Source organism: Rhinopithecus roxellana, chromosome 18 (genome assembly GCF_007565055.1).
Source record: "Rhinopithecus roxellana isolate Shanxi Qingling chromosome 18, ASM756505v1, whole genome shotgun sequence".
Classification (NCBI taxonomy): domain Eukaryota; kingdom Metazoa; phylum Chordata; class Mammalia; order Primates; family Cercopithecidae; genus Rhinopithecus; species Rhinopithecus roxellana.
The window spans coordinates 45752589-45883340 of NC_044566.1; the positions used below are offsets into that span (position 1 = coordinate 45752589).

The 130752-nt window shown below is 38.9% G+C and overlaps 1 protein-coding gene and 1 long non-coding RNA gene across 3 annotated transcripts; one reads left to right on the plus strand and one right to left on the minus strand.

Annotated features, from left to right (window-relative positions):
• Nucleotides 1-32836: 32836 nt before the first annotated feature.
• HTR2A (5-hydroxytryptamine receptor 2A) lies at nt 32837-97661 on the plus strand. 2 transcript variants are annotated; one of them, XM_010358103.2, is made up of 4 exons: nt 32837-33239; nt 33675-34418; nt 37308-37508; nt 93554-97661. In XM_010358103.2, exons 2-4 carry the CDS (start codon nt 34007-34009, stop codon nt 94357-94359), a joined length of 1419 nt encoding a protein of 472 aa, XP_010356405.1. In that variant the 5' UTR covers nt 32837-33239; nt 33675-34006; the 3' UTR covers nt 94360-97661. The 2 variants fall into 2 exon arrangements, with proteins under 2 accessions (XP_010356405.1, XP_010356406.1); XM_010358104.2 differs by lacking the exon at nt 33675-34418.
• Nucleotides 71473-75619, minus strand: LOC104658159. Its single transcript, XR_747393.1, has 3 exons — nt 75535-75619; nt 73676-73817; nt 71473-71680 (listed from the first exon to the last, which is right to left on the minus strand). It is a non-coding gene; the product is annotated as an uncharacterized LOC104658159 (long non-coding RNA).
• Nucleotides 97662-130752: the final 33091 nt, after the last annotated feature.

A 130752-nucleotide genomic window follows, 5' to 3' on the forward strand; every position in this document is an offset into this window, starting at 1 on the left:
AGGGTTTCAGAGAGAGAAGGCTGGAGTCCTGACAGCTTTGAAAGTGGAGAATGAGTTAGAGAATAAATTCTCCTCCTAGTCTGTGATCCCCTTTTCCTCCTGGGGAAGTGCAGGTGTCATCGCTTAGATCCAAGTTACCTTGGTAATCTTCTCTTGCTGAGAAGGCAGGAGAACTGGCCCTATGTGGACTTTTACAAATCATGACCAAAAATAAGCAATCTTAGTAAATAATGACTTTCCTCCATATTTCAACATTGTCAGTGTGTGTATTCAAACACTATATCTAAATATTAGTGATAAAGAGTTTTTTTTTTCCTATCAGCAAGAGACTTCCTTTATTTTTATGAGAATGCCATGGTGGGCTCCTAAGATGAATGTGGGTAAACTCATTAAGCAGATGTGGCCTGCTTTCACAGACCCGCAGACTCAATTACTCTACGTACATCTCAGCAGTGTGAGTACGATCTGAGCACATGCTGGCAGCCAGCATGACAACATAGTTTCGTTATTAGGAGGTGGGCAGACATAACAATCTGAGGGAAGAAACGCAGGGGAAAATGTAGTCAACACACTTCTCCACTAATTTCCCTTCATAGAATATCTACCATGTTCCAAGCAAAAACAAAAATTGTTTCCAACAAACAAAACATTTTTCTTTCTTTCTTTCTCTGAGGCAGAGTCTCTCTGTCACCCAGGCTGGAGTGCAGTGGTGTAATCTCAGCTCACTGCAACCTCTGCCTCCTGGGTTCAAGCGATTCTCATGTCTCAGCCTCCTGAGTAGCCAGTATTACCGACATGCACCAACACATCTGGCTAATTTTTGTATTTTTAGTAGAGATAGGGTTTCACCATGTTGGTCTCTAACTCCTGACCTCAGGTGATCTGCCCACTTCCCAGATTGCTGGGATGACAGGCGTGAGCCACTGTGCCCATCCCATTTTTCTTTCTTGATTAGCATTCTTGTCATCCAATAACCTTGTCCTTTAAATATATAATTTTAACTGTGTGCTATAATGCAAGGTATCATTAGGACTCTTTCAGATACAACTGATAGAAACTTAAATCAAACTAGCTCAAGCAAGAAGAGGAAACTACTGGCTCAGGTAACTGGAAATTTTAAGGGAGAATGCAATTTGGGCATAAATTAGAGAGCTGAATGAGGCTGCTCCCACTCTGTCTCTCCACCAATGGGCTCTACTTGTCTTTGCTTCTCTGTGTATTTACCTCATTCTTTCCTGCCTTAACTTTATAGGTTCTTCTCCAAAACAAAAAGAGTCATCCTACCATCTCAACATCTGTATTTAAATTCTTACCTCTCAACATCTGTGTTTAAAATGTCACAAGACTCCAATTCAGTCTTCTTTTTTTTTTTTTTTTTTTTTTTTTTTTTTTTTTTGACATGGAGCCTCACTACAAGCTCCGCCTCCCAGGTTCAAGCCACTCTCCTGCCCCAGCCTCCTGAGTAGCTGGGATTACAGGCGCCAGCCATCCCACCCAGCTAATTTCTTGTGTTTTTAGTAGAGACAGGGTTTCACTATGTTGGCCAGGCTGGTCTCGAATTCGTGACCTCGTGATCCGCCTGCCTGGGCCTCCTAAACTGCTAGGATTACAGGAGTGAGCCGCTGTGCCTGGTCCTAATTCAGTGTTCTTATATCCTATGTGCACACCTAGACCAACACAGTGGTGAAAGGAATAAGGTCTCCCAATCAGCCTGGCTAGGTCCTGTGCTCACCCTAGAGGTCAGTAGGAAATAAGAGCAGGTCCATTAGAACTTCCGAACTCAAGAGACATCAGATCCCCCACTTAAAGAAGGGAGCCAGACAGACAAAAGTAATATATGTCCATTTCACATGACCAGTCCTGTGTTTAGTTAAACTGAAAAGCATATGTTAAAAGAGATGGTTAAAAAAATTTTAAGGAAAATAACAGTTTAAAATGAAAATATTTTGTTATATGTTATTCTAATCCGCTTTTATTTTGTTGTATTTTATTTTTCTTCTATCCTATTTTAATCTTCATCTTATTCCATTTCACATTTAACGCAACTAGCAATCTCTTCTGTCTCAGTACGTCCATCCCCTCACTATGGAATCATTCCCAGCAACACAAACATTTTGCAACATTTTCCATCAGAAACAAGCTCCAGTACCGCATGACTTCTCTCCTGCGCTTTACTGCAAAACCAAGAACGGTCTCTATTCACTGTCTTCTTTCTTCTTTTTCACCTCGCATTCTATTTAAATCTATCCTAATCAGACAACTTTCAGTCCCTATATTTCCCTGAAATTTCTCTGTCAGCAAGGTCATAAAACAAGATCTATTTTGTAACTTTTATGGTCAATTCTCCATTTTCTCCTTGTTTATCGTTTAGCAACATTTGACACCCTCTGGTCAACTTGAAAAACTTTGGTCTCTTGGATTTCACAGATTTTTGCTTTCCTAGGTCTCTTCCTACCTCAATGACTGCATCTCTGGTATTTTTTTTTTCCAAGCTAGCCTTCCTTCTTTTACACTTTAGAACATTCCAGGGACTCTTCAGTCATCTTCTTCTCTTCATCTCTCCAAACTCCTTAGGCAACTTTTTCCAGTCACATGGCTTCAAAGTACCAAGTACTCTCAAATTTTATACTCTATCCCTAATCTCATCTCTCAATTCCAGACCCATATATCCAATGACTTATTTAGCATCTCCATTTGAATGTCTAAGAAACACCTCAAATTTAACATGTCTAACATAGAGTTTAATCTTTGCCCTCCACCAGAAATACATTTTTCCTATAATTTTTCACATCTCATTAAATGGCAACTCCATCTTAATTGCTCAGGCCAAAAACTCCAGAGTTGCTCTTGACTTCCCTCTCTCTCTCACACCTCACATTCAGGGCATCAGCAAGTTCTATTGAGGTCTGCCTACTTCATATATCCCCCAAACTGAAGAGATCACTTTCACCAATACCAGCTAGTCCAAGCGTAGAGCACTGCCACAACCTCCAACTGGAAATTCCTTCTACTTCTCTTGCTTCCCACAATCAAATTTCTACCCAACAGCTAAAGCACTCTTCTCTTCTGAAGTCCCAATCTTATGACCTGCACAGCTCTCCATAATCTGGTGGTTGCCTATTTCTCCAACTTCATGTCCCACCACTCACTCTTCCCCTCACTTCCTCTACTCTAGCTATCCTGTACTTTATTGTTCTGTAAATATCCTAAGCCAATCACACATCAAAGGTCTCTGCATTTGCTTTTTCCTCCCCTGGAAAGTTCTTGGTCCAATTCTCATCTCCTTGTTATTCAGATATCAGCTCTAATATTATCTCTTAAGAAAGATTTTTCCTAGCCACTCTCTTTAAAATACTCCTCACCCCTCACCATTCATCACCCCCATCCTCTTACACTGCACCATTGTTCTTCTATGCACATCACTTGGCCAAATGTTATGTGTCATTTTGTGTATTTTTTTGGTAGTCTGTCTTCCCAGATAGAAAGGAAGCTCTGTAAGGGAGAAGCACAGTTCCACTCTACTCACATCTATACATGCTCAGCCTCTAGAGTAATACCTGGGTAACAGCAGGCCCCTAATAAATAGCAATGAGTGAGGAAAATGCCAGAAGATGTTTCAGAGAAACTGGAAAAAAAATGAGGAACTGTCAGGGTAACTGGAATTTGAAAGAAGTTACAGAAAACATCCTTCTGTTCAATTAAAGAGTTTTTATCAGAGACAGAACATCGCTAACCTAATTATGTTTGCAGGAATCTAACTGATTTTTAAATACTGTTAAAAAAGCACAGCAAACACTGCAGAGAATGTCAAACTCCTGACAGGAAAATGACAGTTAAAATTCATCAAGAATATGTAATGAACATCTTATGACTGAGTAGGCTATGATTAAGAGGTTGCATCTTGGAATATGCTTAAGTATCACATATGGAATTTGATCATTTCCAGTTATCTTTGTAAATTCATGTTATGTGCTATTTCTCATTTATTATTAAAGGTTATTTATATTTATTATTTATTTATAATTTAAAATTTGACTCCATTTTTAAAGAGAAATAGTCATTCTATGTTCTCATCTCCTTTTGTATTTAATTTGTTCATTTATACACAATCTTCAAACTGTCCAGGTATTGCTAACCTAGATAATTAATATCTTTTCTCACAAATGGAACACAACTTAGCAAGAAGGTAATAGTTCCTGTATTAGTCAGGGTTCTCTAGAGGAAGAGAACTAATAGGATAGAGGTATATATGAAGGGCAGTTTATTAGGAGAATTGACTCATATATTCACAAGGTGAAGTCCCTCAGTAGGCTATCTGCAAGCTGAGGAGCCAAGAATAGGGAAGCCGATAGTGCAGCCTTCAGTCTGTGGCCAAAGACCCAAGAGCCCCTGGCAAATAAGTCCAAGAGTCCAAAAACTGAAGATCGTGGAGTATGATGTTCAAGGGCAGGAAGCATCCAGCACAGGAGAAAGACAGAGGCCAGAAGACTTAGCCAGTCTAGTCTTTCCATGTTCTTCTGCCTGCTTTTATTCAGGCCATGTTGGCAGCTGATTAAATTGTGCCCAACCAGATTGAGGGTGGGTCTGCCTTTCCTAGTCCACTGACTCAAATGTTCATCTCTTTTGGCAACACCCTCACAGACACACCCAGTAACAATACTTTGCATCCTTCAATCCATTCAAGTTGACACTCAATATTAACCATCACAGTTCTTAAAAACCTTAAGAGTATATAGTAACCATTTCCTAGAATATCAGCTCATTCAAACTCTTTTCAAAGCCTCTGCTTCCACTCTGCAAGCTGAGTTAGTAGCAAGCCATGGCATTATTGCCCTTCCTATAGACAAATAGAACAGGAGTGTACAATTAACCCCAAATGGACTATTGAGATGGTCTCTGCCCATAATTCTGAGATAATCTTCAAAAGCTCCAGCAAAGGAACCTCTAATTCCAGGAATACAGAGTAGACATACTTTATCCTACTTATCCCTCTAACTACAACTAAAACCTTGGATGCTGTACATATTTTAAAAAATAATAATAAGATAATCCTAAAAGGTGTAGAAAGCCAACTGGGTCCTTACAATCCAAGGACCAACATATTAATAATTTCTTTGTTTATTTGGGGGGAGGTGGCTGGGGTCTTATCTCAGGTATCCTAAACTGGGTGCTTCAGAAAATGGCAACTAGGAAACATCAAGAGGAACAAACAAGAAAAGTCCCAACAAAAGACTCTTTCTAACCAAAGAACCAGGAAAGGGGCAGCCTAGAAAGATGGAAAACTTTTAGATAATAACCACTCTACTAAAGTCAGATACCACAGAATACACTAGATGTGGCCCCATCTAGTGAAGGCTAAATGGAGAGTCCTGACTGCCACACTTGCAAGGCTGTCCTGAGGCACTGAAAGCCCTCACACCAAGATGGTGTCAGAGAAGGCTGAGTAGGTAGCCAGGACGTTTGCCCCTGCTGGGTGATAACAAGTCACCCCAACTCAGTGTCAGTGGAACCCACGTGGGGAGCCTGGACTTCTACTCCCATGGAACAGAAACAAGGTGCCTTTCCTCTCCCACAATGTGGTAGTGTCAGAGGAGGTCCAGTGGATAGTCAGGATGTTCACTGTTGCATGTAATGAGGCCACCCCCTTCCCATGGTGTCACCGAAGGCCCTGGGGGGAACAGTAATGAGGTGCTGGTGTCACTTCAGCCTAGGAGGAAATCAGTAGAGGCCTAGAGAGGAGCTAGAAATCCTACTCAGCAGTAAAAATGAGCCCTACCCTCAGCTATCAATGATGGCTGTATTAGTCCATTTCCATGCTCCTGATAAAGACATATCTAAGACTGGGCAATTTACAAAAGAAAGAAGTTTGCTGGACTTACAGTTCCACGTGGCTGGGGAGGCCTCACAATCATGGCAGAAGGTGGGGAGGAACAAGTCGCATATTACATGGATGCAGCAGGGAGAAAAAAAAGGGAGCTGCGCTGAGAAACTCCCATTTTTAAAACCATCAGCTCTCCTAAGACTCATTTACTCTTACGAGAACAGCACAGGAAAGACCCGCCCCCATAACTCAACCACCTCCCACTGGGTTCCTCCCACAACACGTGGGAATTCAAGTTGAGATTTGTGTGGGGACACAGCCAAACCATATTGGTGGCCAAGTGAGAAACCTGGACTTCTATCCCCACACGGCAGTAACAAGCAACATTATCCCTTCCCCTGAATAAGCAGTGGTAGAGAAAGCCAACTAAAACAGAAGGTGTAAATAAAATGCAGGATCCTATAACAAAATATACATATGTCAGCTTTCAAGTGAAGATCATATGAAAAAATTCCGGGAACATCTCAAACTGAACGAAAATAATCAACAGGCAACAACAGTCAGATGACAGATATGTTAGAATTATTCTGACAATTACTTTAAAGCAGCCATTATAAAAATGCTCCAAGGAGCAAATGCAAACATACTTCCAACAAAAAAATAGAGTCTCATCAAAGAAGATATAAGAAAGAACAAAATGAAAATTTTAAAACTACAAACCGCAATAACCAAAATGTAAAACTCAGTGAATGGGCTCAATAACAGAATTGAGAACTGAAAACTATAATAAAAAAATGTAAAACTCAGTGAATGGGCTCAATAACAGAATTGAGAACTGAAAACTATAATAATAAAACTGTAAAACTCAGTGAATGGGCTCAATAACAGAATTGAGAACTGAAAACTACACTAATAAAAATGTAAAACTTTGTGAATGGGCTCAGTAACAGAATTGAGAACTGAAAACTATAATAAAAAAATGTAAAACTCGGTGAATGGGCTCAGTAACAGAATTGAGAGCTGAAAACTATAATAATAAAAATGTAAAACTCGGTGAATGGGCTCAATAACAGAATTGAGCCCATCTGAGGACAGAAGAAAAGAATCAGGGAGGAGCCCACCTGAGGAGAGAAGAAAACAATCAGTGAGATCAGTGAGCTGGAAGATAGAACAACAGAAATCACCCAACCTGAACAGAGAGAAAACATACTAAAAATACATTAACAGGGCCTCTGGGACATGTGGAAACCAAAAGATCTAATATTCAGCCATTGGAGGGTGGGAAGTAAAGGATAAAAAGAAAAATGCTGAAAAGGTATTCAAAGAAATAATGGCTAGAAATTTTCCAAATCTGACAGAAGACATAAATCTGCAAGCTGAGTAAGCCCCAAACAGGATAAACCCAAACATGCCTACACCAAGATACATCATAGTCAAAGTTCTAAAAACGTAGAGAGAAACACCATCTTATCTGTAGGGAAAAACAATTCAAATTACAATGGATTTATCATCAGAAATCATGGGTGCCAGAAGGAAATGGCACATTTTTCAAATGTGAATATTTTTCAGATATGAAGCAGAAACAAGACATTTTCAGGTGAAAGAAAGCTAGTGTTGCCAGCGGACCCATTTTTAAAATGGCTAAACAAAATTCTCTACAATTAGAACATCAACAAGGATATAAAAGATTTCAACACCATTATCCAACAGGATCTAACAGACACTTATAGAACACACCACTGAACATACAATAATTTGAAAATGCAAATTATGTTCAAGCACTCTGGAACATATAACAAGAAAGACTATATCCTGGCTCCTAAAATAAACGTCAACAAACTTTTAAAAACTGAAATCATACAAAGTACATTATCGCAACCACAATGAAATCAAACTAGAAATCAATAAGAAAAAGATAACAGGAAATTCTCCAAACTAAGCTGCACACTTCTAAGTAACCCATGGGTTAAGGAGCAAGTCTCAGGGACGACAAAAAAAGATACCCTGAACTGAATTAAAATGAAAATAAACTATATCAAGATTTGTGAGATGCAGGAAAAGCAATGCTGAGAGGGCAGCTTATAACATTAAAGGCAAACCAATGGCAATGATATTAGTAGAAGCAACCCTGAAACAACAGGACAAAAAAATATGGATAAATACAATGGACTTTTCTTTCTAGTTGGCTTATGTTTGATAGTGAGAACAAAAATAACACTGATGAGGTTCTAAATGTCTGTAGAGGAAATATTTAAAATATTTATAAGTTGGGAAAATTGACAAGGGGAAATAAGGTTTTCATACTTCACTAGAATTGGTAAAATGATGACACCAATGGACTGTAACAAGTTATATATACATAATATATTAGCTACAGTAACTACGAAAAGAGCTGCTCAAATGAATATATTTTAAAAGTAACATAAATAAATCAAAATAGAGTTGTAAAACATGTTCAACTAACCAACCTGGGCAGCACGGAGAAACCCTGTGTCTATTAAAAAAAAAAATACAAAAATTAGCTGGGCATGGCCACTGCACTCCAGTCTGGGTGACAGAGCAAGATTCTGTCCCCAAAAAAGAATAAAAAGTTCAAGTAACCCACAGGAAGGCAGAAACAAAACTAAGAACAAGAAAATACAAAGAAAGAAAAAAATAAAATGAAAGGTTTAAGTCTTCCAAATTAAGAAATACAGTAAATAGAAATAATCTAAATATATCAATTAAAATATAGCTATTGGCAGAAGGAGGAGTGGCTGTAAATACTGATGAAGCTTCTTTGCTCACTTGCCTGCCACTCATCTCTTGCTGTGCAGCCTGATTCCTAACAGGCCACAGATCAGTACAGGCCAGGGGTTGGGGGACCCCTGACTTAAAAGACACATAGTGGCAGGCTAGATAAAAAGACAAAATCCAACTATCTGTTGTTTTCAAGAGACCCATCTCACATGTAACAACACCCATAGGCTCAAGGTAAAAGAATGGAGAAAAATCTACCATGCAAATGGAAAACAAAGAGGAGGAATCACTGTCTTTGTATCAGATAAAACAGACTTTAAATCAATAAAAATTAAGAAGGACATTAATATGTACTTTAAACCAATAAAACTTAAGAAGGACATGCATTAATACATGATAAAGGGAATTACATAATGATAAAGGGTACAATGCAACAAGAAGCCTTAAATATCCTAAATATATATGCATTCAACACTAGAGCACCCAGATTCAGAAAACAAGTTCTTCTTGGCCAATTAAAGGACTTAGACAACCACACAATAATATAGGAAACTTCAACACTCCCACTGACAACATTAGACAGATGGATTATCAAAAGGTAACAAACTCTGGACTTAAACTTGACTCTTCACCAATTGGACCTAATAGATATCTACAGAACACTCCACCCAACAACCACAGAATATACATTCTTCTCATCTGCACATGGGATATATTCTAAGATCAATCGCATGTTCAATCATAAAGCAAGTCTCAATAAATTGAAAAAAACCGAAATTATACCAAGCACATTCTGAGACTGCAATGTAATAAAAATGTAAATGAATATCAAGAAGATCTCTAAGAACTACACAAATACATGGAAATTAAGCAACTTACTCTTGAACAACTTCTGAGTGAACATCAAAATTAAGGCAGAAATCACAGAATTCTTTGAAATTAAAAGACAGATACAATTTACCAAAATCTCTAAGAAGCAGCCCAAGCAGTATTAAGAGGAAAGTTTATAGTTCTAATCAAATCATTTATCATCAAGAAGTTAGAAAGATGTCAAATTAACAATATAAATTTGCACCTAAAGGAACTCGGACAAAAAAGAACCAACCAACCTCAAACCTAGCAGAAAAGAAATAACTAAAATTAGAGAAGAACTTAATGAACTTGAGATGCAAAAATCCATACAAAAGAGGAAATAAACAGTTGGTTCTTTGAAAAACTAAGATAAGTAGACCACTAGCTAGATTAACAAAGAAAAACAAAGATCCAAATAAACACAATCAGAAATGACAAAGGCAATATTATTGCAACTGATCCCACAGAGATATAAAAGATTCTCAGAGACTACTATAAACAACTCCATGCAGATAAGTTAGAAAATCTAGAGGAAAAGAATACATTCCTAGAAGCACAGAATCTCCCCAGATTGAATCAGGAAGAGTTTGAAACCTTTAACAGACCAATACCAACTTCTGAAATTCAATCAGTAATAAAGAACCTACCAAACACAAAAAAGCCCAGGACCAGATGATTCACAGCTGACTCCTACCACATGTATAAAGAAGAGCTTGTGCCAATCTTACTGAAACTATTCAAAAAGGTGAGGAGGAGGGTCTCCTTGCTAACTCATTCTATGAAGCTAACATTAGCCTGATACCCAGATCTAGCAGGGACACACACACAAAAATTAAAACTTCAAGCCAATATCCCTGATGAACATAGACACAAAAATCCTCAATAAAATATTAGCAAACCAAGTGGAAAAACATTCCATGCTCACAGATTACAAGAATCAATATAAAAATAGTCATATACCCAAAGTAATTTACAGATTCAATGCTATTCTTATCAAACTATCAATGTCGTTCTTCACAGAATTAGGAAAAACTATTCTAAAATGTATATGGAACCAAAAATAACCCAAATAACCAAAGCAATCCTAAGCATAAAGAACAAAACCAGAAGCATCACATTACCCAAATTCAAACTCTAAGCTACAATAAACAAAATGGCATGGTAGGCTGGGCGCAGTAGCTCATGCCTGTAATCCCAGCACTGAGAGGCTGAGGCAGGCAGATCACAAGGTTGGGAGATTGAGACCATCCTGGTTAACATGGTGAAACCCTGTCTCTACTAAAAATACAAAAAATTAGCCGGCATGGTAGTGGGTGTCTGTAGTCCCAGCTACTCGGGAGGCTGAGGTGAGAGAATGGCCTGAATCTGAGAGGTGGAGCTTGCAGTGAACTGAGATCATGCCACTGCACTCCAGCCTGGGTGACAGAGTGAGACTCCATCTCAAAAAAAAAAAAAAAAAAAAAAAAAAAAAACACAAACAAAAAACAAAACACCATGGTACAAAAATAGAAACATACACCAATGAAACAGTATAGAAAACTCAGAAATAAAGCTACATGCCTACAATCATCTGATCTTTGACAAACTAACAAAAAAAAGCAATGGAGAACCGACTTATTCAGTACATGGTGCTGAGATAACTGGCTAGCTAAATGGAGAATATTGAAGCTGGATCCCTACCTTTCACCATGCACAAAAATTAACTCAACATGGATCAAAGGTTTAAATGTAAGAACTCAAACTATAAAGTCCTAGAAGACAACCTAGGAAATACATTTCTGAACATCGGTTGTGGCAAAGAATTTTTGACTAAGTCCCCAAAAGCAATTGCAACAAAAACAGAGATAGACAAGCAGGGCCTAATTAAACTAAAGAGGTTCTTCACAGTGAAAAAAACTACCAACAAAGTAACCAGACAACCTACAGAATAGAAGATTCACAAACTATGCATCTGACAAAGGCCTAATATCCAGAATCTATGGGAAACTTAAGTCAACAAGCAAAAACCAACTTCATTAAAAAATGGGCACATAACATGAACAGACGCATCTCAAGAGATGACATACAAGTGACCAACAAACATGAAAAACTGCTCAGCATCACTAATTGGAGAAATGCAAATCAAAACCACGATGAGACACCATCTCCCTCCAGTCAGAATGGCTACTAAAAGGCCAAACAACAGATGCTGGTGAGGCTGTGGAGAAAAGGGAACGCTTATACACTGCTAGTGGGAATGTAAATTGTCCAGCCATTTTGGAAAGCAGTTTGGAGACTTCTCCAATAACTAAAAACAGAGCTACCTTTTGACCCAGCAATCGCATTGCTTGGAATATACTCAAAGGAAAAGGAATCATTCTACCAAAAAGACATGCACTCATATGTTCATCACTGTGCTATTCACAATAGCAAAGACATGGAATCAAGTCAGGTGCCCATCAATGGTGAAGAAAATGTGGTACATAGACAGCATGGAATACTATTCGGCCATTAAAAGAATGGAATAATGTCTTCTGCAGCAACCTGAATGCAGTTGGAGGCCATAATCCTAAGCAAATTAATTTATGAACAGAAAAACAAACAAACAAAAAATAAATACCGCGTGTTCTTACTTATATGTGGGAGCTAAACATTAAGCATACATGGAGATAAATATGGGAACAATAGACACTATAGGCTACTAGGGTGGGGGAAGAAAAAGGAGGGAGGAGTTGGTCAGAAAACTACCTATTGGGTACTATGCTCACTACCTAGGTGATGGACTTTGTACCTCAAACCTCAGCATCACATAATAGTCCAACATAAGAAACCTGCCCATGTACCCCCAGGATCAAAAATAAAACTTGAAATTTTAAAAAGAAAAAAGAAAAGAATGAAACAAATCTGGTTCTTTGAAAAGACTTTTAAAAATTAAAAATCTAGAGGTTTATCAAGACTGACAAAAAAGAGAAAAGACACAAATTATCATCATGAACTAAATCCAGGTTATCACTAAAACATTGTAGACATCAAAAGAATAATAAGAGACTACTATGAACAATTCTACATGTATAAATTTGACAATGTAGATGAAAAGGACCGATTCCTTAAAAAACACAAACTACCACAGTTTGCTCAGTGTGAAATAACTAGTTTTATAGCCATGTAACTATTAAGTTATTTGAATTCTTAATTTCAACACTTCCAAAAAATAAATCTTTAGCCCCAGATGGTTTCACTGTAGATTATGCCAAATGTTTAAAGAAGAATTAACATCAATATTACACAGTCTCCTCCAGAAAACAGAAGAGGTGGAAAACACTTCCCAATTCATTTTATAAAACTGTCATTACCAATACCAATCCAAAAAGTATCATAAAAGCCACTACAGACCAATATCCCTCATGAGCATCAACACAAAATTCTCCACCAAATATTGACAAACAGAACTCAGCAATACAAAACGAAGTATACAGCATGACCAAGTTGGGATTACTCCAGGGATGCAAAGCTGGTTTAATATAAAAAAAAAAAAAAAAAAAAAAAAAAAGTAACCAACCTTATTAACAAGCTAAAAAAGAATGAATCAAGATCATATCAATGGACACAGAAAAAGCATTTGACAAACTTCAATAACTATTATAAAAACTCTCAAAAAAACAGGAATAGAGGAGAACTTCCTTGACATAATAGTTTATAGCTTACTTTATACTTAATGTTATACTTGAAACCCTGCAGCTGACATTATACTTAATGATGAAAGACAGGAATAGGGCAAAGATGTCCACTCTTACAATGCTAATTCAACACAGTACTGGAAGTTCTAACCAGCGCAATAATAAAAAGACATAAAAGGCATAGATTGGAAAGAAAGGTAGCCCTGTTTGCAAATCACATGACTATGCCGAAACTCCCAATAAATCTTCACAAAATACTCCAAGACAAAAGGACGTAAGTTTAACACAAACTGTGGTACATCGAGACAATGGAATGTTATTCAGTGCTAAAAGAAATGGCTGTCAAGCCATTAAAAGGCATGGAGGAACCTTAGATCATGTTACTAAGTGAAAGATGACTGTCTGAAAGACTACTTACAGTATGATTTCAACTACATGACATTCTGGAAAAGGCAATACTACAGACACAATGAAACGATCAATGGATGCCAGGGACTGGAGAAAGGGATGAATAGGCAGAGCACAGGGGATTTTTAGGGCAGTGAAAAATATACTAACACTGCAATGATGGATACCTGTCATTATACATTTGTCCAAACTCATAGAATATACAACACCAGAAGACCCTAATGTAAGGCTATAAACTTGGGATGATGATGTATCAATGTAGGTTCATAGATTATAATAATGTACCACTCTGGGCCGGGCGCGGTGGCTCAAGCCTGTAATCCCAGCACTTTGGGAGGCCGAGGCGGGTGGATCACAAGGTCAGGAGATCGAGACCATCCTGGCTAACACGGTGAAACCCCGTCTCTACTAAAAAATACAAAAAACTAGCCGGGCGAGGTGGCGGGCACCTGTAGTCCCAGCTACTCGGGAGGCTGAGGCAGGAGAATGGCGTGAACCCGGGAGGCGGAGCTTGCAGTGAGCTGAGATCTGGCCAGTGCACTCCAGCTTGGGTGACAGAGCGAGACTCTGTCTCAAAAAAAAAAAAAAAAAAAAAAAAAATAATAATAATAATAATAATAATAATAATGTACCACTCTGGTGGGGATGTTGCTAATTGGGAGTTAGGGGGATATATGGGAACCTGTACCTTCCTCTCAATTTTGCTGTGAACCTAAGACTGCTCTAAAAGTCCTTTTAAAAATGATGTATAGAATACATCAGAGGTAGATTTCCTTTTGTTTTGGGTTCCACCAGGGCACTCATTTTTTTTTTTTCTTTTTTCTTTTTTTTTTTTAATTATACTTTAAGTTCTAGGGTACATGTGCATAACGTGCAGGTTTGTTACATATGTATACTTGTGCCATGTTGGTGTGCTGCACCCATCAACTCGTCAGCACCCATCAATTCATCATTTATATCATGTATAACTCCCAATGCAATCCCTCCCCCCTCCCCATGATAGGCCCCAGTGTGTGATGTTCCCCTTCCCGAGTCCAAGTGATCTCATTGTTCAGTTCCCACCTATGAGTGAGAACATGCGGTGTTTGGTTTTCTCTTCTTGTGATAGTTTGCTAAGAATGATGGTTTCCAGCTGCATCCATGTCCCTACAAAGGACACAAACTCATCCTTTTTTATGGCTGCATAGTATTCCATGGTGTATATGAGGGCACTCATTTTTTAAGGGTAATATGAAATGGCTAATTTGTGGAAATACGCATATTACCAGTATTGATTATAGTTGTAAACAGGGCACCTGCTCAGATCAATTGACTTGTATTTTAACCTTTTGGATTGAAATGCCTTATTTTCAGTGGGAGAATCTCAAATTGTTTTCCTAGTAGTTGAAACAAACCATTTTAAGCTTCCCTTACTTTCCTTAAATTAGATCATCATGTGCAATGCTTAGAAAAACAAAAAGAGAATGTTTAAGAACAATGTGATTGCTTAGAGGACATCTATTTTTCAAGCTGGATACTGTGAGGGGGAATCAATTTATGTTACTGAGCTATATGAACCTCCAGTAAAACCTAATTCTTTTGCTCTTCTGCTTATGATCATCCTTAGCTTTTCATATGGCCCCCAATTAAATACAAAAGATGATTCTGATCCCTTCTTATAAAGCAGAGGAATGATTCATTTAAAAAATCTTCTCAAAAGCATTTATCTCAGTTTTGTTTGAAATAGCCATTACCTTTCCATCTTGAATAAAATTCAAGTTTACAAAATAAATAAGTGAATAAAATTCAAGTTTACAAAAATCAGCCACAATTCTTTCAGAACACATCTATTACATATACATATATATATATATATACCTCCTTACATATTGTGAAGAGCACTTAGCCACATACTTATTTATTCTATTCAATAGTTATGGTACTCACACTGTTACACATCGGACTACATCTATAAAGTAGAACAGCATATCTTAAGATCCTCACAAGCAGTGAGAACTGTAGTGGGCCTGTTAATTGCATGCTATCTCACAGTTGTACATGAGCAAGCATGTGTTGCGACATGCAGAGGATATCAGCAGAAATAATTCTATTTAAAGAAAAACTATGACCAGACTAGGCAACATAGCAAGACCTCATCTTCACACACACACACACACACACACACACACACAAATTAGCTGGGCATGGTGGCACATGTCTGTAATCCTAGCAACTCGGGATGCTGAGGCAGAGGGATCACTTGAGCTCAGGAGTTCAGGGTTGCAGTGAGCTCTGACCACATCACCACACTCCAGCCTGGGCAACAGAGCCAAACCCTGTCAATCAAGTAATAAAGTAGAACTAGTGGGGTTGTATTTATGGGTTGTGTGTAAGTCCAATCACATCATCATGAAATTGAACAAGGAGCCGAGAGGACCATCTCATAGCTTGTGGTGTGCCAACTAAAGGTAAGCCTTTAGTGAAGTGTCAGGAACAAGTTTCATGGAAAACGAAAGAAACCAAAATGCAATACAATATTTTAGGAATTAGGAACCTTGTATTTGTACCATGATAAAATTGCATTTGAATAGAGGCATAGTGACAAAAATGCATTATGCCACACAAGCTGTGAATATAAGCATGAAACTTTGTCCTATTTCTGACAGTGAGAGATGTCTGGATCCCAGAAAATTTACCTTCAGGAAGCTTGGCATATTTGTAACTCAGCAAATTATAAGAACATTGTCTCTGACATTTTCTGTGAATGGCAAAAGCTTCCAACTTGCTTCTGTGTATGTGGAAATTGGATTAAAATGGAATAGCCATTTTTGTAAGGTAAGCAATACTGCCTACATGTATCATATAAAACACTTTCCTCTTACCTCATTAAAGTGCTCTGTTCTGAAGGCAGACTGTTAGTCAGTATCATAATTATAACCCTAATTGTTCCATTTATGAAGTGCCTATCACATGCCAGGTACTATATTTGCTACTTTCTGGATGTTGTCACATTCATCCTCACAATAATCCTATGAGGTATTGCCACCCCACTTTACAGAAGAGGAAACAGTGTCAGAATGACCTGGCTAGCCTAAGGTCACAAACGAGAGTACCATATCACCAAACAAAAGTCAAACACCTCACCTCACATATGCTTAGAAAATGGAGGAGGGAGATGGTGGTTGCCTCTGGAAACTTAAGACTGAGAGGTGGTGGGTGAACCAGCAGAATTTTCATTTTTATATCTCTCTCTACTGTCTCATTTTTTTTTTTTTTACAAAGAATATGAATTATTTTTATAATAAAAACAATTTAATTATTTGGTCTGAAAAACACCTGCTATATGAAAACATCAAATCCCTGAGAGCTAAACACACAACAGGCACTAAGTAAACACTAGATAGAACTGAAACAGGTTAGAATATCTTGTTCGTTTTAAAAAGGAAAGATAATGATTGAAAGTAGCTAAATAGAAATGTGTTTGTTTACACTTATAAAATATCATTAGATAATATACACATATATGTATATACACATACCCTTATATGAAGTGTAAAAAATATATCTAAGGAATGTTTAACATGGTTTGCCATAAAAAAGATCACTTATTCTCAACTTCTGCCACATAACTGAATTTCCATGAGGTTTTGTTTTTAATGAAGAAAACTTAGTCTTAATCAGGTAGGAAGTGGGACTTCTGGAGGCAGAGCTCTGTCACAGGACCAAATTGAGGACTAGTTAAAAACGAGGTCTGGAAGTATCCTCTAATTAGACATGCCCACCAATGTACCGTGTTTACCATTGCCATGGCAATGCCCAAAAGTTATCACACCTTTTCATGGCAAAGACCCAATGACCTGGAAGTTATCACCCCTTTTCTAGAAATTTCTGCATCGACTACCCCTTATTCTGCATGTAATTAGAAATGGGTAGAAATATGACTACAGAACTCCTTCTGAGCTGCTATGCCCAGCACATTGCCTGTGGGGTAGCCCTGCTCTGCGGAAGCAGTCATAGAGCCATAGCACTTCAGAGCAATTCTTTCCTAGGCAAAGCCAAGAACCCTCCCAGGCTAAGCCCCAGTTTAGGGCTCCTGTGTCCCGCATCATTACTCCAGACGGATGACCTGAATTTAAATTGCTAAGGTGGAATTAGACATAGGAATGTTTAAAAATCTTCAAAGATATTTATTGAATAAACCAATGATTTAGTATCCCTACTAAAATTGTTCTTAAAAAAAAGACAGCAATTTCACTCCTAAGTATATACCCAACATACGTATGTTTATCAAAAGACATATACTAGTCTGATAACAGCACTATTCATAATATCCCCAAACTAGAAACTAGCCAAAAGCCTAGAGACAGAAGAATGGATAAATGAGAATCTTCACACAATAGAAGGTTATAAAGCAATCTACAGCTACAAGCAACAGTAAGGATGAATCTCATAAATGAAATGTTGAGAAAAAGTATCCAGATATAAAAGAGTACATAGTGTATGATTCCATTAACATAAAATTCAAGAATTAACAAAACTAATTTTTGCTGCTAGAAGTCAGGATAGCAGTTACTCTTGGAGTGAGGAGTTTAGGGAATAAAATGGAGAATAAAGAGCACTTCTGGGATGCTGGTATTTTTCTGTTTCTCAACCTGGGTGCTAATAACATGGGTATGTTCACTGGAGAAAAATTGAGCTGTACACTTAACACTATGTGCATTTTACTATAATATGTTATACAGCAATATAATAAAAGGTAAAATATATCTAAAATGTCCATAACAAAATAAACAGGAGTTATTAGGCAGTTGAACATTTTAAAATCAAGACATAATAAAATTTAAAATATATAGTAAAGGAAAGGGTGACGTAATAGGGAGGGAAGGAGTAACAGATGTAGGCATTGAGATCCTGGCACTAGAGCATGAGATAAACTCAGGCGCATCTTTTGACCTGAGGCCATCTATGTCATAGATTCTATTTTACTTCTCTTGCAGAGTCATTGCCAGGATTATGTAACATATGTATGTAAAGCCTAACATTTGGCACTTGGTTCAATAAGCACTCATTCATCTCCATTCCTTCCTTGACTCTAAAGCAAAATATGAAAATAAGTTTCATAGAAAGCCAACTGCTATATTCTTAAATGTAGTAAGGGTATATAACCAATGTACAACTCAATATCAGTGTGAGCGTACAGAATACAGCAAAACGTTGACATCAGTTCAGAATTACATAATCCCTGAGGATTTTTAGGTATTTCCAATTTGCATTCTTTTCTGCAGTGAGAACACAAATGGTGGTAGTGACTGAGCTACCAGACACACACCTTCTCCAGCATCTATATCCATGAGCTGGACAATGTAATGTCTAAGAAAACACTGGCAGTGATACACCATTCAACAACCTGGATCTGTTGTGTCATTGAAGAAAGGATGATAAAACTCAAGCAGCCAAATCCAGATGCAACAGAAAAAACATCTGGATATTGAAAGATTTCAAGCTGAATGGGAGTAAGCACTAGTATGTTCTCATTTAAAAGACAGCCCATTACCTGATGCTGCAAGGGGAGCTGGCATGGTCTGTCACAGCGCTCTGATAGTATGGAACATCTGCCCTCACCCCCAGTTCTCATCTGGGCTCCAGAGCAGATGAGACTTGGAAAAGACTGAAAGGAGCAAAGGTTGAAGTCTAAGACAAGTAAGCAAAATGTTAAATTAACTAGCATTCTTCACACAGGGAGAAAAGTTGGGGACACTTCAACAACCGTTAACTGTGTTTGAATCAAAACATCAATGATTTCTGAAGAAAAATAACAGAAATAAATAGGCAACAAAACCAAAAGTGATAAACCTTATGGTGTGGTTTTAATGCCCTGCATATTGGTTCAATTACTGCTTTCCCAGGCAAGAATGATGCCTTCCTGACTGACTTTATTTTGCTTTTAGAACAACAAATACAGTGAGGGAATAATAACTATAATTTCTGATGGCAATAAAAAAAATGCCTGGAAATAAAAGAAAAAGTAGATGAAAAAGAAGTGTTTGAATGAATAAAGTTGTTTTATATTCCACAATCTTCTAATACGGTCTTGGCTACTAGGGTCTATTGCAAATGATTCTAAATGTCATGGATCATGATCATCCCCAAAATAGATACTAAGAAAATTTGGAGGCAGTTATACAGCCATGAAAGATCAATATACTACATGACGGTCTTCTAAATATCAAAAAGGATGACAAAGACAATAGTAAAATATCATAACTTTGCTCTTTACCTTGAAATCTTTAAAAACTTAATTTTCAGGCATCTTCCAAAAAGTAAATTGATTGCAGACAAACATTGGTTCAGGTCTGTGGCTAACAATTTAAAAGGTCTGTTTACATACCAAACTTTCACATGCTAACTTCTAAGAGGACAGAAATGGGAGATGGAGATTTCTGACTTATTTTTAGAGTGATTATAATGGAAAACCATAGAAGTAGAGAATTAATTGTAAGGTGACAGAGAATTTGCTCTTCTATAGCAGGGGTCAGCAATTTGTTTCTGGAAAGGGAAAGATAAATACCTTACAATTTGCAGGCCATGTGATTTCTGGCACAACTACTCAAAGTTCTGCCGTAACAGCATGAAAGAAGCCATAGACAATATATAAGTGAATGAGTACAGCTGTATTCTCATAAAAGTTTATTTTCAAAACAGGTAGCAAATACTTAGCCTTAGGATCATCATTTGCCCACCCCTACTCTAGAGAGTACTATTGAAACCACCTTTCTGTTCAGTGGCATATATCAAACACCCATTTTAATAAATCTAGCCATGAGAAGATATCAGTCCTCAATGCCATATTAAAAGCTTGGGCACTTATTCTCATAAGATACTAGCTTCCTCTTTAAGTCTTCTTACACTTAGAAAAAATAGAAGACCTTCTTTCTTGGTATTTAAGCACATATTTCACCTATTTTCATAAGCTTAGAAAGCATAATATCAAAACCTTAAAATGAATGAAAGATAAATGCCTGACACAAAATAGAATTCTTAGGGGAAGAAAATCCAGTCTATGTGACTGATTCAAACATGATTCATTCTGATGCAACAAGGGCTTATAATCTAAAATATGCAGGCAAATAAAAAAGAATGAAAAAAATGTCTTTTGCAGCAACTTGGATGGAACTGAAGGCCATTATCATAAGTGAAGTAACTCAGGAATGAAGAACCAAATATTGCACATTCTCGCTTATAAGTGGGAGCCAAGCTATGGGCATGCAAAGGCACACAGAGTGGTATAATAGATATTGGAGACTCAGAAGGGAGGAGGGTGAGGGATGAAAAACTATCTATGGGGTACAAAGTACACTACTCAGGTAACAGGTCATTAAAATCCCATACTTAACCACTATCCAATTCATCCACGTAACCAAAAACCACTTGTATCCCTAAAGCTACTGAAATAAAATAATTACAATTAAAAAATAAAGATGTATGCAGGCAAGACAATTTTGCTTTCTCCTTTCAGTGACACTATAAAAAAACGTAAGAGTTAGAAACAAATGCAGGCTCTATCTTCAACAAAATTGGTAACCTACTGTGGCCTTGAACCACCATATATGAGAAAGGGCTGCCAAATTCAGGGGAAGTCAAAAGAATTGGTGTGGGAAGATGTCAGAAGAGCATGCCTGTGGTTACAGACATCAGACAAAGCAAGCCACATCCATTTTTCCAAGAGGTGGCAAATTATGAGAGAGAACACCAACAATTCCTTTTTTGGTAACAGACTGGGGTAGGTGCACTGATGGCAAGAGCTTCCCTAATCCCATCTGGTACAGAAAAGGCAGGAGGGATGAGAAGTCAGGAAGCAGTTGTCAGTGAGTGGGACAGGCTGAGTACAGGAGATGGTTTGCGTTGATTGCTGTCCTGTAGCATCAATCTCTGCTGGCTAGGGAAAAGATTAGAATCCCTCTCCCTCTCATCTGAGAGGTGGAAGGAGAATGAGGGATGAGAAATTACCTATTGGGTACAATGTACACCATCTGTGTGATAGTTGCATGGAAAGCCCAGACATCACCATTACACAATATATCCACATAACAAGTCAGCACTTGTACCTTCTCTAAGTCTATAAAAATAGAAACACACACACACACACACACACACACACACACACACACACACAGTGGAATAAGAAGCTTGACCAAACCAGCCATAAATCCACTAACACTAGGCTCTAGTTCTAAGTTCTATAGGACCTATGGAGAAATTCCCTAAGAAAAAGAACAGAACAGAACAGAACAGAACAGAACAGAACAGAGCAGGGGAAAAAAAAAAAAAAAAAAATGGCAGACCAAGAATATTCTCCCCTCCTAAAAAGTGACCATGGAGATTAAAACTGACCAAACATGACATGTATGAACATGAAAGTCTTAATCAAGCAATTTTTTGTATAAATAAGAGCTTGAAGCAGCAATTCTAAATCTCAAATGACCTCATGTAAGATTAGCGGGAATATCGGAAGGAAGCATAACAGGAGCTGGCTCATGAAGAAAAACAAAAAAGCAGTCACAGGAACGTGGACCACGTTGAAAGCAGCAAGAAGAATAGACACTGCTAAAACACAGTAAGAGACAAGGGGGACAGGATTGAGAAAAGTGACTAAGATAAATAAAAGGGAATAAAGGCAACATATACTCACTATTGGTGCCCCTAAGGAAGACAGTTTAATCAAGATAGCAAAAAGATATGTAAAAATGCAGTCAAGAACATTTTAGAGACATTCGGCCAGGCACAGTGCCTCACGCCTGAAATCCCAGCACTTTGGGAGGCCAAGGCAGGTGAATCACTTGAGGCCAGGAGTTCAACACCAGCCTGGACAACATGACAAAACCCTGTCTCTACTAAAAAATACAAAAATTAGCCAGGTGTGGTGGTGCATGCCTGTAATCCAAGCTACTTGGGAGGGTGAGACAGGAGAATCATTTGAACCCAGGAGGCAGAGGTTGCAGTGAGCCAAGATCATGCCACTGCACTCCAGCCTGGGTACTAGAGGGAGACTCTGTCAAAAAGAAGAGGAGGGAAGGAGAGGGGAGGGAAGGTGAAGGGGAAGAGGAAGGGGAGACAAAGAAAATTTTAGAGACATTCAAGAATTTTATCTGCAGATGAAAAGGGCATACAATGTTCCAGGAAAACCTGACACAAAACAACCAACAGTCATAGGCATTCTAGAAAACTTACTAGATATCAAAAGCTCAAAATGAATAAAAGAGTTTTTTGAGCATCCAGACAAAAAGCTTAAGACACCTAAATGGGGAAAAAAAGGCACTGAACTCACACCTCTCTGCAGCCATATTCAACCCCAGCAAACAGTTAATACTTACAATCCTCAAGGAATGAAAATGTGACAAGAATTTTAGACTGATCAAATGTTATTTAAGTATAAAGACAACTTAGAACTGGTGTTGAACTTTAAATCACTCAGGAAATACTTTTCCATGACTCATTTTTGAGGAAACTACTAGAAAACAGTCTTTAACCAACCATGAGTTAACTGGGAAGCTATAGCAAAATGGAGGGTGGGGAATATTCATCCCATTAAACTATAGGACTAAGACCAGGACAGATGTGGGAATTGTGTTCCTAAAACAGGATTTAACATTATAAGCCCTAGAAATGTTTAGAAATTATATAATTAACAAAACTGGAAAGACAAGAAAGAAAATATGTATGATGGTTTTTCCTTCTTTTATAGATATTAGGTAAAGCTGGCAAATCAAGCAGTAAAGGCATACATAGGCTTAAGAGTCAGACGATCCATAAAGACCTTGATGAGTCACAGCTCTGCACAAGGCTATGATGAATTTCCACAGTGCATTAATAGGTGAAATATTTTCTCCAAACACGTTATAGCCTTTGGATTTTCTTTATGGCAAATGATGTAAAGAGAAGTACTTAAGCTTTGTAGAGAAATTGTCTAGAAACAAGTTACTGAAATGCAGATAAAATAAACACTGATGGAAATGGTAAAAACAGGGAATCTCAAACTGTGGGAAGAAGATATTATACGGGGATATGGTCACTTTTTTGACTTATGAAGATTGTGACTTCCAAAAATATTGCTATATTTTTAGACCTTGAACATTTATATATTTGTGAAATTTTTCATAAATATCTTTATTAGAAAAACTAAGAATTTTATTTTACAATGAGAAGTTCTAATAGAGTAACTGACTGGCAGCTCATAAGATATAAAGGTATTAGAGTTGCCAGTTTAAAAAACTCCATGTTAGATGTGAAGAAAACACTAATACATTGTTGGTGGGAATATAAATTAGCATATTATTTTAGACAGCTATTTGGTGAGATCTTTGAAATTTAGCACTTGCAATCCTAATAATTTATTTAACCTGTTCAAAGAAAGACCAGTTAAATAAATTATGGTATATTCATGAGAATTCTATTACCAATCTATACATTTTTAAGTCATATGTATTATATATATATATATAATACATATAATCATATATGTAAACACTTGTATATGCAAAGAAATATCTGAAAGGATATAAAATATGAGGAGTATGAAAGAGTTCTTTCAACATGGTTTGACTTTTTTATACTATGCATTTTTATAGTTAAAAATGAAATAAAGATCAAATTTATGATACAGTACCAATGTTTAATTTTTCTTTTTTAGATCACAGAATCAAACAACATTAGGGTTGGAAGGGACCTACAAGGACATCAAAGCCAACTCACTCTATGAATATTTCTCCTCCAGAGATTCTAAAAATACAGTTGTCCAGTCTTCTTCAACCTTTCTGTTCTGAGAATTCACAACCTCCTGGTGCCTAAGTATTTGTGGTTCTGGCAGGAATATCCCAGAACCAAGTCACCCTATTATAGTCTTGTACTCCAGGGCCAGTGGCCACCATGTGAGTATGAATGAAGAATTGTACTGGCCACCTAACCACTGCAAAATGCCAAGGAGCAAGGGTGCTTCCATGACAAATCAGCTTTTCTTGAAAAGGGCAGAAAAGGCTGCAACAGAGACACTATGTGGCAGCAAGAAGCAATGGCAGTAGAGGACTGATCAGTTACCTCCCCTGCCCACATGAGGTTTGGTGTAGGACTGACCTCTTTGGTCAGAGACTCCAGAGTCCTTCATCAATTTGGGGGAAAGTGGGGATAGTAACGGGCTTCAAAAGGGAGATACTAGACATCTTGTTTTAAGGGCAGATAGGAGCCCAAATGATTAATTTTTACAAATAAAGTATGTAACTATCTTTTTTACTCCAAAATTATGGAGCATGTCTTACCAGACATATTGAAATAGAATGTACAACCTTATCCTGGACAACACTATCAACCATAATTTGAGATAGAAAATAGAACAGGAAGAGTAATTTCAACTAAATTGAGATAATGTTCTGATCCATTTTAGTGGTTTCTAGGACACCATCTGAGATATTGGTAAAAAGCTCTGAGGGGATTAAGTGCCTAAATCATCACTATCAGGTGGACAGAAGGAACAATAATTTGGTTTTTAAAAGTATCTTCATGAAGTTGAAAACTTGACTTTTCCGATATACTGGGAGGCTCCCAAAGGCAGCATTTCATATTCATACTGACTGACCTGTGGCTGCTGAAGCCATTGGAATACAGAGAAAGCAAGAATCTGCTCGACCTATTCTACCCTGAAGTCAAAATTCAAGACTTCCATTCTCCTAAACTGCCACTCACCACAGAGGGAGAGCACCGGCATGAGTCAAGACCAGGGACGCCATTAGGCCATATTGTTAACAGATCATTGAAAGCAGCAAAGAGGTTAAAAATCTATCCTCTGAGTAGAGAACTCTCGTTATTTTCATTTTAGGTGTGTCTCTTTCCTCCCATAGGCTGCTTTTCTCATATAGCTGGTTTGATAAAATTGGTCCAAAAGGCTCCTCTTTTCCGTGGGAAGTACCTGAACCATCAGTCTCTCCCCATCCCTCTCAGCCTGAAGTGGGAACCGGCATGGGCTCAGAGGACAGATCTAATAGGCTGCTAGCCAGACCCTGACCAGGAAAACAGAACCCTTACAACCCAAATGGTCCTGTCTGGTTCACTACATGCCCTCTTTAAAAGTAAGAGGTAAATGTACCTTGAATATCCATTCAGCCACAAACACCTGACAGTTGGTGCCAGAACAAAATTTGGGATCCTGGCCAAACATCTTAAGTTTCAACCAACAGGCATCTGCAAAAACTGGTGAGGGTAATTCTTTGGGACTAGCAAAAATCTTTTGCCTCAAATAGTTCTACGCTTTTCTTATAAGAAAGGTAATTATCTTGCTCTATGATAATCTAAGTGATAATATATTCATTTCTCCCAAAACCTGGGTTATGCCTGGTAGTAAATTAGATATTTTGGGAAATACACTTTTAGATCACTGACTGGCTGAAGTGCTATTTACCTCCAGAGTAAAAATGTAAAAAATGAGCTCCCTGTGACCTCAAAAAAAATGTGATGCCTCGTGAAACAACCAAGTATGACTCAGACACCAGAGCCAATGTGGCTGAGTAAAAACACAACAAAAAATAGACAAGCCAAAGAGTATCTTCTGCTAATAGAGAGTCATTATTTTACGGGCCTGGGCAAAAAACATTTATTTGGGAAAGGGTCCATTTCCTATAGTGTCAGTGAAGCTGGTAAGTCGTGTTGCTCTGATCCCCTGTCCACAGGGACAGCAGGGTGACCCAGACTGGCTAATTTGAGTACTCTATTCCCCTAGCTATCATGATCATTTCAGAGATGGGCATGTGGGTCTAACCAGGGTCTTGTCTGCAAGTGAAAAATTCTCTCTTGCAGAGTTAAATCCTGTTTCATAGGCTGCAGTTATGTAAAATCAGAACTGCCAACCACCACCTTTTCCAGTTACATGAAAGAAGCCATCTACAGAAGAGAATCAGGTCAGTGAAAGGGAAGCAGATTCTAGAGGTAGCAACGTAGTCCTAATAAGGTCCTTTCAGCCACTAGATCCAGCCATGCCTTAAGTTAGTCCCACCTGGGACTTGTCAATTACTTGCACATCTCCCTTGATCCTTTTCGACTTGGATTTCTGCCATTTGTCTATAATAATCCTGAATAAAACAACTGCCACACCTAACAAAAACAAGCGGTTTAAAAATTTTAACTTAAAGCCAGTCTGTCTCAGTCATGATTAAAGTATAAGGTCATCTCTGACCCTCCTTTACCTGAACTTATTTTAAATATTTTTGAAATAATTATGTTTATAAACACATGCATGCTTCAGAATATTTACAAAATTCAAAATCAGCATTGAAATAAAAAAAAAAATCACAACTCCTTGACCCAGAAGATATCACTGTCAACATTTGAATGTACTTCCTTCTCGTTTAGAACCATGTATCCATGGTTTTTTAAAGCTGAGAACATGGACTATAGAGCTCATTCTTATTTAACATTAACTTGTGCATGATTTCCCACATAATGAAATGCTCTTCAAGTATTATGACTCTTAGCAGCTTCACCATATTTCATTCGGTCTCTCTCCTCGAGATATTTTCTTATCTTGGCTCCTAGAACACCACATTCTTCACTTTTCCTCCTTCCTCACCAACCCCCAGTCTCCTCTGCCACGTCTTTCTTATCTCCCTTACCTCTAAAGTGTTGAAGAAGCTCCAGATTCAGTCTTTAAACTGCTTCTTCCTCTACTCGGATATTTAGGGAATCACATTCTACCTCACAGCTTTCAAAACCATGTATATACTGACAATTTCCAAATTTATATCTGCATCCTGGACCTCTGTGCTCTATTTCAGACTCTTATGTTCAACGTCTTATAGACATAGTTATTTGTGTTGTACAGACCTCAAGTTAGCATATCCAAGACTGGTCTGATAATCACCCCAAATAAGCTCCCACTGAAGCCTTGCCTATTTCTGTTAAGGACAATGCCCCATCCTTCTGTTTGCTCAGATCTAAAACCTTCAAAGTGACGCAGCTCTCTTCTTTCTCTCACGTCCCATATCCTATCATTACCTGTCATCAAGTTTTGTTGGCTCTACCTTTAAAACTTACGCAGAATCTGACCATTCCTCGCAAACCCACTAGTACTAACCTAGTGCAAGCCACACCATCTCTCACCTGAAACTGATGTTCTTGCTTCTATCCTCCCCCTCCCCTCTTGAACCCATTCAGTTGGGCTGTTATTCCAACTACTCCACTGGAACAGGTCTTATCAAGGCCGCCAAAGACTACCATTTTGACAAATTTTATGGTGATTTCTCAGTCCTTATTATACTCAGCCGATCAGGAGGCATTTCACCCAGTTGCACACTCATTCTCCTTGACAGTCTTTCTTTTACTTAAGGATTACACTTTCTCTTTGTGTCTCTCCTAACTTGCTGGATGCCCCTTTTCAGTCTACTTGACAGGTTCCTCCATACTCTCTGACCTAAAATATTGGAGTAATCCGTGGCTCAGTTCTCAGACCTCTTCCCTTCTTTATCTCCACTCACTCTTTAGATGATTTCACCTAGTATCATACCTTAAATACCAATATGCCACTGGCTACTTGATGTCTCTTCTCTAAACTCTACTCATCCATGCTACTGCCAACTATTTCTTGAACAAATGAAGGCAGGAACTATGCTCATCTTCATGGTTATACTCAGCACCTAAAATACTGCTTGACACAGCAGTCAATTATCAACTGTTAAATTAATGAAAATTGTGCAACTCAACGCCACTGAGAGAAAATTAAAAAGATAGATGACAGTCATTAGCTAATTTCAAGTAGTTTTTTTTTTTAATACAAGCCAGTGCCATAACAGAAGGCAGTTCATGATATTGTTTTCCAAGTATATGTTGGTCAGATGGTCTGACTTGTTCCAAACCTGAGAATCAGAGCACCGAAAGGAAGTGATAGATTAAATGTCAGTCAGTAAAACCTCTGTTAATATTTTTTTCCTCATTCTCAGGCCATTAGTAATGTTTGAGCAGCAGAAATCTTAGAGACATATTCTTACATATCATAGAGTAAAACAATTCTATGCTGCCAATTCATAACAAAATCAGGTATAATCAATTGAGTGAAGGTTAAGGTTGGCACTGTCTTGAAAAATTAAGCAGCTTCGAAAGGACAGATGCAACAAAGAAAAGGGACCGAGTCTATGTTCCTTTGAACAAGAAAAAAAAATAAATGTTGATATCCCAAATATCCAGGCCATTTCAGTTTCTCAGACTACAATCCATTAAATAATAATTTAATCACAGCGACATGAATGAACTCACAGATACACTGTTAAGTGAAAGAAGCCGGACATAGAAGACTGCAGAAGATGCTACAGTCTTTGCCTCCACTAGGAAGGAGGGCCACATGTTTCCATTTAAGTTAAAGTCAAAAAAGAATAGGAGGGTACTTTCAAAAATGATGAAAATGGTGGATATCTTAATTTGAGTGATGGTTACATGGGTGTGTATATTTGTCAAAACTCAGTGAATTGTATACTTAAGAGAATTACATTCTAATAAATTTAAAATATAACCCAATTTAGACAAAATAAGCATCCTTCAATGTGTGTTCTGGAAGAGGAGGAATGAAATCAATAAATATAAACAAATTTCCTTACTGTAGGATCTTTCACAGCTTTTAATATGCAATTATGCACTGTATATTTCTAAGAGGAGACTATACGATACAGTAATGTTCCAGATTTAATTGGCCAAGGAACTTTTTTTTCCTCATATACATTGACATCTATAAGGCACTACAGTTTCAGAAACCCAGTAACTTTAGCCTGGAAAAAATTCAAACAAGGGCTACAAATACCACTGAAGTCATTAAGAAAAAATTAACATGTAATTTTAAGCAATGAGTTTGTGGTGAACCTTCCAGAATGAACTAGTTATAAAATGTATTCCCATATAAGGTCCAATTAAGGACTAGAGAAATTCTGCCCAAGATAATAAATATAGTTCTGAAATTGTTGACCTTAAATTCCTTCTGGCAGTAATCAGATAACAAAGCCAGATGTATATTGAAGAACTCTAAGCTTATGGCAAGGAAGCATCATTCATCATTATATAGACAACACTTACCTGTTTTGTGTAAGACATCCAACTCAGCCAGAGATGTTATTCAAGGCATTAAAACACAGCTAAAGATGATAGGTCACAGGTTGAGCTCCCCAGGAAGCTGACTCTGTGACTGATGTGTGTGCAAGAGGTTTGTGTGGGGAGAGCTCTCAGATCAACATCGGCAAGGGAGCAAGAGAAGCCAGACTGGACAAGGGGAGAAATTTAACTTGGATTTGGCACAACAAAGGCCTCGGTGGATCCCACAGGAGCACTGGAACCAAAGTTATTCAGCCATCAGGCAAGAGGGCCAGCCCTTTATATCCTCTCCTCACAGCAGACCAGTGTCTGCATGCTGGCTGCCAGAGAAGGGGCATGACCACTGGCAAGTTGGCCTCCTTGGCTGAGGGGAGTCTTCACAGAAAGAATGAAGAACCAGCTGCCAATCCTTCCAGCAGCAGGGAGCCTGAGTGTCCCAGGCTTGAAGCAGAAGGTGGGCGATGCATCACAGCGCACACTACAGCAGCCAACACACACTTGTTTCACCAAACTCACAAGGGGCATCTGCCCAGCAAGAAACCATTCGTACCTAATCTAACTCTCATGCTATTAACCAAGAAGCTCTGTAAAAGAATCAGGAACCTAGATTGTGCCCCTACTACTTTGTCCATAGCAAGTATTCATAAAATTGCAATAAAAACGACAAATAATCTTACATGGTTGCCAAAAAAGTATTTCCCAGTGTAAACCATATAAGAAACACTGATTAGTTTTGACATGACTAGAAGCCTAGCTGTTCTTCATGAGACATAATGGACTGAGATCATCAGAATTAACAGGAAAATCTGTAAAATTTAACCTCAGAAAACTTTTGAATAACTTCCTAACACTGGAGTACTTTTTAGATCACATTTCCCTTTGTTCTCTTTAATAAAATTACATTGGTATCCCAATAAAGTAACAAGAAAGAATGAGAGGTTCTAGGTTTCTCCCTGGTCCTCCTTTTTAACAATCAATTCATCTTAATTTATGCTAATAACAATTCAATCAGAACACATCCGTTGAGGACCTTCCATTATGAGACACCATGCTTAGATACCACACATGAGGTTTATGAATTACATCTGGGTGGATAATACAACAGTATAATATAGTTGTAATAGACATTACATCTATATTAAGGGTATAGAAATGAAGTTCAACATCTAATAGAGAAGACATTTACACAGATGTCTGTCATGCATTTATTCAACAAACATACTTAAGCACTATGTGCCCAGCTGTGAACAAGATAGACACAGTTCCTACCTTTATGAGGCTTACATGAGATGTGATGTGTTAAAATAGAAGGCTGCAGAAGATGCTATAGTCTTTGCCTCCACTGGGAAAGAGGGCTAAGGAAAGCTTAGGAACAGTAAACTTAGTAAGAATAATAGCAACTAGCCTTTACTGAGTGCTTAAAATGTGCCAGGCACATATGTAAATTTATTTGGCTTTCACATCAATCCTCTGAGGTCTTTTAATTATTAATATTCCCTACTTGCAGATGAGGAGACTTAAACACAGAGATTAAGTAGCTTAATCAAGGTCACGCAGGTGATGAGTGATAGGCCTGGGACCCAGAGCTGCTCCAGAACTGAGCAGGAATTTGCCAGATGGACACACACACAAGGAATGGTAAAAGCACTCCAGGCACAGGGAAGTGCAAGTACAGAGACATAAAAATGGTCAGAAACATGTAAGTTCAGTCTGCATATAGGCTGACTGGGAGAGTAACCAGAGTCCAGGCCCGCAAAGTGGGGCAAGCAGGGTACAGGTAGATGAAGAAAAGTGTCATGTGCCCCACATGGAAGGGACTGCAGGAGTGTAGGCATGGGAGTGATGCCAATTCTGTCATTAAATAATATCAGTAAGAATATCAGTAAGAATGAAAGTGGCTGACATTCCTTGAGAACTCCCTGTAAGCCAGACATGGGCCAAATACACACATTATCTCATTTTTAGCTTCACTACAATCTTATGAGGAAAGTACCACCATTATCCCATTTTACAAGTGAGAAGACTGAGCTTTAAAGGGAGCAACTAGATGATGCCAGGTTCTACTGTTTATGAATTACAGAGCTAGGATTCAAAACCAAGGAACTCTAAGGTCTGTGTTCTCCGCTGCCTGCTCGCCAGTGTGCACGTTTGACATCGAGGGGTAGGAGGGTGGCAGGCAGGGCAGTGAGGGGGACACTAAGGCACCCACCCAGGAAATGGATGGCCCAGGTCTCGACCACAGGGTACGAGCTGCAGGCTGCAGGAGAGGACACGTGAGAAATATGCGTACAGAGGTAGCACTGGAGACTAAGCAGGATCTGGCAGCCAGAATGAAGAGTTATAGATAACAGCAGCTGTCTGAAGAGGTGGTGATTCCATCACACAAGTGAATGGGTAGGAACAAGCACTGAGAGCAGGGTAGGGGGATGGAGAGTGAGGGAAGATGCTGAGGTTGAGGTCTCATAGGCTACCATGGAAGGAGCCAATGGGCAGCTGGAGATTTAGGTCTGGAACTGAGGGAAATAATCAGCTATGAAGGTACAGACTTGGCCACAAACATATTGAAGCCATGAGAGTGTCTGAATTTGTCTAGGGAGAACGTGAAGAACGAAGGTGAGGGAACTCTAGAAAACCCCAACTATTGAGGAAAATATTTTCATGCCTGCAAAAATAGAGAGATCGAACTACTTCCTTGAGAAACCTACTTGGGAAAGGGCTTTCTTTACAAGTACGGCAAGCTGTCATTACTGGTGGGGGAAAAAGTTGGTACTGCAAAACCAACTTATTTCCTACCACATGTGAGGTTTTGAATAACATCTGGGTGGCATACTTCTGCTGAAGAAAATAAGCCATTTCAATGGCATATCTATTCAATAAAAAAAGTGCTAATAGTTTATCAGAGTTATCACCACAGATATGCCCGGCCACCCTGAGCCCATGTGGCCAACGTCAGTAATTCCACTCTGGACACAAACACTGTTGGCTTTGGATGGACGTGCTGGACGCTCACAGCACTCCCAGGACGTCCTGTTTTTCAGCCTTATTTACGTTCTCCCTTCACCCTTCAGCCTAAAAAATTACCACAGTGCCACTTACCCACCTTAATGGGAATCTGCACGAAAGGCCATTTCTCCAGTTTCTCTCTCTCAAAAGCAAAGGAAAACTTCCCAATATTAATATGTAGCAAAAAGAGGGAGAAGAAAAAGCCTATTTGATCCGCCCTCCTGGCTGTTGCTACCTTGCAGCTTATGACATACACATAGAGGGAGGTCTGATGAAGTGAACGAGGCAGCCAGAGAGCTACTCCATTCCCGTGGAAACCAGGAGTCCCTTGGTGCAGACAGCTCTTCCTACTTTCCCGTGCAGTTCTTTTGTGTGACTTTGAGGGGCTCGTGAATGATTTCTAAATGTGTGCCTGCTGAGGCGAGCCGCACAACGAGGGAGGAACCCAGCCGAGCCGTGCCAGAGGAAGCCAACAGGATCCTAGCAGTGCGGGAGCTGGCTCGGCTCTTGCATGCAGTTTTTGAAGTCAGCAAAACAGAAACCAAATTACTATCATATTATGCTGGTGGAAGATCAAGAAGAGGGGACTCGACACCAGTTTAATTACAGTGAGAGATACACTTGTTATTCTGTGACTCGCTGCATCTCATGTGTGGACCCTGAAGACAAATGTAAGTTCTCATGCCGCTATATTTTATTGCTATGTAATTTTCTTTCCAGTTTGAAATCATGCTTGGCCAACATGTAATCATTTCAATGAGAATTTCTAGTGAGCAAAGTTGTCTGCTAATCTTTACTTAAGACTTTTTTGTTTTCCTTTTATTAGCTAAGCAACATTGTGGGAGCTGAAATTCCTGACAGCAGCTGTGGCAATTCAGCCTAAGAATGGCTGAGAACCGTAACCCAAAGTACATCCAATTACTATGGGATTAACACTGGATGTATTTTTAATTGACTTCCTTAATGTAGAATGTGTACATCCCCGCTGTTTCTGATTGCATGCTATTTTAATAATACTGTGGCTAAACTAGTACTAACGGCATAACCAACAAAATGAGATATAAACAAGAGTCCCAGTAGTTATAAAACTTTTCTTCTTTGTCCAGGACATTTATCTCCCCGAACGCTCAAAAAAACCTGCAACCTTTATGCTAAAAGTTCATTCTGCTTTTTTGTCCTCGCTTTGCCGAGAAAATAATAAAACCAAACAGTGGACTCTCCTAAAATTATGAATGAAGAAAACTTAAGAGCCACCACAGTTCGGTTCTTTATCATTGTAACAATTGTAATAATGGAAGACAAAAATCCAGCCCCGGGAGACCAGCATGTACACCAGTCTCAGTGTTACAGAGCATGGGGACATCAAGGTGAATGGTGAGCAGAGGCTATAACGTGTTAGTCCTTCCACACCTCATCTGCTACAAGTTCTGGCTTAGACATGGATATTCTTTGTGAAGAAAATACTTCTTTGAGCTCAACTACGAACTCCTTAATGCAATTAAATGATGACACCAGGCTCTACAGTAATGACTTTAACTCCGGAGAAGCTAACACTTCTGATGCATTTAACTGGACAGTCGACTCTGAAAATCGAACCAACCTTTCCTGTGAAGGGTGCTTCTCACCATCGTGTCTCTCCTTACTTCATCTCCAGGAAAAAAACTGGTCTGCTTTATTGACAGCTGTAGTGATTATTCTAACCATTGCTGGAAACATACTCGTCATCATGGCAGTGTCCCTAGAGAAAAAGCTGCAGAATGCCACCAACTATTTCCTGATGTCACTTGCCATAGCTGATATGCTGCTGGGTTTCCTTGTCATGCCCGTGTCCATGTTAACCATCCTGTATGGTGAGTGGCATTACTTTCCCAGCTGTAGTCGCACTGGTAATAAAGAGCATGTGCATGCCATCAGCAGATGAGATGGGGCTCAGGGGGCAAACAAATTATAAATAGAAGGCTTTATTTATAGACTAGGGTCTACTATGTTACTTATATTTTACTCTTAAAATGGGATTTCACATAAAAATCAGACAGTCTATGACCTGTGATCACTGGAGAGTTTTGTGCTTTAAAACATGTACATCCTGTGCAAAAATGATCATTGGAAAGTTTTGTGCTTTAAAACATGTACATTTAATGTAGACATTTTTATAAATTACCCCGATACAGTCATAAACCAGTAACTTACCCGTCATTCTGAATCTACTTGATTTTTGCTCCTTTATATTCCCAACCAATATTCCAGCCTTCAGGACAGAACAGTTTCATCTTTGTCACACAGTTTTCAGCACTTCTAATGGAGTGATAAAGCCTTCCCAATTACCTTGGAACATTTGCAGGGAGGACATTAGTGGTGCAGTAGGTTTTATGTTAAAATATGCAGAGTCTCCATTAGAATAAATGAATTACTCCAGTTTTAATTGTTCCCTGCCCAGAGAAGCTAATTTGGAAATGTGCCTTGAATTATATCCTCAACTCTTTAAAACTGCATATGCATAAACTCCTCCAGTCTGGTTTGGAGGAGGGTGGGAAACAAATGGGAAGGGATTAATCTTGCTTTCTTCTCAACAGAGTTTGAAACAGTCAAACCTCTCAGCAAGGGACCAGAATGTGATATTCTTTCCAAATTATGAGTAATACAGCCAGATACCTCCTTAAAAGAGAGAGAGACTATTGTGACTGCTGACACAGGCACGAGCAGCAGTCACCCAGAGCTTAGAGACAGGTTATGATAGCTATCTTTAAGGGGAAATTTTCTGGCTAAGTCTTAGGGGCTAAGATTTAAAAACAATCAACCCAGCCCTGGAGAGTGTGAAGAAGGAAGGCGGTACGCAAGGGCGAGCAGGCGCCAGTTTGCACAAAGCTGGTAAAGCTCATTCCAAGTCCAGCCTTCGCTTGACCATTTAAATGCCACACCAGAATGATTTCATTCAATTTGCCTGTCCTTTCCCCGGCATCCTGGGGAAGATTCTCCCTTCCCAAACCCCCTCCCCTAGGGGTCAAACTCCAGTGGGGGTAGGAGGAGTGACAGAGCAGGAACCAAAACAGCGGCTGGAGGGTGGGGTGACCCCAGGCGTCACCCGCTTGGGGAGCAAGGGCGCCCCCTGGCGGCCACCGCTCTGAGCGCAGTCCGTTCCCTCCGGAGCCCCGCCCCTCCCTGAGCTGCTCCTCCCGCCTCCCCGAGTCCACGGGGCGTGGGGCATGAGGCTTCTCCCACAAGGAAATGCCCCCTCCTTATCCCGCATCGGAAACACGGACTGAGGCCTGGGCTGCCTCCTTGCCAAGAAAACCCCTCCGAGGGGCCATCTGTTCCGAACAGAGAGAATGTGGTTTCCCCCATCAGGCGCTGCAAAGGAAAAGGCTTTCATTTCAGCTCAAGCTCTTCGCAAATAATACAAGTGAATGGATGTAAATTAGGCTTGTACCTACGCTCTTTAGTTGTCTAAGTATCTCCTGTGGCATTTTGGTAGAGAGTGTATGTTTGCGTTGGAGTTTGTTCAGCTTTGTGGGTCTGTAATAAGAAAAGTGGACTTTTAAATTTTCTTTCTCACATGCAGGCAGATCTAACTCCGCTGCTTATACTGTGATCAAAACTAATTAAAGTTTATATAACTGCTTGATCCACCTCCAAAACACAAAACCAGGACACTTTATGTCCATAAGGCACACTCTAACCTTCCTCATATAGCAGGTGACCTGCAGTGTCTCTTACATTGGAATTGTCTGGGGAGCTTGGAAAAGGCTTTGCAAACGCTTTGACATTTGATGTCCACCTCAGCCCACCCTCCAAAGATGATTTAATTGGGCTGGATTTGGCACAGGCATCAGGACCTTCTCTAAAGCTCTCCAGCTGATTCTGATGTGCAGCCAGGATTGAGAGCCACCACCCTAAAGCAGCTGTTCACAAAGCGTGGTCCCTGGACCAGCAGCATCCGCATCACCCTGGAGCTTGCTAATTCAAATGCAAATTCTACAGCCTGCTCCAGACTAACTGCATCAGGACCTCCGGAGGGAGGTCCAGCAGTAAGAGGCGTGGCAGAGTCTGAGGCTCACTCAAGTTTGAGAAATGCTTCCCTAAAACAAAGTTCAGAGCAAGGACACCTTCCTTTATTTTTCTTCACCCTTGCCTTCAGCTCTCCCTACACATATCCTAAATTTGAGTTTGGCACCCAAAGCATTATTAGATCATTATTTTTCATTTTTACAGATAGACATATTCACAATCTGAATTTGTAATCATTTAGTCATTCGCACCATTGCAATTTATTGCCATCACTGTATGGGACCGGATGGTTATAATAATGACTAAGAAGTGAGATTAACCTCAGGGAAATACAATCCAGAGAATCTTGACTAAATCCTGACAGTACAGCGTGAGAGGTGCTCCAGAAGAGGAGCCAAAACACAACTTTTGACAAAAGCCATTAAGAAAAGTTTTGCCAGGTGTAAGGGGGAAGAAAGAGAACCCCCAAAGAGAGACAATCCGAGTTTCCATGCCACACTCACATAACTCCAGACGCTAGAAATTTTCAAACCCTGCATTCATCAGCCAATGCTAGCTTATCATAGTTAAGTATAGTTGCCAGTGGGCTTCGTTTTTCAAATACTAAAAATATATTGTGTTGTCCTTTGCCATCACCTGTGCCCGTCCCAGAGCTGGAAATTGTCATAGGGTAGGGATCCGCATGCTCCAGGAGGCACAAGGTTGCTCACTGACACCAACCTTCTGCCTCATAGGGTACCGGTGGCCTCTGCCCAGCAAGCTTTGCGCGGTCTGGATTTACCTAGACGTGCTCTTCTCCACGGCCTCCATCATGCACCTCTGCGCCATCTCGCTGGACCGCTACGTCGCCATCCAGAATCCCATCCACCACAGCCGCTTCAACTCCAGAACTAAGGCATTTCTGAAAATCATTGCTGTTTGGACCATATCAGTAGGTAAGTGGGAACATATTTCAGAGTCTCATTTGAAATGACAGTTCGTGCTTTCTGAAAAGACTTGTTCCATTTTGTTGCACTGAAACCTGACATCCTCAATCTACTGTTTGGGGTGGTACAAGATACGTTACAACATCGTAATTATCAGATTCGCTTCAGGAAAGAAAAATCTGTTTATGTCACTGGCTGACAACATCAATTTGTATTGCTTTGCACAGGCAAGACTATAAACAGTAGAGCCACAAAAAAAAATCAGAAATAACTGTGCTGTTTTCCCTATTTCTTACTTTCACGTCCATGACTCTAATTATTGGGTTTCCCAAAGACCTCAACTTTCATAATCACTGGACTGATGGTCAACGTAAAGATACAGACCACTTTGCTAGAGAACATAAAGCCTCTGGGCTCTAGAGAAAGGTCCCACGTGCTGAAGCTTGGAGGGAAAAGGTGGGCCAGAGGGAAGTGCCAGGATTTGCTTTGGGGCAAGGCTGCTTCTCAGTCTGCCCCGGTGTCCCTAATGACCTTCCTCCTTTTATGATACCACACACCAAAGGATTTCACCCCGCTTCTGTTAGGTTGATCACATACATTCATCTGTTGCCAGTGTTGATCTTCTGTCACACACCTAACAGTCAGAAAAGCCAAGGGAATGGAAGCTAAGGGGGCAGGTCTCAGGCAGTGAAGTGAATTGTACCTGTCAACCTCGGCAGCTTGGTTGGTAACCAAAGATTCTGACATTCATTTTAAAATCCAAAAGCCTGTCAGGCAGGAGTGTTGCACCTGCTTTTGGCCACGCTGGTGCCAGCATCTGCTAATATGAGAGACTATGAGATTCCACCGCTTGAAATCAAGGGCTTGAGTGAGCTTATCCACAGCATTAGATAATAGTACCAATAATAAGAGCCAACACAATAATACAGTATCTTGTATTTTTTAGTTCCCATTGTTTACTTTGCTGCTAGCAATGGGAACTATTATGCAATTTGAAGAGTAGGTAGCTCCATCTTATAGAAGAGGAAAAACTGGGATTCAAAAAGCAAGATGAGCCGTGCAAAGCCCCACAGCCAGTAAGCAGCACAATGAGGATTCTATTGAAGTCTGATGGGAACATCTGATGGAAACACTAACAAATCACACTTGTGTCACTTTCAAATGTTTAAAAAGTCTTACCTACATTCTGTTGTAAATTTCCCATTACAGTTGGAGATAGAAGATTCTATGGTGCTTATTTGATAAATGAGGGAACCAGAGTACAGAGGTATTGTGGCTTGTTGGGTCATATCTCCAACTTGCAGCAAGACTAGGACTCTAAACTTCCAGCACCAAGCCCTGTTCTTTCTGTACCGTCCTTAGGAAACAGTTTTTGCTCCTAGAAAATGCTTGTAGTTTCTGGGACTGTGCAAGTTGAACTCATTCTACTAGGAGCAAGAAAGTGAAGGGCCAGTAACCACTCATTCCCAGTTACACATAAAATACTCCTGGGGAACATTCTGATTTAATGGCCTAGGGTGAGGCCAGGTGATTCTAAGGAGCAGTCAGAGTTGAAGACCACTGAGACAGGTTTTCAGGGTGGTCAGTGTGATAAGTAGGAGAATCAAGAATATAATGGAAAGGGAGCAAATGAAGCTATTTATTTTTACCCTGATACACTGTCCATAGTCTTACCCCAATATACTGTGCCACCGGTGAGACAAATGCTGAGAAGGTCAACCATCTTTTCCTCAGCCACACTGACTCCCCCATCTCATTCAAGCTTCATGGTATCAACAATAGTAAGGTAACAGTTTCTGAGCACTGAATACAGACCCAGTAGTATACAAAGCCCCTTAAAGAAAATCAGCTGCAGAGAACTCAGTTGCACAGGATGATATCGCTTATAATCAGGAGTCAATATGGGTCAGTCGGAGTCCAAATCCCATGCTCTTTCCACTGCCCAAAAGATAGCCAGCAAGAGCCAGAAGCAGACTATCGCCACAGGAGGCAGGCAGGCTGGAATGGCTATGGTGGTGCTGGGCAGGGATCATTCATCCATCCATTTGGCTAGTGTTTTTTGAGACGGAGTTTCACTCTTGTTGCCCGGGCTGGAGTGCAATGGCACTATCTCGGCTCACCACAACCTCCGCCTCTGAGGTTCAAACGATTCTCCTGCCTCAGTCTCCTGAGTAGCTGGGATTACATGCATGTGCCACCACACCCAGCTAATTTTGCATTTTTAGTAGAGATGAAGTTTCTCCATATTGGCCAGGCTAGTCTCGAACACCTGACCTCAGGTGATCCACCCACCTTAGCCTCCCAAAGTGCTGGGATTACTGTGCCCACATTTGGCCAGTCTTGTAATGTGCATCTATTATGTGCTTGGCACCGCATAGACCAAGATGAAGAAGATATGCATTCAAAGATCTCTCACAGTAAGGTAGGCAAAGACAATTGATTCTTTTATCATTAAATGTCCCACTTTATATCTAGTGATGCTTCTTGGCTTAATATCTATTTGATCTTAGTATAGTTAATTTTCTTTTTATTATCATTTTTGGATATATCTTATTTCATCCTATTACTTTCAAACCTTTTGTGACTTTAAAGTGTTAGCCTATAAGCAGCATATAAAGTTTTATTTTTAACCCAATCTTTGTCTTTTAGTTGGAGTATTTAGTCCTTTTACATATAATGTTAACTCATATTTGGGTTTAAATCTGTTATCTTACAATTTGCTTTCTATTTTCCTTTTTGTTCTATATTCTAGTTTCTTTTCATTCTTACCTTCTTTTGGACTCATCAAGAATTGTCAATCCATCATTCCCCTTTATGAGCTTTTATCCATTGTTTTAAATTACTTTAATGATTACAACATTCCTTATTGACCTTAGAGTCTAAAACAAATTATTACTTGTAACACTTCTTGGTTAGTGCAAAAACTTTAGAACCTTTTAACTCCATCTATCCCTGTTGTCTTTTGGGTTTTTCCCTGTTTACTAAATGTCTTTTTTTTTTAACCCATAAGACATCATTATAGCCATTCTATGCAGTATTTCTCACATATTAACCCCTGTTGCTGTTTATTGTTTTCTTCACTTTCATGATTTTGCCTGGGTTCCTCATTCCTGAAGAATTTTCTCTAGAATATCATGTATTTTTTTTCTGTTTTTCTTATCCTAGGCATCTTTATTTTGCTTTCATTTCAAACACATTTTCGCTCAGTATAGAATTCTAGGTTGACGGTCATCTATTTTCCTGCACTTCATAGGTGGCAAATCCAACATTTCAGGCTTATGTTTTTTGTTCATAAGAACCCAGCTGTCAGTCTTATTGTTATTCCTTCAGAACCATCACCTTGTGCCATGCCCTGCTGCTTCAGAATATTCAGTCTCTATTTTACCAGCTTTACTATGATGTACTTAATTGTGAATTAGTTTTTGTTTTTATCCTGCATGGTATATGTATTGATTCTTAAACTTGTGACTTTGGTCACTTTGAGAAAACTCTTGGCCATCATCTTTTCAAATATTGCTTCTGCCCCATTCTCTCTCTTCCTCATGTCTGGGACTCCAATTTCATGTATGCTAAACCTTTTACCCAAGTTCCTTATAACTCGAACACTTGTACTTTTTTTTTTTTTTTTTTTTTTGCTTTTTTCTTCAACTTTTAAGTTCAGGGGTACATGTGCAGGATGTGCACGTTTGTTACATAGGTAAACATGTGCCATGGTGGTTTGCTGCACAGATCATCCCATTACCCAGGTATTAAGCTCAGCCTCCATTAGCTATTCTTCCTGATGCTAACCTTCCCACCTCCTCTCCCCCCACAACTGGCCCCAGTGTGTGTTGATCCCCGCCATGTGTCCATGTGTTCTCATCATTCAGCTCCCACATATGAGTGAAAATATGCAGTGTTAAACACTTCCACATTTTCTACATTTTTCTTCTCTTATTTCTTTAGATAGCTTTACTGACTTTTCTTCTTCTGTTTCTAGTCCTCTCATCAGCTACTTCTAATCTGCTTAAGACCCATCTCTTGCTTTCTTAATTTTAATTCCTACACTTTTAGTTCTAGATTTTTTCATTTAATCCTTTATAGATTCCAGGTTTTTAGAATAATTCTTCATGTTTTCATCTATTTTCTTAAATATTAATCACAAGTATCTGGATATCTGTTTTCTGGGTTGTGGGATAACCTAGGGACTTCTCTTTTCTGAGTTGTGGGTTTTATTTCTTCATTCTGTCTGTTGGTATGTCTGGTAATTTTTTTAAATTGAGTACTGTGTATGCCTGGTAATTCTTTTTAATTGAATACTGGACACTGGAATAAAATGTTTGGATGTTTTGTTGATGCTGTCTTTCTCAGAGTGGAGTCTTTTAGCATTAGCAGCAGTTAAAGTAAGCACAGGTCCCCTTAATCCAATAAGGGATTGAGTTTATTTAAGGGAAGGTTCTTATAAAAACCAGTCTATTTCCAGTTTGCCTTTACACCTAGGATGTATTTTTTCGTGATCCCAGATGAAAGCCTGACGTGTTCTCCATTTTGAGGAGCCCTGAACTTCAAGTTTTATATCCTCAACATCGTAAGACTACTGCTAATTCTCTTTAGCTATTCAGTCTCTCAATCTGTTCGATCAACAAACTGGCAATTGCCTCAGCAGAAAGGTAGCTCATAGTGTTATCTTGCTTTCTTGCTCTTCCCTTCATTCCACAATCTTAACTTCTTAACATCCTGGCTACCTTGGTACCCTCTCACCAACTGCTTTTTATCTCCCTGATCCCAAGGACAGGTTTGGGACCTCGAATTCTGCTTTATGTGGTACTAATATTACTCTGCCTTTTTTGTTTGACTCTCCCTAAGCTATTTTCTCATCTTTTCATTTTTAATATGTTTTTTGTAGCTTTGCTTTATGTGCATTTTCACAAGTAACATATGGACAGATTTATTTTTAACGAAATCCGTTAGTCTTTGCCTTTTTAATACTGAAATTTGACCTGCCCACGTTTGTGACAATCAACACCAGTTTTAGCCCTTCCATCTTATATTCATATTTTAATAGCTCATTTTTTAAATGAACTATTTCATTCGCTGACTTGCACAATGTCTCCATTTCCTTCTCCATCCAGTCAGTTTGAATTGTTATGGGCCTCTTCCATTGCTCTCATGATTACAGTCCCATTGCAAATCATCACATTATTTCTATTAATATATCTAAAGTAAATAATCTCATTAAGTTATTTCCTCATTACCCTGAGTCCCAAGTCACAGGTTTTCCAATAATTTCTAAATAACCTAGTGGCAGAGTAGATCTTTTAAAGCAAGTCAAAAAATGCAGAAGCCATAAAGAAAAATATATACATAAACAGTTATATAAGTTTGATGTGGCTAAAATCAGTGTAAGCAAAGTATTTCAATGTATATGATCGGCAGACCAAGGGTTAATAACCTTAAGATACAAATAGCAACAGATTGAAAAAGAGGAAAAGGAAACAATCTAACAACGAGAGAATAAGCAAACTAAAATTTCAGACAATTCACAGAAACATAACATGAAATGGACAATAAAACTTATTAAACATGTTGAGCCTCTTTAACAGTCATGGCAATATAATCTAAAACAACGCAGTAACATGTTTCACTTATCCAGTTGGCAAAATGAAGTTAGTGAAAACAGCCAGCGCTGCCCTGAATATGGTACCACATGCCCTCTCTCAAAACCCTGCTTGTGGAAATGTGAATTATTTGTTCTTGGACTATCTAGCAAAAGCTATTCAAACTTGACCTACCAATTCCACTTGAGAGAATCTATTTTATAGAAAAACAAGAGTACATGTAGTGATCTTTAATGCAGCAATTTCTTCAGAATGGAAGAAATGGAAAGGTTGGATTATGCTGAGATACATCACTTTTCTCTAAATTGCAGAATATTTTGAAGATCTTAAAAATACTGAGACTACAGTTGTTTCCATTTATCCACAGTTTCCCTTTCCATGGTTTTATTTACCCAGTTAACCACACTCAAATTGTTAAATGGAAAATTCAAGAAATAGACAATTTGAAAGTTTTAAATTGCCCTCCATACCAAGTAGAGGGATAAACTCTCCCACCATCCTGCCTCATATTACCCAGAATGTGAATGATCCCTTTGTCCAGCATATCCACACTGCAGATGCCATCCACCTGTGAGTCACTTGGTAGCCATCTCAGTTATCAGACCCACTGCCATGGCATCATAGTGCTTGCGGTCATCTTTATTTTACTCAATCATTTACTAATACTTTAATTCTTACTGCTGCTAAGCTCTTACTGTGCCTTATTTATAAATTAACCTTTATCATAGGTATGCATGTACAGGAGAAAAGTCTATATAAAGTTTAGTATCCTTGGTTTTGGGCATCTACTGGGGGGGTCTTGGAATGTATGGCCCTCAGATAAGGGGGACCACTGTATTTGATATTTAAGTGAAGGAATGTTCATGATGTTAAATGCAAACAGCAAGTTTTGGGGTGGTATGCATGGTGTGAGCTCATTCTGGTAAACTAATAATATAGTGATAATATGTGGGGATATAGATATATGTATACATACACACACAAATACACACACAAGTGCTGAGAATCTGTCAAAAGACTTCACACTTATCAAGATGATTAAATTAGAAAGAATGGTAGGATTGTCATCTTTTTCCTTATGCATTTCTATATAGTTTTGTGTTTTGTTTTGTTTTTTTTTTCTTAAGACAGAGTCTTGGTCTGTCGCCCAGGATGGAGTGCAGTGGTGCGACCTCGGTTCACTGCAAGCTCTGCCTTCTGGGTTCACTCCATTCTCCTGGCTCAGCCTCCTGAGTAGCTGGGACTACAGGCGCCCACCACCATGCCCAGCTAATTTTTTTTTCTTTTTTAGTAGAGACGAGGTTTCACCGTGTTAGCCAGGATGGTCTCAATCTCCTGACTTTGTGATCCACTTGCCTTGGCCTCCCAAAGTGCTGAGATTACAGGCCTGAGCCACTGCACCCGACCTGTCACAAATATTTTTATTCCAAAGTGTTTCAGATGATCCAGAATGCAGCTGTTATACCTGCATCACGGGTCAAAGACAGCTTCTTGGATGCAGCGGCCTACTTTCAAAGTTAGCAAGGATCTGACAAATTTTCACCGTGGTAACCACATCATAGATTAGTCAAGTTTTCCTGCACTCAGTACTCCTGAAATGTACTGCTGCTTTTCCCTTGCTCACCATTATCGGTGTGGTCACTTCACTGCCTGCCAAAGATTCCATCTAATTCTGAGGAAAAGGAACATAATCGCAAATCAATTGTGTTTTCTGTGTGGGAGCTTCTGAGTAAAGCAGCAATGACAGGAGATTGAAGCATTGGATTAAGAATAATCCTGGGGGGTGGGGAGGGAGGGATCCTGGTGTTCTCTATGGGTTTCATTTTCCCTTCATAAACCTACCTCCCATGATCAGCAGTAACTGTGACTTCACCGCAACCTATAAAACGAGCACACACTTTCCTCAGGATGGTTTCCTTTCTCATAATGGACTCTTCATGATGTATCCTTTTTCCATATGCCAATGCCATGAGAAGAGAAAATAGAAGCTACTTTATTTCCTGTCTTTAGCAAAGATGTATCTCAGAAAAGGTGAAAATGACTATTTTCACATTGTCATATTCTGACAGGCAACCAAAGATACCACTTTAAATTCCTTTTCCAGACATTATTTCATTTCAGAAATACATTTGCAGTTTATGGGGTAATTTTGAAGTACTGTCGGTCTAAATAGATTTTTTTTCCCTCAAGGATAAACATGACCATGTCTTTTCTGCATTATTACTTTTGTAATGGGAGGAAAGGCAAGCTGTGTTACATTTATTTGGGGCCATTCCCCGCAAGCTGTGACACCTTACATAGAATCTTAACCTGAAGGCTGAGGGCACCGGACCTAACCTCTTGCCTTCATGCAGCTCAAATCCTACCTTCCTAGACAGTGCAGATGTTTCAGGAATCTTTGAAGGGCAGTGAAAATAAGCTCTCATTGTAGTTGTGTGCTGATTTAGTATATGGAGGTTTTAGCATCGTTTCAAGTTTATTCATGTTTAGCATTGTTTCATGGTATGTTTATGTTTTGTTTTCTATGATTGGCTGTCCATGGTTTTTACTGTAGGATTTAGGGAATATAAGCAAAATGTCTGGAGCCACACTATCTGGATGTGAATCCTGGCTCTGTTCCTCATAAGCTGTGTGACCTTGGGCAAGTTACTTCACCTGTGTCTCGGGTTCCTGGTGATAAAATGGTGATGGTAACAGTACCTATATTATGGTCTGTTTGCATGATGGATCTCTCTTGGATTCTATTTCATATGCTAATGCCATGTGAGAAAACATAATAGATGCTGATTTATTTTGTCTTTATGAGGTTATTTTAAAGACTAAGTAAATGTAATGCTTGTCGTGTAAGTGTTAAGTTTTCAATATAATTTGAACTCTTGTCTATAAAGTTCTTGGCTTTTTCCTAATTGGTTAATTAGGGGATTAAGCTCTTTGTGTTATCACAGATTTCTTGTATATTCCCAGTTTGTCACTTGCCACTTGACATTACTTGTTTTTTTTTCAACATGGATTTATGGAGTCTCATTTATAAATGTTCCTTTCTCTTATAGCTTCTGAATTTTGAATCATTACTACAAAAGCGTTTTCCACTACAAAGTTAAATGTTTTCTCCCATTACTTTTATGGTTTTGTTTTATAAATGTAAGTCTTTGAACCATTTAGAAATTAACCTGTGATCTAATTTTATCTTTTTCTGCATGGCCACCTACTGTCCCCACGTCATTTGTTTCCCCATTGATTTCATATACCACCTTTGTCATCTACTGCATTCCATGTGTATTTAGGTATGTTTATTGACTTTTACTGATCTACTCATTCACCAGAGCATACTTTTAATTAAGGATATTTTTTATTGTCTGATTTAGTACTGTCTCATTTTTTTTTAACTTCTCTGATCATTTTCAGTTGCTTATAGGTTTCAAAACTCAGCCTCTAATTTCCCAAAAACTACTATACTTGGAATTGCATGTAACTTTATATATCTACTTTCTAGACCTTTTGGCTGGTGTACTTTTTGCACTTTTTTTTTTTTTTTTGGTCTTATTTTTTATTTCTTTTTTATGAGCAACCTCAAGTTCTATATGGAATGAAGTGAATGTATATAAGCAAATGTAACTACATAAAATCTAAGCACTTAGGTTGAAAAAATAGCATGCTCATTTAGGTCCAAGAGGAATGACAACGACATATATTTTCCCATGATGCCATATCTTCTGGGAAAAAAAATTCTTGAAAAAATTAATCAACTGAGGAAACCAGACTCAAAACCAGATGGTGTTCTGTGAGCCTTTACACTGGAGGACATTCCCAGCCCCACGGCCTGAAACAAACGATCTGAAGAATCCACTTGAGATTGTCTCTCCTGGGACCCTCCAGGTTTATGCCCAACTCCTTTACATGGAGATTAGTCAGAGACTATTCAGGCAACCAGGACAGAAAGGGCTTTGGGTTACCTGTCCTCGCTTCTACTGCTGGGAGATCATGTTGTAAGCTAGCATCTACCAGAATACAAACGGAAACTTGAATTCGTCCAAGTCTCCTTTGGTTTCTCTGTCTTCTCACTTTCTCTCCTGGGGGGAAGAAGTGAAATTGCCTCCATTTGTTGTACTTTTATTTTTGCCCCTGCCATGCTTCATTACCCTCCCCAGAGGTCCAGGGAGAGATCCAGGCACTGTCCCAGCCTGCAGCTGAGTGGCTTGGCATTCAGGAACAGAGATGTTCACAGCCATGTTGAGAGAAAGTGCTGCTGTCTCTAGAGTATGGCAGTGCTGGAGAGCTGTCAAGTATCAAGTGACCATCTATGCCTGTCTCTACCCTGAAACCAAGGATCTGCAGGGCCACCACTTGGTCCACCCCTTCTCTTGTCCCTGAGTGCAGTGACCCTTCCCCTCCTCTGCCCACAAATGCAGGAGAATTTAGGGACATCTCCTTGCCTGGCCAGTTGTCTCATACTTAGAAGTACAATATGGTAAAATATCACAAAAACCTCTGCTCTTGAAAGACACGTCCTTGGCTGTCCTTCAGGATGTTAGCCCATGAGTAAGAAGTCATTTAATGACCCAGGCAGCTGAAAGCCTGCCAGAGTGGCAGCTGACTTCTCTCTGCATGGTAGACTTCAACTACGGCTTTGGGAAAACATGCTCAATAAAACAGCACTTAGCACAGCACAGACACTCCATAGCCACCGGAAACTAGTGCGAATAATTAAGAAACGATCAGGTCATAAGAAAGAAAGAAGCGCTTTTTTTCGTTTTTTTTTTTTTGAGATGAAGTCTCACTCTGTCACCCAGGCTGGAGTGCAGTGGTGCCATCTTGGCTCACTGCAACCTCCACCTCCCAGGATCAAGTGATTCTCCTGCCTCATCCTCCCGAGTAGCTGGGATTACAGGCACCCGCCACCACACCCAGCTAATTTTTGTGTTTTTATTGGAGACGGGATTTCACCATGTTGGTCAGGCTAGTCTCAATCTTCTGACCTCAGGTGATCCGCCTATCTCGGCCTCCCAAAGTGCAGGGATTATAGGCGTGAGCCACCATGCCCGGCCGGAAGTGCTTTATTCTTTGTTAGTCTGTTGATTTGGCCTGGCTTATGGACTATGAATTTCTTTATTCATTTGCTAAATATTCTTTCTAAGAGGAAGAGAAGGGACAGGGGATTTGTGTTGCTTCTGGCTATTTAAAGCAGAGGAACAACATCTGCATGCTGCCCCTTCATGCCCACTCCCTGCCCTTGGTCTGCGTCAGGAGGCTGTATGCTCTTGAGGCTTCCACTCTCTCCAGATCAGTCTTTTCTGGGCTAAAAGATAGGAATCGTCACCATGCGAGGAGCTAAGGTGGATCCTCTGATCAGTTTATTATCACCAGCATCCTCTGTGTCCTAGTATCCTACTCCTTCATTGGCCTAACCAAATCCCAACCAGGATGGCTCTGACAAACCAGCCTTTACTGTTGCTATACTCAAGTAACTCAGACCTGCTGGAGAAAATTCCACTCCATGAATTGGGCACACACCTATCTGTGGTTTTCAACCTCAGCTAGAATCTCTTCTTCATTGCTATCAGTCCTGAATTTGTTCTTGGATTTTTTTTCTTTTTGATATAAGGTCTTACCTGTCACCTAGGCTAGAATGCAGGGGTGTGATCATGGTTTCCTGCAGCCTCAGTCTCCCATGCTCGTGAGATACTCCCATCTCAGCCTTCCGTGTAGCTGGGAATATAGGTGCACATCACCACATCTGGCTGTTTGTATTTATTGTAGAGATGGGCTTTCAATGTGTTGCCCAGGCTGATCTTGAACTCCTGGGCTCAAGCAACCTTCCCACCTCAGTCTCTCAAAGTGCTGGGATTACAGGCATGAGCCACTGTGCCAGGTAGTCGATTTTTTTAGATTTTTCTACTTAGATCCTTTTTGTAGCCTTTGATTGCCACTGTCTAAGGCAGATAACCATTTCCCATTCTTCCCCAAGAAAAGACCATCATGCACAATTGTTTTTTTCTACTCCCATCATCCAGTTGTACCCCTGATCTTCTGTACTTCCTGTCTCTACCTCCTGTCCTTCCCGAGAATTTGATTTCTCTCCATCTCTCTTCAACTTGTGTTAATTTCCTCAAGATTTTGCCCTTGCTTTTTCCATTTTGTCACCTCTCATTCATATCTTAAAGCAACATTGTCTGCAGCCTCCTTCCCTTTTATTGTTCTTGTCAAGATCACCAAGGCCTTCTGCATTTCCAGTTGAATCCAAAAGACTATTTCAATAATTTATTCAGGTAATACACAAATACATTCTCAACATGAAAGAATCAAACAGCTCAGGACTATAGAGAATAAAAGTGAAGTTATCCTTCATCCCTCTCTGGCTCTCCGGATCAGCACCCACAGCTCTTGCATTAACCTTGAACTATGCTGTTCCTCCCCAGCGCAGAGCATAGGCAGGAGAGGAGCACTGCCAAGCAAAGCTCCCTCAGATTTCAGCCCTTGGAGAATGCCCCTCAATTCCCATCCCTGTGTATATCCTTTGATCCTGCCTTTCATGCCGATTCCTCAAAACCCTGCTGACATTTACTGCAGTTTCTTGTATTCATTTTTGTCCTTTCTTCAAGTTCTGTTTCCCTCTAAACCAGATCCCATCTGCTCTCTTCCAGAAATTCTGCCATCATTTAAAAAATACTAATAAAATGACATTTTCTTTTTGGGAATTCTGTTTTTATTCTTTTGTATCATTAAACAGAATTTTAGGGGTGAGGTAGTATAAACCTGTGCTCACATACTATCTTGGTCTACAAAAACAGAATCGTATGTGTATACATACACATATATGCACACAATTATCTACTGTTACTGTTTAATCCAATTTTTTTGATTCTGTGGATTGATGTCTTCACATCTATCTTCTTCCTCAGCTCCTTCCCACTCCCTAGATCTTCTTCCTCTGTGGCTTTTGCAGACTCCTTTTCTTTTCTTCCTTAAATGGTAATATCCTCCAGGGACCCATTCTCTACCTTCTCATTTTTTATTCTTGCTTCTGCTGGGTCCTTTTTCTTTTCATGGGTTCAGCTAGTAGAACACTGACAAACTGCTTAATCCACATCCTAGCATGAAGTGCTTCCTAGGGCTTCAACCCCCTGCATCCAACTACTTGATGGACACTTGTAGCCAGAAGTCCCCCAGACTTCTCAGGTGAAAATTTCTACTCATTGTCTACCTGTTTCTTCTCCTGAAGTCTGTCTTAGCATTGGCCATCAACATCTACTCAGCCCATTAGACTCACAGAATTCCTCTCCTCTTCCTCACCTCCACATGCAAGCAGTTGAGTGGTTCTTTTGTTTTTAACTTATTCACTGTTCCCTAGATCAGTTTTCTCCTCCCAGTCAGCCCTCATCATCTCTCTCTGGTGCTACTGCAGACATTGCCCTGTCCACAGGATGGTTGCTCTCATTCCCTGCCTTATGAAACAGGTTTAACTAAATCACTCTTCTGATTGAAACTCTTCAGTGTCTCTCTTGCCCCATAAAGTACGGATCCTTTAATGAAAGGCATGAAGTCCCCATAAATAAGGTCCTGGTCCATACCTCTATTTCATCTCTTACCGTGTATTGCCTCACCTTTTATTCTCCAGCTACAATAAATTTCCCATCATTCTCATGTCATTTCACTCCTACACTTCCATTTTTTAATCTTCTACTTGAAAAGTCTCCTCATCCTCTTGCCTAGCTGCCTTCTACTTTTCTACTTTCCTATGATTTTGGTATCACCTCTTTCAGAAAGCCTTCACATTTCCCCTTTCCTCTATAAAGGAGGTACTTGGTCTGCTTTGATTCTTCCAAAACCCCTCCATATCTCTATCTTTTCACATATTCAATTATAATCATTAGTTTATTCCCATACTAGGTCACAAATTTTCAGAGAGCAAGGAATGGAAAGCAAAGTGGAAAATGTACTTCATCTTGAGTACAAACTATATAATAGAAAATGCCTATCCAGGTTTGACTGCATACAAAAATTAGTTTCTGGAGTCTGACTCTGCAGGCACTTTAAAAAAAAAAATTGTTTCCTTATGCCCTTGGTTTCAAAAGTTTTAGGTTACTTTCCCCATACGGTACTTTAAATAAAAGCCTAACCTTTATATAAGAATAAACTACTTTTGTTTGTCTACTTAATACCACCATGTTGTAATTAGAAAAGCCTAGTTAGTAAGGTCTGTTTAAAAAAAAAAAAAGAGCTGTTGAGCTGTTGATTTATTTTGAATTTCTCCCCAACTCCGCCTGCTCCACCAAGCTGGTGAGCTTTAGTTTCAGATTGAGATTTCTTTGGGAAGCTTGCAAGAATCGTTCTCATCTGAGTTCTGCCATAGAGGAATACACATATCATCTCAGGGCAGTTTTGTTGTTGTTGTTCTTTAAATTTGATGCTTTTGGAAAATATATTTAAGAAGGGATATAATACAGCTTCTAGAGGCCTCATGGGTCTCACCCTAATGGCTACTCATTAGTGGAGTCCCCACATTTCACAGTCTAGGCATCAACTTAAGTTTAGATTACTATGTTTTCCCCTTCATCCAGAGATGATTGCACTCTGGGAAGTTGGCTTATATGACTCAAATTACAATAAACTCACTTATTTAAAATGAATGTAATAGGAACCCATTTTCCTGGATCCATTCACCTGCAGGGGACACACCTTTCTGATAAGAGAATCTTCTCAGCTGGTCATACTAAATGGTAGTGCAAAGTTAGTAAGGGTCCACAGTGGATAACGGACTATACAAGCATATGGGGGACACAGTGAGGATTCAGTGAACAAAAAGCATCTAGCAAAAGGGTTTGACAGATACATTCTCATGAACTTTTGTTAAAATTATGAATCTAAATACAAGCACACAGCAAATGGCTAGCAACTGAATGGAGAAACTGCTAACTCTAAGAGAAAGCAGAATCTGCCATTATAATAAAAATGCAGAGAACTCTGGCAAAAATTGGGGATCCAAGATGGTTGTGTCAAGAGAGAGATGCTTGAGTTGAACCTTGAAAGATGGGCAGAATTTCAACAGTGAAAATGGAGAATAGGCCAGAACTTTTGAAGATAGAATATGGAAAAAAGACATTATGATATGGCTTGATAAGCAACAGATTGAGATATATGAACTTAGATGTTCTTTAAAGGATATTTTTGTAACTCTATAACATTGATGAATCACCATTTTCCACTCTAGGGATATTTGTGATTAGATAAGCAAGATCGGTATTCTAAAATCAGAATGTCTTCCTCCCCTGGAAAGAATGCTGAAGACTTTTTAGCTGTTATACTCATCTTTTTCAGTATTTCTTGTCAATCATGAAAATTGTTATAACATATATTACTATTACAGTTCCAAAATGATCACCTGCTTTCTCTAGTTGTGCGGTGGGTATTTGTTTTTGGTTACTTTTGGAGAGCTGTTTTGGAGTCCTGGATGAACAGGGAGCCACGTTTTTAATCAGAAACATTTTCAAAACGTTTCTTCTGAAGAGTCACTTCTAGGAAGATTTCTGTAGGTGAATATTTTCATCCATTTTATGTTGATCTTCCTTGGCTCATTTCAGAACGCAGCATTTTTCTGACCTTTCCTTGAATTCTAGGGCCCTGTTTAAGCGTCTATAATAGCTTTTGTTTTAACCAGGAGGAGCTGAGAAACATGAAGTATAGTGGCACTTTAAAAAGTGATGTCTTCAAAGCCAATTATCTGCTGTCTTTTAAAATTCATTTTAATTATTAATTACTGATTTCATGAGTTAGAACCATTAGCTATAGTGACATGTAAAGATGAACAAAACCTTTTGCTCAATTTATATTAGCATGTGTCAGTAAGAACCTTTAGGGTAACAATCATAAATGCTTGCGATTCTCTGCTTTTTAAAAGGTCTTTAAAAATGGGAATTGATTTTTCTCCTACCTTTCCCTATTTTCTGTGGGGGTGGATTCATGATTCCTTTTCATATTTCAAACTTTTTTAAATCCCAAATGAACTATAAAGGTTTATATGAGTGACATTTGCAGGCTACATTCCCATCATTTATACATTGTGCAATTAATTCCCACTGTACAGATGATTCAAGGAAACCACTCAGATTATACATTTAATAAAGAACTTTTGGAGATAACCCAGTTGTTACAGAAATCAAAGGTCTGTCTACTCAGAGGTGTTCTTTCTTTTTCTAATAGACCAATTAATCCATTTGTCTTTGATAAGGGCAGTTATGTATTAAAGTTGTTTCATCTGAGAGAAGATATTCAATCCTGTCTGGTATAAAGAGAGTTGATCCTCATTTATTCGCTGTGCTTCAAGCACTGTGGTTTTATGTCTACTATTTCTACCTTAGGCGCAGTCTTCTGAATTCCCCAACCACACACCTGTGACTTCTTTACTCAAAGGAAAAGAGGTTCCTTTTGTGTTTCTCAGCTACTCTAACTCTCCAACACATTTCCTATACCAGTCCTCAAGAGTTCTACTGTAGCTCCAACCATTCTGTTCAGGCATCAGGATTCCTAATGTTGATGGAGCCATTTTGTGTTAGATGCCAGGGATGGCAAAGACACCAACCTTACCCTTCCATTGTTTGTATCTGTTTAAACAGAGATGCTTCCTAGATAGAATGCCAGAGAGTATCTATTGGTTTCTCTCTGAAAACCATGCATCAGTATTCCTGACCTACAAGGGAGAAAACAAGTATGTGTACATGTATTTAACCATAAATAGGAACTCGATTATATTGGGTGAAGGAACGAATGAATAAATGAGAAGGCAGGGAAAAAGAAACAAAAGAGGGATAGGGAAATAGAAGGAAGAAACATGGTTCCCTGAGAGGCCCTTGTGGTTTTTCCCTGATAGTAAAGTCATTTTTATACTAGGATGCCAGCCCGTGTTCGCCTTTTTACACCCGCGACCTTACTTGGCAAAGTATAGCAAATGAGTTTAGATGATCATCCCCGTGGTAGCTTTTTCAATATTTTCAGATTTGATGTCTGTTTCCATGGAAATAGTTTTGGCAAGGCTGGTTGTAGACAGAAGCTAAGAATGAGAGACATACCATGAGAATTTCACGTTCCAATTGTCAGGCAAAAGCTGAAAGTCGCACTTTTGTCTTTTCAATAACTTGGTGCTTTAAACTCAGCAGGAGAGAGTTTTATTAATTCCAGCAAGAAATATTTTCATTATATTAATGAGGTTTCATTTTTGACTGTTTACATTTCTCATAAAAGTGAAAGCAATTATGGGAACAGTGTTAATAGGGAATTTTCCTCAGGGGAATGAACTTCTTTTAGATTCTGGTTATGGCCTTCAGAACTCTCCCCCTCTAGCCCTTTCCTCAGTGAACTGCCTTAGCCAGCACTTGCTCACCTGCCTATGTTTGGGGATATTTGAATGAAAGACAAGAATATGACTGAATTGTGAAAGTGAAGTGTTTCTGAACATCCAGACTAACCGTTCTCAGACAAGTTTGAAAGTAAAATAGAAGCAAAAATAATCACTCATAACTGAAGATGATTTCACCTTTGAATGAGAATTTGTCTCTGAAGGCTAACTTTTCTAGGCAAAGTCAGGAAACAATGGCAGTGGCCGGGCGCGGTGGCTCATGCCTGTAATCCCAGCACTTTGGGAGGCAGAGGCAGGTGGATCACCTGAGGTCAGGAGTTTGCGACCAGCCTGGCCAACATGATGAAACCCTGTCTCTTCTAAAAATATAAAAAATTAGCTGGGCATGGTGGTGGACACCTGTAATTCCAGCTACTGAGGCAGGAGAATCACTGGAACCTGGGAGGTAGAGGTTTCAATGAGCTGAGATCACACCATTGCACTCCAGCCTGGGCAACAAGAGCAAAACTCCATCTCAAAATAATAACAACAATAATAATAATTACTGGGAAATACATATTCTCAGGGCCCATTCCCAGAGAATCTGAGTAGGGACTAATGGGAAGCCCAAAAATTGGAACACTCTGAGAAGCACTGCCTAAACTATCCGTTTAGGATTGGAGCAGACTTTTAACATCTACTCATGAATTATACTGCATGTACACTTTTTTATATTTCAGGCCTTTTGTATATAGAGATGCAAGGTATTAAACTAATAAAGATGCAAGGTATTAAACCAATGTTTTCATGTGTCCTTTTTGCACGTATACTTGTTAATGTTAGCACTTCCATTAGTAGTATACAGAGTGGTCAAATAAACAGACATAACAAATCATAATTGTAGTCCAACTTAGACATAACAAGTCTATCTAATATAGTCTATAATTGATACAACTATAGAAGAGAAGCTAGCCTGTTACTCCAAAGTTATTTTTCATAATAATTACTAATTGAGATGCAATGTATTAAACCAATGTTTTCATATATCCTTTTTGCACATACGCTTGTTAATGTTAGCACTTCCGTTAGTAGTATAGAGTGGTCAAATAAACCATGCAATCCAGCATGCTAGATTTTTAACCTCTCAAGGACAGGGGCTGTGTCTTATTTGTCTTTGAGTTCCTCACCACTGGTAAAACAGGTGCTTAATAAGTGCTCAAACTGGCCATTGATAACCAGTTCTGATTTCCTTAAGCAGGTGCACATCACTTTCTTATAATTTTCTCTCACATTATCTTTGATTTAAAGTCTACACTTAAGTGTAGTTTTCATTCCAAATTAGTCAGAGTAAAAAAGTACCGTCTCAGATTTGAAAGAACACCATGATATTTTAAAGATATCACTGTCCACTAATAAGATATTTATCAGAATTTAAAGAGGAAAAATAGAAGACACAACTAATTTCCATGGCGGTCTTCTGAAACAGTTCAGAAAATCACATCTTATGCGGGATTTGTCTAGAATGAAATTACATTTTGATAATCCTTTCCAGCTCTATAATTCCATTTTCTACTGTTGCGTTTCAACACCTAAAATTGTCAGCAAGCCTCTGAATAAAGATGCTTTTGTCCTGTTGGCAAAAGACTCTACTTCTAAGTTTCCACGTGACCCACAGAGCCATACTCCAAGCCAGTTGGGTGTCAAAAATGCAGGGAAAGATACTGAAACCTCTTATTGGCCTGACCAATACATGCAGTGTTATCTGAAACTCATGTCTCTGTGTGCCTACCTGGAGAGTTTACTAACACTTTGTAATTATTTTGAAATTGGGTTGGCTCTTCGTGTAATAAACTAAAGCCTAGACCCTATTGAAAGAGTAATGCTAAATAATGTATTTTCCAAATTGCTTGTTTATTTTCTTTTTCCATTATGGATAAGTATAGGATAGAAAACTGTTTAGTTAGCAGCCTGATCAGTGGCTCAGCAGCCTATAATAGTTAGGCAATACAATTAGACCAAAAGAGAACTGATGGACCAAAAGAGGTGGCTTTTTCCTCCAGTCTCTTGCTTCAAGTAGAATTGAATAATCATAAAAGGAGGCAATGTTTTCATTACTGATTTCGCTTTTTCAGATCAAAATTGACCCACTGAATTATGGATTTGGAATAGCTTTTTCACAAGGATGGAATAAGAAATCTGAATCAGGTTGCGTTTGCACTTCCACATTAAGCTTCTAGCATGTGCTGAAGTCCAACGACTGCTAAGTTGAAGTAATTCTCACAATGTCAGAAGGGATAATGGGTTCAGTTAATTTAGTACAAGTAAACAGCAATAAGTTAGCATCCTTTTGAAGTTATGTCTTCTAGCACCAAGCTCATGCAGGCATGTGTCTATACTACTTGGTAATGTAGAGTTTGAGGATAGATAAGAAATTGCTCTGGCATAATGGTAAGAGCAGAGTATTAAGACTTAGGCAACCTTGGCTACTGTCTGGCTTTTGTCAGCACATGGGCTGTATATCTCAGTTTTTTCCTTTGTTAAAAGAACTTGGACTACTGAATTCCTAAGCTAATTTCAAACTATATAATCTTAGTTATATATGTTGAACCTTGAAATATTGGAGTTAAATAAGAATATTTAGTGAGATCCCAAGCAAAACTCATTGTGGAATTTCTTTAGCTTTTAACTTCTTTAAATCCCTGGCTTAGCTGTAATATCACTAATCACAGCCCAATTTAGACATAACAAATCTGCATGGTAAAACAGTATATAATGGATACAACTCTAGAATAAAGAGAAGCTAGCCTGAATCTCCAAAGTTATTTTGCACAATAGATAATTACTAATAGAGATACAAGGTATTAAACCAATGTTTTCACGTATCCTTTTTCCTAAAAACCTGAATTGACAATAAAGAAACAGTAGTAGAAATGTTTTAATCCTAGCACAACTGTTTTCATATTTTGTCTGCCACATACAACGTATCTTAGCAAAGTTGCAATAATGTCATATACTGTTTTATATTCTAATCCTTTCACATAACATTGTATTGTCAATGTATTTGCTTTTCTACATGGGCTTTATAGTGACTTTAATGCCTGCAAGTTATTCTCTCGTATTGGCATACCACAATCTGTTAACTGTTCTTCCAATTCTGTTTCTAGTCTTGACCATTAAAAATAAAGTAGCATTTTCAAGACAGTAGTTAAGCATTTGATCTGATTTATTCTACCCCTACAGTAGTCTGTCCTTTCAGTTTCACTTGCCTGTAATTATCTCAGGTACGTTTACCTAGACCCCAATATTTGCCCAATTTAGAATTCATATTTTTAAAAGTCACAAATAAAGTCATATACTTTATGCAGTAAAATATATAATAGAGAATTTGCCATTTTAACCATTTCTAAGTATAATGGTTTAGTGGCATAAATTACATTCACCATCTTGTGCTACCATCACCACTATCTATTTCCAAATTTTTTCACCTTCACAAATTCCGTAACCATTAAGCAATAACTCCCCACTCCTTCCAACTCAACTCCCTGGTAACCTCTAATCTGCTGTCTCTTAATTCATCTGTTCTAGGTATTTTATACAAGTGCGATTACACAACATTTGTTCTTTCTATCTGGCTTATTTAACTTACCATACTGTTTTCAGGGTCTGTAGTATAGTACATATCAGAACTTCATTTTTTAATGGCTGAATAATATTTCATTATATATATGTACCTCATTTTATTGATTCATCTGTTGGATACGTGGATTGTTTCTGCTTTTGACTATTCTGAATAATGTTACAATTCAGAGCATTGGCATATTAATAACTGAGTCCTTGTTTTTAATTCTTTGGGATATATACCTAGGAGTAGAATTACTAGGCCATATGATAGTTCTACCTTTAACTTTTTGATGAACTGTCAAACTTTTCTACAGCATCTGTATGATTTTACACTCCCACCATCAACATACAAGTGTTCTGATTTCTCCAAGTCCTCAACAATATTTTCCTTTGGTTTATTATAGCCATCACAGCATGTGAGAAGTGGTTATCTCATTGTGATTTTGATTTGCATTTCCCTAATGACTACCAAGGTTGATCATTTCATGTGCTTGTTGGTCATTTGTATATCTTCTTTGAAGAAATCTCTATTCAAATTCTTTGCCCAATTTTTAATTGGGCTGTTTTATCTTTTTGTTGAGTTTCAGAAATTCTTTATGTTCTGGATGTTAAACCCTTATCAAACATATGACTTACAAATATTTTTTCTCATTCTGTAGGTTGTCTTTTCACTGTCTTGGTAATATCCTTTGATGCACAAAGGTGTTTAATAATGATGAAGTCCGGTTTATCTATTTTCCTTTTTTTTGCTTGTGCTTTTGGTGACGTATCTACTTCAATCACTTTGTATTCCTTTAATCTAATTTCCCTTTTTAGTCTCTTCAGATTCCTTAAGCTACTTTATCACCATGAGTCCAGTCACTGTTTATTTAATAATGTATCCGGAAATTTTAAAAGATGTTCATGAAGTTTTATTTTTCTAACACTTCTTAATAAGAATATTTTAATACATATTGAATTTGTGTGCCAATAGTGGCAGTAAATAACTTTTTTGTTCCACATTTAGAAATGACACTGTATAAGTAACTGGTGAATATAGAATATAGTTTATAGAGCACACTTAGATGCTTCAAGGATGAAAAATTGCCCTAGACTTCCTTCGGGAATTGCCCAAGGACAAATAATGGAAATGCTGCATACAGGATAAAATAGGAACTCAGCTGAACATAGGGAATTTCATATATACCCCCTGTGAGTAGGTTCTTTCAAAGAACTCCGTTTAATAGTAAAAATGATACATCTGTAAGGGTGCTAATTACCTAATTTTGAAGAAAAAAAATTAGCAGTATTTTGGGGAAATATTAGACACAGGTAATACACAGTTCCTTGAGGTGGCGTTTTCTTTTGGTCCTATGAATGACCCCCTCAAATCTATGAACTTCTGAATAGTTTTACTTGTTCTTGGCAATTGCCTTTATCGTCAACAACCTTGTACAAATGTTAAATCTCAATACCAAGCTGTTAGAGCTTAACTTTCCACTTCATCTTCAGACTGCATTTCCAGCCATATAGCTGCCTTCAGTAATTCCATTCAGCTTGACCCTCTGACCCAGCTCTGGCAGTTTTGCACATCCAGGGATGCTGAGCTTTCAGATTATTTAAATGTTATGTGCTTCCTGAAGTCTGACCTTTCTAGGGAAAAGGTATTCCCATCACTTCAGAAAGATGGAAAGAAAAATGTTTAAAAATAGAGAATGTCCATTAGTAGTCAATTAAATTCACAATATTATCTAGATTTCCAGTTGCCTAAGGAAACCAGCTACTTAAGAATTAACTATCTCTGCAGTGGTGCTGGGACATTTGATGAACCATTCTATTTTCTGCTTTATAATCTGGGTACTTTGTACTTCACTCAGGACAAAAAGTTATAGATTTCAGGAAATCCTGCCATAACTGATGTTTATATGGTTTATTATCAGTTCTTAGATTAAATATTCTCTTTAAAAAATCTCTATCTCAAATCACAGATGTCAAGACTTAAAGGCAGGTTTTGGATTTTATTCTAGTTGCAGGCTAACACATTATCTTGCTGCAGTTTCATGGATGCTGGCAGAAGACATGAGATTCTTGGATCAGAGATTCACCACAGTACAATAGCCAGAGTATCACCACTTTCTTGCACTGGTTGTCCAAGTCCCAATTTTCACAGGGTTATGTAAAGAGGGCCACATGGCAACTACAGACACAGTGGATTGTATTACAGGAAAGAAAACTGAGCTGAACAAACCCAAATCTTCATAATGATCAGGAAGCAAACCTGACCTTTGCTCCAGATGGAGACACTATCTCCATCTTGAAAGATTATTCACTGTTCGAAAATCCTTGAAGTGAGATTCTGGAGAAATTAGCAACTCAGATTTCCATGTAGAATTGGCTAACAGTTTTGTATATTACATACATATATGCACCAAGCTATCTCATAATATTGCTACAGATTCATAGTAAATGGTGGAACAAGACAGATTCAAATTGAAAATGATCCCTTTCCTGAGATGCTTTTAACTTGTCAAGATATTTGGGATAACCTTCATTTTCCATGATGAAGGAAGTCAGTCAGCATCAGCCTTTAAATGTAAATAAGTATTTGGCACCTAGCATATAGTAGGCATTTTATGGGTAATTTATCTCTAGGTGAGGGTCAACAACCAATTTTTATTTTCAGGTTTCTCTGTCTTATTTCTGAACTTAAACTTGGAGGGTTCTTCACAGATAGGTACATGCCTTATTTCCTTCAAGCCTTTGCCCAAATATCTATTTCTCAGTGAGGCTTATCCCGATTCCCCCACAGAAACCATGTTCTCGCCCATCTATTCCCCATCCAGTTTACCAAGCTTTATTTATCTCCCTCACTTACCACTTTTTGAGATAGAGTTTCGCTCTTGTCATCCAGGCTAGAGTGCAGTGGTGCAATCTCAACTCACTGCAACCTCTGCCTCCCAGGTCAAGCGATTCTCCTGCCTCAGCTGCCCAAGTAGCTGGGATTACAGGCGCATACCACCACACCCAGCTAATTTTTATATTTTTAGTAGAGACCATGTTTCACCATGTTGGCCAGGCTGGTGTTGAACTCCTGATCTCAGGTGATACACTCACTTTGGCCTCCCAAAGTTCTGGGATTACTGGCATGAGCCACCATGCCCAGCCTACTTATTACCTTCTGATGTGTTATACAATGCATTTATTATGTTTTATTTTCAGTTCCTCTTGCTGAAAATGTAAATTCCATGAGGGTAGAGGTTTTTAGTCTAGTACACTGATGACTCTCCAGTTCCTAACACAGTATCTAGCTCAATATTTGTTAAATGAATGGGAATGGGAAAACTAAGTTTCAAAGAGACTAAGTACCTAGTCAGAATTTCCTAATTAACAAGGCAAGTCTGGGACTCAAAGCCAGGTCTTGTGACTTCAAGTGAATTACTATTTACACTGTGTACCACTTACATTCCTCAGCTGCTGTCTCCCCTAAGGCCTGAGTTGATTGCACAGCCCCTCAGGCAGTACAGGCTAGCTCTGCAAAGGGGCTGATAGACTCTAGGACAGGAAGCAGGTAGAGAAGGGAGGAACCATGAGGCCAGGCTGAGGCTGAAGGGCAAGTCAGCTTTCTCGGTAAGCCTATCGGGAAGCTTATTGCTTAATCTAACTGAATCTGTGTGGGCCTGCCTCCTGGGCTAATAGCACAGATGCATTGCTCCAAATCCTATAAATGGGAATTGTCAGAAGTCTAATCTCTCCAAGTCAGGACTGCAGATAGTAGTAGACACTTTAATAGGGAATTTTAACCTATAAAACAATTTATAAAACTCACGAATTAATCCTCTTATGATTCCCGGGATGTGAGCAAGATAAAGATAGCAGAACTTGAAAATAATGAAATATGTGAAAAATACAGCAAGTAGTCTCAGGAGATGGCTGGAGAGAACCCAGAAAAGGGTACCTCGTCTCAAGCACCCAAATGTTTCCATCACTGCCAACAACATCTAGGACTTCAACTGTAGTATCTGTACATCTTCCAATCAGTGATAAATGCTGATCAGTATCCTACACATGAGATTTCTCTCCAAATAGCACAGGCCTTGTAATATTTAAGTAAATGACCCCAAAAATCATCTTCCCTTGAATCATATAGTTCTATGCTGTGCAATAGAGTAGCCACTAGCCATATATATTGCCATTTCATTTTTGTTTTATCAACTTAAATTTAACATTCAACTCCTCTGTCACACCAGCCACATTTTCAGTGGTCAGTACACACATGGCTGGTGGCTAGCGCACCGGGCAGTAGATACAGAACCCTTCCGTCACAGAAAGTTCCAATGGACATTGCTGCTCCAGGTACAGTCCAGGTGACACAGGACTGGTTTAGGTCAGCAACTTTACCTAGAAGAGCCAGAATTGTTTTGTATTGCTGTCTGTTGCTAGACCTTAAGGCTGAAATCTCTTATATTGCTTCTTTTCTGTTGATGAACTTTGAGCCATTGCTTCATTTCGTCCTGCCTTTCTAGACATGTAATATTTCATTTTTTGTTATATACTCACTGACCTTAAATCCTCAACAGCTCAGCCTCCTTCCTATCATTTGCAGTCTTTCTCAGCTAGCTGACGCGTGATGTTTAAGGTAGTCTACTTGCTGTTATCTCATTATTTGAGATACCAAAAATCCTGTAATTTAAATTAAAACTGCCGAGCATTATCAGTGATAATCCCAGGAAGTGAGTGAGGAGGGGTGGCAAAACATGTTCTAGGGTGACTCAGCAAGATCTGGAGGAAGGAGAATCAGTTTTGATATGAATGGTTAAGCCTTAGGCAGTAAAGCTAATGTTAACATCTGCTGGGGTTTTAGGGCATGTATTTTAAGAGCGTATTTTAAGAGCGTGTAAAATATATCTAAAATCAATATGAGGTTAGGTTGGGTAAATTTAAAGACAAAATCATCTTCCAACCTAAAAAAAACCCTTTTTATATAGTAGAGAAAGAAAGCAGCTTTATTATTGAATAAACACAAAACAGAATGTGATACACATACAGGGAATCCACTGAGGGATTGCAAAGACAAATCTCACTCGTTTATACAGCCAAACAGATGCATCCTATTACATAGGCATTCTCTAGATAAACAACTAGCCGGTCCTCAAATAAGAATTTGACAGCATCATGTGCTTCACATAGTTCATCCTAAATATACCTGGTAATTGGGGTGACCATCTGTGTTAGCTAATTAGTGTCATATAAAGGGAAAAACAAACTTCTCATGTCTTAATGACAAGAAGTAGTTTTGCAACTTGGAGGAAGAGGCTCCTCGGAAATTTAGGCTCCTACCTACTTAACGAAGCCAAAAGATAGGAGTGTTGTCTCCTTTGTGTCAGAGAGATGGCTCCTTGGTCCTAGAAAATGACACTCCTGGCTTGTAAGACCTGCAAGGGCCTTTTAAAATATTTAAAATATTTTTCATCTCAAAGAGCCAAAGAAAGAATTTATAATTAGAAGGATTTTATGAACTTTTAAGTTCAGGGGGTAAATGTGCAGGTTTGTCAACGTAGGTAAACTTGTGTCATGGCACAAGTTTGTTGTACAGATTATATCCTCACCCAAGTATTAAGCCTAGTACCCATTACTTATTTTTTCCTGATCATCTAACTTCCTACCAGGCCCCACCCTCAGACAGGCCCTAGTTGTGTGTTGTTCCCCTATGTGTCCATGTGTTCTCATCATTTAGCTCCCACTTATATGTGAGAACATGTATATGGTTTAGTTTGCTAAGGATAATGGTCTCCAGGCTCCATCCATGTCCCTGCAAAGGACATGATCTCATTTCTATGACTGCATAGTATTCTATGGTACATATGTACCACATTTTCTTTATCCAGTCCATCAGTGATGGGCATTTATGTGGATTCCATGTCTTTGCTGTTGTAAATAGTGCTGCAGTGAACATAGGTGTGCATGTGTCTTTATAACAGAATAATTTATATTCCTTTGGGTATAGATCCAGTAATGTGATTGCTGGGTCAAATGATATTTCTGCCTCTAGATCTTTGAGGAACCACCACACTGACTTCCACAATGGTTGAACTAATTTACACTCCCACCCAACAGTGTATAAGTGTTCCTTTTTCTCCACAACCTTGCCAGCATGTTATTTACTTCTTAATAATCACCATTCTGATTGGCATGAGATGTTATCTCATTGTGGTTTTGATTTTCAAATGATCAGTGATGTTGAGCTTTTTTCATATGATTGTCTTTTTCTTTTTTTTCATTTTGAGGGAGTCTCACTCTGTTGCCCAGGCTGGAGTGCAGTGACAGCTTACTGCATAGCTCACGGCAGCCTTGAACTCCTGCTAATTTTTGTATTTTTTGTAGAGATGAGGTGCTGCTCTGTTGCCCAGAGTGGTCTTGAACTCCTGGGCTCAAGCAATCCTTCCACCTCAGCCTCCCAAATTGCTGAAATTTATAGGTGTGAGCCACCACACCAGGCCAATTACAAGTTCACAAAGGAAAATGCTCGAAGAAAAGAGAACTTTTCTTCTTATTCTCTTTGTATTTTTTGAGCATCAGAGCTATCACACTGGGTTCTCTTATTTTTAAAAGAGAGAGTTAAGCCTTTTATTTTTCAAGTATATTTGCCCTTATAGTCTTCATAAGAAATGAAGAGTTTTGTATAACCATTTATACTTTCACCTTATTTAACTAATTTTGACTAATTGTTGAGAAAATAAGTCTGAATTAAAGAGTCAAAATTGCAGTTTATTTCAGATCAATTTTGATTCTCCAATGCACATGGTAACTAGTGTTATACCAGAAAGAATATCAGCGGGTGGAGGTCCTTGAGGTATCTTGAGGATTAAATTAAAATGTTTTATAATTAGTGATTTAAGTCATTTACACAGAAATGACTGGCAAGTGCCTGAAAAGTCTAAGCATTTTAATTATCTCCCTATAATTGTATACCATTGTAGAACAAATAGCATTTTATAGGTAGTGCAAATATAGTATCTTTCTACATGTTCTGACAATAGTGGCATTCAAATAAAGTTTTATTATGTGAACCAGACATATTACAAGCTATTTATTATCAACTAGAGGGCACTTCTAGAGCTACGTAAGTTATAAGTTGTCTCACAGAGCTCATTTAGCAGAAGCCACTAACAAATACGATCTCCCAAGTGAGTGGTCAGCCAGTTTTGGTTTTCCTGTTTCTCTTTTCTGTTTCTGGAGTTTCTTATGGGACAGGAGGGGCTCTATGTTCCCCAAAGTCTCCTTTTATCTATCCCAAAATGGATTCTACAATACTCTTCCCCCCTGGCTAACTCTATTGTTTTTGTTTTATTAAACTTGATGGCAAAATATAACAGATTCCCTAATACATTCATTTCCATAGAATAGGCCCTCATGTTACACAGTTCTTATCTTTGCACCCCTGGATTGTGATACCTACCACACAGTAAGCTCTTAGTGATGAATGTGATGTATATAAAAAACATCTTAAAAGGAATTACATGCTTTGAACTATCTCCTTTAATGTATAATACACCTAAGCTGATTGATTCAAAATCACATATGCGTTTCCTATATGCTGTGTACTGACTGTTGGGGTTAAGTACACTTACAGAAGTTATAGTAACTTAATTACAATAGATCTGGCAAGGAACTTACTCATATCTGGTTCTCTATTTTACAAAGTTGGACAGAGGTTATCGAGGTCCACAGCTAATTTCTTATGTAAGAAATTAACGGGATCCTGGACCACTGACCCAGAAACTGAAGGACAGGCAATAGCAAGACAGAATCTATTTCTATCTTATAAACAAGGTGGTTATCTCCATGTGCATCCAATATTCCTCATTATCTAGGGTTCTTTTGCAATATAGAGAGGTGTGAGGAAACCAAAACTGACTTTAATTTGGGAGTTATTGATCCAAAAAGTTTTGGCAATAAAGGTTAGTTAAGCCACAGAAGGGCCTTCCTCTTGGAAACTGTAAGACAGGCAAAAATGATCTCTTCCAACTCTTGGGAGTGCCATTTTCCCTCTCCCAAACACTAATTGCTCTGAAATAATCCACTCCTCAACACTTTTGTCCTGACAGAATCTCTATTTAGGCAAAGGTATTAGTTGATAAGCCTAATGGGTTCTCAGTTTTTGCCTCTTCGGAAGTGTTTGCATTTTAAACAGAAGCCAGTAAGTTCAAAATGCTTGACAGATCCAAAGAAACAAATATTTGATGGGAAAACCAGGAAGGTAAGGAAAACAATCTAAGAACAGGCCTTTCCAATGTCTCCCAAACTGGTTCTACTCAAATGAAATTGGGTTGGTGTTTCTTGTTGCTGGCTCATGTCTGAAGGTAATGGACATTAATAATGGCTTTCAGGATAAGGGAAGTAAAATGCTTACAATCTAAAATTATGTAAGAAGAAAGCCGCCAACCAATGAATTTTTAGGAGAAAAAAAGTAAATCACTTCTTTTGCACTTCAGTCCAAGTTTACAAATATCAGGAAAGCTAACACAATAGAATTGTCTTATTTCTTCTCCTGTTCTTGCCTCTGAGCTTTTCTCCTTATTCCCCTCTGAACCTACCTGCTTTCCATTTATGATTTCAGTTCAATTTCCTACCAGCTATTATGAGATAACTAGGACCTTTAAAGAATAAATTTATATTTTCCCACTTAGTCAGCTTTCCATTCCTGCCTACAACAAAAACATCTGGTGAGTCTCATTTTAAGTAATCAACCTTTTCAGTATGGTGATTAAGAGATATATATCTGAATTTGCATTTCATTTGTGGAAATTCTGCCTGGGAGCCATTCATTTTTCATCAAGCTCCCTGTGCTTTACATTACTCTCTCCCTCACCTTTTCCCTGTGGTCAACCTGCCTGAGTAAACAGCTCTGTTTCGCTGGTCTCAAGCTCTGCAATGTAAAACCCTTAGCAAATCTTAATAGTAACCCATCAAATTTCATTATTTCAGCAATGCAATCTGTCAAGGTCAGCCACTGATGGCTGTTAATGGCCACTTTGTTGATAAATAGGGGGTAACTGCTATAATATTCATTTTAAGCAAATAAAATGTTCTGATTAAGAATTCATTCTGCCCAGTTGGAGTCCAATTAAGCCAGCTTCTGGATGGAGGCTCACCCAGGATCTCTCCACTTAAGGAATATATTCGCAGTCGAAGTTTGACTTTTTTCAATTAAGCTCTTCTCTCTCCTTGGAAGAGATAAAACTTTGTCTTCAATCCAAAAGAACATAAAGGTGATTGTTCTGCAATCCTCCCTTGCCACAGACCTCCCTAACTCCTAACCCTGACACAAATATGTTCACACAGACCTCCCCATCTGTTTACCCTACCTGAGGTTATGGTTTTACTTTAATATGAACTGAACTTGTTCATAATTAGCCATAGGGATCTTTTCCTATGTTACTCTATGTCATTATTATGGACGTTTCCACATATTATATAGCAACAGAAAGTAGACTCTGGGTTTGATTTAGAAGTCTAGGCAGGTATGACCTTCAAAATATTTACCAACCTGTACAGCACAGACACCAACCAAGGTGAACAAACACAGGTCTCAGTACCAGAGCTAGTGCACACTGGGCCAGGTGTTAGGCCTTAAGTTGTGGGTTGAGGAAAATTCTGAGAATTCCCTGAAAAGGGCAAATAGAATAAGTAAGGACTGGGGGACTTCCAGGGCTCTGAGCAGAGGTTATTGATTTAAGTATAGAAAGAGTTTGAATTTTACCAACCAACATAGCCATAAATATGACACTGGCTAAAAAGAGCCTTGAGAACAGGAATCTCGACTGTTCTCTAGCTGTGAACTTAATTAGTATTTATAGGATGGTGATGATATGCCAGGGCATAAAGCTGCCACTGGCTATACCTGGGTAGAAGAAGCAAGCACAGTCTTCACCTTGTATCAGTCCATTCTTGCATTGCCATAAAAACCTGAGGCTAAGTAATTTATAAAGAAAAGAAGTTTAATCGGCTCATGGTTCTGCAGGCTGTACAGGAAGCATAGCGGCTTCTGGGGAAGCCTCAGGAAACTCACTCGTGGCAGAAGGGGAAGCAGGCGTGAATGACATGACCCAGAGCAGGAGGAAGGCGAGGGAGGTGCTACACACTGGTAAACAACCAGATCTCCTGATAACTCCCTCATGAAACAGCACTAGGGGGATGGTGCTAAACCATCAGAAACCACCCCCATGATCCAATCACCTCCCACCAGCCCCACCTCCACACTGGGGATAATAATTCGACAGGAGATTGAGCAGGGACACAGATCCAGACCATATCAACCCTCAAGGACCTTATAATCATAGTGGGAGGAGAAGAATAAATATGTAAATAAAAATATACTTTTAAGCTGTTGAAGTGGTATGGATGACAGGACATAGTGTGATGATAGTAATAACGGGACCTGTTTGGAGAAGGTATTCAGGGAATGCTTTTCTGACCATTTTTTATCTCAGCTGAAACTTGAAGAATTAGCGGAATCAGCCATGTGATAGCATCTTGAGGGCTTGTGCAAATTATAGATACTTCTCATCAACAGAAGATTTAAATTATCTCATTATTTGGGAAAGAGATCCCTGCAAATACTAGTTATATTTTGTCAATTTTTAACATGTTGAATATGTTTCTTTCAAAAACTAAAGTAGTTTTGCAAACAGAACTAATTCCCAAGCCTTGATATTGAAAAAAAGGCTAAAGTGATGCCAAATTTTTCACTGCAGGTGAAAGTAATTAAAATTGCTGTTTCTTGCAGGAATCAAGAATTTGAATGTCTTAGTGACTCATGATTTTTCAGTCAATTGTAAGATCAGGGTTTATGGCGCATCTGCCCTGCTTTTCTCAGACCTGTACCTTGCCATTCCACCTCTGAGATGGGTAGTGCCCATCTCACCAAATGGTCCACCATCAACCAAGCCAGAACCCTGAATATCAACCTTGCCATCTTCCTCACCTCCCACATTTAGTCCATGGCTATAGCTGTCATTTCTGCCACCTCAATATCCCTGAAATTCATTCCTTCTTCCTCACCCTCTCTGTTCAGCGTTAGATTAGGACCTGATCTTTTGAGGGGCATAAAACTAGATTATTTTAACTGGTCTGATTTATTCCCATTTCCAGTTCACACTCATGCCAATGCCAGTCTAATTTCCAAAACCCAAATATGATCAGGTTTCTCGTCTGTCTGAAATATTGTATTAGCTCTATCTCATTCCTTAGGCACAAAACATGACAGGCAGAACCCATCAAGAATTGTTCCTGGCCTTTCATCCACACCCTTCTGTACTACCTGCAATTCCTCATGGCATTTTAGTCTCACCATCATTCCCCAGCTTCCAAGCATTTCCTGCCGCACCCCCTCCCACTACTCTTCATCCTTCAAGGCAGCTCAGTACTCCTTCCTGGAATCCCCTACCCTGAGAGCTATCTGAGTGAGGGGTCATCAGATTCAGGTGCCTGTTTTCCAAGCATCTCTGCTTGGGTATATTGTATGTATATCCAAATCAGTACATCTAAAACTCAATCGTCACCTTCTCGGCAAAACTTGCTTCTCTCCAAGTTCTCAAGCTCCACTGGGAGGTACCACTCTACAAAGCTAAACTCTTAACTTTCATTTTCTTACTTGCACCTCCACCCAAACAATCACTAAATCCTGCTGATGCTCCCTGCCACTATCTTAGGAGTCCCCCACTTTTGTCCCCAGTGGCACTGTTTCTCATTTCTCACGTTGCTTACTGCAGCAGCCTCTTTACTGGTCTAGTTTCCCTCTAATCCTTCCACCACACAGTCAGGCCATCATCTGAATATTTCCATTCTCTGCTTAAAGTTATTTAGTAGCTTCTTATTGCCCTCAAGGAAGAGGTAAATCTTCTCCATGTGGCTGCTGCCTCCCTCTCCAGGCTCCTCTCTGCAGGATCCTTACCTCCTATCAAATTACTTTCAGCTCTTATATGCTGTGCTTTCTTGCCTCCAGGGCATTTATTTCATTTGTCTGGATAAGCCCTTGTGTTTTTGAGGCCTCAGCTATCACTTTCTACAGAAAGCCTTTTTGATCAGTTCTCAAATTCAAGTCAAATGCCCCTCACTACTTATTATGGTCTGAATGTGTCTCCCCAAAATTCACAGGTAGAAATGTAATCATCAGTGTGATTATTTGGAGGTGAGTGCTTTGAGAGGTGGTTAAATCATGAAGGCAGAGCTCTCAGGAATGAGATTAGAGCCTTTATCAAAGCGGCCCTAGAGAGCTGCGTTGGCCCTTCCACCTTGTGAGGATGCAGCGAGGAGGTGCCATTTATGAAACGGGCAAACCGACCCTCATTAGACACTGAATCTGCTGGTGCTTTCATCTTGGGCATCCCAGCCTCGAGAACGGTGGGCAATAATTTTTTTTTTTTTTTTAAGATGGAGTCTCCCTCTGTCACCAGGCTGGAGTGCAGTGGTGTGATCTCAGCTCACTGCAACCTCTGCCTCCCAGGTTCAAGCGATTCTTCTGCCTCAGCCTCCTGAGTAGCTGGGACTACAGGGGTGCGCCGCCACCCGCGCCCCCCCCCCCCCAGCCAATTTTTGTGTTTTTAGTGGAGACAGGGTTTCACCAAGTTGGCCGGGATAGTCTCGAACTCTTGACCTCGTGATCCACCCACCTCAGCCTCCCGGAGTGCTGGGATTACAGTCGTGAGCCACCGTGCCCAGCCAGCAATGAATTTCTATTGTTTACAAGCCACCCGGGCTGTGGCAGTTCGTTCTAGCAGCCTGAATGGATGAAGATGCTAGTGCTCCCCCCAGCACCCTGCACTGCCCTCATCCTCACATGAAATTATAGATACCTCCTACTCAACTGAGCTCCATGACAACAGGGACTGTTATCGTGCCCCTGCTGTGGCTGTTTTGGACAAGTTAGTTTAGCATTATGCCTGGCACTTAGTAGACATTCACTAAGTGTTTGCCAGATGAATGGATTTGTTGTGTAATTAGATAATGATAACGCTCTTAACCTAATCTGCAAATCCTTCATTAAGGACTTTCATCCCAGGATGGAAGTATATACATACGAGTCATCGTACTAGATGATATAAATGGCCCATTCAGCCTAGTGTTTTTTTGTATTTTTTTTTTTTTTTTTAACTAAGAGAGTTAAAGCCTACTGGGGAAGGATTTGCTGACTTTCACTTTCACAAACTAAGGTATACCCAAGACTCACATGCGTTTAGAAGACCCACATCCCAAGTGTGGGGATAGCCAAGCCTCACATTCATTTAAAAGGCTCTTCTTCAAAACCCTGCTGCATATCTACCTCTTGAATTTCATAAACTTGCAGTGTATGAATAAACACTTTACATTTTTCTTCCCACTTGCTTTGCTTGGAAAAATAAAAGTTAAGTAATTAGTTTTATTGAAGTGTCATTAAAAAGATAAAACATTGTACTAGGTATTTGCACTTATTTCAGATCTTTTCTAAGTGGTACATTACTTTGATTATAAATCTATGAGGGATTGTTTCGCTTTTTATTGCAATGAATTTTTAGAAATTTAAACTGTGTACTCTTACAAAAGACACAAGAGCATATTGTCAGGGATGAAGAGGTACTTGAATCTTCTCACCCACTGTCTAGAGCACTCTTGTTTTTCTAAGATCGACATATAAACAGGGATGAAGCAGGGTAAGGGATTGCTTTACTACCTGTTCTGTCCCAAACCCACACTAGGTCTCTAATCTTACTATTTTGGAATGTCAAAGAACACACCAGTCAGGAAGAAGGTGTAAGTACAAGACAATGGTAGCCAGAGGAAAGACCATTTGCTCCAATGCCCAAAGCTGTTTCAGACCTTTGGCACCCTTACTTTTGGAGACCCCACCCACATCTTATATTATACGTAATACACCACATTAAATAAACTTAATATACTCTACTATCAGCTGATCTGGCTAGTGGACATGTTATGTTTTAGATATTGAAGTTAAATATTACTTTTTAGATTGAATTTTGGGGGGAGAAATACTTCCTTTTCTCGGTCCTGAAATTTTTGTAGCAAGGTCCTCACCTTCCCTACCGGCCATCCCACCTTGGGTCTTTTTAGGGAGGGAAAGCTTTTGAGTTCTGTCTCCAGTTTACATGCTCCCTGGCCACACAGAATGAAGAATGTCCCAGAAGCATAAGGGAAAGTCAACGAGAAAAGCAGCCTGCATACCTCCCAGTTGGGAGCACCTTCCCCATCCACCCACACTGAACTAGGAAAGTGGAAATTGAGACAGCTACCCAATGAGATTATGTCTCACACAAAGCTCCACCCACCAGAAAATATATTTGACTACATCCTGTGAAACTGCCGCTTCTGAGGGTCATAGTGGTTACATATCAGCCTTTTCACATGTTTCCACCGAAAAACTTAAGGAGTTCCCTTGAGTTTGAGCAATCTATAGTATCACTTCTCCTGGAAGGTAGAGTGAGAGAAAGGGGGGTGTACTGGTTTCCTAGGGCTACTGTAACGAAGTACCTCAAACTTATTGTCTTAAACTGACAGATTTCTTGTGTCACAGTTCTGGAAGTCAGAATTCTGGGAATCAAGATATTAGCAGGATTGGTTCCTTCCGACAGCTGTGAGCGAGAGGCTGTTCCATGCCCTCTTCTTAGTTTTGGTGGGACATTAGTCATCTTTGGTGTTCCTGTAGTTCCATCTCCCAGTCTCTGCCTTCATCTTCACATAATGTTATCCCAGTGTTGTACACATGTCTGTGTCCAGATTTTTTCTCTTTTTATAAGCTCAGTCATAGTGGATTAGGGCCCACCCTAATGACCTTACTTAACCTTAACCCGATCATCAACTAAAGAATCTATTTCCAAACAAGATCACATTCACAGCTACTGGAGATCATTTGAGGGGGCACAGTTCCACCATAACAGGGTGGGTAGGGATCTGTGATTTCCTGGCCAAAGGCATTATCCTATTGCTGTCTGGAATGCTATCAAAATGTTAAATATGTTATCACATCTCTGTGCCTAGGAGTCTCTACTGACTTCTGTTATTGGTCGTATAAGATCTTACAACCCCAGGGCAACTTTCAGCCTCAAAAGAACTGGTGTCAGAGCCAGAGCTGGGGATAATGATATTTTGTTCTGATATAGACTTCACTATTTGAAGTCCTGGCATAAAAATTAGTTCCAGCAGCTTTCACCTAAAGCTGGCCCAGGTCTGAAATGAACTAAATTGCATGAGCTCTGTGTGCCCCTCTTGTAATATAAAAATCTAATAAAAGTAAATAGCAAAGTCTAATAGATAATCCTAACAGAGGAGCAAGCACTGAGGTGTGGTAGCTGAGGAACACCTAAGCTTGTGCTGTGTGTAATGCTGCTTATTAGATACATCGCTGATCCTCCTGTCAACACCAGTTAATGTTTCTGTCCCATTCAAGTTGAAAATGTTCAAATTCAGCTAATGTCTACGGGCATCTCCTGAAAGCCCATCACTCCTGGCCTTTCTTCCATTTTATCACATTTAATCCTCACAACTCAGAGAGGAAACTTGTTTTCTTAGCTAAGAATCAAATCCTGGACTTGACACTAAGTCTACTGTGCTGGTCCCCCCCACCCCCACCTATTTGATAATATTCCAAAGTGAAATACCCATGCTACTGATGACTGGGACCCCCCGGCTCAGTCACTTGGGCTAGTTTTTCCTGTAGTCTTTAGGATGGTAAGTAGAGTGGAGTTGTCAGGTCCTGTTACAAAAGTAGACTAACTGGAACTGTAGACTTTTTCTTTAAACCTAACAGAAGGAAAAGATTGGTGAATCGAAAACTAGCATAAAAACTGCAAAAAGCCTCTGGGAAAATAGACGGTCATTAAGTCCATATATGGGAGAGAAATGTAGCCCAGAAATTTCTAGGCATACGAAAAGCGCAACTGTAAAACTAAGATGTTTAGATGGAGGAGAGCTGAGAGTCACAGGCAGTGTAGATGCTGCCTTGGAAGAGTGTCCACGCTACCCTGGACATGGACCTGCCCACCCAGTGACCATGGCAATGCAGAGAAAAAACAATGTCAGCCTAGTATCTTCTCCAGCCAGTGGGGTGGCTTCAGGAGAGGGCTGGGACTGGGAATCACAACCTTAGCAGCACATTAGAATCAGCTGGGGAGCTTTAAAACAGCCTGATGCCCTTGGCCTCACCTGGAACGCACAAAATCAGAATCTCTATGGATTTAACCCACCATCAGTATTTAAGGCTGCCAGGTGATTCCAGTGTGCTGCCAACAACCCTAGGCATGTGAGAGCACACAGCAAGGGAAGAGAGCAACCTGCTGCTTCGGAGCTCTTTCTCCTCCTAGCCCAATGGTTAGGGGATTGGGAGTCAGAGAAGGGGCCCAGGCAGATGAGTATGGTTGTGTCCAGCAAGATGTGGGCAGATGGAGGATCTGGGAGCCCACATTTCAATGCTGGAGGCCATCTGCCCCTAAGGTCCACCTTCCCCTTCTTCCTAATCAAGATCACCAGGAGGCGCACAGGCTGTAACTCCTTCTCCTGGTGTACGATATTAATCATGGCATCTTATATCCCCTGGGGGCATATAAAGTCACAAGAAAAACTTTCTAGGCATATAAGAAGCACAATCTCTTTAAGACAACAAGCAGACCAACTTTTACCTAACAATTCAGAAGTAATGCACTATATTAAGGAGAAAAAGAAAAATCAAATAAGAATTACCAGGAACTTTATAGGAAAAAAAAAAAAACCCTGGAACTATTATAGGACAAGACCTAAGTAGATTTTTAAAAAAAGATATAACATGTTCAAATTATTGAGATAACTTACCATTGTTAACTGTAGAACTAAGGTGTTCGTTTTCCACCAGATTATCTACAGTTTCAACAGTTTTAATCCAAACGTTAAAATTTTTTGAGGAGCATGACTAAGTGCTTTTAAAATGTTTATGGGGGAAAAAAAGTTCATTACAACCATAGCTTGTATGTGAACAGGCCAACGAAAGAAATCAAGGCTTCTGTCTCCCAGTCTGGTGCTAATTTCACCCCACCTGTCTACAGCTGTGAACTGCATTTTAATAGCACATAAAGAAATACACTGCATGCAATGCCACTCCTCATATCACAGAACAATTATCTTCCTCACAGCAAAGCTTAAAAGTTAACACATCAGTCTGAATGGCATCATAGCTCATTAAGTTTGTCCCTTTGACAAAGAATTTTTGTACAGAATACCACTCCAAGCGCACAGGGACTAAGGCAACGCTATTACCGCAGTGGAAGAGGGAAGCACTCTGTGTAAGCAGACATGGCCAGTCCAGCCAAGAGAGCCCCCCTTTGCTCACTACCTCCATGAACATGGGCACCTACAGTGCCACCCAAGTGCCAGAGCAGGAGTGAGTCCCGGCAATGCATACCAGCTCCCTAGTCCTGCTGTAGCAATGACTACAAACTGAAACGACACCTCTGCTGTTGGCTTAAAACACCACAAATTTATTACTTACAGTTTTGGAAGTGAAAAGTCCAAAGTTGGTCTCACCAGGCCAAAACCAAGGTGTCAGCAGGGCTGTGTTCTTTCTGGAGGCACTAAGGGAATAAAATGTCACTGGCCCCTCCAGCTTCTAGAAGCCACCTACACTCCTTGGCCCATGGTCCTTTTCCTGTATCTTCCAAGGCAGCCAGTACAAACTGAATCCTGCTTTTATTGAATCACTTTGACCCAACACACCTTCCTCCCTCTTCCACTTTTAAGGAAACCTGTGATTAATTGGGCTCACCTGGAGAATCCAGACATGGGGCTCACCTGGAGAATCCAGACATTGGGCTCACCTGGAGAATCCAGACATTGGGCTCACCTGGAGAATCCAGGGTACGCTCATTATTTACAGCTCAGCTGATTGGCATCTTTAATTCCCATCTGCAGCTTTAGTTTATCCTTGCCATATAACACAACATATTCACAGCTTCCAGGAGTTAGACGTAAGCATCTTTGGGGACCATTATTCTGCTGATTACAAAATGCATCAGGTTCAAACATTTAGCAGGCTAGAGTTAACACCTTCCTTATTACTATCACAAAATGTAGAAAAGCAGTAAATAAATCATCCGGAAGTTTGCAGCTTATTTGGCTGGATCCACAACTGCCTTTCATGCCCAGAATGTTTCTAAAAGGAGAGTCTCTCCCAGTTACTCTACACCCATCCTGCCCTTGTAAAGTCACCTGGAAAACTGCAGCTATTTTTCAGAAATCCCTGTTTCCATTATACAGATACTCTGTGCGAAAGTGTTCTTTCGGTCTGACTTACTCTAATGAAGCTCCCATTTAACACACATGTATGTAACCCAGCAAATTACCTTCTCCGCAGGATATTAAAGTTAGTGTGTTTTGTGCTGTATGCATCTGTGCGTGTATTATGTTTGAACCAGAATATACAATGTATCAAGGAGCTCATTCTTTATCCTTTTCCTGCATTTTCTTATAAACTATTTGGCACATTAGATTTTTACTGTGACTTCTGTTTCTTAACGTCTTTTAAAATTAGAAATTCCTGCCATATTCTTAGAAAAGTACTATGCAGAAGAAATTGAACTATGAAGATATGAAACTGTAGTTTTACTAGGAAACACACACATACCCAGACACATACACACAAGACATAGTGTTGGTACATCCAGGCTCCGTGATTCAGAATCTTTTTTGTGTTGCAGAGTATTGGGAGAATTACCTCTTTCCTGAAAAATGTATGTAGTCACATGAACATAAACTTTTGCACTCCTTTTCAAAGGGTTTCTGCGCCATCCTCACCCCCACCCCAGAAATCATCTATAGGTTAAGTTGGAGGAAAAACATTCAACATCAGCACAGGTACGGGACACCAATTAGGTGGAAACCATGGAAAGAAAATAAGCATTGTAAGAAATAGCATAGGAAATTTTAATTTTAAAAAATGTTGATCTTGGCGTTTTGCATTAAAGACTTGCAGTAAAAGATAACTGCTCATTAGCATTAAGTTCTTAAAAGATGGTTTCTATAGCTTCTTCATTTTTATATCTCTCCTAGGGGAAGCCATGGCCAGTCTTCCCACGGATAGCATGTAAATGGCTCTAAATGAGAAACTTACAGCCCCTGCAACACAAGCACAGATAAAAGGGGGCCTGTCCCCACAAAAAGATTTCATAGGTAGGACACCGCGTAAATTCCAGGCTCCAGATCTAAGAGCAGCAATGAAGCAGCAACTCTTCAAACAGCAACTTTTCTGAAGTGAGGAAGTTTGATCCCCAAGCCTGCATACCTGATGGTGAAAGTGTGCTGAGGCTACAGAGCATAGAAAAATACAGAATACAGAGCCAGACTGTGGCTCAAAATTCTAGTTTCACCACTTACTGTGTGACATTTGGCAACTTACCTAACCTCTCTGTGCTTCCACTTTCTCATCAGCAAACAGTGATAATAATAGCACAAACTCACAAGGTGACTGTAAGGAGTAAGTGAGCTAATCTGTATAAAGCACTTAGGATAGTGCCTGGAGCACAGTAAGCACCATATAAGTATTTGATTGTGTTATTTTTTATCATTATTATTCACTACCACAACCAAGACATAGTCCTCCCTGATGCACTGTTAGGATGTAAAGATGGAGGATTATTATTAACTAGGATATTAGAGAAAGGGCTGTGTCTATGGAGAGTCCTCAAATTAACCAGCTTTACCTTCAACTTCTATAAAGCCCTAATTTGTCAGAATTGTTAGTCTCCCAAATTTGTGAGATTTGAGCAATTTCTTGCCCTTGCCCAGATAACTAAGGTAATGAGGAAGTCTACTAAGTAGTCATAATTGTTCTCTCCTCTTCTTTTTGGGAACTGCATGTGTTCCCAAAGGCCTTTGCATATGCTTATTCATTTATTCCAGAAATCTTTATTTCATGTTTAATATTTTAATTCTATGTGCCATGCACTGTCTTAGGAAAGTATCTGGTTTTATGGAGCTCACATTCGTGTAGAGAGAGCGATGACAAGCAAATCAATAGACCAACAAAATAATCTCATACAGTGGCAAATGCTAAAGGAGAAAAACAAATCAGAGAAATGCGCTACAGAGTGACTCAGGCAGGGTGAGGAAGGCTGACTGGGGAGAGGGCATTTACACAGATGCCAAATAAGAAGGAGCCAGCCATGGGAATATCAATAAAGAGTGGTGTGTGCCTGGCAGTGGGAATAGCAAGTCCCAAGGCCCTGATGGAGTAACCAGCTTAGAGGGTTGAAGGAGCAGAAAGCAGCCAGTCCAGCTCAAGCATAGTAAGAAAGGGAGGGAGTGAGAGGAGGGGAGGAAGGAGACGTCAGCAGGGCCACATCTCTGAGGGCCTGTAGCCAAAGTAAGGAGTTTGAATGGTATTCTAAGTGCAGTGCAGGGTCTCTGAGAGTCTCAGGCTCAGAGGTACACAGGTAAGGATGGGAGCCCCTCGAGGGCAGTGGGGAAGGTCTTGTGGTAATTCAGGCAGGAGTCCTAGCAGCTTAGAGTACAGAGATGGCAGTGGAGAAAGAGAATTAGACAGATTTGGTCAAAAAGTATATTTTGCAGGTAAAATTAGGAGAGATTATTAGGTAGACTTACTAGAATGCTGGTGAGTCTTTTGTAAAGGCAGGATAATGGAAAGAGACTCCTAAGTTTTTAAGCTGTATATCTGGATAGATGGTAGGACCTTTTACTGGGATAAGGAAAGGTGAGGGTGAGCAAGTGCAACCCAGAGTCCTAGTGTGGCCACATAAGCTTAGGGATGCCCATTGGAGACATCCAAGTTGAGAGGCCAAGGAGGCAGCTGAATATCTCAGTTGTTCATTAGTTACTATGACAATGCTTAGCCCTTGGGGTGGAGGTTTTGTTTGTTTTCCATTTCCTATCCCCCATTTCTATTCCTGCTTCCCACGTATAAGTAATATCAGATGTCAGTAATTTCCACATGCATCTCAAAGTTCTTTACAAGTAAACACTCTTAATCCTTAAAACCCAAAAAGTATGAACTACAAAATGAAAGCAATGAAAAAGCTAACTAAACTCTTCTGATGTCATGAAAAGAACACTAGATTAGGGTTCATGAGGTCCAGATTCTAACAAAAAATTGAAGCATAGAAGAAAACAAATCAGATGTAGATTCGAGTCTTAGCTTGTGCATTTATTAAGTATAAGGTCTAGACCAAGTTATAGAGTATCTTGGAGTCCCAATTTTCTTCATCTGTAAAATGGGAATAATAATTCCTTCCTCATGAGTTCCTTGTGAGGATGAAATGTGCTGACATCTGTAAAGACCTATACAGTGTCTGTCACATTGTGAACACCTGTAAATGTGGGGTTTTCCCCCCACTTTTTGCCTATTAAACTTACACAGAGAGCTTAACAGCTCTACCTTGACTCATTAACTGTAAAAGAAAGCTGCTTCCTTAGATAATCGCTAAGCTCTATTTCATCTCTTCAAGAAAAATCTGTACAAGATCTTGAAAACAATAAACTTCTTGATTAAAGCTACTTTTAACCTGAACTCAGTGCATCTTTCTGCAAACTAAAGGCATACGTCGGACTGGGTAAGACAGGGCTTTCACAAGCAGAAATTAAACCATAGAAATGTCTCTCCGATGTTGCAAAACAAACAAAAACTTCTCCCTCCAAACCACTAATGTTTCAGGGTATGTACAACTTTTTAGGAGATGGAGTAAATGAAATCTCATAGAGTGGTGGCTTTCATATCACTGGCTGAAAGATAGTAAAACCAAAAGCTTTTCCTCTTGGGCTTCCCTGAGCTGGATGGGAAGTTTGAAGGTCTCAGCCAACCAGACTGTTGAGTGATAAAAAGTGAAACTGTGAAGAAGCTTCTAGAATCCTAGAAGCTCAAGGAAATGGTGGGTAAGACAAAAGGGAGATATAGAAGTTTAGCTTGGGTTACAAGAAGAAGTTGCTAGTTAGGGACTTTCTGTGCCCCAAATAGTGCCCAGGGGCACTTATCTATCTGCATGATAACAATTTTTATCTGAATCCCAGAGGCATGCATCTGAAACCCAAACTAAGAAAGATCCTGCCTAATCTCAGGATTTAGAACCAAAACAAAAAGTTGTTTGGGCCTTGTGGTACAAATAGTGTCAGTTGATCAGGACATGACCAGTGACCATAAGAGCAAGACCAAGATGAGAAGTCCATAAGAGATAGGAATAAAGAACCCAAAAGAAAGTTGTTGAAGCTCTAAACCTGTGCCAAGCTAATTGAATAATGAAAAATGTGTCTAGCCCACAGATCTGTTTTGTTTGGCTTGCACAATGTGTTTTGTTTTTTATGGTATTGAACTTGATTGCCCTCAGACACTATCCAGTTTACCAAGCAGCACTCCTCCTACCATCTTCTCTGCCAAACGTAGCTCAATTACATTGCTACACCGGCCCTGTAAGCATTTGAGATGATAACTATCGGTACATAGTTTATATTTTCAGATGGATTCATTTTTAACTGTTAAACACTTGAACATATGTTGACTGCAGAGATGCCAGAAAAAGAGAGGAAGATCATAGGGGGGAAAAGTGGGAAATCGAAAAAGGGTAGGAATCCTAGCAGAACCATCTTTGAAAGAGGCACCCCCGCTCACTGCCCCAATTACAGCAGCTACAAATCATGTCGTAGGTCAAGCGAAGTGGGTGCCTGCCACATTTCTTTCAACTAGCTTTTCAATATTTTGGGAAATTCCCAAGAATCAAAACTCAAATTCCCACCCTTCTTTGTAGCTAGGACATTGGCTTATAGCCTCAGTTCCACCAAAGAGCAGCATGCTGCCAAAACTGCAATTTGGAAAAGAGCAAAATGAACAAACAGGAGGGGCCAGCCACCCCCATTTTTGCCAGCACAGCTGAGGTATCATGTTTCCAGGGCTTGCATGACTGAATTCCAAGTACAGAAGTGACACTAGTGACACTGTGGCAGGTACTTCTGTTGTCTTGGGCGAGCATTGATTCCATATTAACACAGACCTCTGTGCAAAGAACTGAGTCCATATTAACACAACACCTGTGGAAAAAAAAGTCCCAGATTTCATATGACCACCCTTGTTCCCACAGAGAAAGTATACAGTGGATGTCTCTCTTTAGTCCTTGTTATGCGAATCCCAATGTGTACTTTTAAGGCAATATGACATTGCACACTCATTACTCAGCACCCTTGGCACTTGACTTCATTGTCACCATCCACAGAGGAGGTCATTCAATTTTCACTGAGGAGACCATTATCAGCCATTCTGGGAAACATTCTTGCTCTGCAGGACCCCCATCATGGGTGATGAACTGGTTCCATATTAACAGAGACCTATGTGCAGTGGCAAGCAATGCACAGATTTTTAAACTAAATATAAAGACAATATTAAACTGGTTTTCATTTCTGTTAGCACCAAACAAGAGTGGTTGGAGGTTTCAGCTACAGCAGAGATTTTTAGACAGAATGAAGAACTCTGGGCATTAAGGACAGCTGTAGAACATTCTTCTCTATAATTGCCAGCTGTTAGACAATACTATATTTCCTATGTAGTATTTATTTTATATTTACTATATAAGGGTAGTAATATTCATTTATATTTCTCATGATCATCTCTTGAAGGGTACACTGTTAATCCCCATTTTATGGGGGGGAAAAAACTCAGATTAAATGACTTGCTTAAAACCAGAGGGGATCTAAATTTGGGCTTTCCCACTGCAAACTGATAACTTTTTTCTCCTATATCAGTGACGTTCCAAACATATTCTGCAGGTTCCCGGGGATCCCTAAGATCCTTTCAGGATGTCCAGGGGGTCAGTACTGTTTTCAAAATATAGTCATGCATCGCTTAATGAAGGGGATATGTTCTGAAAAATGGATCATTAGGCAGTTTCATCCTTGTGTGAACCTCACAGAGTATACTTGCACAAACCAAGGTGGTATAGCCTGCTCCCCCCATAGGCTGTGTGGGACAGCCTAGTGCTCCTAGGCTACAAATCTGTACAGAGTATTACTGCACTGAACCCTTCAATTGAATTGAAGACAATTACAACACAATGGTAGTTGTGTATCTAAATGTATCAGAAAAGGTATAGTAAAAATACAGTGTTATAATCTTATTCTGATCTTATGGGACCACTGTTGTGTGTGCAATCTGATGTTGACTGAAACATTTTTATGGGTGCATGACTATGATATGATGTTATTTTCCTCCCAGTCACCCTTTTAAGAGGGTAGGGAGTTTTCCAGAGGATACATACTATGTAACTTCACAACAGACTGAAGCAGAAGCAGATATATTTCCCTATAAGATCCTAGTTTTCTGCTTATATCTCTGTATCCTCTGCCTCCCTAGCCTTTTTTTTTTTTTTTTTTTTTTTGGAGTGATGAATTAATGAATGGTAGTGAAGGTATTAGATTGTAAAGTAACTGATTATAGACTCAACCACCTTCTCCCTCTCTAATTCCTCAAGTACCTAGCTCAGTGTAGGCTCAATTACTACTTGATTGATGGATGAAGGAACAAAACTGATCGCTGTCACAGATAGAGGAGCTGCTCGATGCTTCTGGTAAGTGATAAGCAATGTGTGCACTTGCTCCTGAGTTCACAGTTGCAAACCAGACAACAGACTGCCTCAGCCCCAGCAAGTCCAGGAGCACCTTGGCCCAGGATGCAGAGATCACTCCTGTCTCCTTGCCTGATCCCTGTCCAGATTCTGTTCATTCACAGGCCCAGCTCAGCTCCTGTGCCTTTCCCAGAGATGCCAACCCACAATGAGCCTCACACTCCGACATAACGTAGAAATTTATCGATGTCATCTATTTTGCCTCTTGATCTCATTCTGTCCTGCACTGCTGCCTCCCTAAATCAATTGTGTATATTTTGTTTTCCCTACAAGATCTTAGACATCATGATTATATTGAACTTGGGTGATGTGTACACAGGGTTCACAGTACCGTTTTCTCTAGTTTCATGAGTTTAAAATTTTCCATAATAAAAAGCTTTAAAAAAAAATCTTAGACATCATGAAATATCTCAAAGGTCTTTTGCATTACCCAGAGTCTCACATAGTGCTAAGTCAATTATAATCACTTTCGTCTAAATAAATCTTAAAACTTTACAAAATGATTCAGACTCATTACCTCACTACTTTTTCACCAAAGCCTTGCATGCAAATTAGAGGAGCCCTCTTTATATTATCTCCACCTTACAGATGGAAGCTTGAAAGTTAAGCAGCCTAAGGTCACCCAGCTACTGATTAACAGAGTCTGGAGGCAAACCTGTGTCTTGTGATTCCAAATTCTGTGATTTTCCCACTATATTCATGCTCCAGTTTGCTGATACATACTTGTTTCATTTACCTGAAAGACACTTTGTGAAAAATAACGGGCCCAGATCCAGGATATGAGTCAGAACAGACAGGAATAAACCCAGGTCTCCTGATTCTCACTAGGCACCATGTTCTACAACGATCTTTTCCCTTGTGATTTTAGCTGTTAAGGTGGTCAGCTCATGTGCTGGTTATTCCTGTATGTGGCTCCCTCAAAAGAGTACACAAATTATGTATCATACGAATACCCATTTTCCATTTTTCCACCCTATGTGGCTAATTGACAGCCTCATTACTGTGTTTTCCCAACAAAAATGAAGGGAAGCATTATGAAATTATTTAGTAATTTCAAGCTGTGTCTATAACATGTATTATAATTCCCAAATCTCTTTTTTTTTTTCCTCTCTCTCATTTGTTTACCCATCAATCCTACAAGCATTACTAAGCTCCCAGTATAAGCAGAAGCACATTAGATGCTGGAATATCTTACAACACAGAAAGGAAAAGATATCCCTGCTATTAATGAGATTGTCATCTCATGAATATAATGACATGTCTAGAGAAAAATTCTAAGATATTGAAAGTGTGAACTAGCACAGTGTAATTTATTTATGGAGGTGTTGAAGGAATATAGAGAAAGAAAAATAGTTCTTATTGTAGAAAGAATTAATTTGGGGAAGGTTTCCTACAAGGGATGTGCCTTGAGATATGTTTTGAAAAAAATTGTAGAGTGTGGTTTGGAAACACGATCTCCATCTTCAGATTCCCAAAGCAGTCGCAAATAATTGTACAGTTAAAGTACAATAATGTGTTTTCTATGCAAATGTAGCCTCAAGACAGGTTGCCTCATTTGCCCATGCCCTCCAGCCTCCACTCCTAAGCCCCTGCTACGTAGAAATCCTGGAGCCCCTACTCACTGGTATAGCATTTCAGGGAAAGGAAAGGTATCAAAATCGGTCCAGGGAAAAATGAAAAGTGAGTCTCTGTACCTCTCAGTAGCTGTTTATGTTGCCCCTTCCCGATGGTGCTCTGGGCCCTTAGGAATAGCCCAGTATGGCACAGCCACCATACCTCCCTCAGACCTGCATCCCTGAGCAATCTTGTATGTCTTCCCTCCTATGGCAACCTTCCTTTCCAAGGCCTGTGCCCTCAGGAGTCCTCCCTGCTATGCGTCTCTGTGCTGCTGCACCATGAACTTAGGTTAATAGTCAACCCTCCGGGGAATTATAGGTGCACAGAATGGGACCTCTCACTCTAAGAGAGACACTGCAATACAATAGTTTCCCCTTATCCTTGGGGCTCACATTCCAAGACCCCTAGTGGATGCCAGACACTGTGGATTGTGCTGAACCCTATATATACTATTTTTTTTCTATGTGTACATACCTATGGTAGAGTTTAAGTTATAGATTAGACACAGTAAGAGACTAACAATTATTAATAATAAAATAGAACAATTATAACAATACGCCTACCTCACTACTCTTGCACTTTGGGGCCATTCTTAGGTAAAATAAGGGTTTCTTGAACACAAGCATTGTGATCCCAGAATAGTTGATATGCTGAGATGGCTACTAAGTGACTCATGGGCACAGAGCATCTGCAGCATGGATCCACTGGACCAAGGAATGGCTTACGTCCCAGGTGGGGTGGAGTAGTACAACACAAGATTTCATCACGCTACTAGAACAGTTCACAATGTAAAGCTTATGAATTGTTTATTTCTGGCATTTTCCATTTAATATTTTTAGACTGTGGTTGACTGGGTGACTGAAGCTATGGAAAGGGAAAGCAAGGATAAGGGGGGACTACTGTATACCAAGCAAGCTACTGAGACACATGTGAGGGGAAGCAGGACTTGGGGGCTCCGCAAATCACACTCTGTGACTGGTTGAAAAATCTTGCTATGGGTAATATCCTCCCGAATAGTTGAAGACATAACATAAAGAAGAGAGCGACAGAGAGAGAACACCATATGACTATTGAGAAAGTCAAATAATTATGTTAAATCAGATTACAAAGACCCTGTAGCGTGGGCTGCATAGCTGGTAATTGCTCGAGCATTAGGGACACTGTAGGCTCTTGTGTAACATGATGGACAAGGTGCTTTAGGATGCTGCATACAAGCGAAGCTGGAGGAAAGAGAACTGACTGCTGTGGGTTTGGATTGTGTGCGCACCTGCTGCAACCTAACTTTCCAGACACCATGACTGTTTTTCCCCACACCTTCTAGACCAGAGTCTCTGAAATGAGACATGTCACATGTAAGACTCATTCTCCAAGCTTTCAGAGAGAATCACTCCAAAATCTGTCCCCATGATACAAATGGGAGAAAGGATACAATACTTTTAAGATGGGGCCTAATAATGTAGGACAGAGATGAGTTTTTTCCTAAATAAATCTTTACTCATGAGCATGTTGCTAGATGTGCAGCCTAGAAAAAGAGCAACTGCTGTGGGTAGATAGTGTAATATCCACTCATTAAAAAAGAAAGAGGCAAGTCTTGATTTTGCCCCCAACTTTCTGTGGCATTGAAAAGTTTTATTTTTATTATTAATACTATTTTTGATTTGTAAATCATAATTATATCATTGATGATGTACAAATGTGATATTTTGATCAATGCCTACAATGTAGAATGATGAAATCAAGCTGACTAACATAGTCATCAGCAGAAGTTGCCTTATTACTTATGATTCCAACAACAAAACAAGGCTCTGGTAATTTATTCAAATTACATTATATGGTTCAGACTCTCTTTGGGTTTTGTAACGTATTGTCCGGGGGGAAATGGTAGATGAAAATCAATCTTCCCTGAGACAAGAGAGATGTGGATGGGTTCTTAAGTGTTGTACAACCAATTACTGGTGGGGGGTGGAGAGAGAGAGAGTTTGTGCTGTACATGCAACATCGGCGTATTAGTCTGTTCTCACACTGCTATAAACAAATGCCCAAGACTGGGTAATTTATAAAGGAAAGAGGTTTAATTGACTCACAGTTCCACATGGCTGGGGAGGCCTCAGGAAACTTACAATCATGCCAGAAAGGGAAGCAGGTGAGTCTTACATGGTGGCAGGTGAGAGAGAGCATGGGAAGGAGGAACTGTCAAACACTTATAAAACCATCAGATCCATCTGGTGAGAACTCTCACTATCACGAGAACAGCATGGGGGAACCTCCCCATGATCCAATCACCTCCCACCAGGTCCCTGTCCCGACATGTGAGGATTATGAGGATTACAATTCAAGATGAGCTTTGGGTGGGGACACAGAACAAAACCATATCAATTGGTGTAATTGAGTGCTTATTAGTCATATTAGGGGCTAGAACTTCGTCTAAGGAAAGATCTATCTATCTCCAAGGAAATATACGTATATACAAATGTTTCAGGTTTTAGGACTATCATAGACTTCCTGAAGCTAATGTTAAAAACCTCGGAGGTAGTCATAGACTTTTGAAACTACCTTCAAAGGAACAAATCCACCATAAGAATTAAGAACCCTAAGTAGAGGTCTTGATTTTGCCCCCAACTTTCTGTGTGATTCTAACTAAATTACTTAAGCTTGGTAGGCCCAAGTTTTCATATCTGTAAAGTGAAATTTTCATCTGCCCCATAAGAAGGTGTGGGTAATGTTTTAACAATTTTGTAAAAGTCAATTTAGAGTGAATGAATATGTGTGAAAATACCTTGAAAAGTTGCAATTTATTATCAGAGCTATTCAGAATTAATCTGAGAAAAAGACACATACAGTTTTTGGGTAACTGACATGTTTGTGTAGCTCTCATTTTTATGTGCATCTGCCTTGTCAACACACCGTACACAGATTAGAAGGAATTTAGCAACTCTGTATCAGGATAGTGAGTCCCATTGGCATTTGCCCTATATATTCAATTTTTCTTTCCCTCTAATGTAAGGATTATCCTGCAGTGTTTACAGGGGGTGTTTTCTGTCAAACCACTAGTAAATTCGTTCTTATAACTTGAAAAATACAGCATGCATTAAAATTCAAAGAAAAGGTAGCAGTTTAGGGGAACAGAAACCTATGAACCCAAATTTCAATCTTTTTCACAAGAGCCCCGAAATAACTTTTGTGCCCTCCACCTCCTTTCCAGCTGAGGGCCCTAGGGACTGCCACTGTCCTGTTCCCTACAAGAGGATGGTTAGCTAGGAAGGCAATCTTCTTATTTCCCAAGAAATGTACACTGTCTCAGAAAAAGTCCAAGATTAATAATAAAGCCAGTCTTTCGCAGCCGGCAGTTCAAAGTGAGTTATTTATGCAGCCTGTGGTAAGATGTTAACTAGAGGTGCAAAGTTTATGTGCAGGAAGTAAGCAGAGCTATGCTGAAAGAAAGACACCAACCAACGCTTTTGTGTTCTTGGGTGTCAAGGTTTCCCATTCATTTTATTGTCTGAGTTTCAGTGGAAATAAATAAAATGCTACACAGAGGATCCAATACTGATATTGAATTTTGACAGCTGTTTTCCACTCCTCAGAAAAATATATTAAACAAAATGCAGAGTCACGTAATTCAAGTTACTGTCTGTTTTGTTCAAAAAGGAAAATGCTTTATATGCAGAAATTTCAAGTGAGAGGAGATGTCAGGTCTCCAAAAACACCTATTATCAAACAAAGCAGCCAGATAATTAATGCCCCGGAGATGGCTGTGACCACAATATTGGAGATCAGCCCATGTCTTCATCTCTCTTGGTAGAGGCACATGCTTTTGAGCTGCTTATTGTACCAACAAAGCCTATCTATGTGTTCTGGTTTTTTGACATAAAATTTCCTCTTCTCTTTATAGAGTATTACTTTAACTTTCTGGTTATTCTTTCTACAACCCTTGCTGACCAGTTACTATGAGTGAGGCATGGAAAAAGAATGGTATACAATAGTATTCAGGATGTTTTTGTTATATGTAAAGATGAATAGGCCATTTAAATAACTGATCAGCTGGATTCTCCACCTCCAAATTAGTGTCCCCCTTCCAGACAGAACAACTCTGCCTGTAAGCTCTTACCACATCCTCTTGTAGAGTGGCTTTTTATCCCAGGCATTTAAGAGAGGGATTATTGGCCGGGTGCGGTGGCTCAAGCCTGTAATCCCAGCACTTTGGGAGGCCAAGACGGGCGGATCACGAGGTCAGGAGATCGAGACCATCCTGGCTAACACAGTGAAACCCCGTCTCTACTAAAAAATACGAAAAACTAGCCAGGCGAGGTGGCGGGCGCCTGTAGTCCCAGCTACTCGGGAGGCTGAGGCAGGAGAATGGTGTAAACCCAGGAGGCGGAGCTTGCAGTAAGCTGAGATCCGGCCACTAGACAGAGCGAGACTCCATCTCAAAAAAAAAAAAAAAAAAAAAAAAAAGAGAGAGAGAGGGATTATCTATTTCAGTTCAGATTACTCCATCACCCTTCTCAGAGACTGGGCTATTCTGGAATGGTGTGTGTGTGTGTGTGTGTGTGTGTGTGTGTGTGTGTGTCCAACCCAAGACACTATTCCAAATAATTAAAGAATTTGGCATTTTAGGTAGGCCCACATTCTGGTTAATTGAGAATTGCCACTTATGTAAATTACCAGGTTATAAGCAAATAGGGCAAAAGGCTCTCAAGGTAGTTACTTCCTTTGTATTAATTAGAAAAAGGAACACCCAAGAATTTAATAACAAAATCACACACCTTTTTTGGATGGTTGATATCTTGTTTATGTGTATCATGGCTAATAGTAATGCTGTAATTCATCACATTTGAAAAGTAATCAACAGTTCTAGCTGTACAAAATTAAAATTGATTAAGACCCTGCATCACCCTGGCAGAAGCTAATAATTACATCAGTGTTAACTCTATGGCCAGTAGCCAAAACCCTTTTTAGCCTCTTTTGGTTTAAAAAGATATGCTATATAAAATCTAGTATATACAATCTAAGCAAAAGGATTAGAATAAAATAATGTTGATATATTTAATATAAATAATTCTGCAGAGAAAGCTACTCTCATGTTTATTGACCACTGGTAGAACATTACTGTGGACTGAGTGCTGTGCTAGGCGCTCTGCAAATTTGATCCATTTTATCCTCACCAAATGCATGAAGGTATGTTGGTGCTAGCCTCCCACAATAGATGAAGTGGGGACTATAGGAATGAAGGAGACAATTCGGGAGCCCAGAGTCACAGTCAAGACTCAAATACAGGGATGTCTCAAATGGATGAACAAAGCATCCTTTCTAATCAATGAGCAACTATGCTGTCTAACAAGACCTTGTACATGAGTACAGGAAATATATTTCACAGATCTAGAGTCAAACACTGGGAGAAAAACACTCCTCTTAGAAACCATGCCCTTACTTTTACAATCAAGAGTTTTCTGAAGGATAAGCAAAACTAATCAATATCTAAGGTCTCAGAGGATGTTCCCCCTTGGAAACACAGCTCATCAATCTCTTCTTGAACATTGCAAACAATGGGTCAGGAACAGAGAGGGATGGAGGAAATGAAGAGTCATTAGCCATAATAAGTGTCCTTATGAACAGCTCTGATGTCATTTATCTCCACCTTCCAAGAATCCTGGATGGGCTTGCATAGGCAAGTGACAAATATTGTCAATTAAGTCTTTGAAGATAATGGCAAATGTCACTAAGAAAGATTTGTGTTGAATATTACATCAACTCAGTGTTCTCTCCTGGTCGCAATGGCCAATGTGAGGTAACATGAGGTTAGGACAGTCATGTCTGTGCTTGGATGAAGTGGAATTCTAATGCAGAAGTTAGATTAGAGATTCTCCAAAAACCTTTTTCCAGATGGATGGCAAGAGTGAGGCAGTGGCCCTCAACTCTGGAATAAACCAGTGTTCTTGGCTGGGGCGAGACCACGTATTAGACCCTAAAGATGGTCAGAAGCAGTAACCAGGACACTCGTTATTCTATAGTTCTGAGAGTGCTGAAAATATGGGCAGGAGTTAGAAGGGAACTTTTTTTCTGACTTTCTATCCCAAGCTGTCCCTGCAATATCTACCATTTCATGAAAGAAACAATCTTAAACTAAGTTATCCAGAGTACTTGATTCATGTTTCCTCTCTTTTTTGTCATCCTGATTCTACCTTTATGGCAGAGAGAATAAGCCATCTCATGATTGCCTTGGACCAACCATCCCAGGCCAGTAGAGAAAGATACGCCTATTTCCCCAGGAGCAGAGAGGTTGTCCATGGTGGGGGTTGGGTGGTGAAACTACACAACATGGCCGGTCGAATCTTCCTTTAAAAAGGTCCTATCATCATGTGGGGCATGGAGCATGATTAAAGGCCAGTGGGGGTTGCCTTTATTCACTTTTGCTTCCTCCTCTGCCTAATCTCTGTGCCTGAGGGAGCTTTACAGATCCCCCAACTCTGGGTGATGGAGCAATGGACCATATAGGCCCATGTTCCCCTGTATTATCTCATCCTGTACCTACCTCTTATATTTGTCAATAAAAAGTCTATGGCTGTCTTGCTTTTTGTAGTCCACCCTTATAAATGCTCTACTACTAAAAATATACAACTTTTATGGGACAATTGGAAATTTGAACACTAACTCTACATTTAATATTAAGGAAATATTAGACTTCTATTTAGGAGTGAGAATGGTATTGTGAAAATATCAGGTTTGTCTAAGAGTGCACAGCTTTTAGATCTACATAATAAATATTTTCAGATTGAATGACATGTTGTCTAGGGTTTGGTTCATAATAACATGGGAGGGATGGCAGCCGGAGGACGTATGGATGAAACAAGGTTGGGACTGAGCTGATAATCTTTGAAGCTGGGTGATGAGTTCACTGTACTGGGTTTGGTTTTTGGTTTGTTAGTTGTGTGTATGTTAAAAATTTTTCCATAATAAAAGCTTTTTTAAAAAGAATTAAAATTGATTAAAGTTATTTTAAATTAATATTAGAAAATTGTATTTCTCAAAAATATTTTATGTGCAATTATCATGATTTATAATGTTAAATGGAATAGGAAGATCTAAAACATATAAGATACAAAGTACTGCATATAAAGTACTGCATATACACATTTATATGTACATGTAAGTGGAAGAAGAAATGATACAAATGTAAATTACGTTTGCCCCTGGTTGGTGAGAATACATATTATTTTTCTTTATTCATTGTTATATTTTTGTACCTCCCAAATTGTCTAGAGAGAAAAGATACTATATTTATAATTTTATAGTTATTTTTATATTTAAGCCATGCTTGTGACATATTATTAGATTTTTTAAAAAGATACAGAACTGTTTGTGAAAAAGAACCTCAATTCTGTTCTAAAATGTGTGCACATGGTAAGAGTGTGTGTGTGTGTGTGTGTGTGTATCTAAAACGAACAGCATCAAAAAAAGAAACAAATCTATATTCTAGATTTTCATAGACAAAAATAAATAAATATATAAATAAAATGAACAGCATCAGTTGGTAATTGTGGCTATCTCTAGATGGTGACGTTATTGGACATTTTTTAGTTATTTACCTCTCTGTGTGTTTCTTCAATTAATAAGTATAATATTATAATCAGAAAAATATGGCATAAAAAATTAAAGCTAGATTATAGTTCTTTGTAAGTAAAGGATTAGCTATATGGGGCAATATAACATATAAGGAGCTACATAATATATATTTACAAAACACATAAGTCCAAAGGAATTTTATTTTATTTTTTTTCTATTTCTTATTTATTTATTTATTTATTTATTTATTTATTTATTTATTTTTATTATACTTCAAGTTCTAGGGTACATGTGCATAACGTGCAGGTTTGTTACATATGTATACTTGTGCCATGTTGGTGTGCTGCACCCATCAACTCGTCAGCACCCATCAATTCATCATTTATATCATGTATAACTCCCCAATGCAATCCCTCCCCCTCCCCCCTCCCCATGATAGGCCCCAGTGTGTGATGTTCCCCTTCCCGAGTCCAAGCGATCTCATTGTTCAGTTCCCACCTATGAGTGAGAACATGCGGTGTTTGGTTTTCTCTTCTTGTGATAGTTTGCTAAGAATGATGGTTTCCAGCTGCATCCATGTCCCTACAAAGGACGCAAACTCATCCTTTTTTATGGCTGCATAGTATTCCATGGTGTATATGTGCCACATTTTCTTAATCCACTCTGTCACAGATGGACATTTGGGTTGATTCCAAGTCTTTGCTATTGTGAATAGTGCCACAATAAACATACGTGTGCATGTGTCTTTGTAGTAGAATAATTTATAATCCTTTGGGTATATACCCAGTAGTGGGATGGCTGGGTCATATGGTACATCTAGTTCTAGATCCTTGAGGAATTGCCATACTGTTTTCCATAATGGTTGAACTAGTTTACAATCCCACCAACAGTGTAAAAGTGTTCCTATTTCTCCACATCCTCTCCAACACCTGTTGTTTCCTGATTTTTTAATGATTGCCATTCTAACTGGTGTGAGATGGTATCTCATTGTGGTTTTCATTTGCATTTCTCTGATGGCGAGTGATGATGAGCATTTTTTCATGTGTCTGTTGGCTGTATGAATGTCTTGAGAAATGTCTGTTCATATCCTTTGCCCACTTTTTGATGGGGTTGTTTGTTTTTTTCTTGTATATTTGTTTGAGTTCTTTGTAGATTCTGGATATTAGCCCTTTGTCAGATGAGTAGATTGCAAAAATTTTCTCCCATTCTGTAGGTTGCCTGTTCACTCTGATGGTAGTTTCTTTTGCTGTGCAGAAGCTCTTTAGTTTAATGAGATCCCATTTGTCAATTTTGGCTTTTGCTGCCGTTGCTTTTGGTGTTTTAGACATGAAGTCCTTGCCCATGCCTATGTCCTGAATGGTACTACCTAGATTTTCTTCTAGGGTTTTTATGGTATTAGGTCTAACATTTAAGTCTCTAATCCACCTTGAATTAATCTTCGTATAAGGAGTAAGGAAAGGATCCAGTTTCAGCTTTCTACTTATGGCTAGCCAATTTTCCCAGCACCATTTATTAAATAGGGAATCCTTTCCCCATTTCCTGTTTCTCTCAGGTTTGTCAAAGATCAGATGGCTGTAGATGTGTGGTCAAAGTATGCTAAGCTTTTAAACAATGTTGATATAAAATCTTTTCAATAGCCAACATTAAGTGGTGATGCTCTTGCCTTCATATACTCAACTCTTTAATAATCATGTTTCATTTTCTGTCCCACTCCAGGTATATCCATGCCAATACCAGTCTTTGGGCTACAGGATGATTCGAAGGTCTTTAAGGAGGGGAGTTGCTTACTCGCCGATGATAACTTTGTCTTGATTGGCTCTTTTGTGTCATTTTTCATTCCCTTAACCATCATGGTGATCACCTACTTTCTAACTATCAAGTCACTCCAGAAAGAAGCTACTTTGTGTGTAAGTGATCTCGGCACACGGGCCAAATTAGCTTCTTTCAGCTTCCTCCCTCAGAGTTCTTTGTCTTCAGAAAAGCTGTTCCAGCGGTCGATCCACAGGGAGCCAGGGTCCTACACAGGCAGAAGGACTATGCAGTCCATCAGCAATGAGCAAAAGGCATGCAAGGTGCTGGGTATCGTCTTCTTCCTGTTTGTGGTGATGTGGTGCCCTTTCTTCATCACGAACATCATGGCCGTCATCTGCAAAGAGTCCTGCAATGAGGATGTCATTGGGGCCCTGCTGAATGTGTTTGTTTGGATCGGTTATCTCTCTTCAGCAGTCAACCCACTAGTCTACACACTGTTCAACAAGACTTATAGGTCAGCCTTTTCACGGTATATTCAGTGTCAGTACAAGGAAAACAAAAAACCATTGCAGTTAATTTTAGTGAACACTATACCTGCTTTGGCCTACAAGTCTAGCCAACTTCAAATGGGACAAAAAAAGAATTCAAAGCAAGATGCCAAGACAACAGATAATGACTGCTCAATGGTTGCTCTAGGAAAGCAGCATTCTGAAGATGCTTCTAAAAACAATAGCGACGACGGAGTGAATGAAAAGGTGAGCTGTGTGTGACAGGCCAGTTGCCATGGTAACTGTGGAGGGCACACTGAGCAAGTTTTCATCTATCTGGAAAAAAAAATAAGAGATTGGAAAAAATTAGACCAGTCTAGTGGAACCAACGATCATATCTGTATGCCTCATTTTATTCTGTCAATGAAAAGTGGGGTTCAATGCTACAAAATGTGTGCTTGGAAAATGTTCTGACAGCATTTCAGCTGTGAGCTTTCTGATACTTATTTATAACATTGTAAATGATGTCTTTAAAATGATTCACTTTTATTGTATAATTATGAAGCCCTAAGTAAATCTAAATTAACTTCTATTTTCAAGTGGAAACCTTGCTGCTATGCTGTTCCTTGATGGCATGGAATAGAGTTGGTTACCTATTGCTGTAAATAAAAATAGCTATAAATAGTGAAAATTTTATTGAACATAATGGTCTCTTAAAAAAATCTCTTTAAAACTTACTATGGTATATATTTTGAAAGAAGAAAAAAAAGACACTAAGGTCAGTGTTACAAAATCTGTATTGCTAAGATAATTAAATGAAATACTTGACAACATTTTTCATTCCTGCTTTTTCATAGATACCATTTTGAAATATTCACGAGGTTGCTGCATTTCAAGTTAATTCTCAGAAGTGAAAAATATTTCAAATGTTATTCAACAACTATTGCTGCTTTCTCTTCTACTTCTTGTGCTTTACTCTGAATTTCCAATGTGGTCTTGTTTGATATTTGTTCTTCTAGGTAAACTAGCAAAAGGATGATTTAACATTACCAAATGTGTTTCTAGCAACTGCTTCTCTAAAACAGCATCATAGAGGTATTTGGTAACTTGCTGTGAAATGACTGCATCATGCATGCACTCTTTTGAGCAGTAAACAGTATATCGATGTAACTGTGTCAGGATTGAGGATGAACTCAGGTTTCTGGCTACTGACAGTGGTAGAGTCCCAGGATATCTCCATAAAAAGCAGGTGACTTTCCTAGGACACTCGTCAGGTAAATTGATGCTTTCAGATCCATTGGTTTATACTATTTATTAAAACCATTCTGCTTGGTTCCACAATCATCTATTGAGTGTACATTTATGTGTGAAGCAAATTTCTAGATATGAGAAATATAAAAATAATTAAAACAAAATCCTTGCCTTTAAACAAAATGGCTCGGCCAGGCACGGTGGCTCATGTATGTAATCCTAGCACTTCAGGAGACTGAGATGGGAGGATCACTTAGGCCAAGAGTTCAAGACCAACCTGGGTAAAAAAGTGAGACCTCCCTGTCTCTACAAAAAAAAAAAAAAAAAAAAAGTAGCTGATCCTGGTGGCACACAACTGTGGTCCAAGCTACACAGGAGTCTGAGACACAAGGATCACTTGAGCCCAGGCGCTCAAGGCTGCAGTGAGCCAAGTTCACATCACTGCCATTTCCTCCTGGGCAACAGAGCGAGACAACTATCACAAAACAAAAAACAAAAAACAAAAGACTAAACTGAAATGGTCTTAGTCAAAAAATATAAAGACTTATCTTTAGAATCCTTTCAACTTATTTCCTTCTTACCTGGTTCAGAAACAAGTTTGTTTCAACAGTGAGAGTAGTTTTCAAAATAAGTTCTCTTGATTGGTTACCAACAAACAACAAATAAACAAAGGAGGGGGAAAATATCACTTGAGGCTTAACATTGCAATTAATTTAGAAATATACACCTCAATCTCAAACCGATTTATAACTACCACAGTTTTGAGCAAAATTTTTATTCTATTTCTCCAAAAACTCACTCATTTCAGTATTACTCATTGGCACTGGGCGCCCTAATAGAAAAGCAGATATTATAATATTTCGTTGAAATTGTTACTAAAGAGAAAAAGAGATTAACAACAGATAATCCACTTTGATATTGTAACACTCAAGGTTAAATTACATGTTGTTATTGGAATCAGTGTTAGATATGTGATTACAATGCTGAAGCATTTCTATTGAATGAGAAATAGTTTTTGCCCTAAACCTTTGGAAAAAGCTACAGATTTGAAAACTAAAGAATGTGGGAAGTGTCACTGTGTAATTTGGAAATGCATAAATTCTAATTATGTCCTCATAGATATGTTGAAAGATAGTTCACTATTTCGAAGATAGAATGTGTACGATGCTGCTAGTACCAAGGTTGCATTTGAACTGAACTACTCCTTATGATTATACCATACTAACTGATAAAAATATAAATGTTAAAATGTCTCTGCTCTAATGTATTTTGCCTTCACTTATAACACTGCACATTTCATTTTATATTAGGGAAAATATTACAGATTCTACCCCCATATACTCAATCTTGATCAGAATGAACATTAATGTTGCCTGATAGATGTCTTTTGACTACCTATATATTACAAATGTATATGTGTTTTTTTAATTCCATAAGTATCTATTCAAGTGTATACTGTATAGGCAAATGTGTAGCTATATATATGTACAGACATGTTCTCATGCACTTTATTCAATATTTATATATTTATATGGAGGAAAAGCAAGTCAATGAAAACACTCAGTATATACACACGTGTGCATGTTTGTATCATGTTTATTTAAATGTGAATTCATGTTCTAATATTTCTATGACCTTCCATTGCTGAAAAGCAGATTAAAGTGTAACAAAAATATCAGCTCTTTAAATAAACTGGAAGTTAATCTAATTTTGTGGAAGAACTTTAAGACAAGTCTATGAGGATGGTGAACACAATGGTCCACATATATAGTTTCTTGATCCTAAATAAAATGGCACCTTTGGGCCCTTTGTTTAGTTTGGCAATTTTCTGACTACTCTGGCTTTTTAAACAGACTCACACCTAAGTGAAACACAGTTGTCAAATGATTTATGGATCTATGATTAAAGGACTCACTTTTAATCAATACTATCAAAACGGAGTAACAAACCTTGCTCTACTTTAAGTTGAATGATAGATTCCTCTATATTTTTAAAAAAAAAAAAAAAGCAATTAACTGCCATAATTAGGGAAAACTCAGTTTAAAGCGTACTTCATCTACTTGGCCACAGCGCCATCTCATGGTAATTTTTTAAAGTGCTACCGTAGCCAAATTGAACTAAGTCACTGTACTGCTTTTAGAAAAGGGTGCTTCTCCCATTTGTGCATCAATGAGACACATCAATGAGACATATTAATAAAGTGCTAAATTATTCCATGCCATATGTAACAAATACAGTGAAGATTATTTTATGAACTTATTTTAATCAAGGCAATGCTAAAAGTTTTTCAAGAAAGAATAAATAACTGTAAATAAACTATACTCAAAAATGAAAGCAATTTTGTGTGAGTCCATAGCTGTGTCTTCTAAAGGGAATTACCCCAAATATTCCAGGTCATCAGACTCAGAACTCCAGGTATCATCCTGATATTTGAGAACAAAAAAAGCCTGTGCTTCTGGAAGTCAGCCATGTCACAGAGCTAGGATCCATCCGGTTGGATTAGCTTTATCACCATTACCCAGTTTCTAGTTATCTGCAGTAGAAATATCCTCCATGTTTGATCACTATGTCTGGTTCCACAAAGCCTAGGAACATAGAGAACAACTTCGGTGCCTTAAGAGATGTGCACAGGTGCTCGTGGTGTACACCAAGACATGCACACAGGTGTGCATATGCACAGATGCATTAACATACACACACTCTCTCTCTCTTTCACAGGAGATCATTTTGGGAATTAAAGTAAACCAAGGAGGCATGGTGTCATTTAACAGTTACCCTCATTCATCATTTCATCTTTAACTGCAGGGAAAGTATATTGAGTACCTATTGTGTGCCAGGCGTTAAGCTGGTTGCTTTGCTTCTTTACCAAATGGAATTTTCACAACAGTCTCACAAGGTAGAATTATTTTCCTTTTTTTACAAATGAAGAAAACTGAGATTCAGAGCAGTTAGTAACATATTCAAAGTCACACTGCTGGCAAGAAAATTGGCAAGTTTAAGCCTGGGTCATCTGACTCCAAAGCATAAAATATTTTCCCAACCTCACACAGTGCAGGGGAAAGATCACCTGTCAAAACCACAACAGGAGAGTTCCCATGTTGGCTTCTCCATTCGCTGCTTATGTGAGTTGGAACCAGTCTCTTAACAACTCTGGGCCTTCATTTCACTATCTGTAAAATGGAGCTGCTGGTACTCATCCTGGCTAACTGACAGAGTAGCTTAGACAAGATCATGCCTCTGGCTGTGCTCAGTAACTTGTAAAACACCATGTAAACGTAATCAGTGTGTTATTAAAAAGGAAAAACTCCAAAGCCTCTGTAAATTATTAGCCATCAGAGCAAATTCTAGCCAAAACTGTGGGATAGGCAATATTATAATTCAGCAGCTTCTGCTACTCTCTTGGTGTTTCTCTTTTTCAAGAAGTTTACTGCTGCTTTGTCCTCACCTTAATGCAGATCTCCCTTCTTTGGTGCTCTTTCTTATGACTTACATAAAAACTTTCCATCCCATGTGCCATTCCCTTGAGTGTCAACTCTCTGGAAGACTACTACTAAGTAACTGAAGCTGATATGCTATTGTGAGTCATTGACATCTCTTCAGCAGCCCACCATGATGAAAACCCAAAAGGCAGAAATCAAAGGAAAAATGTTAAGCATGAAGGAGACAAGTGAGAAGAAAATTTGGGGATGCGAAATATTTTCTTGGTATCCCTCAAATGACCAACAACAACAACAAAACACCTTCAAACACTTCATAACTTATATAGTGTTATAACTTAATATTGAATTTAATCCACAATAGTAATGATGATTTTGAAAGAAACATTCAGGACTTTGAAGATTTCATTCTAAACTGAGAACATTAATGATGTATTTGTCCCAGCAAATATGCAATGAGACAAGACTTCTTTGTGAATTTCTGATTATTTTGGCATGTGGCTTGCTAAAACAAATGTTTTTCTTTTTTTTTTTTTTTTAATTTTTCCTTAATGGTTTACACACCAGTCTTAAATCTGACCTTTTTTTTTTTTTTTTTTTTTTTGAGGTGGAGTCTCACTCTGTCACCCAGGCTAGAGTGCAATGGCATGATCTCACCTCACTGTAACCTCCGCCTCCTGGGTTCAAGCAATTCTCCTGCCTCAGCCTTGTTAGTAGCTGGGATTACAGGCACGCACCACCATGCCTGGCTAATTTTTATATTTTTAGGAGACATGGGGTTTCACTGTGTTGGTCAGGCTGGTCTTGAACTCCTGACCTCGTGATCCATTCACCTCAGCTTCCCAAAGTGCCAGGATTACAGGCATGAGCCACCATGCCCGGCCCAACTCTGACTTTCTTTTTTGATATTAACACCAGTATGTCCATCTCAGCCAATGTTTTATGGGAAGTCTTCATACCCAATTGGAACCTTTTTTCACATGGCCCAATCACAGCAGAAGACAGACAGGAAACCGAGTTCCAGCCTGCTGCTGTTGTCTGAACTTGGACAAATCTGAGCTTTTCCTCCTTGAAGCATATAATACAGGACTTGGGGCCAATGATCTCAGCAAGGAATCTCTTCTATGTCTATGCTTATCTGAACACTAGAGAGTCCAGACAAGGCCTTGTTGAACCAAGGCACAGCTTCAGGTACGAAGGATAATCTGGAATGCACAACCCTCACATTTTCTTAAATTCTCTAGATGAATTTCAAATAAATGACAACTTCATCTTTTATATGGGAATCTTATGACATAAATTCTAAATGTCTAAGAAGTTTCTAAGATAAGAGGCCAGGAGGCAAGTACCAACATAAATGTTTGTCCATTGGCATTTTCCTCACTCTTCCGCACAGTTTCATAACTACTACAATATTTTGGATTGGCCTGTTTAATAACCCTCAGGCTTCCTGAAGAACAAGTGTTTCTACTATTTGAGTTCAATTTCCCTAAAGGGTTAAAATTTAAAAGCCCAAATAGATTTAGAAGTCATGGTGCAGAGAAGATCTCCTTTTTAAAAGCTAGATTTATGTTGACAGTATGCCAAGGTCACTTAAGTTTTTCATTTATAATTGAGATTATGAGATCTTAAAAAAAGTACTTATTCTGTCTTCTAGAAAACAGCACAATTTGTACTTCCTGTCCTACACTTATTTCAGATATTGAAAAGTAATATGCCATTATTCAGATAATCTTGTCTTAGTCGGGGTGACCCTAAGAGCAGAGTTAAGACTTAGGTGCAGGTTATTTATGCAGGAGATGACCTGAAGGAGCCAACAGCATTAGAGAGGGAAGAAGTAAAAGTTCATTTAACTGTGTAGTGTGTCACATAAGCAAAAACTATACTCAAATTGGGTTGAGCAACTAGTGCTGCAAACTTATTTATTCTCTTAACAGGTTTGCTAGTGAGAGTCTGCTATGTGTATGTTATATGTAAGACCACTAAGTGTGGGAAGTCTAGAGATGGAATTACTCTTTTAAAAAACTTGAATAAGATCCTGGGTGGGGAGATTTTTCTGCCTCTTTGCAAAATGTTTATTTCATTGAGTCTACCAACTTTGTCACAAATTAGCCTAAGTAATATAAGATAACTTAACATGCCTACCCAGAGATGCCACGTTGCGTATGATAAGATGTCCCTTAAAGCATTGCTACCACCTGATGCTGATGTTTCAGCCACTTTGGACGCTGGACACTGGTGAAAGCAAAATTGTGTGAGCCAATGGCAAAAGTGTTAAGAATATAGAATTTTAAAATTAGTTTTATGAGGAAAAAATGAAAATTAGATAGAAAGTTCAATATCACTATCTCCAGGTTCCATTGTTAAAGTTCTGCATTCTAAGACCTAGGATCACAATGGGGTATATAAAGAAGAATACCTAAAAGATGGGAATTAGTCAACATACACAAGCAATCCAAGAAGAATTTTTAAAAAGAAGAAAAAAGGAAATGAAAAAAATAGACGATGGTAAATATCAAAACAAATGTGTTCAGCATGTACACATGTAATGATGTGTCTCTCTGATACTCTAAAAAGGGGATATATTTATTAGTCTTTAATTTCTAGAGACAAGATGGTGAGTTTTTTTTTTCCAAATTAGCAGAAAAATAGGAAATGTTAGTTATTCACAAGTGATTACAATTATGACAAAATGAAGACAACTAAACATTTCCAAGACTGAAGAACAAGAAAAGTGATTTGCATGAAAATGTAACACTACATTTATTCTTTCACCAGAGAACTTGACTATGATTAATTATTCCTACACTTCTCTAAAATAGAATGTGGAAGCTATGACTCACTTTTGGTCCGGCTCCTCTCCACCAGATAGACCTGACTAAGTCTGAAAACATATTGGAACCACTCAAAAAGAAAAAACTCTTGTCAAACTTACAATTATTATCACTGTCATGATGTTCAAGTTACTTCAATTTATGTGAAGCATCAAGTTACTTCAATTTATATGAAGCATAAAAAATAAAATATTAAAACTGCTAGTGCATTTACATAACATTCAGGTTTGAGAAATTTGGTTTAATAACTTTGAAAGACAAAATAACTATTTCTGACTTAGATGAGAATTTTTTTTATTTGACTTAAATACCAGCTTCTTTTGCTGATAGCTTTAAGTGGTCCTACTTGGTTCTAAGAATTTGAGCAAAGTACAGCTAGTCACTTGTAGTGGGCAATTATGTATACATAAAGCATAAACTAGCAATGTTTTCACATTTTTTGAAACAGCGAGATCAAATCCAGAAACATCCAATCTATTTATCTTACTACAACAAGGAAACCATAAGGAATGTCAGAGGAAGACACTAAAGTTGATACTTATTGAGCAACAATTTTGTGCTAATTTCACACATTTAATCACCAAAACATGTCTATTTATGTATCATTGTAACCACAGAGGAAACTGAGTCTCAAAGGTAAATTTGACCAATTCCACCAAGCTAAGGAGAAGAGTCAGAATTCAAGCATGACTATGTGAATGATAAACTTTTACTGTTTCTTATTTCCACTGTGCTAAAGATCAGAAAATATTTTCTATAAGGAGCCAAATAGTACATGTTTTAGGTTCTGGTGTAGTACGAAAACAGCCATAGACAACAAGCAAATGAGTGAATGTGACTATGTTCCAATAAAACTTTATTTACAAAAACAGACTCTGGGTCAGATTTGAGCCTGGACTATATAGTTAGCTAATCTCTGGACACTACCATCCAACAACAGCAACAATAATTACCAAACTACAACCACAACAACATATACTACTACACTGCTACTACCATCACATCTATTTATTTGAGCCCTTAGTAAATGTCAAGTATTATGTTAGATATTTTAGTATATCCTTACAATGCCAACACTACACAGTGGATATTATCATCACCTCCATTTTCTATATAAGGAAATTAGAGATTAACCTACCCAAGCTCACACATAGTAAGTAATAGAGCTGGGTTCTGAATCAACATCTGTATTCTCAGCCACTTGCTCTATTTCCTCCCTAACCCAAAAGAATGAAAGCACATCTCTATCGTGGCTGCTTTATGCCTGTGACTGCCTTGCCTTAGACTAAAGAGTGAAGCTTAGCAAAGCTTTAACTTTGGGAAGGATATAGTTCCTTCTAAAGCCTCCAACTTACAAAATGCAGGGTAAATTAGACTTTGTTGAATAAACATAATTTCAACCCATAAGTGTTGAGAAGTGGTGATCAGCAACATGGTTAATTCTCTAAAGGAAATTCTTGAATCATAATATATTGATTGCTGTCTTTTCTCTTAGCTCAACTTGCACAGAGAATGCATCTAATATTAACTTCCTCCTAAATGAAAGGAAGAATGTATAAACTCTATGTCCTTTATATTTGTAGAAGAATGCTCAAAAATAAATTTCTTATATGCTCTTTCTACTTCCTGTGCTAATCAATAAAATAATAAATTTTGACTGGAAAAAATACTATTTAAAATAAATGTTATAGATATTAATACAAATCAGGGAGATTGAAAAATCTCCAAGTTCCTTGGGAGAACATGGATCTTATTGTCAGAATACACATGGAAATGACAAAATAGGAATCATTGTTTTGAATCAATGTCAAATAGGCCTCACAGAAGCTCAGAGACACATAACCTAGTACAGACCAAATCAAAGGCTACCAGAGGGATGCAGGCACAAGTTCCTCCATTTTCATCAAAGGCCTCAATCATCCATAGGACTCAGTTACTCTCTCTCAACCTGTTTCACTTGGTCTCTTTCACTCATGTTGCAGGAAGTCAGGAACCCCGAACGGAGGGACTGGCTGAAGCCACGGCAGAAGAACATAAATTGTGAAGATTTCATGGATATTTATTAGTTCCCCAAATTAATACTTTTATAATTTCTTATGCCTGTCTTTACTGTAATCTCTGAACATAAATTGTGAAGATTTCATGGGCACTTATCACTTCCCCAATCAATACCCTTGTGATTTCCTGTACCTGTCTTTAATCTCTTAATCCTGTCATCTTCTTCCTAAACTGAGGAGGATATATGTCACCTCAGGACCCTGGGATGATTGCGTTAACTGCACAAATTGTTTGTAGAGCATGTGTGTTTGAACAATATGAAATCTTGGCACCTTGAAAACAGAACAGGATAACAGCAATCTTCAGGGAACAAGGGAAATAAGACTTGGAACCTGACTGCGCCGGTGAGCCAGGCGGAACAGAGCCATATTTCTCTTCTTTCAAAAGCAAATAGGAGAACTATCGCGCAATTCTTTTTCTTAGCAAGGAATATCCCTGAGAAAGAGAATGCGCCCTGAGGGTAGGTCTATGAACGGCCCCCTTGGAGGCGTCCATCTTCTATGGTCGAAGCCGAAGGGATGAAATAAGCCCCGGTCTCCTGTAGCTCTCCCAGGCTTATTAGGACGAAGAAATTCCTGCCTAATAAATTTTGGTCAGACAGGTTGTCTGCTCTCAAACCCTGTCTCCTGATAAGATGTTGTCAATGACCATGCCTGCTGAAACTTCATTAGCAATTTTAATTTCACCCCATCCTGTGGTCCTGTGATCTCACCCTGCCTCCACTTGCTTTGTGATATTTTATTACCTTGTGAAGTATGTGATCTCTGTGACCCACACCCTATTCGTGCACTCCCTCGTCTTTTGAAAATCGCTAATAAAAACTTGCTGTTTTGATGGCTTGGGGAGCATCATGGAAACTGCCGACATGTGATGTCTCCCCCGGACACCCAGCTTTAAAATTTCTCTCTCTTGTACTCTTTCCCTTTATTTCTCAAGCCAGCCGAGATGCCTAGGAAATAGAAAAGAACCCACGATAAATATCAGGGGTGGGGTTCCCCCGATACACTCATCTTGCCTCTACCAGCTGGTTTCCATTTGGTTTCTTCTTACATATAGCCTGTGCTCACTTACAGTCCACCATGACCTCTCTACCTCATGGACTTTCATCTTCTACAGCTGCCACTAATTACATGAACTTCTCTATACTGACTTGTGTAGATTTCTAAGAGAGAGCTAGTTAGGTCAGTCCGTGTTCTCCCTACATGGGCAGAGACTTTGTTCCAAGCTTCCCCTATAGTCTACTGACCGGATATGGCCAGTTGCCTTTCCCAATCTAATCAGCTGTGGTGGGCTATGCAGAATATTCCCCCAGCTGAATCTCTTGACAGAAGAAGAGTTTTCACACAGAGGGCTAGGGTATATCCATCACTGGATCTGAATGCTAATCAATACCTTATCTGAAAAGAGAGAAAATCTATTGACTTACTCTTCTGGCAAGGGTAGTCACCTCTTTCAATTAGCACTCCCTTTTCCTACTTTACATTTTTGCCTTCTAATGTAGTTATTTCCAATTTCCTATCCACAGGTTGACACTTTAAAGAATATAACCAAGAAGTGAGTCAGCCAATTTTCTTTTATGGGGTTATCTGCAAAATAGTTGTTGCAAAACACACCCACACACAGACACACACACACAGAGAGAGAGAGAGAGAAAGAGAGAGAGAGAGAGAGAAGCTTGAATCTGAAATCCTGGGAAAACAATGGATGGGAGGTGAACCAACCTCAATGATGCTTTTTCAGGGCTTGCCCGGGGAATTGTGATTTGATGACCTCAACAAGCAATCAGAGTGCACCATGATTAAAACAGCCACGTTATAATGTAATGAAAATTGAACACTCTAGAAAAATCTGCCAAGCCCCAGTGGAGGAGAAAATCATTTAGTAGCTGAAACATTTATGTCATTGGGGCAACAGAGTCCTACAACCCTTGGATCCACCAATGTTACAATTCATAACCATGAGAACAAAAACATAGGATGACCCCTGTACCTGCAGCCCCCTGGAGGGTGGCCAGATTATGCCCGAGAAGACCATGGATTTAATTCCCTACAAACCAAAACTCTAAGAATAAATTAGGGAATTGGATGTTAATAAAAATAAAGGAATAAAATATTTTCCCTTGTAGTACAATGAGAATTAGTTATTTCATATCCGTTAGGTTCAAAACAATAAGAAAAAATTATGCAATAGAGCTTGGGTACTTTACTTTTAGAGAATATTACAAAGACAAAGTTCATAGAACTTCATAGAAGTTCATAGAACTTACACGAGGTTGTTATTTTCAATCTAATTCTAAAAGATTTAGAAGGATGTTTGAAAGAGCATGGCCTTAGGAGTTACATAGACATTACTTCAAATTCTCTATTTAATTTACTGGCTATGTAAGAAAATTACTTAAACTCTATGAGATACATCTGCTAAATGGGGATAATAATGTCTTGTGGAGTTGCAAAAATTAGAGGTAATTTATGAAGAGCTTCTCGAACAGTCTGACCTATAATAGAATTTAATATGTGATGGTTATTAACATGACTAGCTAGAGGAAAAAGAAGTAACTGCCTCTCGGTGGGGACTTCCTGACTATAACCAACAGAAAGGAGGGCCAAAATGAGGACAAAGAGACCTCTAGAGCTAACGTGCCTGAAGCAAAACTACAACGTGAGGTCTGGCAAGGTTCTCAAATGAATCTATCCCCATTTGTTTCTCCCTTGGTGTTCTTATAATAAGGTGGGTTATCAAAGGAAAACACAATCAACAAAGACAAATGCTGTATGATCTCACATATGCAGATCTCACTACTGCTTAGAGAGTAGATCTTAAGTGTTCTTACCATCCCACACACACACATACACAGTAACTATGTGTGGTGACTGGTGCATTAACTAATTTGATTGTGGTAATCATTACACAATACATATGTATAGCAAATCATCTCATCATTCATCTTGAATATATACAATTTTTATTTGTCAATTATATCTCAATAAAACTAGGAAAAAATAGGAAATGTACTTTATAATTTTTCTAGAAGATTCACTATATATTTTAAGATAAAACTCCTGGAAATTCCTGCTATAAAGAAGCAAGTTTAACTTAAAAAAATCAATCACTGTTTTAGGCCCTTTTGCAAGTATGGGTGTAAAATGAGAGGTGTCTCCTTTCCCTGCCTGCACCTGTTTCTAAAGGTCTACGGGCTCCTTCCCACAAGGGGCCAGGTAAACAGGTCTTTCAGTCCTGCTGGGGTTGTGGCGTATCAAAAGGATATGGAGACTAATGCTTTAACTGAAGTTGGGGGTGATAGCCTGACCCCAAGGTTATCCTGAGACTAGGAAAAGTATAAGCTAAGAACTTTGACAAGTGAGAAAGCACTGCACTCTCCCCCATCTGGGACCCTGAAGGTTTGTAAGACCTCTACCAGGCTGTCAGTGAACGGCAGAGGACAGAAAATCAGACACCCTGGCAAAAGAGCTCCAGGCCTGAGCCTGACACAGAGACAGTGAGCCTCCCAGCTTCCCACTACATGAGTACCTCAAGGCTTCTGGACTACAACCTTCAGATTTTTGTAAAGTAACGGTGTGAGGTCCCTGGCAACAGTGACCACAACGGGACCTTCCATTGACCTTTGGAGACAAAGGAGAAATCAGGTTCAAACTTATTTCATTTGGAAAAACAAATTTTCAGGGTCATTATTTAGAGTAGTAATAAAAAGGAAGAATGAAGAAGTTATATTTCCTTTTCAAATCTGTCCTTTGATGATGTAATAGATTATCAGTCCTGTCTGCTTGAGCAAAAGGAGGCTGCATTCCATCCCAGTTCAGCCATCCCTGAGCAGAATAATCCCCTTCTAAGTGGAAAGTTTTATACACTGGCTGACACTGGCTGGGCATCAGCTGTCAAGCAATCTCAGCCTTCCAGAACACAGCTATATAGAGAAAGGAGTGAAAAGAGCTTCTGAGTAGCCAAAATAGTTTTCGTCAAGACCCACAGACTCAAGTCTGTCCTTAATACCTCCATAGGCTCTGCTCCAAGGTTCGAGGACATTAATAGAAGCAGAGCCTATGGGTATAATAAGCAATAGTATGTTGCCTGCAACTTACGAACTTTAAGTTCCATGTGCCCTGGAGTTGTTGTGAGGATAGGGTGATGAAGTGCTATTAATTACTGTTGTATTGTTTGTTATTGCAAAATAAATTAGAAAATAAGATTGGAAAATGGAGATGAAACAGGAAATAAAGAACAGCTGAGGTAAGTGACCACCATGGTCAAGGTGTAGGCAGTAAAACTACAAAGTAGGGTAGGGAAGTGGAAGAAAAGCACCTTAGGCCTAACAGTTTCATTTTTGGCAACAAATCTCACATTCTTCAAAGGTCCCCAAAGCTAAATTCTCAATCTTCAGAATCCCTGGAGAACCAGTTTAAAATGCAGATTTCAGAGCCCCCTTCCCAGAGATTCTATTTGGATCCTATCTAGAATTGACCCCAGGAATCTGAAGTTTTTTTTGTTTTTGTTTTTGTTTTTAAGACCCTAGTGTTTCTGCAACAGTTAGTCCTTGGACCACTTTTCGGGAAGCATGGACCTAAAGGTAGAATTGCACCCCAGTTATTCATTCCTTCAACTAATGTTAATTTAAAATACACCCAGGTACTGAGAATTACAGAGATAGCAATGGCAAAGGCATGGTCCCTGCCTTCAGGAAGCCCACAGCCTACTTGGAAATACAAACAGGTAAATAAAATCTGCAAAGGTACAAATCTGCAAAAGTGTGATCAATGCTATACTACATGGACATAAATTTATATATGTGTGTGTATATATATATGTGCAGATATATACACATGCATATATGTGTGTGTGTATACACATATACATAAATGTGTGTGTGTGTGTGTATATATATGTATATACATATAAAACACATAGGTAACCCAAAAAAAGAACAAAAGAGAATGATGAATTCTACTTCAACAGGTCTGAGAATCTTTTGTAGGTGAAGACGTCTTGGAGTTATATCATGAACAACAAATACAAATTCATTAAGCTGACATGAGGGAAAAAGCATTAAGTAACAGGTAAGTCCAGAGGTTGAAAAAGTGAAGATGTTCAGTGAACCTAAAGTCTTACATTGAGAGTGAAGGAGAGAGAGAGGGGAACAGCAGAAGATAAGGTAGAACTGTACAGGTAGGGACTAGATCAAAGACAACTCTAAATTGCGAACTTTCATGTTAGGAATGTCTCCTGCGGTCAATATAAGCCATTAAACAAAATAGTAAAAAAAAACAAAACAAAACAAAAACATGTAATCAGATTTGTACCTTTGATAACTAGGGCCATGGAAAGTATCCTGTAAAGGTAAAGGAATTGATGGTGAAGGTGTCAACAGTTGCAAATGCACACGCCAGGGCCTTTTCTAAAGCAATGGGAGCAGGAGTAGAGAATACAACAATGTTGAAATTGTTTGGTAATATAAAGGATGAATTGGAGAGGGGAGAACTTGTTGTGTGATGCCCTCTGGAAACTATTATACAACAGGCACACAATCTTTTAACCTCAATTCCAAAAATCCTTTATCCTCAATTCCAAAGCCAAAAGTTCTAAAAACTAAAAAATATTGACTAACTGATTTGGTAGCAAAACCTGACTTGACCTAAAGTAATTTTGACAAAACCTGCCCTGAGCTGATAGAAAAATATGCATAATTTTAATTATCCCACTTGATGTAATTATTTATGTTTCCATTCAGAAATACGAAAGTATATGATTCCTGGGAGATGTTCAAGATCCTGCTGGAGATGTTATGAGGAACGCATGGTTTGGCGTTCAGAATACCTTCCCACAATCAGAACAATCTGAATTCACAAACATATATAGCCCCAAGAGTCTTGGATAGGGGATTGTGGATCTATGAAAAATAAAGTGAAGACACTGACTTTCACTACCCAAGAATGAGAAAGAATAAACGAGCCACAAGATTAAAGAACATTCAATGGGAGTTTAGACTACACAGTAGGAATGCAAATTATTATTTTTTTAAAAAATAGTACTCGAATGGGTACTTTACACCTATCTAGAAAATCCACTTGTCCAGAACCTCTCAAAACTCTTCAAAACTAGATGAGCAAAAATGAAAACAATAATGCCTTGTGTTGGTGTAGCACTTTAAGGCTTACAAAGCTCTTTCCTAAAATTATTCCATTTAGTCCTCTAAACAACCCTAAGGCATTTTTATATGCATGTGCTCATAGACTTAGCAAAATCTTAATTTCAAAAAGGCATTCAGTTTATTTTTACACATGTGAAGTTTCAAAAATTGTATTCAATACTAGAAAAGACTCTAGTGCAAGGAAAGGCTTGATATCCTAAGAAAAAGAATCTATAGAACCACATTCAGCCTAATTAGTTCTACTCCCACATCAATGTGAAAAATGTTGAAGTCTATACTGAGTTCACCAAATAATACAGCATTATTGGACTGCTGGAGAAAAAAATAGCAGCCCATACCTCCCTCTCTTCAAGTACTTTATATGGTTTGATCACTATTTTCATTTCAATCAGTAAACTTTTCTTCCTTCTAAAAAATGCACAATGATCTATAATTGTAATCTATTAACTTCAATTACATTTACATCTCAATTTCCTGAGTCAATAATAAATTTAATTGTTTCATTCTTGATTGCATTTTCTTTATAATGCTATATTTATCAGATGGTTCCATGGCACATGGCATTCTCCTTGCCAATTGTAGATACTAAATATTTGTCTGAATTAATCCACATCTCTGACAAAGCTCATGTTAAAACTGCACACATTGCCTAAATGAAACAAAATGTGTCCTTTGCAGAAGTTGTCAGTCTTGCTTATAACTTTTTCAGAAGATATACAAATAACATAAAAACATATTGTCACTGTAAACTATTCAAATATACAACAGCTCACAGCCAAATAGGAGGGTCCTTTTTACAGCTGTTCACTCTCTTCTACTTCACATCAACAGTTTAATGTAAGTCACTCCATCCTCCATACTCCTTCCTTCATTCCAGGAGTTCAAAGAAATAATTCAAATGTTTTTCTCTTTTAGGTTCCCTCTCCTCTCCTCTCCTCTCCTCTCCTCTCCTCTCCTCTCCTCTCCTCTCCTCTCCTCTCCTCTCCTCTCCTCTCCTCTCCTCTCCTCTCCTCTCCTCTCCTCTCCTCTCCTCTCCTCTCCTCTCCTCTCCCCTCCCCTCCCCTCCCCTCCCCTCCCCTCCCCTCTCTCTCCCTCTCCCCCTGCCTGTGTGTCTGTCTTTCTCCATACATTTGATATCTTCTCCATCAGGAAGTCCTGTTGGCTCAGTCTTCAAAATATATCCATCACCCCACACCAAAACCACCATCAACTCTCACAGAAATGACTGAGTAGCTCCCTTCCTGGTCCCCTGGCTTCTGTTCTTACCCCACCCAGAAAATCTGTTCACATCACAACAGCCAGAGGGACCCTTACAAAAATCAATCTTCTGCTCAAAAGCCCCCAATGGCTCCCCATCTCATGCAGAGTAAATGCCTGAGAAATTCCTACATAACCTGCCCAACTGTCATCTCTCTGAGCTTTTCTGTAACTCCCTGAGCTGTGAGCAGCCACACTTGGCTTCCCAAATGTTCCAGAATGTGAAACATAAGTGGCCACTTTAGGGCCTCCAGAATGAATGCAGCTCCTCCAGCACCTTGATTTTAGCCTAAAGGACTCATTTCAGATGTCTAACCTCTGGAACTGTAAAACACTACATTTGTGTTGTTTTAAGCCACTAAGTTGTGATGTTACAGGATCACTGGGTGTCACTTTTTCTGGCTGGAACTGTGACCACAGCACCTTTGCCCAAGTTCTTGTCCTATGTCCTGGAAGAATGAGGTATGCAGACAAGTAAAGGTTGAAGAAGAAGAAGAGTTTTATTTGGTGTTAGAACAGTTCAGAGGAGTGGGTAACTCTTCTCTGTAGGCAGGTCGTCCAGTCAAATGTTCAGCTCTTAGCAGAGAGGAGGCCCTGGAGAGGGTGGCTCTTCTCCTCAGGCAAGTCATTCCAATGTCTCTGCAGGTCTTTGAAGCTCTCAGCAGAGAGGGTAGCTCCTCTCTGGCCCTCCCATTATCTGCAGCTCTCAGTGGAGAAGATACTCCTCCCTGCAGCTGCTGGTCGTCTTCCTCATCTCTCTATCCTCTGCTCTCTTAGTTGTCTGCCCATCTTCTGCCCTGCTCTGGCTGGGCCCAGGGCTTTTACCGACCTCATAGAGGAGGAAGTGAGCACTGATTGGTCCATGGGCGGCCATGGGCAGCCCAGAAGTGGCACCATAAGACCCAACTCCAGTCCTGCAGGGATTGGCAGCCAGGACGGCAATCTTCAGGCCTTCCCTGGCCTGAAGGTGGGGCCTCACTGGGGATCTGCCCTCTTCCACCCAGTACTCTGTCTGCCTCCCATAGCCATTCGTGGCCCCGGGGTTTGGCCCCAACCCGGCTCTGAGATCAGAGCAGGCAGGAGTGGAGAGAAGCCAGGCGGTGGGAGCAGACACCCCTGAGCCTGCAAGGACCAAGGGGATGAGTCCTTCCTGGGGCTCCCGAGGGTCCAGGCTGCAGAGATGCCCGGGTCTTGTGCCTGGGAGGTCAGCTGCACCCATGCGCACACGCCCTCCCAACTCAGAAGGGGCAGGGCTCCTGGGCGGCTGTAGCCATGCCCTCCTGGCGGAGACTCCTGCTTGCTCCGTAGAGCGGGAGGCCTGGGTCTGCAGCTGCGGTTTGGGAGGCTGCAGCAGCACAGAGAGCTCCCTCACCAACTCAGAAGGGGCAGGGCTCCCACTGGCTCCATGGAGTGTGCAGTCTCAGCCGTGCTTCCCTGCTGCAGCCAGCGTGATGGCAGCGGCCACTGCCATAAATAATCTGTTACATTAGCAATAGAAAACTAATACAAAATCCAAACTTCATTTCAGAGTAGCCACAGGCAAGCATCCCTTCTAGACACAAGTGGGAAAAGTGCTTCCAACTTTTAACTTTCACAAAGTTCCTAGTGAATGTGTGGCTTGTTATTTCTGTTAGTATATGGCAACTGAAAACCTGGCCTATTCAGTAGACATAATGTGTAGACAACCGGGTATTCAAATAGAGAAGGCAGAGAGAGCAAAAACAATTTTATCCAAAAGTTACTGAAAACCTTCCATGGGGGCAGACACCATAACCATGGTAGGCACTGTGCTACTACAGAGTATAAAAGAAACAGATTCATTCAAAAATTGAGTTTATGATCTCAGAGACCAAAATACATGCCCCTTTATCAACTAAAATGGACCCTAAGTTTAAAGAAACAAAAGTTACTTACAAGCCGAAGGTTCAGGACTCAGCCAGCATGCAACTTCCTAAATTCCTACAACTACAAAAAAAAAAAAAAAAAAAAAAAAAAAAACACTTGCTAAACTCCCTAACAATAGGAGCTATCAGGCAAAATGTCAGACCCTCCCCAACTCTGATTCACAACCCAGAACACTGTAATTCTAACTGGACAGAGGACTGGCCTTGGAAACACCATTTCCTGATAAGCAACTGCAAAGCCCAAGCCAGTCTCGGCCAGCTTATAGAGACTGCACACAAATTGGTTTTGTATCCTCTAGTACATCTTTTGATGTAAAGAGCCAAATTCCACCCCATTTTAATACTAAAACCTTGCCCCAAGGCAAACATGGACTGTATATTACATGTGTTTACCTATTGTGCATGCACTTTACTCCCCTTGTAAATATGTACAGATTTTCCCCAAACCTACTCAGTGTGTGTGATTCTGTTATGTAGCACAGACTTGTGGGAAGTAAAAGCAACCTCTTCCTTCCCACTTCTGAGAGAGAGCATCTTCTCACACCAGGGACTGTCTCTTCCCAGCACGCAAACTGATATGACCAATAAAACTCTCCTTTCTACTTTATAGCCATCCTGGTGGTACGTTGGATGATAAACTCCTAACAATGGTTATTAATAATTAACCAGCCAACTAGAAATTATTGATCATCTGCTGCTCAATATTATGCTACATGCTGAGTGACACAAGCATCAGAACAGGTTCACAATGATGTGAGAACAGACTAGTAGACCAGAATGAACAATGTGAGGCAGGATCTATCGAGTTTCCATGGAATTATAACAGGAAGTCAGTGTGGACTAGCAAGAGTGGGATGGATGAGGAGGGAATATGAGGGCACCTTAGGCAGGAGAAACAATAAGAGCAAACGTGTGAAGAGAAAATGAGCATAGCAGGAGGGAGGGATAATGAGGGAAATAACTTGGTTACAGCAGATGGCCTGATAGGGAGCAGCAGAAAATAAGGTTGGACAGGTGTAGCACAACTATAATCTTTCTTTAAAGGCCAGGCAGAGGCATTTCAACTTGATGTAATAAGAATAGGGAACTGTGGCAGACTTTTTTTCCTGTTTCATTTTGAGGATTTGCAAATATCAAAAACAACTGAAAGAACTGTACACTAAACACTGTCTATGTATCACATGGACCCTCCATTATGTATTACTACATTTGCCTTATCTCTATTTGTCCTAGTACCTAGCTATCAATTATTTTTCATTTTTGTTTTTTGGCTTTTTTTTTAAATGGTGGTAAATTTTCAATTCTTATTCTTCCAGATGAATCTTGACTCATTCTGCCAATTTCCACAAAAATACCCTTGGAATTTTGATGAGGATTACATAAAACTTGTAAATCAATTTAGAAGGAATTTGCATTTTTTTAATTATCTGTTTTTCTTCCCAGGAGAATAGCTTCAGTAATGTTTTGTGTTTTATGTTTTTTCCTTTTACTGATTTCTCAACTTTATGATGCAACTTATTCTTAGGTATTTTATTGATGATGTGGACATCTTTTTTTCCCCTCATTTAATGTTTCTAGCTGGTGACCCAAGTCTTTCCTTTCATGCCCATGCTTAGCCAGACTTTGTTCATTTTGCTTGTTTCTCTTATACAAGGCTCTATTATTACGTGGGCTCACAATGACAGATGCAGAACTGAGAGGAGTAAATGGTCTATGCACACAAACCAGCATTTTTCCTCTACGCACACAAACCAGCATTTTTTCCTATGCACACAACAAGCATTTTTCTCAACAGCTCATTTGTCAATTATTTTTCAGAAAATCCATATTTCTCAGTACTTATATACTCTTTTGCTAACCTAACATTTGGGAGAACAATTCATTCACAAAAGTTTCAAGAGTCAGGGAAATAAAAGACTTAGAAGTTGACAAAAGAATATAGCTAAAAGTAAATATACGTCCTTTGATAGCTGGTAGCATCCATTTCCTGAATCAATCACTTATTTTCTTCTGAGAGAATAAAAAGCTGGACTACAAAGAATGGTTATTCTAAATTAAAGACAAAAGATAATGGGTGTGATAAAATGTTCATTTTCATCTAAAGTAGAAAATCAAATGGACAGCTCTGTGGCACATATTCTTAACAGCACAAGGCCACATTTTTCTTTAGACATAGTCTTTAATTCAGCTATGAATGAGCAGAAGTTTTAAAAAACATTGTAAGTTTCAAAACTAAAACCAATAAAATTGGGAATCTTATTGCTTCCTGTTCCCTCATGTTCACTCCCTATAGTATGTTTTATAGGTAGCCCTTTTTATTAGATTTTGTGTATCCTTCCAATATCCACTAACACAAATACCTACTTTTATTTCCATTTTATATATAAAAAGTAGCACACTGCATACATCTACACTTGATCCATACCTCACATTTTTTAAACTAGAGATTGATCCATATTTCTATACACAGAACTACCTCATTCTTACATAAGGCTGTATAGAATCCCATTTTGTAATGTACCTTAGTATATACAGATATTCAGGTTGTTTTTCTTGTTTTGGTGTTATAAATAATGTTGCAATGAATAACCTTGGAGGTATAATATTTAATACATTAGCAGTCATATCTGTAAGAATAATTCCACTAGTACTGGGTCCAAATATTAATGAATTTTTAATTTTGACAAATATCATAATTTGATTTCCATGGTGTTTTTTTCTACCTCGTGCTCCCATCAACAGTGTGTGAAAGAATTTGCTTCTCCATGGCCTTGCCAACAGTGTGTTGTTAACTTTTCAAATTTTGTCTAATAGGTAGAAAATGGTATCTCAGTGTGGTTTTAATTTGTATTTCTTATGATAAGTGAAGTTGAGCATATTTTCATACCTTGAAGTCTCACTTGCATTCATTTTCCTGTGAAGGTCCATGTTGTTTGCCATTTTTCTATGGGGTTATTTCTAGATCTTTTTCTGCTTGATGTCTAGGAGCTCTTTATTTCTGAGGGAAGTTAAATTTTAATTTATGCTATGAGTTCATTATCTTTTTCTGTTTTTTCCTTTTTTATTTTACTTATTGTGCTTTTCCCTTATGCAGAAATGTTGTTTCTGCTGTTGTTGCTGTTGCTAATGTAGTCAAATTTAATGCATACGTTGGGTGAGTGTTATGGCCACTAAATAGGAATTGTGATTAGAAGGACCTTCTCTACCTTAAGGTTACAAATAAATTTGTCTATCATTTCTTCTAGTACTTTGATGGTTTTATTTTTAAATTTTAAATCTTTGATGTTATTTGGTATTTAATATTTTATTAAGAATATTTTATTTTATAGTTTAAAATTATTACCTAAATCAGGGAACTATTCAAATTATTCACTGAATTATTAATTTTAACCTTAATTTACACATGGGGAAGTGAGCTTCACTGTGTTTTTCTGTCAGAAAAAAACAAGGCAGCCCTTCTCTGCATGTGGCAATAATAGTAAACCAAATGATTACAAGTGATTTCAAAGAAGTGAAGAACAAAATAGCTCATATTAGTTTTAAGCAAAGATATGATCCCTCATATTTTGAATTCAGTTTGATTATCATAATTTATGGTAAAACGCCAGTGGACATGTGTAGCAATTAGAACTCTCATACATTGTTACTGGGGATACAAAATGTTACGGCCACTTTGGAAAATAATTTGCCAAGTTTCTTATAAAGTTAAACATACCTATCATTCAACTCCGAAATCTCACTCCTACATCTTCACCCAAAAGAAATGAAAATCTAGGTTCACACAAAGACCTATATGTAGATATTTATAGAAGATGTATTCATAAAAGCCAAAATCTAGAAATAATCTAAGGTGCATAAACTGGTGAATCGATAAATACATTTTGATACATTCTGACAATGGACTAACACTCAAGGATGAAAACTAAAGGAACAGAAATTACATCAGTGTTTGCCAGGGGCAGGAGGTGGGAGAAAGGATACAAAGAAACTTTTGGGGGGAAATGGAAATTTTCTGTACTTGTACCTTGTTTGTGGTGTGGGTTACATAACTACAGATACTTATTGAACTATGCAGTTTAGAGGTAAGTTTTGCTATTTATAAATTATACCTCAGTAAACATGATTTTTTAAAAAAGACAGTGAATATACTCTGATTACCACTACCAATTATGACAGAGTAACTAGCACTGTACCTGTCCTTCCGCTGAAGAAAATTCTACCCCTAGCAAAATGCAGCAGTATGTTTTCATGTACTGAAAAACAAGCAGTGAAGCACGGTGATCCTTGAGAAAAGGAAAACCACAAGATGAGTCCCATAATTGCCCAAGTTTTTTTCTTAGTGGCACCCTCCTGCCACAGGTCATAAAGGTGGGGCCTAAGTACAGCAGTGATATTATTGACCTGAGGAGGCAAAGATTAGAGTTCCGGGCTGTTGAAGCAGCTAGAATTTGTGAAAGTACCTGAGAAGAGGGAGCTATACAAAGTTGGTTCCAGAATTCTGCATGAGGATTCACAGGGGCCCTTGGCTAGGTCTGACACAAACATGCACAAGACAAGACTTCATGAGACCAAACAAAGATCATGTGTTTTAGGGCTGAGTGACACCAGAAGTTATGCAACACTGGAAGATATTAGAGTCCATCCCAACCAGAGTAGAGAGATGTCACTGAGCATTTCACATATTAAATTGTCACTCAAGAAACACCATATCATAGGAATAAAAAGCATATACCAGGCTAAGGGGTATGCCCTAAGAATAAATTCAAACCAAAAATGACCTGCCTACCATCAAAAAGGTCTGACAGGACTAAAAAAATAAAAGGATTGTCAGTAAATGAAGTGCCTACTGATAAAAACTCACTACCCTGGAGACAATACAGCATAATCCAAACACCAAACCACATGTCATTAGCATTATCCAACATATTACCACAAATTATTAGACATGTGAAGAGAAAAGGAAAATGTGACTCATAATTAAGAGAAAAATTAGTCACTGGAAACCACACCCAAGATGAACAAGATGGCAACATTAGCAGATGGTACTTTAAAATAGCTGTTAAAAATGTTTGAGGACTTAAAGAAAAACATGGTCATAATGAATGAGCAAATGTGGAAAATCTCAAGAGAGAAATGGAAGATATTATAAATTCAAATAGAGTTTTTAGACCTGAAAAGCATAATATTCTGCAATAAAGTATTCATTAGGTGGGCTGGACAGCAAATTGGAGACAGTAGGAAAAAGAATCAGTGAACTTGAGGATAGATCAGTAGAACTTATTCAACCTGAGGAACAGAAAGTGAAATTAACTTTTTAAATTTAATGGAGCCAGGGTGGCTTGTGCAATAATGTTAAAACATCTAACATTGGAATTCATTTGGAGGAATAATTACAGTTCCACTAGAAGAGGAGAGAGAAAATTGGACAGAAAAAAATTTGAAAAAATACTGTGGTCAAAATACACCCAGATTTGGTTAAAAACATAAATTTACATATTTAAAAAATTCACTGAAGCTCAAGTAGAATTAATGAAAAGAAAATCATTCCTAGGCACATCATAGTTAAATGGCTGAAGACCCAAAAAGAAATAGAAAATCTTGAAAAGCTGCCAGAAGAGAAAGGGAAGACACACTGCATACAGGGGACAACATTACAAATAAATAACTAAATTGTCACCTAAAATTATGGTGGCCAGAAGACAATAGAAAAACATTTTTAAAGAGACAAAACAAATGGCAACCTAAAATTCTATATCCACCAACGAAAATATTCTTTAAAAGTAAAGACAAAATGAAGGCATTTTTTTCAGTAAACAAAAATTGGGAGAATTTGTTATAGGCAGATTTGAACACTAAGAAAGTTACAAGATCTTCAGTCTGAAAGAAATGATACCAGGAGGAAATTAACATGTATTGGAAGAAATGAAGAATACTGAAAGTGGCAAATATTAAAAGGATGTGTTATTTGCCACTTCTTCTCTTAATTATTTTATTATGACAAAATGTTTGCCTATTTAAAGTAAAAGTTACAATACTACTTCTATAGCACACTTCTATAGTTTTATAATGTTTGTAGATCTAAGAGTCATGATAACAAGAAATAAAATAATGAGGAGCAGGGAAATAGAACTATACAGTTACAAAGTTCTTACATTAAAGTGATATAATATTAAATCAAAGTTCCAGATTACATGAAGCTTTCAGAATGCTCAAAGACAAAAAAAGAAACTATAACCCCCAATGGGAGATGCATACTGTAAACTAGCACCTTGAAGACTCGGTGACATCTTTTGTTCAACCTACCATTCCCACATTTAATCACAGAAACATAAACCTAAATACTATCCCACGGAATTGCAGTTTCTCAATCCCACTCTGAGAAATGTGGGACCACATTTATAAAGAAAGTTCATTTACTAGCCAGTTTGGTAATATGATAAAATTTAAAATCAGATATAAATTGTTTTGTGAGCTCTAACTTCACCTAAGTGTATTCCTCAAATATACAAGCCTATGAAACTCCAGAAAATTGGCAGTCTTGCAAGAATTGTCCTTTCTATACCAGTCAGTTCAAATATAATGATAATGTTGCCACTATTCCCTTCCCACTTCCAATAAATTTAAAATAATCTTGGCACTATTTCCCATTTCTTCCATTCCAAATCAGGTGCTGGTTTATAAACATCTCTCCTCTTTTTCTCATGTTACTATCTCTGCTAAGTCATTTCACTCATATATCTTTTAAACTCTGTTCTTTCTTCCCCTTATTGATTTCTATGAAAACACGTTTAGATCTGGCTCTTTAATCCTGTCTCTTATTCACAGCATAATGCTTCTAGAGGGTTTCTGCAACATTGCTGACTTCCAGGTTATATGAATTACTTTAGTAGGAGATGGACTGGAAAAGGTCAGAATTTAATAATTATTGAGACATTTTGGCTGTGTCTTCTCAAGTAAAACTAGTGTGGGCTAAAAGCTGTTAACATTTACAAACAGTAATCAGGTTCCATTTTGTGGGACAAATATTGCTTTTTTGCAAGCTTTGTTCTGCTCCAAGGAATTAGGTTTATCTAATATTTGAGCTGGAGCCAGATCACCTGGCTTCATAGCAATCTAACCTTAAGCTTTATTTCTAGCTGTACCAGTGCTTTGACTAAGTTCATGTATCTCCTTGTGAATCAGTTTATAAGCTCTAAAGACAAAATTAACTTTATGCAAAGAAATTTGATGCTGTTAACTGAGTTAATATATGTAAAAAAATTTGTTTTACTGAGAAATAATGGTATTTTCCCATGCTTTTAGAAAAAGTAAGCTTGGGCTATCATTCACACCTGTAATCCTAGCACTTCAGGAGGCCAACGCAGGAGGATCATTTGGATCCAGTAGTTCAACACCAGCCCTGGCAACATAGCAAGACCCCATCTCTACAAAAAAAAAAAAAAAAAAAAAAAAAAAAAAAAAAAAAAAAAATTAGCCAGGCATGGTGGCAAGTGCCTGTAGTCCTAAGCTATGTAGGAGACTGAGATGGGAGGATCATTTGAGCCCAGGAGGTCAAGGTTGCAGTGAGCTGTGGTTGCACCACTGCACTCCAGACTAGGCAACGGTGAGACCCTGTCTCAAAAGAAAAGAAAAGAAAAAAAGAAAAAGTAAGCCCTATGAAAGCAGAGACTTTGACTTGTCTATTTCTTCATTTCCCGTATCTAGAAAAGTACTATGCATATGGTAAGCAAGCAATGATTATTTGTGGGTGAAAGAATAAATAAATGGATAATAGTATAACTAGAGATCCAGAGATATAATGAATGAATTTACTTTGCCCAGTGACAAAAAATAAAGCCATATTCTTGCACCTAATTTTTTATATTTGTAAAATTAGTTCCTTATTGTTTTCATTCGCTGTGACTAGGGGAAATTATTAATTTGTTCAGTCTAGAGTGCTTTGATAAGAAAAATAATGTATAGGATCAGTATCTTCATCATGATTATTGATGAAGATTATTATTATCGGCAGTATGGAATGGCAGTTAAGCACACAAACTCAGAATTCCAACTAACAGAAGCAAATCCCAGCTCTGACATTTACTAGCAGATAGTTCTCAAAAGAAGACATTTATGCAGCCAACAAACATATGAAAAAAAGCTCATCATCACTGGTCATTAGAGAAATGTGAATCAAAACCACAATGAGATACTATCTCATGCCAGTTAGAATGGCAATCATTCAAGAGTCAGGAAACAACAGATGCTGGAGAGGATGTGGAGAAATAGAACACTTTTACACTGTTGGTGGGAGTGTAAATTAGTTCAACCATTGTGGAAGACAGTGTGGCAATTCCTCAAGGATCTAGAACCAAAAACACCATTTGACCCAGCAATCCCATCACTGGGTATATACCCATAGGATTATAAATCATTCTACTATAAAGACATGCACATGTATGTTTATTGCAGCATTATTCACAATAGCAAAGACTTGGAACCAACCCAAATGCCTATCAGTGATAGACTGGATAAAGAAAATGTGGTACATATACACCATGGAATACTATGAAACCATAAAAAAGGATGAGTTCGTGTCCTTTGTAGGGACATGGATGAAGCTAGAAACCATCATTCTCAGCAAACTAACACAGGAACAGAAAACCGGACACTACATGTTCTCACTCATAAGTGGGAGTTGAACAATGAGAACACATGGACACATGGAGGGGAACATCACACACCAGGGCCTGTCAGGGGGTGGGGGTCTGAGGGAGGGAGAGCATTAGGAGAAATACCTAATGTAGATGATGGGTTGATGGGTGCAGCAAACCACCATGACACTTGTATACCTATGTAACAAACCTGCACATTCTGTACATGTATTGCAGAACTTAAAGTATAATTTGAAAGCAAGAAAGCAAGAAAGCAAGAGAAAGAAAGAAAGAAAGAAAGAAAGAAAGAAAGAAAGAAAGAAAGAAAGAAAGAAAGAAAGAAAGAAAGAAAGAAAGAAAGAAAGAAAGAAAGAAAGAAAGAAGGGAGGGAGGGAGGGAGGGAGGGAGGGAGGGAGGGAGGGAGGGAGGGAGGGAGGGAAGGAAGGAAGGAAGGAAGGAAGGAAGGAAGGAAGGAAGGAAGGAAGGAAAGAAGGAAAGAAGGAAAGAAGGAAAGAAGGAAAGAAGGAAAGAAGGAAAGAAAGACGAAAAGGAAAAAGAAAAAGAAAGGAAAAGGAAAAGGAAAAAGAAAAAGAAAAGGGGTCTTGCTATGTTGCCCAAGATAGACTCCATCCTCCCCCCTCAGCCTTCAGAGTAGCTAGGACTATAGAAGTGCACGACTATCCCCAGCTATTGAGAAAGTATGTTTGAGTTTAGTGAGTGAAAGTCAGAACTGATTTTACCTAGTTGATAAAATATTTGTAGAAGGGACACAAAATTAAATCAGTAGCAAAATAAATGTATATGTAACTATGAAATGTAAATTCTATTTTCCCATGATATTTGGAAATTGGAGCAGCCTCCCATGTCACATTTTCAAAGTAACACATAAAAACAAAAATAAAAAAATAAGATCTCAAATACAATCATGTCTCAAAAACAGAGAATCAGAGGCATAGATTATCTCAAGGTGTCAACCTAGAGTCATATTTTATCAATGCAAAATGTTAAAATGTGCAAAAACTCTTCTATAGTTAGCTCTGTGCTATAAAATAAGCCATTAGATGTTTTATTAAACATAGTTTATAAAAACAAAAGTAGATTAAACCTAAAATAAGCTTTTGATTACTTCTAGACTCCTTTGTCAAGCACAAAAAGTAAACAGCAAAATAACCCACACTGAAATTTTTAAACTGCTTCTAGGTCATACACAAAAACCACTACATATTCAGCCTAGCCCCTAAATCATCTGTATTGCAAATTAAAGACATAACTTTTATCAATTAATTTATAATTTGACCCTCCTGCTCCATCTTCTAAAAATGATTGAAGGGCAATTAATTGCAATAAGAGCCAAACATATCCCCAGAAAGAGAGAAATGAGAAGTAAAAGAGGAGAAAAGAAAACATTTATTTAAACATTGTAATTAAAGTAAATACTGTAATGCTACAGTAATGGGTAAAACTTGATTCTGAGCATCCTAAAAACCAGGACAAAGAATAAAGTACAATTCATAGTTCCAACTGATGGACAGAAGTATGCTCATTTATCAGGAAAAACAAACTTTCATCTAGACTGTTAGTGCTAAGAGAAATACTTATAGGAGACTTTGTAACCAGTCACTGAACTACTTTATAAATATTATGTACAGCTATTTCAAATGTTACATTTTTTAAATCTTAACTGTCTGTATAAGAAAATAACGCCATAGCGTCATTCTGTACACACAACTGTACTGAAGGCAGGGAGATAATGGCAGGTAGTGAAGTCTAGGTGTAGAATTTTCTGTTATCGGCCGGGCGCGGTGGCTCAAGCCTGTAATCCCAGCACTTTGGGAGGCCGAGGCGGGTGGATCACGAGGTCAGGAGATCGAGACCCTCCTGGCTAACACGGTGAAACCCCGTCTCTACTAAAAATACAAAAAAAAAAAAACTAGCCGGGCGCGGTGGCGGGCGCCTGTAGTCCCAGCTACTCGGAGGCTGAGGCGGGAGAATGGCGGAAACCCGGGAGGCGGAGCTTGCAGTGAGCCGAGATCGCGCCACTGCACTCCAGCCTGGGCGACACAGCGAGACTCCGTCTCAAAAAAAAAAAAAAAAAAAAAAAAAAAAAAAAAAAAAAGAATTTTCTGTTATCTTTAATATATTGTGCACATCAAAGATAATGCATTCATCAAAATATCCCATTAGAGAATTATAACTAGAGTTAAAGACTTCTTTGTGATTTCTGAGGTCCTATTGGGACTTTGTAGCAAAATGTGCTTCAGGTTTCCCACCACAAAGTGTGAAGCGAGCCAGGTGCAGTGGCTCACACCTGTAATACCAGCACTTTGGGAGGCTGAGGTGGATGGATCACCTGAGGTCAGGAGTTCAAGATCAGCCTGGCTAACATGGTGAAACCCCATCTCTACTAAAAATACAAAAATTAGTTGGGTGTGGTAGTGGGTGCCTGTAATCCCAGCTACTTGGGAGGCTAAGGCAGGAGAATCGCTTGAACCCAGGAGGCTGAGGCTGCAGTGAGCCAGGATCATGCCATTGCATTCCGGCCTGGGTGACAAGAGTGAAACTGTCTAAAAAAACTGTGTGTATGCATGTGTATGTATGTATGTGTGTGTGTGTATGGAGCCAGGCACAGTGGCTGATGCCTGTAATCCCAGCACTTGGGAAGGCTGAGGTAGGTGGATCACGAGGTCAGGAGTTCGAGACCAGCCTGGACAATATGGTGAAACCCTGTCTCTACTAAAAACACAAAAATTAGCCAGGCATGGTGGCACACACCTGTAGTCTCAGCTACTTAGGTGGCTGAGGCAGGAGAATTGCTTGAACTCAGGAGGCAGAGGTTGCAGTGAGCTGAGATCACACCACTGCACTCCAGCCTGGGCAACAGAGTGAGACTCTGTCTCAAAAATAAATAAATAAATAAATGAATAAATAAAAATAAAGTGAAGTGTCCCACTGTTGAAGAACATTGCAGAATGAAGGGAGCATAAAAAGAGAACAGGACATGTGGGCAGGGATGTTAAGTGGCATAAGTGTTCTAGTTGATATTTTGGCAATTTGTGTTGGGAAGCTTAAAAAGGAGAATATATTTTGACTTAGTAATTCCACTTCTAAGACTATGTCCAATCCCTGTGCAGCAGCAATTCTCTTTCTAGGAAATATACCTTGCAATAATACTTGCTGTGTGCACAAAGGTATATACAAAGATATACACATTGAATTAGTTTGGTCTCATACTGCTATAAAGAACTACCTGAGACTAGGTAATTTACGAAGAAAAGAGGTTTAATTGATTCACGGTTCTACAGGCTGTGCAGGAAGCATGGCTGGGGAGGCCTTACGAAACTTATAATCATGAAGGAAGGGGAAGCAGGCACATCTTCACATGGCAGAGCAGGAGAGAGAGAGAGAGAGAGAGAAGGGGGAAGTGCTACATATTTATAAACAACTAGTGAGAACTCACTATCACAAGAACAGCAAGGGGGATGTCTGTCCCCATGATCCAGTCACCTCCCACCAGGCCCCTCCTCCAACACTGAGGATTACAATTCGACATGAGATTTGGATGGGGACACAGAACCAAACCATATCACTCACACTCACTTCTGTGCTGTTGTAATAAACAAAACTATAACGGTCTAAATGTCCAAGTAAGTGTGGTGGTTTTGAAAATGTGTCCACAGTTTCTTTGACACTTCTCTCATCCAGTCCCCTCTCCTGAATTCTAGGTAGTTTGTGACTACTGTGACCAATAGGCCACACTGTGTGGACTTCTATCACTAGGTCAGAAAAAGCCACACAGTTTCTGCCTCTCTCTTGAGACACTTGCCTTTAGAGTCCTGGGTCACCATGTAAAAAATCTGACTGCCCTAAGGCTGCCATGTTGCTAGTGTCTGCTGGTGTCTGCTGCTTGGTGTGTGGGGAACAAAACTCACACATTTGGTCACAGAAGACTTCTTCTGTGTTGACAATTGCTGTGGTGTGAGAGTAGAGGAAAAACAGAGAGAGTTTTCCCTACCCACTTTGTCATAAGAAGTGTTGCAGCTTCTGCCTGGGCTTCTTGCAATGCTTGACAGGGGGAAGCCAGACCTAATGTAGGAAGTCAAACTACCCTGAGGCGACCATGCTGTGAGGAAACCCAAGCTAGCCAGGTGGAGAGAAGATGCTCCAGCAGCCTCCAGTTGTTCCCGCCATTCCAGCCCAAGAACCAGATAGGGAACCGAAGAAGCTATCAGCAACCCAACCTGCAACCATCTGACTGCAACTGGATGAAGAAACCCAAATGAGATGCACCAGCTAAGTCTGTCAGCCCCTGGACCCATGAGAGATAATAATAAATTACCACTTTAAGCCACTAAGCTCTGGTGTGGCTAGTTACAAAGCAGTGGTAACTAGAACATCACCTCCCTCTAAAAAATATCTGTTTTCATGATTTAATATTTAAAGCAGTATTTAATCTCTAAACTAAAAGGGCAAATTGCTTTATTTCAAAACTGTAAAACAATTTTATTTTAGGTTATGAAATTAGTATGCAAACCCAAGGAAAATGTTTCTATGAATAGACTGAGTACATGTGTCTGTGAGAAAATCAATTAAACTAAGAAATTTAAAAACAAATTTGCAATTAGGGGGAAAAGTACAAGAGAATAATGTTAGCAATTTAAACAAGGATGTTTGCGTCCAGCTTTGTTGAATAACCCAAAAGGGATATTTTAAAATGTTGATTTCATAATCTGTCAAAATGTTAACCATTTAACAAATGGATAGTATCACTGTTTTATGCTAAGCTTTTGTTTCCTTCATGTTCTTTTATGGAAAGAAAATAAAAATTTACTTCTGCATTCTATAAATAGTAAATAAATGTATTTCAATCCTGAAAACATAATTATTAAACCTTTGTCTTAGTTAATACCTGAGACTAGATAATTTATGAACAACGGAAATTTACTGCTCACAGTTCTGGATGTTAGAAATTCTCAGATCAAGGCATCAGCAGAGTCAGTGTCGGTTAAGGGCTTCTTTTATAAGGGTGTTTATCCCATTCATGAGGGATCCACCGTCATCACTTTATCACTTCTAAAAGGCCCCACCTCTTAACACCAACACATTAGAGATGAAATTTCCACATAGGAATTTTGGAGAGACACAAATACCCAGCCCATAGTAACCTGTCATAAATTCTAAAGCCACTTGTGTGCCTACGATTTGCAAGTATTAGAGCTAGAATATGACTCAGCTCCTGCCTTTCAGAAACTTCCTTATATTCAAGATTGCAATGTAATGTCAGGTGCCACAATAGAGGTGTGGCTGTATAAGGGCTAAAGGTGCACTGAAGAGTGCTTAGCTTTATCTAAGCAGTTCAAAAAGTTTCCCTGGGGAATGTGCATTTAAGCTGGGAAATGAAAAGCATGTAAGTTTGTAAGGTAAATTGTGCATGGTGAGCGGTGTGTTGTGGGATAGGCAAAAGGAACAGCATGTGCAAAATCAAGATGGTATAAGAGCATGGGATGTTTAGATTATGGTTAGGAGGGAAGTAGCTCAATACAACTTCAGCATAGGATGGAATTATGAGGGAGCTACAGATCGTGAACCTGGAGGGATAACTTGGTAGTGATGTCATCTTCATTCATAGTGCCTAGCACATAGCAAGTGTTTCTTAACAGTAATATTTTGAGCATGTGTGTGTACAGATGCAGCCATGTGCTGCATTACAATGTTTTGTTCAATAACTTATTATATACACTATAGTGGTCCCATAAGATTATAATACTGCATTTTTACTGTACCTTTTCTATATTTAGCTGTGTTTTGATACACAAACACCATTGTGTAACAGTTGCCAACAGTATTTAGTACAGTAACATACTGTACAGGTTTATAGCCTAGGAGCACAGACTATACCATATAGCCTAGGTGGGCAGTAGGCTATACCATCTAGGTTTGTGTAAGTATACCCTGTGATATTCCCATAATGACAGAACCACCTATCAATGCATTTCTCAGAACATATCCCTGTCATAAAGCAACTCATGGCTGTAGGTAGGTAGGTAGATAGATAGATAGATAGATAGATAGATAGATAGATAGATAGATAGATAGATAGATAGGCAGACAAATAGATCCATCTATCTGTCTATTGAGAGAGCGAGAGTGGGAGGGAAGATATGGGACAAAGAAAATGGAATTTCTAAATTGTTTTCATGTAGGGAGGCAAAGAGAGAGGGAAATTTGGGATGACTTGTGGATATAATAGTCCTTGCAGTAAGGCCAAGATGGCATATCTGCAGGGGATTTCTACCTAACAGCTGATTCTTTATAACCAAGGAAGTTGTCCTAGTTCTAAGCCTAAAAAGATAATGATATAATATCTAGAGTGACTGACTTTTGGAGGATACATAAAACCCCAATTTTCTTCTAAATTCTTAGTTTCCTTTAGCAAAATCCCAGCCATGGTTATCATGGTAATCTGAGCTTTTTAGTTGCCTTATTGTCTATGAAATTGTTTATTTTACTTCATTCTCCATGTTTACAAGTAATTAGAGAAGCATGTTTAAGGTATGCTGGGGAATGTGTAAGTGACTAGGAGGCATTTTAGAAATGACCTAAAGAAACAGTTGGCATTATTGAGAAAAGGATCATGAAAGCATAGGTAGTCTCGCTAGCAAGATACTAACCTTACACCAAAGGAGATTTATGTGTATTAACCAAAAGTTAGTGAACTGGCCTTTTGTCAGTTTTCATATGTGCCAATGATTAACAGATGGTCAGAGTTCGTTTTGGTTCTAATAAGCTACCAATGGAACTTTGAAAATTATGAATAAACTGACAAACTGTGGATCAACAAACACACAGGATGTTAAGAAACTGTAAGAGTACTGTAATTGAGCAAAAGGTGATAAAAGAATAGGAGTCACTTTGAATAGGAAAAAATCTATAGTTTTAGTTCTCATGCTAACAAAATTAACAATAATGGCTAACACAAAGGTCTAGCTCTGTGCAATCACACACTAACTCTTGATTTTTTTGAATGTGTGGTGAAAAAGAAATATAGCCTTTAGGATTTAAGAATAAAAAAAAAAGTTAACAGAATTGAGGCCAGATACAGCTGGGTTCAATGTCTCATGCCTGTAAACCCAGCCCTTTGGGAGGCTGAAGCGGGAGGATCACTTGAGCTCAAGAGTTCAAGACCAGCCTGGGCAACATAGCAAGACCCCATTTCTACTAAAAATACAAAAATTAGTTGGGCGTGCTAGCACACGCCTGTAGTGCCAGCTACTCAGAAGGCTGAGGCAGTAAGATCACTTAAGCCCAGGAGTTTGAGGTTATAGTGAGCTATGAATGCAACATTGTACTCCAGCCTGGGTGACACAGCAAGACTCTATCTTAAATAAATAAATAAATAAATAAATAAATAAATAAATAAAGGAATAAAATTGAAATATGTGAAATTTGGACATTTGCCAATATGAGCATGAGCCTGAAAGGCTTGTTTGTACTTGTATTGCACTCTGCAGTTAGAACTGAGATAACAAAGTCCAGATGGAACCGTGGCATAGGGCTACAAGATGGAGCAGTGGCATAGGGCTACAAGTTTTCAGTACTTGGTTCAGTTCCCATGATCCAAGGTCTGGTCCTCAGAGTACACATTCAGAAACTCAATTTTGTAAGGTGAATATCATGCTCAGAGCTGGTAAGTCTTCGGGAAAATGTATCATCTCAGCTAGACTCACCCGAGACTAAAGCATTTTTAACCTAAGTTCTGATTTATTAAATAACAATGGAGGCTATTCTTTTCCAAAATGTCACTAGATAAGAATAGAATCAAAATAAAGATAATTTTGAAAAATGTTTAGGCCAGTGGTTCTTAACTAGGGGCAATTTTGCAACCCTCCTGTCCCCCAACCCCTCCTTCCATGGACATTTGGCAATGTCTAGAGACGTTTTGGATACCTAAGCTTGTTAGGGGTGATATCGGCATCTAGCTAGTGGAGGTCAGGGATGTTACTAAACATCCTACAATGCACAGGATAGGCCTCCACAACAAAGAATCATCTGGCCCCAAATGTCAATAGTGCTGAGGTTGAGAAATCCTGTTCCAGTCTGTGGAAAAGCTACAAGGACACTTCTCAAGTAGCATATTTGACACCCAAGAGATTATACTACTCTCTATGTATGGTGCCTTTTCTAGACTCTCTAAAATCATCTCTGCTATGGATTGAATGTTTGTGTACCCCAGAATTCAAACATTGAACCCTAAATCCTTAACATGATGGTATTTGGAGATGGAGACTTTGGGAGATAATTACACCATGATGGTGGAGTCCATGTGAATGGAACTGGTGGACTTATAATAAGATGAAGGAACCAGAGCTCTCCTCACCCCACCCACCAAGTGAGACAACATCAACAAGGTATTCCTCTGCAAATGAGGAAAAGGGCTCTCAGCAGGAACAGAATTCCTCAGTACCTTGATCTTGGACGTCCCAGACTTTTAGAATGGTGAGGAATAAATTTCTGTTAAGCTGGAACTGACTAAAACAATCTCTTTTCTTACAAGCTTCAAGTATATTTGACTTTTTCTCATTTTCATTGTATCCCTTTATTGCCTCCTTAAGATTATATTCCCACTCATTTTAGTTCAAACCAAGAGTCCTAAATCCTCTCAGCCACACATTTACACATAATTTTTAGACTATTTCTTTGTGTACTTAATATTCATCCATTTTTACTGGTAGTGTCATTTTTTAAAATGTCAACCTTAATTTCTGATTTCAGCCTTCTTTGCTTCCATGTCCAAATAATAATAATAATTACATATATTCTTAATATTTTTAAGAAATTGACTTTTGTGGATCTATTAACATTTTATTTATGCTGGGTAAAAGAAATTTTAGTTCTGATTATTCTCACACTGTATTAAGACAAAAACCCTTTAGAAAAGAACTTCACACTTGCAGTTCTTTGGCTAGTCTGCACCTCACAGCAGCCCACTTATTAGGTGAATTTATCATTTAATTAATTATTTTTCTTTGTTCAAACATCAGTTATAAAGAACTTGTAAACTTAGGTATTCATTTTTTCTGTTTCAGTTTTGAAACTGAAGAAATTCCCCAATCAATTATATATAATTAAAAATAGTAAAAAGAA

Coding starts and splice junctions, on each gene's coding strand:
- HTR2A (XM_010358103.2), top strand. CDS start 34,007: ATGGATATTCTTTGTGAAGAAAATACTTCTTTGAGCTCAACTACGAAC. Junction 34,419..37,307: donor CATGTTAACCATCCTGTATG/GTGAGTGGCATT, acceptor TCTGCCTCATAG/GGTACCGGTGGCCTCTGCCC. Junction 37,509..93,553: donor TGTTTGGACCATATCAGTAG/GTAAGTGGGAAC, acceptor GTCCCACTCCAG/GTATATCCATGCCAATACCA.